Here is a 144,179-nt window from a genome sequence, read left to right on the forward strand (position 1 = left end):
CTGTATTGTTTACCTTTCCTTTTATTTCTGTTTGGCCAACAGACCAGTCAACCCACACTGGACACTTTTCAGGAGTTGCTAAACAAACACCCAAATGTTTTCTATCAGTCACGCACTGCCAAATCCCTTCAAGTTCACTGGCAGCTAATGAAACAGTACTACCTCTTAGAAGATCAAACAGGTAAAAGCATATTGGCGATCTGGTTGTTAAGTGGGAATAGCCATTAATCTGCTGCTTTTTGCATACCCTCAATATTAGATGAACCCATCTGTTGATAAGACAGGTCCTTCGCTGCCCTGGGCTAAAGAAAGTATAGACAGTGCCCCCCTTTCCATCTGCAGCCACGGGGTCATTGGCTGCTTCAACCTTGTGCTCTCGAATGGTTGCATGGACCTTGTTACCTCTCTCCTGCTTAAAACTTCTCTGTGGTCACTCCTTTGGTAGCTCAGCTATTTTGTATAATATCTGGACTTTCCTTTCCGAAGTACTTTTGGATATTACAGTTCATTAAATATAATTATCTGCCGTTACTGGTTATTTTACATTTGGGTGACTGCTACTTTCCTGACTGATTTTATTTTTTAGTCCAACCATTACCCAAAGGAGATCAAGTTCTGAACTTTTCTGATGCTGAAGACATGATAGATGACAGCAAGCTCAAGTAAGGGTTTGAGTTTTTATATAGCACTGAACAATGTATGAATGTGATATTTATTGTCCTTTTATTTAATTCTTTGCTCAATATTCCCCCTTAACGTTTGAAGAAACTAAATATTATTGAGGCAGGATGTAACCTTTGCACTTCTAGTACTTAATTTTGAACCCAGTTGGAAAAAATGGTTTGCATTTGGACACTGGTTTAAATGAGGAATAAGTTCATAAGTGATAGGAGCAGAATGAGGCCATTCGGCCCATCATGTCAAGTCCACTCCGCCATACAATCATGGCTGATCTATCTCTCCCTCTCAACCCCATTCTCCTGCCTTCTCCCCATAACCCCTGATCGCAAACAGTGATGAGACAGAACACAGAAAGGAGAGCTTAGTAACATGGTGTCAAGACAAATGTAAGCAAAATGAAGGAGCTGGACATCGTCTTCAGGAGGCGTGGAGGGATACACACCCAAGTCTGCATCAATCGTACTGAAATGGAAATGGTCGAGTGCTTTAAATTCCTAGGTGTAAATATCACCAACAATTTGTCCTTGTCCAACCACATCGACGCTGCACCTAAGTACGCCAACGCCTCTACTTCCTTAGAAGACCTAGGAAATTCAACACTTCTCCAATGACTCTTACTAATTTGTACAGATGCACAATAGAAAACTGCTCAGCCAAAGACTGCAAAAAATGGCAGTGTGTGTGTGTGAATGCAGCCCAGTCCATCCAGTAAACCAGCCATCCCACCAATCAACTCCATCTATAATTCACATTTCTTTGGGAAAGCAGCCAACATAATCAACCATAATATCTTCTGAATTCCTGATCTTCCAGTCTACCTTGTTGCGGACCTTGAACTTTTTTATCTGCACTTTCTCTGTCGTTGTACTCCATTTATTTTGTCTTTTGCACTACCTGATGTACTCGTGTAGGGTATAATTTGGCTGGATAGCATGTAATATCACTGTATCTTGGTACAAGTGACAATAGTAAACCAAAGCTAATGCCAGAATGTTGGATGATCTTTTCTTTTCCCCCTTTCCTAGGGAAACACGAGATGATGTTCTGGAACATGGTAAGTTGCCTGTCTTCAGTTTGTGGTGACCAAATGTTTGCTGAGGTAAGCCGATTACGGAAAGAGCCATAAGGTGGTCAAGTCTTCCAGGTCGAGAGTCCAAACTGAATACAGATTCAAGACTTTTCTGCTCAACTCATTCAACCTTAAGTTCAATTATTTGAAATATTTTGCAACTAATTTGTATTTTCCTGAGTTTACCTTTGTTGTAGAAGATATTTGAATTGTAGTCTAAATTTGTGATTATGCTGCACTGTGATGTAAGTGGAACCGTGACAGTCTTGCCAACCCCAGCATCTGATTTGCATCTCTAGATATCATGTGCCTAGCTGGAGAGTATAATTGATATCTAGCTGTAGGGTTTGGTATTTATGGGAGCTGTGTGCGGTATAAGTCATTGAAATAGTGTTTTAAAGTGAACACTTTCATATCTTTCAATTGATGATGAATATGCTGAAAAGGCAAATACAGAACTGATTTTGGAATATTCCCAACTCCATCTGTTAAATAAGTATTAAGACTTCTGGACAGGGAAGCAAAAGTCGCGAATGCTAAGGTGGAGACGAGGAGAACGTTTTTAAAATTCAGTCTGGATGAAGGGACTGAATGACTTGCCGCCAATGTTACTTTGGTCAGTTTTGTGCTGTGATCTTGATGCATGTTGTGGGTAGGATTTACTACACGTGAAATGTCAATTGATATTTGTTTTCAATGTAAATCCAGCATCATGACCATGTCCGCCCTTCATTGTGTGGGATACAAATGAGCCAATTTGTGTTCTGCATGAAAATGTGTTGTTATTTGCTTTGACCTTGCTTCCTCTTTGTAATTCTGCTTGTGTTTTGACCACAGAGCTCACTCTAGCAGACCGACGGCAGAAACGAGAGATCCGGCAGCTGGAGCAGGAGCTTCCAAAGTGGCAGGTTCTGGTCGACAGTGTAACAGGTGATGATTAAACTGTGTCCCAAGTTAACATTTCAGGTTGGAGATCCTTTGTCAGACTTCTGACCACATTTTCAGACACAATACATTAACTCTCTCCCCCTCTCTGCAGATATTACTGACCAGTTGAGGGTTTCTGTTTTCAGTTAACATTTTCTTCAAGAATGTCACATTGGCTTCACTGAACTAGATGCTTTTTGAGCATACTGCAGACTGCAATGAAGCCTTACTGAGAACACTAGTGTATGGACTGGAGGCACAACTGATCCACACAAAAAATGACATGAGAACAGAGGACTTAAGTTACATTTGATATAGGAATTTCAATATTTATCGTATTTGCATTCCAATTTCAGAATGTTATGTTCTCTTCAGAAAACTTGCTATTCTGGAGTCCCACTACACTAACCGTTTAGTGCTACATGTTTAAGAATGCCCCAGTAGAATTGTCACAAAGAAGCTCCTTCACATTGATCACCAATTCCTGGCTGCAAAGGCAAGCAGCCGTTGATCTATAACAAAGTCTCAAAAATGAGATTTCTGTATTCTTATTTGTAGTTTGACACCGTCTTATCAAACTCTGATATACCATGTTTTGCCCTGAACAATATTATATAAAAGCTCAAGTTTGCATATATTTCAAGATGGAGAAAAATGTGATATAATATGGAGATAAAAATACTGCATTTAAAACTGCTGAAATTTATAAAATGTTTCAGATGGTTAAACTATAAAGTTCCACTACTCATCACTGATTGGCAAACAATATGTTTTTTTTAATAGTGTTCTCAGTAAGTTGGGAGAAGCTGAAAATGGTAACTCCTGTGCATTTCCAGATGCAGTTTATAGTTGAAATGAATGCCAACTTTTTTTAAAAAGTGCACATCCCAAAGAAATCTTCCTGCTGACTGTATGGAATTCATCTCTTTGATTGTAACTTGTTTGCAGAGCCATCAGATTTCTTAGAAGAATAACTGTTGGGAAGAAATGTTTTCGGTCCACCAATCCAAGAATTGTAAATTGGGAAATAGTTTTTAACATAATTAAAAATGTGGTCATCCTGTTAACTGTGGTTTACAAGGCCATTTTACAATAAAATATCCAAGTCTCCCAAATGATTGTTTACAGTAGGCATTGGTTTGAGGTGGGGAAAAAAATCTTATTTTGTGTGTGCGAATAATGACGTAAATCATGATTTAATTTTTGTTACATTTCTCACAGTAATATTCATACTTTTTAAGATAAGTTTGCTTTTTGTTGGGGATATTAAGAATTGTTCATTGTGTTCATAAAGACTATGATCACTGCTGTGATGACCTAATTGACTAAATTAACTGATTTGATTTCTTAAGGTATCAGCTCTCCCGATTTTGATAACCAGACGCTGGCAGTTTTACGGGGGAGAATGGTCCGATACTTGATGAGGTCTCGAGAGGTATGGCAGTGCTTTGCTTGATATCTAGAAAGTTGCAGGATTTTTATTTTTGGTATTAATATTGCAGTGGCTTTTAAAAATAAATATATTGCAAATGCCCAGTAGGTCAGTTAGCAACCCACAGAGATGGGTTTAAGCCTTTGTCAGAATCCTTCATCAGAACTGCCTGTGTCACATAACCAGAGTATCCACTTATTTCAAGGACTTTGAAATTTATATCAATGGGTAGCAGGTGGAGGAATTGTGAAGTATTTTAAGCAAATTATATGAGGAATGATTTTTATATCCACAAAGCCTTTAATAGATGTAGACTTTATGGTTGCTGTTTGAGCAATGGGATTCAAGTTTGGATATTGCTTTGCTGAAATGTGAGCTAACAACCTGGTTGCTAAGCAGTGGCATAATTGTGCCACTTTCCTGGGCTGTGAGGATGAATGTAAAGAATTCTACAATGGGCAAAATCCCATGCTGAAGTTTATTTTTAGAAGTAACTTCTCTAGCTGCTGGTGGACACAAAGCTGGATTAACTCAGCGGGACAGGCAGCATCTCTGGAGAGAAGGAATGGGCGACGTTTCGAGTTGAGACCCTTCAGACTGATGTTAGGGAGTGGGCAGGACAAAAATAGAACGTGGTTGGAGACAGTAAGACTGGTGGGAGAACTGGGATGGGGAGGGGATGGAGGGGAAAAGCAAGGGCTCTCGCTGCTGGTATTTTAGAAATAGACCTTTTTCAAATGAAGTTTTGTGATATCGTGTCTACTACCCCACACCTTAATAAGTGCATCTCCCTGTCCTTCCTCAAACCAGATCACATTGGGTCGAGCCACAAAAGATAATCAGATTGACGTTGACCTTTCTCTAGAGGGACCAGCATGGAAAATCTCCAGAAGGCAAGGTAACAGTTTTATTTTTGATTTGTTCCTTCATTTAAAATTACGTTTGGACAGGTACATGGATATGAAAGGTTCAGAGGGATGTGGGCCAAACTGAGGCATGTGAGACTAGTGTAGATGGGGCACCTTGGTTAGCATGGGCAAGCTGGGCCGCAGGGCATGTTTCCGTGCTGTATGACTCTGTGACTCCTGACTTTAGGTTACTGTTCCTGTTGTTTGGCAACCATGGGAATTTGGAGGTGGGCCTGTATGTTTAAAAAATATATATAGTTACTAAATGTTGTATGACAAGAGCAGCCAGATTTTGGACATGATTCCTTGTTTACTCCATTCTCCTTAACTCTGGTTATTAACTGGGATTACATTGGGAACGAGGTAGCCAAGACGGGTTGCTCATATCTTAACACTGAATGATTGTTTAATGATTGTCACACAATAGAAGTCCTCCGGCTCTAGTACCTGCGATTGGATGGTGGAGTTAATTCGCTTCTGTAACAGGTATCTAGATTATTTTGGATAAATTGTCCCCAAATAGTGTTTGGAGAAGGAAACTATAAAGCAAACTGCAATAAACAGGAGTCCAGAGACGCTGTAATTAATGCTGGAGTTGTTATCTCTTGTCCAACAGTTCAAAATCAAATAGCTGAGGTATGATATTTGCTTTTCAAAGAAATTACATTTGTCTTAAAGGTATAATAAAGCTGAAGAACGATGGAGACTTCTTCATTGCCAATGAAGGTCGACGTCCCATCTACATCGATGGCAGGCCAGTTCTGAGTGGAAATAAATGGAAATTGAATAACAATTCTGTCGTTGAAGTAAGTGTTATGTCGAAGAGTTGAATCATCTTGCGCTCGTCAAGTAGTCACTGTGATGAAGATGACATTACATAAAGTTTGTACTTTTAAGAGAATACATTCAATTAAATTACCGATCGCATAGAGTGGCACGGTGGTGCAGAGGTCGAGTTGCTGCCTTACAGTGCCAGAGACCTGGGTTTGATCCTGACTATGGGCGCTGTCTGTACGGAGTTTATACGTTCTCCCCGTGACCTGCGTGGGTTTTCTCCGAGATCTTCGGTTTCCTCCCACGCTCCAAAGATGTACAAGCTGTAAAAAATTGTCCCTAGTGTGTGTAGGGTAGTGTTGATGTGTGGGGATCGCTGGTCGGTGTGGACTCTCTAAACTAATCTAAACATTTCAGTCTATATAAAATGACTGAAACATTGAAGATTGGAAGAGGATATGGATATTTCGGAAGATGTAGTTTACTTGGCTTTTTCAAAAGATTTGATGAAGTGAGGAAAGTTAAGCCTAATGGAACAAGTTTGTGAGCTCCTTAATTGAAGTCGAGGTGTTTATAAACAAAGAATCCTCTCTTGGAATGAGTAGAGGTAGCTGGTGTCTGTAGCTATTCATGGCAGAGAATCTAATGCAATAATTTTTAGTCTCCACAAGTCTAGAAGGGCGGCACAGTGGCGCAGCGGTAGAGTTGCTGCCTCATAGCGCCAGAGACCCGAGTTCGATCCTGACTACAGGTGCCAACCTGTACGGAGTTTATACGCTTCCCGTGACCCTGTGGGTTTTCACCGGGAGCTCCGGTTTCCTCCCACACTCCAAAGACGTACAGGTTTGTGCGTTAATTAGCTGGGTATTATTGTAAATTGTCCCTAATTTATGTAGGATAGTGTCAGTGTGCGGGTTTTGCTGGTAGGCATGAACACGGTGGGCTGAAGGGCCTGTTTCCACGCTGTATCTTTTAAACTAAACTAAAACCGGTGAACACAAGCAGGTAATGGCTACAAAGGAGGTTGGTTATTTTGCAAGGTTTTTCAAGCAATTTTGTACATGGTAGGTTGCTAAGAGTTTTTTGCATCAATTTATGACGAAAGATGCATGAAATTAAATATTTTTTTCTGTTTTCTTCCTTTGTAGATTGCCGGACTTCGTTTTGTGTTTTTAATTAACCAGGATCTGATTGCGCTGATCAGGGCTGAAGCTGCCAAGATGAACCAGCAGTGAGTGGAGGTTCCTAGTCTCTGACCAAACATTGGCTGAAATAAAGATGAGTGCACTCTTGTCGCTGTCCTGGATATGAAAGCCTTCTGTTATTTGGACTATTGTATCTAATTTTACCAAGATTAAAACGCGGGACCAGAGCTATCTGCTTTTACTGACGTGCGTTTGTCATAAGACACCAAATGGAAGGTTACCCTGCATGAGGACAACCAAATTAAAAGTGGATCATATAGGCAAGAGAAAAGATGGCATGAGCCATTTTTGCAATTGTAGATGATGCACCTGGAAAATGACTCCAGCTACAGTTCTTTGCTTTCCAGAAATCTCTTCGTCATGATTTTCTGTAAATTTTTCATGACCATAATTTAATAGAATTATACCATGGAATACTGATAGTGTAATCTGAGCAAAATCTCTTGCTTGTGTTGTCAACATGTTACATTTTCACTTTTTGGAAGGTTGTGGAAAACCTTTTTGAATAAACTTAGTGTTTTTATTTAAATTTTTCTGTGTCAGGCACTCCTTTCCATTTCAAAATAAGATGTGGACTAAATATCAATCTGCTAAAAACAGTGACATTAATTCATTGGTTGTGATGTTTTTCCATTACTGCCCATATTGTCCCCAAAAAATGTAAACACTTTGGTCTGAAAGGATCTCGACCCAAAACGTCTCTCCGGAGATGCTGCCTGTCCCGCTGAGTTACTCCCAACATTTTGTGTCTACCTTCGATTTAAACAAGCATCTGCAGTTGTTTCCTAAACACTTCTTGTTCGAGATCTGATAAGTTTGACACATAGCAAAATAGCTTCATAATCTCTTGGGGTCCTGCATTTGGGTTTTGGGGATGCTGAGATGGAGACAATTTAACCAGAGATGAGTTTGTCTTGGCACAGTCAGATGCAGGGCTGCCTACTGATAAAGATGCAGAAGATGTGCAGTTAGGTAAGTTAATTGGCTACTGTAAATGATCCCAAGTAGAGAGGTCCAGGAGAGTTGGGAGGATTGCAGTGCTGGCTCGAAGGGCCGAATGGCTTACTCCTGCACCTATTGTCTATTGATATGATAGGCAGGTGAGAGAGAACAGGTTACTGGCAGATAAGTGGGCAAATGGGATTGATGGGAATATTCTAAGAGCCTGCGTAGGCTCTACCTTTTATATTGTAAGGAAAAACAAACTCTGTTTTTGAAAATATGGCAGAAACCTGGTGCATGTGGAGGTCCACTTGTGACTGAACTGGAATTATTTTGTTAAAATGGTGCCTGATCTGAACAGAGGGGTTAAATGGGGCAAGTGTGTGTACATGTGATAATATGTGAATTATTGATCTATTGATGATGATTGATTAAAATAAAAACTGAGCATGCAAAAACATTGCTGATATTTTGAATGTTCCAGCCACTACAGTAACCTCCAGTTGTCTTTACTTTCCTGAGACATGTTCGGCACTTTGCCTTTTAATTGTAGCCACCGACAAATATATGTTAGAAAAGAAAATGTGCTGTTGATAGTTTCTGATCTCGACAAACTGAAAATGGACCCTTATAAACCAGGGTAGGTTAATTAAGAGAGGCTAATTTCAAAACAGAAATGAATGTGTTTCTATGAAGTACAAAAATAAATTGCATTGTGCGATTTTGCTTCCCAAAACTTGCTTCTGCAGGAAAAGTGATTGGATCAAGCTAAGCAACTGGGTTCTGGAATATTGCAAGGATTAAAAATGTGTAGATATACATGGCTTAATTTTTAGTACAAGAACCTCTCGACAATTTTTTTTTAATTTCTCTGGTTAAATTGACAGAAAGTTTGCTTTAGCGGTCATGTGAAACAAAGTAACTTTCAAGGGAGAAGCCAATAAAAGTATTTAAATTAAAAATATTCACTCTTCCAAAAAAGTACGGGATAGAACAGCTGGTGGCTATCTGTTTTAGAACTGCCACAGTGGCTTCCTGCTATGTCGTACATCTATTTAAATAACCATTTCTTTGTTCTAAATGTTCTGAAGACATTGCTTACAGGGTTTAATATTTTGTCGATGGTCTGTAGCTTGTAGGGATATAGACTTGCCCTAAAGGTATTGATTAATGCAATTCTCCATCAAATTTACTTGGAGGGCAAATCTTTTCCCTGAATAAACTTTAGAAATAATTAATGAATGAATGAATAATCAATCATCAACACTAAAATAAATAAGATACATGTAATGTTGCAGAAATATGAAATGTGTGGAAACATGTTTGTTCTAAGTACAAAAATATATCCCCTTTCTCATGTTTAGTTTAGAGATACAATGTGGAAACATGCACTTCGGCCCACCGGGACCGCAACCCGTACGATCCCTGTACATTAACACGATTTTACACACACTAGGGACATTTTTTACATTTATACCAAGCCAATTAACCTAAAAACCTGTACGTCTTAGGAGTGGGGGAGGAAACCGAAGATCTCGGAGAAAACCTACGCAGGTCACGGGGAGAACGTACAAACAGCCCCCGTACTCAGAATTGAACCCGGGTCTCCGGCACTGTAAGGCAGCAACTCTACTGCTGCGCAACCGTGCTGCCCTGTGCCACCATGTTATCTTAACATTCCCTACCGATATAACCGGCAAGAAGAGTCCTGTAGGTCAGTGACATTTTTGTGCTGCATACTTGCCATTTATTTAGATTTAAGTAAAATTGATAGTGAGGTCGAGAGGGAGTTCCACCCATGTCATCCCGTGCTACCTGCTCAAGATTCAAGATTCAAGATAGATTTAATTGTCACATGTGCCAGATGGCACAGTGAAATGAATTCCCATACAGCCATACAATAAAAATAAACAGGACTCAACACACTATAGAATTTAACACAAAACATCCCCACACAGCAGAATCAAAGTTTCCCACTGTGTGGGAAGGCACCAAAGTCAGTCTCTTCCTCCATTGTTCCCCGTGGTCAGGGCCTCCCCGTGCCCTCCGCAGTTGCAGCTACGGGCGGCCCGATGTTCAGGACCGCTCGCCGGGATGATACAAGTCCGACGTCGGGGCTGCGGGACGTCCTCAGCGGCGTGGACACCAGAGTCGGCCCCCTCCTACCAGAGTCGGCGGCTTCCAATGTCCGCAGGCCGCGCCGGGTGGAGACTGCTGCTGGAGACCCTCTGCAAGGAGCCCCCGGTCTCCACGATGCCATTCAGTGCCGCCGGCGTTGGAAGCTCTCCGCACCAGAGCTCCACGATGTTGGAGCAACGGCCCAAAGCTCCGGAGCTCCAAACAGCGACCCGGGTAGGCATCGCCCGCTCCGCGGTGACTCCAGCGCTGTGCTGCCGCTGTAGCAGCCCTGGTCCGGCTCCCGGTCCCCAGCAGGAAAGGCCGCTCCGATCCAGCTGGTAGGCCGCGAGGTGGGGGGGTGAGGACGCGACTCGGAGAAATATTCGTGTCCCCGCCAGGAAGAGACTGGGAGATGGTTTCCCCCTTACCCTGCCCCCCTCCCCCACATAGAAAAGTTAAAGTTTCCCCCTAAAACAGACATTAGACTAACTGAAAATTTAAAAAAAGATAGAAATGACAGCCTAGGTAGAGGCTGCTGCCAGTGCAGCGCCCCTAGTGGAGTACTCCATGGTCCGATAGTCGGCGACTAAACCCGTCTCCCCCACGAGTTTGCCAGGTGAGGAGGGGGCTGTGGACCCCCAGCAGGACCAAAAACAAGCTCTGTCAAAGCGCGGATGAGCTTCTAGCGAGCCGACGGCCATCCACACTTCAGTAGAAGTTGCGATCACTGTTGTACACGGCAGTGTGAGGAATGATGATAAAGCACACACACCAAAATCCTATACTTCCAGTGGCGGAATTCCACAGGAACTGGAGGACGGAGATGTGTGGTGCGTCTGTCACCGCTCCTGTTGGAAACCAGCACCACTGCGTCACTAATGTTTTCAACAATGATGGATGAATGAATGAAATAGTTATTCCCCTGGAAGAAACAATTAAGTCTAATTTTGTTTTAAATAAGGACTTGTTGGGTGAAAGCTGCTCTTGGCTTGATTCGTTGCTGCATATCTTCACATTTCCCATCTCTGCCCTGATTTAGCATCTTCATTTACCTGCTCTCTCCTCCAATTACTGTCTACTTCAGTTTCTCTGGAGAGACAAATGACGAGGCTTCCCAGCACTTAATGTCAATACCTTAGTGGAATAAATTAGTGAAATGGATTGCTAAATCCTAGTTTTATAGATTTTCTTCAAGTGGGGTATGCATGCTGATGGCAAGATTTTGAGTGAAGACTTGGTCTTGTCAAGGCAAATCTATAATTCGTTGATATGATGTAGAATATTTTGTGTAGGAATGACTGAACTGAAATTGCAGTGTTTCACTGCAGGTCCTCTGAATGTTTTTTTTCTTTCTCTGGATCAATAGCGTTCAGCATTGATTTCTGATGCAACTGAGGCCTGTCCTTGAGCAGTTCCACTGGCAAAAGATACTAGCTGTCAAGTGACTACTGGTTCAGCGATTGAAAGGGCCGATAGTGTATGTGGAAACAAAAGTTGGCCAACACCTTGTTTAAAACACGAAAAGAAACTGAAACTAGAGGAGGGAAAAAGAGAAAAGGAAACCCATTTAAAAAATGAAACTGACTATTGAACTAATGCCAAATCTCCAACACCTCCTTGATTCTCCCTGTGAAAGAACCATGGTCCCACCACTGAACATTAGGCATTTTATAATCATGGACTTCCTTTCCTCTGGGGACCATCATCCCACAATCTCGTACAACTCACTCCTATCTCCTCCACAAGATCCAGAAGCAGTACAGCCCTGGTAAAACCATTATTTCAGCCAGCTGCTGGCCAGAGAGCTAGTTTCTTCTCCCCTTGCCCGGTCTCTTCTCACTTAAATCTGACACCGTTGATGCCCTCCACCACTTGGAGTTTGTTGCTCACAAATTAGCTAATTTTCACCATGAATGCAGTCCATCTACACTTCCTTTCCATACCCACAAAGTCTGAGAGCCCTTCCTTCGCTGCTTCCTTAAATGGACCAACTAGTGCATTTCACTGCCACATATGAGCTTGTTCTTACATTGACTAACTCTTCACTCCACTCACTTCCTCCACTCACTTCCTCCAAGTCAAATGTGTAACTCGAGTTCTCTTTTGCTTTCAAGTCAAGTCAATAGTTTATTGTCATGTGTCCCAGATAGGACAGTGACATTCGTGCTTGCTGCAGCACAAGAGTATTGTAAACAAAAATACAGAACAGTTCAGTTCAATATACACATAAATAAGTGGAGGAAGTTCCAGGATTTCGACCCAGCCACATTTAAGTGATGCTGGTATCTTGAGCAAAACACAAAGTGCTGGTGTAACTTGGCGGGTCAGGCAGCATCTGTGGAGGAAATGGACAGGCAACGCTTTCTTCCGAGGAAGAAGGGTCCTGACCCGAATTTTGTATGGCTTACAGAAGAACCTGCAGGTGGTGCTGTTCCATGTTATAGCCCTCAGGACTTGATGTTGAATTCAACAAATTCAGATCACCAGCTTTCCCAGATCTGATGAAATGTCATCAACCTGAAATGTTAACTGTTCTTCTCTACACTCGTGCTACCTGACCCGAGTAGATTCGCCATTTTCCGTTTTTATTTTGGGCGAAGTCATGCTGTTTCTGTGATTGAATCGGTGATTGGCACTGTTGAGGCTCGGATTAATATGGACGAGTTATCGCTTGACCCAATGCCCATGGGTCCCGATTAGAACAAGCTCAAATTAAGTTCTACAGAGCTGCCATATCTTGTAGTGAATAGTGATAGACAATGAAACAGTTAACAGGACATGGAGTGAGGGTGGGGCCAGCATGTGAACAATTTGTATGTTCAGCCAGAATGACTAAGTAGAAGGTCAGAGTCAGCTATGCAGCATGGAAATGGGCCTTTTGGCCCAATTCATCTTGCTGATCACATTGCCTAAATTAGCTAGACTCACTTGCCTGTGCCTAACCTATATCCCTTCAAACCTATCCATGTACCTGTCTAAATGCCTTGGAAATATTGTTATTGTAGCCAACTCTACCACTGCATCTGGCAGCTTGTTCTATACACACACCATGCGTGTGTGGTGAACAAAAAAAGCCCCTCAGATCTATTTAAAATGTTTTTCATCTCTCGCCTTCAACTTGTGCCTTCCAGATTTAGGCTCCCTTACTGAGTAAAAGACTGTATCCATGCCCCTCATGATTTTATACACCTATGTCAGATCACCCCTTAGCCTTCTACTCTCCAGGGAAAAAAGACCCAGCCTATCCTTGCAGATCAAACCTCCAGATCCAGTAACATCCTCAAATATTTTTAGCATCCTTTCCATTGAAATGACACCCCTCCTGTTGCAGGGCGACCAGAACTGTGTACAGTACTCAGTAATTGGTCATACCTATTTTTTTTTTACACCTGTAACATGACATCCTAACCCTTGTACTCAACACCCTGACTGATGAAGGCAAGCATCCTAAATGCCACCCTTGCCACCTTGTTTACTTGTGTTGTCACTTTCATTGGACTATTTATCAACCCTGAGGTGTCTCTGTTCCACAACAATCCCCAGAGGCTGACCATTTACTGTGCAAGTCCTGCCCTAGTTTGTCTCACCAAAAGGCAAAGCCCTCATTTATCAGAATTAAACTCCATTTGCCATTCCTCGCCCCATTGATCAAAAATCAATTTGATTTGAGGATTGTCCATGTCCGTGTGATGTCCATGTCATATCCTCAGAGATGTGGACTCCCAGGTATTTAAAGCAGCTCACCCCATCCACAGTATCCCCATTTATCCTCAATGGTTCGGCCGAACGCACTATGGGAACTTCACTCGCCCCTCTGCAGGAATTATACATCAGGAGGTGCAACTCCAGAGCCAGTAAAATCATGGGAGACTGCTTCCATCCCTGCAACGGACTGTTCCAGCTGCTACGGTCAGGCAAACGCCTCCGTTGCCATGCTGTGAGAACGGAGAGGTTGAGAAGGAGTTTCTTCCCAGAGGCCATTAGGACTGTAAACTCATATCTCACCAGGGACTAACCTTACTGAACCACTCTACTGCTTTTTTTTTTTTTTAATCGTTTTTTTTTCCCCTTTTCCCTTCCGCCCACAATATTTAATACGAATTGTAGTTTGTTTGGTTGTTTGTTTGTCTTTTTGCACAAAGTCCGCGAGCATTGCCACTTTTCATTTCACTGCACATCTTGTATGTGTTTGTGTTGAATAAACTTGACTTAACTTGAAATCTTGGATACTGTTCTTCAATGTCCACTATACTAACAATATTAGTGTCACCTGCAAACTTACTAACCCTGATTCACATCCAAATTGTTGATATGAATAAAGATTTATTCTCCCAATACCTATGGGTCCTGATTATAATGTGCTGAAATGAAGTTCCACAGTGCTGCCACATTATCCTCCTGAGATCCCTGCCATCACAGAGCCAACTTCGTTCAGTCCGTGTGAGAGCAGGGAATGGATGGCAGTACTGTCCCACCAGAGTTGGCATTTAGGGCACGGTGGCGATAGAGTTGCTGCCTTCCAGTGCCAGAGACCCGGGTTCGATCCTGACAATGGTTGCTCTCTGTACAGAGTTTGTACATTCTCCCTGTGACAGTGTGGGTTTTCTCTGGGTGCTCTGGTTTCCCTCCACATCCCAAAGATGTTTAGGTTTGTAGGTTCATTACCTTGGTATAAATGTGAAATTGTCCCTAGTCTGTGTAGGATAGTGTAAGTGTGTGAGGGTCGGTGGGCCCTGTGCTGTATCTGTAAACTAAACACTGGGCACAGCAAAGGCTGTGGAACCAGTTAGCTGTCGTAGTGAAAATCTGCACTGCAGAGGTAACTGTGCCTCTAGCCAAACTGTGCCAATGGTTTTGCTAGATCTCTGCCTTGGCCCAACAATGGACCAAAGGGCTGAATTGCAGAAGTGAGAGTGACTGACCTTGACAGCAAGGCACTCGGTAAAACTGAAGTCAAAGGGGCTTCAAACATTCACGGTTTGGGGAAAAAAAGATTGTGGATGGGAGAGGGCAATCATTCGCAATCCCTGGGCATCTGAGGCTCCTCGGGGTAGTACCCTCGGCCTAACCATCTTCATCTGCATTTGCTTCATCAAATACCTTCCTTCCACCCAAATAGCAAAAGTGCAGATGTTTCCTGAAAGTTGCACAATGTACAACGCGAGCACAACTCCTCAGCTAATGAAGCATGACTAAACCTGCTCTGTACAAATACACGTAATACTTCCCAGAAACCAGAACATTTTCACACAGGGGGTGGTAGGTGTATGGAACGAGCTGCCGGCGAAGGTAGTTGATGCAGGGTCGATCACAACGTTGAAGAAACATTTAGACAGGTGTAGGGATGGGACAGGTTGAGAGGGATATGGGCCAAACGCAGGCAGATGGGACTAGATGGGGCAACTTGGGCAGTGTGGGCAAGCTACGCTGAAGAGCCTGTTGCCACGATGTATGACTGACCGTTGTTGTTTGCGATTTACACATATATTAATACAGCACGTCCCCAGTTATGCCATTGTGGGCAATTACCTCAAAGTGATAGATAAACGGGTTAATGGCTTATTAACCGGTGGTGGGCGAGGTACAACTTGCAGCCACGTGCCTGCAGTTTGGCAGTCTGGCTGCAAAAGGGTCTCGACTCGAAACGTCACCCATTCCTTCTCTCCAGAGATGCTGCCTGTCCCGTCGAGGTACTCCAGCACTTCGTGTCTATCTGCCGTCTGTAAAGCCAGGGCGAGCTGGTTGTGAGGGCGGCGGCGCCTGGGGATTCTCGCGAGTGGGCGGCGCGCGCGAGCTCCGGGCCGGTGGGCGGGCGGGCGGTTGGAAATGGAACGTTGCCCGGTGGCTCGCACCTGCAGCTGAACTCAGCAGCAAACACTCCCCTGAGACCAGGCCGATGGAAATTAATATTCAACGTATACAGAAGATACAGCTCTCTGCTCCATATGGGAGGGCAACCAGCCTTTGACACATTTATCATGGGCATCCACAACCGCTGCCCAATGAGATTGTTCAACTGATCACCTGCTCCTCGTTTAACTGCTCTGTAATCAGTTTTGCAATGATGTTTATCCTGCATCTTATAGCCCATCGTGGGCTAAAGTTCAAACTGCACATGTGCCCTTTCTGCACTCTAGACTATGCTTCGTCTCCCTGCTGCGTTAACCCATTCAATGTATGTTTACATGAACCAGCATGTCACTTTTTGAAGCTCTTCAAACATTCCACATGGGCGCAGATTGCTTGGGCAACATTGTTTGTTTGTTTCCTCAGCTCTCCTGTTGTCCACTTTATTTTTTGATCATAAAATAAATCTAAAGGTATAAGCTGTTCAGAGTTATCAAGCCCCATTCAAGCCTCCAAAATTGGATTCTAGAATCACAACCCAATTCAAAGCAAAGATCGCTTCATAGTGATGAAGAGATACAGTGTAACGACAGAGAATTGACTAAGCACCATCAATAAATAGTGTACCTTTATCTGATAAATGCTTTGCATGTTCTGCTCAATTACTATGCGAGAAAGATCAGATTCAAACGTTGATGCCTTCAGGGCAGGAGGTCTCAACTAAGCACAGTCTCCACAGTGCTGGAAATGGTAACCATTCTCTTAGGTAAATGGTAAAGCAGGAAAGAGGGAAAAAGAGAGAGGGGAAAAAAAAGAGATAGATTTCATTCATTGTTCTTTATCTCTCCACATCACCATCTATATCTCTCGTTTCCCTTATCCCTAACCAGTCTGAAGAAGGGTCTCGACTCAAAACAGACCGCATTCCTGGAGAGAAGGAACGGGTGATGGCCCGCAATGTTACTTTCAGTGCCTGGATTTCAAATGTACATTATTGTTCAAAAATAAATTTAAGAATAGGTTTGTCAAGCAAACTTTGCCACTCCACTATCAATCTTTCAAAGGTAGATATATCCCAATTTTTCCATTGATTGGCATTGTTCAGTAAGTTCCATCCTTCAGTGGTTCTTGCCCATGTCTGAAGCCCAAAATATGTTTCATAATTCAGTCTTGGTAATGTAGTTCATATTCTGCAATGCCAAGTAACCATATTTTTCGACTCCAGATTCAACATGTGGAAAGTATAGGAATCAAGAAATGAATATTGTCATAACATTCTCTTCTGATAGTCACTTCAAGGTCCTGACATCCTTCCTAAATGATATGCACCAAATTGGTGGGAAGGAACTGCAGGTGCTTGTTTACATCAAAGAGACAAAATGCTGGAGTAACTCAGCAGGACAGGCAGCATCTCGGGATAGAAGGAATGGGTGACTTTTCGGGTCTTGATCCGAAACATCACCTATTCCTTCTATCCAGAGATGCTGCCTGTCCCGCTGAGTTACTCTAACCTTTTGTGTATATGCACCAAATCGAACTCCACACCAGCTGACAGCGACTGAACCAGCGATATTTTTGTCAAAGATCAGCATAACATCCTTGCTTTTGTACTCTATGCTTCCATGTACAAAGTAAAGGATACTTAAAAAAGAAACCCATTATCAACTAAAACTACCTAAAGACTGAACCCCACAAGGTACACATTGTGTCTCTCATAATTGTATCATATAGTTCATAGTGAGGTGAATCAAGGTAGCTTGGCTCAGCCTGTCAAGTACACAAGTCCCAGACCTGCAACAGCCAGATCTGGGAAAGGAGACTCTAACCTTAGATTCGAATGAGAATTCTCAGCAACAAGCAAGGTAATCTCATCATTTATTTATTTATTTAACTCATTGTTTTAATTGATTGATTGTTTTAATGTTCACTTTTAAAAATGAAAGCAATTAGGTTAAATGTCCTCAAATACAAGACATTTGAAGATTCTTATGAAAAGCTGTAACAGGAGGGGAGGTTGTGTCCCAACTGTGGCTCCTGTCAAAGGCCACCAGTGTTCTCAGGATACACTGCCTGAGGCTGATGCTGCCAAGGCCCCTCTTATCTCCCAGCTTAGGGGGGCACCTTGTGGGGTCCTCCACATCTAGCAAGGGGGAAGGCTGCAAGTAAAAATCCAGTTTAATTTGATTTATTGATTCGTCCAAATTTCTCTCCATTAAATTGCATTCAAAACGAGTGAATGACATGACAAGATTAACAATGAAAGTCACCTCAAGTTCCCTGTTCCCAGCTCCGAGACTGGTATTGAATATTGAGGAGGAAAGAACCACAGTTGTACAACGATAGTTTAGAATACAGCTTCTTTATTCATCAACTAAATTTTAAATACATGACATATGTCAAAAAGAGACTGGCACTAAGAGGGAGCAGCAATTCTGCTGCCTGAAATGCAGCCATAATGTACCAGCATGCCATCAATTGGAAGATTCAAATTCAAACATGCAAATTGGAATCAGTTTCATTTTAATTATTCCCACTAAGCACCAACTTATCTTTCAATTATTGGTCAGGTCCTGGGCCAACAACATTACATTGCTGAAATACCAGAAACAAAATGTTCCCATTGAATCTGTGACATGATCCCTTGCCTCAACATCAAATGGAGGGGTTAATCACAATAATCACACTTCAGCGAGCTGATTCACACTTCACAATAGCTTCCACCCAGGGCACTAAAAGTGAACATGGATGAAATCTTCAGCAAAATAAATGATACTTGATTCTTTGGAGAATGAAAGGGATATGGGGTTTGGCACCAAGGCTTAAGGAGTAATCTAAGTGGTTTATCTATGACCCTGAAAGGCTGTCTAGCCTCTCATCATTTTTTTGTAATGATCATAACAACAGAAAAGTATACAAGCAAAGGCTGGGAGCATTTGATACAAACTAAATTTGAAAACATAAAAACTGTCAATATTCAAAAATCAGCATCACTAGTCTGAAGAAACAAAAAAAAGACACCAACTCAATTTGGAAGATACTGCATTTTAACATAGTTCTTGATTTAAAAGGCTCTAGTTGATCTGTGCACTTCATTTTACAACTTCAATTAGAGAATCAGCATTACAGGCATACAATGGGCACAGTCCTAATCGCCATTCATGAATAAAATGAAGCAGATCATAGTGATCAAGCCAGAATTCACCTGTTTGGGAAAATAGGGGGTTTTTTTTAAGTTTTTTTTTTAAGCAGAACAAAAATTCTACAGATGAAATATGATTAGTGTATGCTCCAAGTCCATCCATTCACAAGGTTGCTAACAGATTTTTCCAATTTGTTCTTTTTGGGTAATAGAGTTTGGAATTTAAACTTCTGTAGAGATGATGTCACCTGTGATCAGATTCCCCTCTCACCTGGGACTTAGTGGATCAAGGGCATGTTGAGACCTGCAGCAGATTATTCTCCAAAGGTTGTGTGTTAAACATTGAGCAGCACCACACACTCCTGCTACCTTGACAGTACACTTTAGAAGGAAATTGTGGATCACTTCAGATGCACAGTGGCAAAAGTGAGTTTACTCTATTCAGAGCCAAGTGAATGTCTATTCCTATACAGAAACACCATGCAGCCAATACAAGTTAATTCAACAGCACAGATACAACTAAAACTTTCTATCATTCTTATGTGTTCACACATTTTCAATAGCAGTGGAAAGTATGTTTGGCTTCACATCTACACCACACTAGCAGGATAATAATTTGAAGTCATGGCTGGAACTGCCCCCAAAAGGTGGAAGTTCCCTCATTGTGCCACACTCTGCTTCATGGCTCAGAATTCAGCTTTAGACTACAACGTCACTGTGAATGGAAATGAGTTTACATCTGTCTGCAGTCAAGAGTGAATCCTGATGTGAAGAGGAAGCAATGTTGATCTGGTATCCTGTGGCATGTTGGCCCCAGCACATAAAATACACAGTTGAAAATGTTCACTAAACGGTTCTATCCAAATACACAGCCATTATCAAAAATTCAGATAAAACAATCACGTGCCCTGCTACAATTCATCAACAATCTCTAGTAGACCTAATGGCAGCAAAGTTTGAAGTTCTTTGGTCCCTTGTTTTATTTTCTAAGTGTAGTCTAAAAAAAACTAAGTGGTTGTGACATATTAAAGATCCAAGGCACTTTCATTCTGAACAGAGAGGTGCATAGTGATTTCTGCTAACTGATTTAGCCATGACAGATTAAGCAACAACGTTTAAAGAACGTATCTTGGGTACAGCTAAGTGCTGCTCCCTCTTCCAGAAGAGATTAACAACATAGAGACACTATCAATTAAAAAAAAAAAGAACATTTGGAAAGGTTAATCCAGAAATTAAAAAAAAAAGTCATTAGACAAATCAAAGATGACAAAAACAAAGTGAATGTAAACTCATTTTGGGGCTTAATCACATCTAGCTGGATGGCGTTGTTGTTGCTGGATGTCGGAATTTTTCAGGAGTTGACAGGAGCTTCATTTCCATCTGATCTTGGCCTACGTTGAGGAAGGGCATTGGCAGGAGCAGAAAGTAAAGAGGGCTGCCTGGAGGCAGAAGCTGTAGCTGTGCCATTGGGAGCAGTAGAATGCACTTGGGTCTTCTCGGTGGTGAAGCTCTGAGGTGTGGGATGAGGGTTGCTGGGAGTTTTGGAGTAATTCCTGGGTCCATTGCGGTACCGATTCCTATCATCATTTCTTCCAAAATGGCTTTGGCCACTTATCCCATTCTCTCGAGATCGGTAACCAGATCTCCTGTTACCTTGGGGCACCTATTTAAGGGAAAACATCTCAATTAATAGATACACTTCATATTTTATCCTTTCTAATAGCCTCACTGGAATCTCCTTTTGTTTTTACCGTCACATTCAATTCCGCCCAGATACATACAGCATCGTCACAAACAGAACACGCTTTTTTAAGAGCTTCTTCGCTGCCACAGTGAGACTCTTGGCCAAAACAAAATGAACTGATGTCCTGACCTACCTCATAGCACATCATATTATATTATATATTGTCTCCTGGGCCTGTGCAATTTACAATGCAATCGATACTTTTTATATAGGGTTTGTGTAATTTACAATGCTCTCACTTTTCCCTTTATATAGGGTTTTAGGCATTTTCTTTCTTTTTAGTTCTAGAGAAGTATATGTTTTTATAGATTATGTGTCTTCTGTGTGTCTTTTTAACTTGACTTGACTCTCTGAACAACCGCACAAGAGTTCCAATGTGTGTAAGCACAAATGGCAAATAAAGTTTTTGACCTTTGACATCCTTGTATAGTAATGTCTAGCCAAATGTGAAATGCACTTTCAGCAAGTCTGGACCCCAGATTGCATTGAGATGGGAAGCAGTAATAGACAACAGGGTTTTTGGATTCAGTGCAGTAAAAAGATTATAACCTCGAGATTCCACTTATACCAGGTGAACTCCACATGGTTATTCCTTATCCATGTAAAACTTCAAGATACACTTCCAATCCTGGAATGAAGTCCACTAACCTGCTGCTCTGCAACTAGCTGCCTATGCTGTAAACCCAAAGATAACAATAACATGCATTTATGAAGTCTTCAATGTGTATAAATGCTGAAGTGCTTTAGTGGTCTACCAGAAATTAATGGTTGCATATAATATAATAAAGTGCTTTTAAATTTCAATCCAACAAACTTCTTGGGCCTGTTTTGCTTTTAGTCCAGAGCCTCGATTTTATTAGTGAGGTTGGTCGAATGTATCTGAATATTCTCCCAGCTGATTATTGGTTATCACAAATAATCTACATGTTTGGATCAATTTGTGGTGAACATGAACAATAAATTGATATTTACCCAAGTCTGTGTTTTGTAGGTCTTGGTCCTATTTACATTCCTTGATTTTGTACTTGCAGATAATGCACTCAAAACAATATTGTTCCCAATGGCAGGAATTCACCATCTCCTTTGTTCTAAAGACTTCTTCATTGTCCTAAACCGTACCAAGGCGAAGGCCAATATGTACTTTCCTCACATTCTTTGAATTTACCACTAGACCAATGAAGGTGGTTGAAATCTGCTTTACCTTTTCAGAAAGCAAATCCCTTCAGCTCGATGCTCTCTTCGACACAAATTTGAAATGACTAAATCAAGAGCCGACAACCACACACCAATTTGCCCGTCGACTCGCAAGTGATTTTTATTCACAGCCGTGCACTAATTCAAAACTATAGAAATACGTTAAACTAAATTTTCTTTGATGGTGGAATTAGTTTGGGGGGGGGGGGGTAAAAAACCCTATATACATTGGAAGACGACACTAGCAGCACATACCGATCGGTTTGATTGGAAAGTTCGGTTTCCATAGTTTGTTGTGGCAGTGGAAACATCTCCTGAAGACTGGCTCTTCTTCCCTGGCTTAGTAAAGGAAGGGTCTGTTGCACAGTCAGGAGTAGTTGGTGCTGATGCATCGCTCCGGGTTGTCACCGACATGGATGACACAGAGCCACACCTTGATCTGGCAGAGTAATTGTTCCTGGGATGAGACACTATAAAACACAACATATATTGGAAAATCAGAACAATTAATTTTTAGTAAAAAGTCTTGAGATAACTTATCCACTGGACATCCAAACAAGAAGTCCGTCCACATTTACCAGCTGCCCACAACATGCCAGCCCTTAAATGCCCAACTACTGTTTCCTGCTCAAACACCTCTCTCTTTTCTCTTTGATCCTAAATACCCTAAAGCTCCCCCCCCCCACCCACTCAATCCTAGAAATACTTTGCATACCCTCACAAGTAGCTGTGCTAGAGGGGAGATATGGGGGAAAAATATGTTTTTGCCCAGAACATGGTTGGTTCTGAAGTGGTCTGCACAAAAAAAGTTTCAAGGGATATGGGCCAACCACAGGCAGGTGGGACTAGTGTAGATGGGGCATGTTGGCCGGCACGGGAAAGTTGGACTGAAGGGCCTGTTTCCACGCTGTATAAAGCAGCAGAAACCCTCAATACATTTAAAGAGTCTTTGGATGTGTACTCGAAAACAAATCAGTCACACAATACTAATAACTCCATATCTTCCTTCAGGTAAATGGTGGCAGTGAAACAAATTCCCTCTCCTAAATCAGTTTATTTAAAAAAAAAAAAAAAAGTCTTAAGGAAATGTTACTATCAAAGTTTCCATCTGACTGGCCCCCACCTGACTGGCCCTCTGTGCATAATACCCGACCTGCTGGGGATTCCAGCATTAGTCTGATCCTTACTGTAGATTTTCAGCACCTGCAGTATTTAATTTTATAGACAATTTACTTTTATACGAGTAGGCCATTCGGCCCTTCGAGCCAGCACCGCCATCCACAATCAGTAACCTGTTCCTGCCTTCTCCCCATATCCCCCGACTCCGCTATCTTTCATTTCATTATGCCACTAGCATAATCAAGGACGAGTCTCATCCTGGTCACTTCCTCTCCGTCCCTTCTCCACTCTACCTTGCACTAAATGCCCTTAATCCTGTATCTGTACACTGTGGACGGCTTGATATCATAAATCATGTATAGTCTTTTCACGGAATGGATAGCACACAACAAAAAAGCTTTTCACTGTACCTCAGTCCACATGACAAACTAAACTACTAATTTATGAAAGTACCATTTTTATGCAAAGATGACCCAACCTGACAAAAAACAAAAATGATACTGCTTTTGGATTCAAAAAATGTAATTGGTCTTTTACTAGTCTTTTTTATTTTTTGTACAGCTGTGAAATTATATCCACAGGCAAACAGCCAGCGAGCCTGATACATAAATGTCAACTAGTGGTGATGCTGACAGCAGTGTTATGGGCACTTATTGCTGATTAAATACAACAGTACAGCATTGAGGTGTTTGTCCAGTAGTCCTTGAGGCCATCCAAATATGCTCTGCAAACACACATGCTTATTCGCACTCAGCAGCGTGTCCGGGTTGTCACAGGTTAGTTTGTGATCAGGTGAATAAAAATCAATTTGCATTTTTCTAATCGCACCTTTTCATAGCCTCAAGATATCACAAAATACTGGGCATGAATCGACAGCTGCCTGCATGTTACGCAGGCAGCTATGTCACGCATTGGAGGAGCCCACTAACAGCAGTGAGACCAATGCCTTTGTTGGCCTTTTAGGTGGGAAAACTGGCTTGGACTCTTTGGATAGCACTATTGCATCTTCTCCATTCACACGAGCTGACAATGGAGATGTCTGCACATGTGTTTGCTGCTACCGGCTCCCAACAATGTAACAATCTTCAACAGAAGTGTCAGTGAATATTACAAATCCAGGTCCTTTTGACTTTACTCTGCTCGAGAGCCACTGCTAAATTGAAGGTAATACAAAATTATTTTAATAGCCATCTTAAGTTTATGTCATTCTTTTGAATACTGGAACATCAGTTTCAGATCCTGCCTTATATTTGATTTGGTTCCTCAACCGTCCAATGAAGCAGGACGGTAATGCTGTCATACTTTTTCCTTCTTATACAGCAGCTGTTTTGTGTCGGGTTACATTTGCAGTGTGGGAATCTCACTGTTTGCTTGCTAGTCTCACCCCCAGATCAAATTTTTGAGAGCAGATGTGAGCGAGACTTAGTGAACATATTGATAACAGTACGTGGCAAGTTTAACTGTGAATTTTTCTTTCTACTTTATTTTCGGCAGTCCATAAATAAATAAACTTGGCCGTGGAGAAGTCTTCCTACAACAAAGTAAAATATAATTAAGCGAACCTTGATGTCCAACCAACAGCCTGGCAATTCACAAAGGTAACATTTCTACACACTGAAAATGTCAACATTTGTTCAGCTTGTAAGAAAATCAGCGTAGGCTTGCGTATCCAACATTTCTTATTTACTGCAAAACGTTGCGCAAATCTTTGCGCGCGGAATTTGTGCGCAGCTGTGCGACCGTGGCTTTCTCTGCCGGCTCAAGGTACAATTGCACGTTGCCAAATAATTGCTTCACATCCATAGGGCAGAAATTGTTCATGTAAATCACACAAGTGTGAAACAAACGCCTAAATGCAGAAATAAGGAGGGAGGGTAGAAAGGCCAGACGCCTGGAGAACCATTCTAGGGCCAACCGATTCACTTCGCAACTGAAGCAGCAGAGTCAAGAAAGAATTCTAGCAAGTCTGAAGACAGGGGAGAAATTGCTCTCCTCACTGCTTGCGTTTTAAGATGTGACACGTACACCAGATGCTTTGGTGGCCTGCAGAGTGAGATTTATAGTGCAGTTGCAAACTTACTCACATGAGGAATCTGTGGGAAGTGCTGTGGTTTTACACAAGATTGTGGAATGTACACACTGGAGAGAACTTCTAAGTGTTTCAACCTAGTTTCCCCATGAAGCTGGAGCTATGAAAGTACACAGCCAAATCCTGGACCTTACCCAGCATATTCATATCAAAGCTGAGGAGCCATTCATTGAACTAAACTCTCATCGTCTTGGACATGCGGTTGCCTCAAATTCAAGCCAGTTTTTACGCCTCCACTTAGCATTCTGCCGCTTCCACTGAAATAGCTCGTAGTCACTTGGCATCTTCTGCATCTGTGACACTGGCAATATCACACTTTGCTCTCCTCAACCCATCCACAGCCATGAATAAAGATGACCACAACATCCTCCTCCTCCACCCTTCCCCTGCCATCCAACTAGTTGGCCTACACTTGACTGCTTTCATTCTCATCCATTAACTCACCCACAATAGCTTCTCTTCCGATGCCCTCTGGTGTTACCCCAGACATCCATCCTTGGCCTGCTCCTATTCCTCATCAATATCTTTCACAACTCAGCATCAGAACACAACACACAATTCCATGTCACAACCCAATCGCATAACATCCACTTACTGCTTCCACGAATGTTACATCCTTCATGTCTTTCAATAATGTTATATTCCCAAGCCTGTAGCCCATCAAAGTTCACTGACTACATTACACATCGTGCTATGCTGCACCCATTTCTGATGGCCCGACATGATCAAATAACTAATAATCATGAAATTATTACTACACTTATCTGTAGCTTTTCCAGGAGTGGTTTGTCACTCAAGAAAATAACAAGTATTCACAAAGTAATGTGTGCCATGCTCAAATAATTGTTAGCTTTAACCTCCCACCCAGAGGCAATCAGTCCCTGCCGGGAAGAGCCAAGTGTCTTGCAGCAAATAATATTTCTGATCAATTCAGCTCTTTCCTGCAACAAGATGCATGGATATTGGGTACACACACACACACACACTCTGAGATAGGCTTTATTAAACACCATGCAGGATGGAAAGGTGGAGAAGCCTAGGGACTGAAAATTGGAGTTGAGGGATTCAGAAACTTGAGAACACAGTGTCACATTTGAGGCGGATAAATGGTGGTGACTTGAGACCATGGAGAGATAGGAAGATGTGAGAATTTTAACCTGCTTCTGGTTAAGGAAAGAAGCTCCACTGTGGTTCACTGGGGTGATGGATGAATGGGACTTGACACATTACCATACAGCCAATGGTGTTTTGGATGATCTCAAGCTAAAGGGTAGAATGAAAGCAAGGAATGCATTGGAAAACTGAATCTTATAAGGAAACAAAGGCATGGATGACAATTCCACCAGTAGTTAGGCTGAGACCTAGGCATTATTGATTACACCTCAAAACTGGAGCATAGAGATGGTACCGATATGGAGTCTCAAACTTGTGGGTAAATATGACACAAAGTTTTCAATCAGAATCATTTAACCTCAGACATTTGGCAAAGAGGGGGCTGAAGAGTTTACCAGGGAAGAGTTTGTGGGAGGAAAATAAAGAAAACTACTTAATTATTTCCAATATCAAGTTGGAGGATATTGTTATTCACACAGTACTGAATGCCGGACAAGAAGTCTGATCATTTAGGGAACAGCGAAGGGATATAATTGTTATTATTCAAGAGAAGTCAGGAGAATTCACCAAGCGGCGCAGCGGTAGAGTTACTGCCTTACAGCGCCAGAGATGCGGATTCGATCCCGACTACGGGTGCTGTCTGTATGGAGTTTGTACGTTCTCCCCGTGACCTGCGTGGGTTTTCTCCGAGATTTTTGGTACCTCCCACACTCCAAAGACGTGCAGGTTTGTAGGTTAATTGGCTTGGGTTTGCATACTTGGTATAAGTATAAATTGTCCCCAGTGTGTGTAGGGGATCGCTGGTCGGTGCAGACTCGGGGGGGCCAAAGGCCGTGTTTCCACACTGCATCTCTTAAAAGTAGTGCTGAGTTAAGCAAGGGTTGTCAGCATGTATGTGGAAAGCCATTGTTACCGAGTAGCAGCACGTAGATGAAAAAATGGAAGGAAGTTGGGATCAAACCTTGGGGAATACCAGAGGTAGAAGTCTGGGATTAGTGGCATTCTGGTGATTCTCCAGCTATGACAGATAAGAAAGCAACCAGGTAAGTGTTCCACCCAAAGAAACGGCCGAACAGAAGCTTCAGAAGATAGCGTGCTCAACCACAATGGATGAAGACAGGTCGAGAATCTCAAAGGATATCACAATCGCACAAGACCATCAGAATCTTTGGCAAATCCATAATTAGCAAACTTTTGGCATGTCAAACAGAAGTGGCAGCAATTCATCCTCAGTGAGTACAAACCCGTTCCCACTCTGACACTCGCATCCAATGACTTGTTCCAGTGTCTGCAGCACAAACTATTGAGATTAGAAATGCCCGGTGCCCACTTGTAAGGTAGATGCAAATATCAAACAGGTTTTAATAACAAGATGTTACGTGACCAAGCCTCAGCTTACCTTGTCCAAAGGCTTGGATACTCGCTTTCAGTTCTTCCACATCACAGGTAAACTGTGCGCATCGGCCCAGGTCTTCATCATATTTCCGTTCACTAACAAAGTGCTAGAATAATACATTTTAAAAAACTCTAGCAGGTAAAATCCAAGCATATGGTAGCTTAGCTTTTTAAAAATTATACAATCATGATTCTAACTTGTACAATTGGCAATTTGGATTAATAGAATGGTGTAAATTTCTTGTAAATGATTAAAACTATGGCAATACTATATCATGCATCTACCAATTCCATTTGCGAACATTAAGTAAACAGAAAACATAAATCAAGGAACAATTGACGGTGTATAACTCCCAGTGACTGTTTAATCAAGCGCACACAATTATAACATGCAAAGCACAAACATTCATAACGTTCCTGAAATAATGTCTTGTTATAAAACAACACTAGTTGTTGATGAATCCTACATCGACAATTTTGCACCATTTTAGCAGAAGCATGAATCTCCTTTATGAAAATGGGCCAAAATTTAACAACTCAAAGCGTACAATACAATACAAGTTTATTTGTGTATTGCAGGTAATTAAGTACTTAAATGATACAAATGTGGGATAGGAAATCTCCATAAAACAATGTGTGTTTAATTAAGCAAACTTATTCCAGCAGGTTTGCTCCATAAGTTGCACATTACTTTCTTCCAAAAGTGAAACACCACAATGTCAATGAGCAGAATGTCACCTCTTCTGAATAATTAACACAAAACCTATACACTGTATTAACTATCACCTCGTCAGCCAAACATTGGGAAGAGGAACATCACACAAACACAAAAAAAAAACCCCCCCCCCCCCCAAAAATCAGGTCTGATTTTTCATTTATTAAAAATCCAGTTTGAACAACTTTTGTGCCAGTTCCCAGTGGGCATCTTCTGGCAATGTAAAAACGGTGGCAGGAAATTGTCAGTCTCATTCATGGGCCAGAAATGCCACATCACTGCAGAGGAAGCATTTGGACAGGAGCGAGATAAAATGAGTATGCGAGTCTTCCTTATGGAGCTTTCCACCTGATCCAAGTTGTATTAGACCAGAAATATGCATGCCAGATGTAGAAGTGGAAAAGTAGTAGGAACCAAGAATTCAAAAATAAAACAAAATGGAATGCCTTCAATTACCGACCTTATCAAATTTTCTGAGGTGTGTGGGGGGGGGGGGGGGGGGGGGGACAGGCACCTGGAAGAGACAGGCACTGCAATACATTTTTTTTTAATGCACCTAGATTTCTAATATACCTTTGATAGACACAAGGAACTGGAGATGCTGGTTTACAAAAACCCGCTTAGTTACTCCAGCACTGTGGATATTTGATATAGAGCCTGGCTTCGCAAATAAAGTTTAATGGAACCCAGCTTGGTGTCAGGTTCATGATTATCTAGGAGGCTTGAAGACAAAAACTAAAAAAAACGGTATTCAGCACGGCAGAAAGGGAATTGCATAACAATCAGTTCGAGACTGCTGTTGGTCACTATAAATTTAGACTCTGGAATAATTTCTTTTTTTCATTTGTAGATATCACCAAATTGGGGAGATAGTCTACAATGAAAGAATGACATTAATACCTTTGAAGATTGGGCAAATGTGTTATTCCGCATGGTTGAGTTAGGCATCAGATTTTGACGAGGAAAAAAATTGTTAAATATTACCTGGAAAAGAAGAATCTAAGGATTGTGGATGACAAATAGACAAATCATTAGAAGTAGTAAGTTTGATAATGTAATTCAAAGAGTCAAATCGTGCGCATTGTTTCTAGAAAGAACGGTATGAAATGTAGAGAAGTTATGGTTCACCAGACTGATTCCTGGGATGTCAGGACTTTCATATGAAGAAAGGGTCGCCGTGCGGCAAGCTCCGGAACGCTGTGGCCGCCGACACAAAGACTGGATAGACTCTGCTTGTACTCGCTAGAATTTAGAAGATTGAGGGGGGATCTTATAGAAACTTACAAAATTCTTCAGGGGTTAGACAGGCTAGATGCAGGAAGATGTTCCTGATGACTAAGAATTAAAGGGGAAGTCCAGAACAATGGGGTCACAGTTTAAGGCTATAAGTAGGGGACCGTGGGTCGTTTTGGGTCAAGTTTGGCGCCAAACGCGAGCTTTGGTGTGCAGACGACATCTGGAAAAAATCTTTTCGGACCGAGACACCGGATAAAAAAAAAAATTTTACGCAGAGAGTGGTGAATCTGGGATGAGGACTTTCATATGAAGAAAGACTGGAGTGACTTGGTTTGTACTCGCTAGAATTTAGAAGGTAGTTGAGGCCAGTTAATTGGCTATATTTAAGAGGGAGTTAGAGTGTGGAGAGAAGGCAGGTACAGGATACCGAGTTGGATGATCAGCCATGATCATATTGAATGGCGGTGCAGGCTCGAATTTTCTATGTTTCTATGCTCAAACATTGGCTGAACGACACTTGGTTTACGGTATGAAATTCTGGTCACCAATGGGTGCAATGGATTTTACAAAGATCACATCAGATAGGGGCGATTACACCCATCACATTAGGTTTCTGTTGAAAGAGAATGCTGTGAGGTGATCCCATTAAAGTTTTTTTTATTTTTTAAGAAATTGGTCAATGTTTTGATGCCATCAATAAGAACAAAGCCAGAAACCATTAAAGCAAAACATTCCCCAAGAAATTAAACAGACAATTTATCCAGAGACGAGAGAGAGAATGTGGCACGCTACTACAGGAAGCAGTGGAGGTATTAGCATACATACGTTTCAGACAAGATAAGCCTAGGATGGACAAGGCAAACAGAGGATTCTGCTGTTGACATGGTAATGTTGGGAGGAAGCTCAAGGGGAGCATGTGGCCTGCTTGGGCCAAGTGGCTTGTGGACAACCTGTATCTCAATGAGCACCATTTATCAAAGTGAAAAATCGCACTTTTAGTTTACAGCCTAGTGTCTTGACACAAAATTAATTTCAAGCACTTTTATTTACTTTTATCAAGTCATTCACACCATCCCAAAGCAGTCAACATACAATTTTGATGTGTAGAAGTTTCTGATAAGGCAAATGCAGCAGCCATTTTGCGCATTGAAAAATCACCCCAAACAGCAAAATAACAATGTAAATTGTCCTTGATAGTCGATTCTAGAAGACATTCAGGCCAGAATATTGGCTACTTTTCCAACAAGGTGCTATTTATCATTCACCTAACAGGCAGATGGGCACCATTAGAAGGATACTCAGCCAGCACAGCATATAATCCTTTGTTGAAATGCCCATCTAGAACAGATTAATGTTCAAAATCCTGGAAAGGGGCCAGAACCCACAAACTTCAATTGAATGCAAACTCCAAATACTGAGACAAGGTAGACAATAAATGCTGGGCAAACTCAGTGGATGAGGCAGCATCTATGGAGAGAAGGAATAAACGATGTTTTGGGTCGAGACCCTTCTTCAGACTGCAGTCTGGACCCGAAATGTCGCCTATTCCTTCTCTCCAAAGATGCTGCATCACCCGCTGAGTTTCTCCAGCATTTTTTTGTCTACTTTTGATTTTTTCAGCATCTGCAGTCCCTTCTTCATCTTAAACACTGAGACAAGGTGACAGTTGGAACACAGGGCAGATAATTCAATAGTTCACGTGGGAAGCTACCAGAGATGAGTTGTTATATATAAGAAATAAGTGGTCACATCATAGGGAACTCCTGTACCCACCCTGCCACCCCAGTGGCTAGCAGCAAACAACATTTAGCAATGTGCCCGATCCTTTATATTTAACTAAACAATGTTGTGCGATACGCAAGATTAGACGATGGAAGGACAAGATATTCACAAAAAGGATGAGAGATCCAGTGAATAATTAGAAAATGGAAAAACCCAATAGATCAGGTTTGTCCTCACTAAGGGTGGAATTGGCAAAATAACATTATTTATGTGGAACTGATGAATATTAGTGTCAACAATATTTAAATTGGCCTGCAGCCCTCAACGATAACAATTACTGGAAGGTAGACGTGGTTTGGTGGTCATTGAGAAAGAGTATACGAAGCTTAGAATAGAATGCAAAGGAGTCATGTACATGTGGCTTGTGGATTGTCAGTTTTATTCGGCATAACAGTTTCACATTCTTCAACAGGTTATTTATATACTGCAACTGATCAGAACAAAACCAGAGAAAAACGTTCCTTCCTAGCAGAACCTGCTTGACAGGTTAAATTCAAATGTCGAAAAGCAACAACTTGGCTAGTCCATATTCTGTATCCAAGAGAGGTTGGCCATTTGGATTTCAAAATGGACTGTAAATACTAAAAGGTGGGCTTGGCTCAAGGGCGATAAATCACACAAAGCTTACTTAAAGTGTTCCACCTTTGTGTTTTTTTTTTATAATGATGCTTAAGTAAATACAATAAATGTACCTTAATATCAGCTCGAAGCTCCACTAGTTGTTCCTCCGACATACGGACGGCATTGTCTGTCATTCTCTTCAATGTTTCAGCTTTCTTCTGGCGGCTGTCCAGAATTTCAACTAATGGGAAGCAATAGCACATTTAGTGGAGGCTTCCACTAAAGAAAACTAATCCACATATGGTCAGAACCAAGCTAGAATTACAAAACATCAGATTGCAGCAAAACTTGTTAACAAAACAGGACAGATCTTAATAGAACATAGAAAATAGGTGCAGGAGGCTATTCGGCCCTTCGAGCCAGCACCGCCATTCAATGTGATCATGGCTGATCGTCCCCAATCAATAACCCGTGCCTGCCTTCTCCCTAACTCTCTCTTAAATCCATCCAGTGACTTGGCCTCCACTGCCCTCTGTGGCAGAGAGGTCTACAAATTCACAACTCTGGGTGAAAACGTTTTTTCTCACCACAGTCTTAAATGACCTCCCCTTTATTCCAAGACTGTGGCCCCTGGTTCTGGACTCGCCCAACATTGGGAACATTTTTCCTGCATCTAGCTGGTCCAGTCCTTTTATAATTTTATACGTTTCTATAAGATCACCCCTCATCCTTCTAAACTCCAGTGAATACAAGCCTAGTCTTTTCAATCTTTCCTCATATGACAGTCCCGCCATCCCAGGGATCAATCTCGTGAACTTACACTGCACTGCCTCAATCACAAGGATGTCCTTCCACAAATTAGAGACCAAACTGTAGGCAATATTCCAGATGTTGTCTTACCAGAGCCCTATACAACTGCAGAAGAACCTCTCTACTCCTATACTGAAATCCTCTTGTTATGAAGGCCAACATTCCATTAGCTTTCTTCACTGCCTGCTGTACCTGTAAGCCAACTTTCACCGGTGTACAAGGACGCCCAGGTCTCGGTGCACCTCCCCCTTACCTAACCTAACCCCACTGAGATAATAATCTGCCCCCTTGTTTTGGATAACCTCACATTTATCTCTATTATACTGCACCTGCCACGCATCTGCAAAACTATACACTATCTTTCAACCCACTGTTGAAAAGCTATTCAATCGCGATTGAACTTGTCAAGCAGATTCCCACTTGGCTGGGAAAAAATCTGACTGGGGACCAACGTCTTAGCAAGAGGTGTTACAGCACAGAGATGCCAGAGGAGTGCTCATTCACTTACTTGGCACAAAGGGGAGCAATGACAACTTAAACACATATTTGCATGAGGAGGATATTTCCATCAAGACCAGCATTTATTTCCTCTAATCTACAGGTCTCAATGTGCTGATGGGAAAATAAATCCTTGAATTACTGCAGTCCTTCCAGTTGGGAGTCGCAGAACGATGAACCAGAGATATTTCCATATCGGGATGGTGTGGATTTGGGAAAGGAACCTGGAGGTGGTGGTGCCATTGGCACTAGTTGCCCTTGTTTAGTTTATAGATACAGCGCATAAACAGGCCCTTTGGTCCACCAAGTCTGCACCGACCAGTGATCCCAGCACATTAGCACTATCCTACACACACACACAAACTAGGGACATTATTTACATTTATACCAAGCTAATTAACCTACAAACCTGTACATCTTTGGAATGAGGGATGAACCTGATGATCTGGGAAAAAATCCACGCAAGTCATGGGGAGAACGTATAAACTCCGTACAGACAAGCACCCCCAAACCCAGGTCTCTGGCGCTGTGAGGCAGTAGCTCTACTGGTACGCCACCATGCCACCCTGATGCAGTTGTGACAGGTGCTGCCAGAGTAAGTGGGGCTGGTAACCGCAGTCCAGTCAGTTGACAGTACGCACTGCAGATGAGATTACCAAATATTAAGATGAAAGTGAAAGCAGTTTCTCCAGATATGGGAAGGAAAGTTTTATTCCTGCTGGTCCCCATTTCATCTACTTAAAAGAGAACAATCTCACATCAACAATGTTTTGCCACGTTGAGTTAGTTTAAGATGTTAAAAACCAAACACAGCAAAATTTCCATAGTCCAGCACCCTCAAGACTATATCACTGCTAGGGTGGCAGATTTTCTGGGCTAGTGCATGCTAGACCTATTAATACTCCAACACACTGAAGTTTTTAAAATAAACTTTATGATAAATGTTGCCTGTTGGCGACTGCAATATTGACAAACAGGCTTTTGCATACCTCAATAGTCATTTGCTTTCACACAAATTCCTGATCACCAAACTTGAAATTCATGCCAGACTAATCAAAATAGTGAGTTTATGCAGGGAACAGGCAACAACCACCAAGATCAAGAACAAACAAACTTCAGGAAGGGAGCCAACCTCCGCCCCACGCTCACAAGGTGCTCAGTCTACACGGAACAAATGATGGAAAATATTTAATCACACATTTTTCACAGATGCTTTCAAGAGAGAGTTAGATAGGGCTCTTAAAATAGCGGAGTCAGGGGATATGGGGAGAAGGCAGGAACGGGGTACTGATTGGGGATGATCAGCCATGATCACATTGAATGGCGGTGCTGGCTCGAAGGGCCGGATGGCCTACTCCTGCGCCTATTGTCTATTTTTCTATGAAATACACTTAGTTTATAATCGCAGAAGATCTGCTTTTCTCCCATCAGTGGGTTTCACGCTACCGTTTGAAATTCGCGCAGCAGTAAAATGCTACTAACAATCCCAGCTACTAATTTAAAACAATTAGAAGTCTTTATCTCGAAGCCAATTTAGTTTTCTCAAGATGCCCAATGCTTTCCCTTGACCAAATTGCACCATCTGAAGAGTGTTAATGAATGATTTGGGAGAGGCTTTGGTATAGAGTTTATCCATCCTAGTTGGGTAACAAATGTGGATCTACTTTCTCAGCTCTAAATTAGTTAAGATCTGCAATTTATTGAAGATAATGTTCAATTATTGATAGGTTGCTTAAACTAAAAGCAAAGACTTGTGCTCCAAGATAGACACAAAGGATAGAGTAACTCCGTGGGACAGGCAGCATCTCTGGACAGAAGGAATGGGTGACATTTCAGGTCGAGACCCTCCTTCAGAAGGAGGGTCTCAATCCAAAACGTCACCTATTCCTTCTCTCCAGAGATGCTGCCTGTCCCACTGAGTTACTCCAGCATAGTGTCTATCTTCGGTTTAAACCAGCATCTGCAGTTCCTTCCTACACATTTCGTCTTGCACTTCAATGGCACATTTTACATACCTTTCTAGATGTCGATATCAGTTTTTCCTTGTCTTTCCCAAGCTAGAAATAACGTCTTTAAATACATACACACTGAAGGATTGAAACTTAGAATATAGTAAACTTTAGCATGCCTTGGGAAACATCTCTGCATCCATTTGAAAGGGACCACTTCATACACCTTTAACCAGATTGTGAGTTTAACAGCCCAGAAGCTTCCCGAGCAATGCACAAATTACCAAAGCAACGACTCTCCTGAAATGGGATAGTATAGACTGCAAAATAGTCACTTACATGCTGCTGCTTTGACTTTGTCCATTTCTCCCAAAAGCGCCACCTCCCTGTCCATAAAACTACAAGGAAAGGAAAGAAGATTTACCAACTTCTGTAATTATAAAAGTGAGACGTCACTGGGATGCAGCTCAGTTCAGTTTAGTTTATTGTCACGTGTACCGAGGTACAGCAAAAAGCTTTTTTTTGCGGGCTAACCAGTCGGCAGAAAGACAATACATGATTCCGTATTCAATATTTTCTGGTGCCGATAGTCCTCTCAAGGAGCTATCAAAGGTGGGCTATCACAAGCATCTTCAACGCCACCTGTGAAAACTTGATAGTACAATGGTGTGAAAGTTCAAAATCTGGGCGCGATGATGAAACAACCACCAACAATTTCAGTCGCAAATGTAATCACAGTATTTTGATATACTACAAAACACTTATCAAGGAGATTTCAAGGCTTAAAATGAAATTCTGTATTCAGACATTAACCGAATACAATTCCAGTAATCACAATCTTGTTGATAAGTGTATACTAATTGCCTAGGACTCCTCTTAACATGAAAAAGCTATTTGCTTTGATCACAGCAGATCAACCATGATAACAATAAGCAGAAAACACCACTGATATATTACAGCATCTCGGATTTACAATTTTCATGAATCAACACCCATAAATCTACACAAGAGGGTTTGAAAGAAATATTTGCATAATTCCTTTGAACACAGATAAAAATAGTTTTGGAGCCATGAGATATGAACCAGAACATCATAAATACACCTGCAGAAGTCACTTTGTTTCTTTTGTGTGCATCAAGATGAGGTCTTTTATTGTAGGGAAATACAACATTGCTCCCCATTTTAAGCACCCAGTATCAGCGTCAAGTATTTCCAGGTTAGACATATCACGGTGGGACGAAGAGCAAAGACCCCTCATCTCTGCACCAACAATCTGGAGAAATCATCCCACTGCAGAAAAACATTGTTCCACCTCCCATACCAATCTGCCTTATCCGAATGAGAATGTTGCCCGTGTCAAATTAAAGACATGCCTACAGGGAACAGAGTCAGATGAATTACGAGTTAGGAAGATTTTCATGCCCTTCAAACGCAACACCTGTGGCAGTTCCTAATGGGGAGGTATGACAACATAAGCCCTGGGGTCAGTCAACACAGCTTTGTAATTTGCGGTGCTGCTATTTGCTTTTTCTTTCTTTGAAGGGTGGGGGTTGGTGGCGTTTGATGGTGCCAAGCAGGAACTGGAAACAAACTGTGACGCACCAATTTTAGATTTTATCTCGGGGCATGGTCATCACCGACTTGCAGCTTCATCTGCAAAAGTGGCCCATGCACACGTGGGCTAGGGTTGAATCGGTGTGTGACTGGTTCATTTTCTGGAAGCAGCACAGCTTTTAACAAGTTCAATTTCACTCCACGTTGCTAGCCCAGTAACCTAAACTCTGAGCTACAATCCCATCAATCATGCACACAAATGATGCTCGCCCACTTACTATAGCAAGAGGGGTGGACATTTCAGATCAGACTCACCATGATTCTTGCAGAGGGTAGGGTCCCTATAGAATACATAAAGGGCTTGTATTTGTAGCTCATTTCATGGATAGAAAGTGCAATATAATTGTTCCTGAAGACCGGCCACCTTTTCTCTCTGGAACAAGCCTTCACTTGACCAGTCAGCATTTGACAGATTTTTCTTAATCTGCTTCATGTCAGTGACAATATCTGCCAAAAGGTGGTGAGCAACGCATTGCTGGTAACAAATGTAAAACCAACAAATGTGATAAATGTTAAGGAAGGGACAGAAGTTGTTTTTTTGTTTGAGTAGAACAGACACTTGCACAATGCTCCATTCACCCTTTGTTACTTGCAAGATAAATAGTTGTAATCTCATCCACTTGGGAAACTAAATCCTGGCAAAATGCAAATACCACCACAGAAATCTGGGATTCTCAAATGAGATGATAAAATCAGTTTAGATGCTGCGACTGGGCAAAAATGGCACACGGGCTAGAATTTTAAAATGGCACAGCTCAGGTACAGCAACGTATGCAGTTTGTGCTTTTGTGAGATTCTTATATTTTCTGAATTTACAAAGGATTAAAAAAAAATATTCCTGGCATGTGAAAAAACACTTTCAACATGAAGGCAAGTAGCAGGAAACAAAAAGAGGCTACAGAAAGAGAATGATGCTTGGTTAATAGGAGTCTTTTGATCTTATTGGTCCTCATCCCCAGTGGGATTGATGAAACGTAGACTCAAACAGATGAGCAAGAGTTAAAAATGACAGCGACCCGCAACGACAGGCTGACGAGCACTTTATGTAACACTTTCACTGCAAGATCTGGCACTGCTAGTTTGATTGAGAGGAAATTGTTGGTTAGGATACCAATGAGGACTCCCTTGTGCTTCTTTGTATATTAAAGGACTTTAATCCATCCAGCATAATAATACCGTGCCTAAAAGATACCACCTGACAGAACAGCACCCTGTTATTGTGCAATGGTGCCAAGCTAGATTTGTGGTGCAAAACACATAATCTAACAGTCCAGATATACAAAACCTTGAATACACACCACTGACAACATTAATTCATGTTCCTGTATTTGGTTTGAACATTATCCACTCCATCTGATTTTCCCCACATACCCCACTTTTATTCACCCCTCTCATCTCCACCCTACGATATTGCCCTACATTTAACTGGTGATTCTGTGCTGAAAGTAGCATCAGGATGTGCCAGAGGATGGGCATTTTAAATGCCGTGCAGTCGACCCGGTAGTCTTATAATTGTTTCCTGTGCTCCTGTGATGATTGATCAGATTGGCTCATTAATGGAACCCAAAGGACCAGACACTGCTAGCGGCATCTTATTCAACTCCGAAAATGCCCCAAATGATTAGATGGCCTGGCTGGACGATTAGCAGACAGTTTCTCTCCACACAGTCCTTGAGACTTCTTAAAAATCAGCCATTTCAACAAATTCCCGTGTTCTTGCCCGAGTTTCTTTTGAAACACCAGCAATCAATTTATTTTAACCAACAAATATTGTAGTTCTTCTGTTAGATTGATAAAATGGCTTTTAACAGTCCACTCAATGTTGGTGTTGTAGATTTTGATATACGATTTCATTTATATTTCCTTCAATTGATAGCTAAAGATACTGCCGTAAAGTGAATCAGAGGGGAATTTAAAGCTTGTAATCTAATCTCAGAAGGCAATCGAGCATTGTGATGTTATTGATTGAGGCTGACAGATAATATGGAGTTAGTTACAGGAAAATTGCATATTCATCCTGGATGAATGTTTGGTTCATGGAGTTTAAACATTATATTCTTTTTCAAGGAATTAGCAACCGGGGAATAACACCCCAAATTTACATTGTAAATGGGAAATTGAAACCAACAAACTGAACTGTCAAACTGGTTGAATTTGCACTAAGTTGAGCAGACAACAGATTGTTTCGGTAACATGTCAGAGTAAAAAAAGTTTAAAAAAAACAAACAAAAAAAAACCAAATAAAAACACACATCTAATTAAATATAGCAATATGCTGGAGCAACTCAGCGGGTCAGGCAGCATCTCCAGAGAAAATGGATAGGTGACGTTTCGGGTCGGGACCCTTTTTAAGTCTGACTCGACCCAAAATGTCACCTATCCAAGTTCTCCAGAGAAATGCCTAATCCGTTGAGTTACTCCAGTATTGTGCGTCTACCTGTGGTAAAAATCAGCATTGTTATTACCCAATACCATCTCAAGTTTGGTTTTCATAATCGTATACTGTGTCACTATTAAGACTAATATATAACTCCAACTGCTCTTATTGAAGTGTAAAATAGTGTATGCTTTAGTCATTCGCTGATTAGATAAACAGCTTATCCAACAGTTCCAATGGCATTTTCCCTAGACGTCAGCAAACAGTCTTGGTTTCTATTCACGTCATTTTTCTGCTCAGGGCTCTTCCACTTCCCACAAAGAACAAAGATCTGTTCTGAGGGATCGTATTAAAGGAAAGCATTACGTGCAGCAGAAACAAAAACAACCTTCTATACTAAGAGGACATTTTTGTAGGATACACCTTTTATTCTTATTGTTGCCCCTTCTGATTTCCTCAGATTTGGCACCTCTTGAATTAGGCAGCTGATTAGCTTCCAGACATCTGTTAACATCGTTTCTTCAGACTCTGCCGAATGGGACTGCAGCAATTAGGTTATAAAATGATTCTCCCTTCCCCGAGGAAACTAAATCAGAATGCTCAAGCTCTGGAAAACTGCATGAAGCTGAAGTGTTAAAGTTCACAAAAGCATTTTAGTTTTCAAATGGTCACTCCCTTCCAATTAATTTTGAGTTTTGTTTTGAAGTAAATCACATGACATTTGTTTGAACCAAGTTGTTACTTGGCAGGTTTGCTCAAATTACAGGTATCTAGAAGACTTATACAACAAAGCATATAACCCCAAATGGAAGGAGGAGCTAGAGTCACCATTAAGTTTGGAAAATGCTCCAAACCTGACATGCAATCCGTCTCAGCCACTTTTATATGCAATTAAAACAAAACAATCGCTTCAATCTGTGCGAGAGATCTAATGGCTGAAGGTTAGCTCTTGATTTTACTCATTACAACATTGTGGATTATTACCACTTTTGTGCTGGCAATACAAGACATTACAGAATCGGTAGATTATAACTTCACAGTTCTCATATTTTTTCCCACATGACATAGGAGACGGCCATTTGCCCCATCAAATCTCTGCTGGCTCTCAAGAGTAATCCCATCGTTCTCATTTTCCCATTTATTCCCTGTAACCTAACCTATCACGCAGTCTACTCCCCGCCTAATTATGCTTTGGGGGTAGTTTACAATCAACCCAGCAGCCAGCTGTCTTTGGGGTGTGGCACAAATGCCGTTGCAGGAAGAATGTGCAAACTTCATGCATGCAGCACCCAAGGTCAGGTTTGGAGCCAAGTGACTGGAGCAGTGAGGCGGCAACTACTTGTTGCACCACTGCGCCCCCAAATATTGAATATTGAAGGGTGTCTTACGACCTGACACAACAAAACAAAGGAAAGGGGTAAGGGGCTGTCCCATTGTACGAACTAATTCAAGAGTTCTCCTGAGTTTGCCCTGATTCGAACTCCGGAGAATTACGGTAATAGCCGCTTGTCGGTACTTGGGGCTCTCGTGGACATTTTTCAACATGTTACAAAATACTCCATGTATATAGGCTATGGAACTATATTTTCACACATGGCACTTGTCATATTTTATGCTTTGTTGTCCAGGCAGTTTCCATTATTTCTGCAAGGCTTTAAAACCCACACTCTCACAGGGCTCTCAAAAGAAGTGGAAGCTCCAAGACATACAAGGCAAAACCTCATGCAAGATCTGGCAGGCGGGTGGCGCAGCGGTAGAGTTGCTGCCTCACAGCGCCAGAGACCCGGGTTCGATCCCGTCTACGGATGTTGTCTGGACAGAGTTTGTACATTCTCCCAGTGACCTGCATGGGTTTCCCCCAAGATCTTCAGTTTCCTCCCACACTCCAAAGGCGTACAGGTTTTTAGGTTAATTGACTTGGTATAAATATAAATTGTCCCTGGTATGTGTAGGATAGTGTTGATGTGCAGGGATCGCTGGTCGATGAGCCAAAGAACGCATTTCCATGCTGCATCGCAAAACTAAACTGGTCCAAGACTGCCGTTAGATTCAGCGACTCCTCCGTTTAAACATTCACTTAAAAAGAATGAGGCAGCGTTATTCAACCTAATTGAAGACTTCATGTGGGGGTTGAGAGCATGCCTCTAAAGTATCCGTGTACTCAGCATTTGATGATATGTCTGGCAAATTCACCGGGGGATCCACTGATCTCGCATCATGATTTTGAATAATGGGCTGGTCAGTGTCATACAGCAAGTACACATCACGTGTAGTCTTATGATCTTGAATGTCTCAAGTGATATCGATTGGAAAACACAAGAGGCATGGTTTGTATAAATATTTGAACGGCTCCTCTTGATATTCGTCTATCATTCCTAAACTGAAGATTAAATTAGCATTGGCAGGGCAAAACATCGATGCAATTCCACAGAAAATTTGAATGCAGGCAAATCTCCATTTGATATTCCAAATTGCAGCAGATGCCGAGATCAAGGGAAACCCAATTTGAAGCTAATTCACAAACTGGACAGGTGGATACAAGCTAGACAAGAAATGCTGGAGAAACGTCGCCAATTCCTTCTCTCCATAGATGCTGCCTCACTCGCTGAGTTTCACCAGCATTTCTCCTCTCCCTTCGATTTTTCTAGCGTCTGCAGTTGTTTCTTAAACAGGTAGATACAAGCAACAGGTCACGTCCTTTAGATATGGTATGTGTAAATATAGCATAAAGTGGCTCGAAGGGCCAAATGGCCTACTCCTGCACCCATTGTCTATAAAGCATTTAAAAAACATTTACTCAACATTTACTCAACTATGCATACAAAACACCAGCTTGAAAACAGACCAAGCAGAGGACAAATCATTTGGTACTCTCTCAGCATTGAAAAAAGTATCAAGGCAAGCACTTGAATCACCAATTCATTGTAGGCCAAGGGCCATGTGGTCACAAATAGGGATGAGCGTGAATGGCACTTGACACTGTGGGCTGAAAGGCCTACTTCCAACTCCAAAACTGGAATCGATGTTTATTTTCCTTTCAGAAATTTTTTCTGCCGACTCTTAGTGGAAACTGTACATGCAGGAAAGTCAAAGATTTGGTATTTGTTGCAATGCCCCAAATAGTTGAAAACCTGTCCGCACTAAATGCCAAAGGCCACATGAAGGGCACTTGGCTGTCGTCTCGCTGGAATTCAGGGCAGGGTTGAGAGGAAGAGGGTGGTGCTGACAAATTACAATTAAAACTATGCAGGATCATAGGCTTTCATAATTTAGGAAAGGTAGATTCCTGAAATACTCAAGTGTAAATTTGCTTACATTTATTGTACTTAAAGGTGTGGTCTGACAACAGGATATAATTAAATATCAGATTCAAACATCCGCACACCTTTGTCTTCACTTATCACCTCCAGCCTTGGTGACCGTTTCCACGCTTCTCCCCCCCCCCCCCCTCCTGAATCATCACCTAATCAACCCCTCCTTACCTGGATCCACCGATCACTCGCTAGCTCTTGCCTCACTCCTTCCAGTCGCATCTCTCTACTATCCATCTCCCCCTCTACTCCATCAGCCTGAAGGGTCTTGGCCCGAAATATTGTCTGTCCATTTCCCTTCCACAGATTCTGCCTGACTCACTGTGTTCTTCCAATGGCAAAGGTCATTTATTTTCATTGATTCACCTACCAGTTCTGTATTTCAGCAAATGCCACCTTCATCTTCTTTATAGAAACGTCCATTTCCTCCTTAATAAGTGGCCGATATCTGGCTAGAGACACAGTACATCGCTGCAAGTCTTTTGCCGACTTTTCTATGTTAGTACCTGGAGAAAACAAAAATGAAAAGTGAATTCTAACAACTTGCATTTGCAAACTGCTCCAAATTCTGAGAAAACAAAATGCTGGAACAACTCAATCCTAAGGTTTTTTCTGCTTCTATTGATGTTTCATTAAAAACAAGGGTGGGTGGGGGTGGAAAGAGAAGAAATGTTTTTGTGTCTATCTTCAGTTTAAACCAGCATCTGCAGCTCCTTCCCACACAAGAGAAATGTGGATATGGGTAGTTACAAAACACTACTAATGCAGCAGAAGTGCTATGGATGCTTATATTAAAGCTCCTCACGCAAGCTTCCAGTTATGATTATGATGCAGAGAGAACAATTATTAAAACATCACATAGCTGATCCCATAATAGAACTCCATTCCTCACCATCAGGAGCAGAGGTGGAGGCAGAGTTGTTGCCAATCTTTTCCAATATACTACACTATAACTATTACATTAACAAAATCATCCATTTCAACTTTAATGCATCAACCGTAAAAGATAACTTCAAGAACAAACTTGCATCCTTTTTACAACCTCGGGGCATCCCAAAGTCTTCTGCAACAAGCGAGCTACATGAAGTCATTGTGTGCATTGTTAGTTCTGGCAAATAATTCACCCACTGCAAACTCCCATAAACAGTCACGCAGCAATGACCAGATCATTTGTTTTGGAGATGTTGGTCGAGGGATTTTGGGCAGGACATGGAGAATTCCCGCTTCTTGATGTCTAAATTGTACCATGCATCTTTTACACCCACTGGGTTACTCCAGCTTTTTGTGTCCATCTTTGGTTTAAACCAGCATCTGCAGTTCCTTCCTGCACATTTTACACTTTTAGAGAGTCATGATTTAACCATTCATTCAAAAGGGAGCATCACTGACAGTGCACCACTTCTTCAGTTCTGTACTACGGAGAAGAATTGTGTTAGCTCAATGCATTACTGGATTTTTTTTTTGATTTTTTTAAAATAAATAAAAACAGGACTTCCCACAAATCAGTGTTTTCGTTTTCATTCTGAGTTTGAGCAAGGAATAACAGACAAAGACAAAACATAAATCAAATCCCCAAAGAGAACTATGCAGAAGCAGTTGTCCTGATACCATAATATCTAGCAGGCAGCATGGACTAGTTCCACAAGATAAATAGATGACATGACTCTCTGGAGGCCAGTGGCCATATACAATACTGGCCATTAGATAAATGCCATTGTTTGAGCGCTAGCACAACAGATTGTAAGTGGAAATAATAAAAAAGATGTCTAAAGTTTGAGTCTAATAATTAGAGAGAAAAGCCTTTGGGAAAGAGGGCCAAAGAGAATCCCTGGAGGCAGATGGTGACGATGCGAGACAGAGGAACAACTGGTCATGACCATGAAAAGTTGACAAAAGCAAATAAAAGTTACAATGACCTGGGTTTAGAGGTCATGATTGATTTTGTAGACAGACATTCGTAAATAAGGGATGTCCACGAGATAATACTATCTGGATCCGCTTCTAAAGGGAGCTGGGACTAAGTTTCAGTTTAGACATTCGTTAAGGATTGCCTGGTTTGCCCCACAATATATTGAGATGCATTTGCAATATGTTCCTGTGGAGCTCGGAACATATCAGTTGTAGTCATGCACAGGACTGACTACCTGAGCAGATTTCTTCAATGTTGTAAAGGGTAGATTCTGGCATGGAATAGGCAAACTCATGTTAAATGCACTGGTCTACATGACACAGCATTGTACTGAATCCTACTGAATCCAACAGCAAGAGCTGTAGCTTTCCACTAACTGACTAGTAAGGGTGTCAAGAGTTATGGGGAGAAGGCAGGAGAATGGGGTTGAGGGGAAAACATGGAACAGCCACGATTGAATGGCGCAGTAGACTTGATGGGCAGAATGGAATAATTCTGCTCCTAGAACTTGTGAACCAACAGGCAAATACGGTATTCATAGAAGTTTAAAGGTGTGTAAATCCTTTGTGTTTAAATATTAGAGCCAAATATTGAATGTTATCTGCTAAAGAATTAAATAGAACATGGATTAAAAATGCAGATTTGGATCTTAACTTGAATATAAACCGGTTAATCCTCCTTAGCTCTGGCAATAACCTATCAGTGTACATCTGATTGCACGGGAACCTGGATCTGAACACATAGTAAACTTCACAAGATTTTCCCATTCAGCATTTGCAAATCTTGGGTCACAGCTGGTCCACAGCTTGTGACTCAGCCGTGAGCACAAAGGGAAAAAAAAAGTCAGTATTTGAAAAGTGGGTTTCAATAAATCCACTCATTAAACATTCAGTGAAATCACTGGCCTAAGATCTACATATCATAGAAACATAGAAAATAGGGGCAGGATGCCATTCAGCCCTTCAAGCCAGCACCGCCATTCATTGTGATCATGGCTGATCGTCCCCAATCAATAATCCGTGCCTGCCTTCTCCCCATATCCCTTGACTCCACTAGCCCCTAGAGCTCTATCTAACTCTCGCTTAAATCCACCCAGTGATTTGGCCTCCACTGCCCTCTGTGGCAGGGATTTCCACAAATTCACAACTCTCTGGGTGAAAAGGTTTTTTCTCACCTCAGTCTTAAATGGCCCCTGGTTCTGGACTCGCCCAACATTGGGAACATTTATCCTGCATCTAGCATGTCCAGTCCTTTTAGAATTGTATATGTTTCTATAAGACCCCCTTTTATAATTTTACATGCTTCTATAAGATCAAAGCCAATTGGACTACATGGAAGAATGCCGTTAGTCTTGTTCCGGAATGAATAGTTTTAAAAAAGCTATCGGCCAGAAGCATTTTGTTCAATTCTTTGCTGCTGCAGCGACACAGCTGGAAGGCAGGATGAATCACACTCGGTCTGGCTGCTGTTAATCCAGTCTGTCCCTAGCCTCTCAAAAAACCAGAATTATCTGATAAACCATTTTAATGCCACTGGTGCTTTTTCAATTAGAACAAAGACGAGTAGACTGTACCAGTCTGCAAGCATCAGGCAAAGCAAGACTAGTCCGAGTTGCATCGTGTCTTGTGGGGCAGGACGGGGAGAACACAACTGTGGCTTTGCTTATGGTGATGGACTTTCATGTATTCCTTTCTCAATGCTCAACTCAGAAGATTTTCCCTTATCCCTATCAATTTCTTTTAACAATTAAGATGGAGATTTCAACCCACTACATGATTTTATGAATTAGATCTTAACATCGAGGTACAAAATAACCCAAAGTTGGTGCTACATCTCAAATCAATCCAACATAGTTACTTCAAAAGTAGAGGGGTACTCGTACTTTAGTTTTGTAAAACAACCCATCACAGCAGTTAGTTCTGATGACAATTTTGTCAGAGGGTGGTGAATCTGTGGCATTCTTTGCCACAGAAGGTTGTGGAGGCCAAGTCAATGGATATTTTTAAAGCAGAGACAGGTAGATTCTTGGGTGTCAGGGGTTATGGGGAGAAGGCAGGAGAATGGGGTTAGGAGGGAGAGATAGATCAGCCATGATTGAATGGCGGAGTAGACTTGATGGGCCGAATGGCCTAATTCTGCTCCTATTACTTATGACATGACGATAGTCAATCCAACATAAAAATACTCTGATATATTGTGTCATGAATGTGGACCCACACAGGATTTGCCCCAACCCTCCAAACTTTAAAATTATAGCCTTGTGCAATATAAATACAATAACCTTAGTTGCATGACTTTGCCTAGCAGCTTAATGGTTCAGTAATTTCAAATAACCAACTTGGCAATTTCACATCTTACACCTGCACACTTGAATGGCTTGAAGAACATTACCCGTTGTCAAGCAAATGGCAGTTTCAGATGCGACTGTTTGGCAGCGTTTAAAAGCTGGATAATGATCTTGACGGATAGGAAGATCACTCGACGCCGATACTTGGAGCAACGTTGAAATCTTTAGAATTGACCAGGTGAAACTAAAATTTCTGGCAACACTCAATTATTCAAAATGACTGCATAATATTTTTATGTCGTTTCAGGATCAACCTTCCAAAGAATGGTTTATTTGTAAATTGGGACGTCATACATGCTAATATATGAAGAGAAGCTTGGTTACTAATCCCACTTGTTGCTAAACATTGGAACGATTCCGAAATGGGAAGGCAGTTTGTTCTACGATTAATTATAGTGATCAATGTACAAGCACAACTACAATTGGTTATATGCATGTTACCTTGACATATGATCTTTGCACAGACCTTTAATCCCTGGTTTAACCCATTTGATGCAAACTGGGACAGGCTTTCATAAGTTAATATCACAGAAACATAGAAAATAGGTGCAGGAGTAGGCCATTCCGCCCTTCAATATGATCATGGCTGATCATCCAACTCAGTATCCTGTACCTGCCTTCTCTCCATACCCCCTGATCCCTTTAGCCACAAGGGCCACATCTAACTCCCTCTTAAATATAGCCAATGAACTGTGGCCTCAACTACCTTCTGTGGCAGAGAATTCCAGAGATTCACCACTCTCTGTGTGAAAAATGTTTTCCTCATCTCGGTCCTAAAAGATTTCTCCCTTATCCTTAAACTGTGACCCCTTATCCTGGACTTCCCCAACATCGGGAACAATCTTCCTGCATCTAGCGTGTCCAATCCCTTAAGAATTTTGTAAGTTTCTATAAGATCCCCCCTCAATCTTCTAAATTCTAGCGAGTACAAACCAAGTCTATCCAGTCTTTCTTCATATGAAAGTCCTGACATCCCAGGAATCAGTCTGGTGAACCTTCTCTGTACTCCCTCTACGGCAAGAATGTCTTTCCTCAGATTAGGAGACCAAAACTGTACGCAATACTCCAGGTGTGGTCTCACCAAGACCCTGTACAACTGCAGTGGAACCTCCCTGCTCCTATACTCAAACTCAGAAGACTAAAAGATATGAAACTTTATCCATTTTGCCAAGGTTGTTGGACATTTAACCAAGATTGGAAAAAGTTAATCAGAGACGATGTCTAATTGGGGAGGTCACATTAACTTGATGTAAATTTATGCTCCCATTTGTAGATTTCCAAACACCAACCTATTTGTGCTTTGATATTAAAATAATCTATTGCTTAAATACAAACTTGAAAACATCTAATCAATATCAATCCATGTGCAGAAGCCTGCAAACATATCTGAAATTCAATTGACGAACAAATTGACCAATTTGCTGTGATTCACCGCACGTTTAAGTAATGCAGAGTCTGGGTAGTCATGTTACACGACATAGCAAAAGAGCCCAAATAAAGCTTGGAATGATCGCAAGTAATTCATTAGGAGACCACACACAGGGATAATACTCACCTTTGGAATTCTAAAAGAAATGGGCATGGATAGTCTCAAACTAGTTTACAGTGGACCTGGGTTCAAAACAATATTCCGCAAACAAAATCCTCATGTCACGAGGACAGCTGGCAAAGTTGGGTAAAATGTAGGGTCTTGAGGCCAGAGTTAATATCTTCTTGTATTAGAAAATAAGTGAGCTTTAAGTTACAGCGGAAATCAAACTAATCCAGCATGAAAGTGGTCAACGCTGACAAGAGTGGCAAAAACTGGGATGTTCTTGAGCTCCACACAAGCGAAAGTCCAAGTGCAATTATGCAGTAATATAGAAATGGAACACAAAGCTGCAATACATTCTCATAAAATAATGATTCTGCCTATAATTGTACATGGAATCCAGTTTTCAGTTTATGGCACTGAAGCAGGATATGCAAGCAAACATACTAAGCAAAAGCCTCAGATTCACTTATATAAAGGTTAGGTTATATTAAAAATAAATAATCAGAGGATGTGTCAGCTCGGAGTTCTGTTGCATATCTCACGGTTCAAAGACACTGGCAGAGCGCACATAGCACAAACAAAGTGTTGCTGCAATTTCACCGTCAGATCTTTCATGAATCCAACACTGAACATAATCTGAGGCGTTACATAATACTCAAGTTATTTGTTGAATTCCACCCCAAAAAAGGCTGCTCTCAGAATGCTGTCATTTGTACACAGCTGGCCATTATTTGAGTAACACGTCCAGCTTGTTGGCACAAGTCTAGCTTTATTAGTTCTCTCCAAGCTCTTGACAAAACTAGATTGCTTTAGGGGGGTGGAGCCAAGAGTGAAACAAAGTGTAGAAAAGTTTTGCATCAGAACAGAGGGTAAACCCACCCAGGAAGAATAAAAAGACCAAGTCTCCCCCTCTCTGCTCCTTAAACATGAGGTCATCCAAATGCATCATTTGACTTGATTCCCTCCACCACTGGCAGCCATGCTATCAGGTTCCACATTGCTGAGCTCTCCAATTCCCAAAACCTCTTCATTTCTCAAGACAAGTACTGGTCAGACTGAATTCACCATTTCTCTGACATACAGCCCCTGTTATTTTATACAAGCAAACTCCCTACCCAGTTGCACAATATTTGGCATATGTGGAATCACCACACCCAGCAGTGAACCACACACATATGACCAACATACTTTCCCCTCTTCCCCCCCCCCCCCCCCCCACATACATTGATGCAAATTGAAGCACAACTAGTTCACCAGCACATTCAGTATTTTATATCATGCAAAATGCTTTGGAAATAACCCTTACCTATTTTTTTATTTTTAGATGAAACAAATGCACCATCATCTGGCATGACTAAGGAAAGAGAGGCAGAGGACTGTGAACCCGAAGAAGCTCGTGATCTGGGCTTGGCTGCATGTCTTTGTTGCTGTATTCTTGAAGAATGGGCACTATGGTGGAATTGTTGACTAGGCTGGTGCTTGGATTCAGATTTACACTTTTCATTTTCTACTGCAGGTTCTGAAAAATAGTAGTTAAGGGAATTGTCAGGATGAAGGCTGCAATCAAAAACAAACATTTTTAATTATGGGGGAAAAAAACCCCAAAACACCGTTTTGACACATTCTCCATATTATGTTAAGATACAAGAGTTAGAAAATTCAAAAGTTGTGTCGTTTCAATACAGTTTACAGTAAACAGGCCGACTTTAGGCAAGGAAACAACCTCATTCGATGATTTGCCAGATAAAGAGAAGGTTTTGTATTAGACCAAGATCCAGCTTAGTTACAAAGTGATCTGATCAAAAGGAAGTCAGCATCTGCAGGAGTAATGCACAAACAAGCAAGCTAGTTTTTTTTCCCTCCCAATTGAAAGGGGGAAATTTATGAGGGTACCAAAACTAAATTTTAAGCAGACAACAATTAAGACTACTTAATTCAAGCATTCCTCGAATTGTAGCAAAAAAAGAAGAAATTAGCATAGAAATTAGCATATAGACGTAAATAAGTTGGTAGTGAATTGCTGGTGCCAAATCAGCAAAGTTCATAAATAATTTGCAAAATCTGTTTCAATGCTTTAAATCACAGTCAGCACAAGTTTTTTTAATGTACTGCATGTGTACAAAGACATTTTAATATGGATCATTTTTTACTTTTGGATCATTCTGTGCGAAAAGTATTCAAGGATTAAATAGCATTGATGTTCACATCATAACACAAGGACCAAGGAAATCAAAAACACCACAAAACCGATATTAAGTTTTGTTTTGGCAGTGGCTGGATTACTGAAGTCAGAGCACATCATCATTAACAAGTTTCAGTGTTCTATTTAGTTCAGTTTGTATAACGTGAAACACTTTCAGATTAGAGTCAACCCACCACCAAAAACAAACCTAGATGCTTGCAATTATTTGGGAGAGATGAAGAGTATAATAAAAACAAAAAAGATAATTAAAACATTGATTCCTGGGATGTACCAGACCGATTCCTGGGATGTCAGGACTGTCTTATGAAGAAAGGCTGGATAGACTTGGTTTATACTCTCTAGAATTTAGGAGATTGAGAGGGGATCTTATAGAAACTTACAAAATTCTTAAGGGGTTGGACAGGCTAGATGCAGGAAGATTGTTCCCGATGTTAGAGAAGTCCAGGACAAGGGGTCACAGCTTAAGGATAAGGGGGAAATCCTTTAAAACTGAGATGAGAAGAACTTTTTTCACACAGAGAGTGGTGAATCTCTGGAACTCTCTGCCACAGAGGGTAGTTGAGGCCACAGTTCATTGGCTATATTTAAGAGGGAGTTAGATGTGGCCCTTGTGGCTAAGGGGATCAGGGGGTATGGAGAGAAGGCAGGTACGGGATACTGAGTTGGATGATCAGCCATGATCATATTGAATGGCGGCAGGCTCGAAGGGCCGAATGGCCTACTCCTGCACCTAATTTCTATGTTTCTAAAACATTGTGGGGAAAACAGTATTTTCAAAACATAAAGACAAATGTATTAATTAGAACAAAATTTACATGCATCATACCATCTATTTCAGGAGTCAATGATTCGGAATCTTCCAGCTCTTGGGCATCCACGGAAAGGGTCTCCAGGTGTTCAGTGAGAGAATCCACCGACTCATCGTCGTTTACAGACCCATTGAGGTGATAACCGTTTATTTCCTCCTTCTCAGAAGAAGCTGCGGACAGTTCACCGCCATTAGCTGTACTTTTTTCTGACAGCAATTGCTCTGGTTCTGCTTCAACTTTTGGCTTTGGTTTAATCTTCTTCTTCTTGGGCTAGGTAATGTTAAAAAGGAAGATGCTTAAAGCATTGTTTAAAGACAGTCAAATCTTGAAGGTATTATTTTTATTTGCAAGTCAATTAGCTGTGGCAAGTTTGCATAGCTTTCCCAAGATTGTTTTGTTTACTCTGCATCCAGTGCCAATATAAAGGATTTCTTCTCGGTATAGGGATCAGGTGACAGACAGGATATCCTTGCCCGTTCCTTACAGACCCACATATATAAATTTATGAGTCAATTAATTTTATACATGTAAATATACGCACATATATACACACACACACACCCGATTTAATTTAAATTTAATTATAAATCACATACGCACGCACACGCATTTACTCATCAAAACAGCACCCCAACAACATTTCTGCCATTCAAATAGCCATCAACTGACTACCCTGTTTGGAGCTGGGTTGTATTGTAGAAGTCACTGTATTAGCACTACTGCCAGATTTAAACACAGACAGATCATTAACACACTCAAATAGATTTAATTTGATTATAAATTGAAAAGATCAAATCTGCTAGATACACAAATGCTGGAGAAACTCAGCAGATTGTATCTGCTAGATACAAATCCAGACTGCAGAGCCAAAAAGGTCCCTAATAACTCTAAGGGTTCAAACCATGCTGCAATTTAATATCAAAGCAGTAACGCATGGCAGTTTGCTCAGCAGTCAACATGGACATTAGATTGCTGGTAGCTACAAGGGCAGATTCAGCTTTATAAAACACAAGTTATTTGTAACTGGTGTACTGTGTCCAATTCCAGGCAACTCGTTTTAAGAAAACTGCAAAAGTCTTGAGAGGGTGCAGAAGCGCATTACTTACAAACATAATTCTAGGAATGAGGGATTTCAGTTAATTGGAAAGACTTGGAAAAAACTGGGATTGTTCTCCTTGGAGCAGAGGTGGTTATGAGGGAATCCAATTGAGGTATTTGAAATCATTTAGGGCATAGACAGGGGGTTGAAACTATCCCCACTGGTGAAAGGATCAAGAACTGGGAGAAATAGAGTAAATAGATATAGATAGATACATAGATAGATAGATATGCCATTTATTGTCACTATACATGTACAATGAAATTAAAAGTCTCTAGACTAAAACAGTGCTTCATAAACTATTTCAGTGTCAATTCACCCGTTAGTCACAACATTTCATTCACCCTCGACTAAATTTTCTTATGTTTTTTGGTAATTTACGTCTTATTCTCCCTTGTGTATAATTTATATAATTTATTTTGTCACACGAGCAAAAAACATAAATTAACTCGTTTCTTAAGTGTTTATTTTCTTCAACTTTTTGAACATCCTAAAAATGGAAAGAAAACTAAGAGTGAAATAAAAGTTTAATTACGGCTGGATTTGGAAAATCATTCTATTAGAATGATAAAAAAACATTCCAATGTCTATAAACACTGGGCTTCAGCCCCATCCTACCCTTTCGGGCTTTGATTACTGCAGTGTTTTTTTTTCTTGAAAAACTAGCTCAAAAAACCATGGGCCATCATTCACCCCAAGATACCTTCATTCGCCCTTGGGTGAACCATTCACCAGTTTAAGAAGCACTGGACTAGAACTAAAGGAGAGATTAGACAACAGTTTTACATTGCTCATGGTTAGAGTCTGAAGAGTACCAAGGACGTACCAGACATACTAGTGGAAGCAGTCAACTGTGGCTTTCATAAGGAGATATCTGGAAGTACTGTGCAGAAAGGAACTGCAGATGCTGGTTTAAACCAAAGATGAAAACAAAATGCTGGAGTAACTCAGCTTGACAGGCAGCATGTCTGGAGAGAGGAGAGAAGGATGGGTGACGTTTCGGGTCGAGAAGGATCTTGACCTGAAACGTCACCCATTTCTTCTCTCTAGAGATGCTGCCCGTCAAGCTGAGTTACTCCAGGATTTCGTTTCTATTTGGAAGCACTTGCAGGGATAATAGGAAGAGGGCAGGTGGCTAGAACGCTCATCCGTGGAAGCTGGCATAGACTCCCAAGGGATGAATTAACTCCTATGTTGTAACCATTGTATGATTTCATTCTCTTGCAACAGTTGGCTGCTTTAACCACTGCTTACCGCTTTTCAATTAGGAAGTCTAATAAGATTGAAAATTGGTTGGGAGGGAGGAAATTTTAATCGGGATTTAATTGGTGGGATTTAACAAGGGTTTGAAGTGCAGATTAACTATGATCCATTTGAACAGCAGAGCAGCCTCAAGGGGATGGGTGGTTTCCTCCTGTTCATACATCACGTTCCATACCTTCTTTTTTCCTGTTACGCTCCATTCTTTTAGTATCTCTGTGGCAGAACCTTGATTAAATTAAAAAATCATTAAATCATACAGTAATTCTTCAACAAGCACATCAAATCATTAAATTACAGTAATTCTTCAAAAAGCACATCAAATATCATGATGCAATTTTCAAAACATCACAAACAGATTTTAGAAACCTTCTCATTGTTTCGGTTGTTATCTTATTGACACGACCAAAATATATGAAATATTAGCATTTTGCACTGGTGATGATTATTTGGCGTTTCGGCATTTTGTAAATATGCTACCATATTTTGATAAAACTCCAAAAAGGAATATTAAAAAGGTCAATAATTTTTTCATATTGTAGATGTTAGCAAGAAGTCTGCTCTAAAAATATGTACATTGGATGACCCAGAAGTTCTAGTCGTCTGTCCATGTAATTCTCTGTCACTCAGAGTTGTTTTTGACAACCTAACCTGTTGCAATGATGCCCGACCCAAGCCCTTCACACCCTCCTTGGCCTCACTGATTTCAACAATTTCAGGCAACTAGCACTTTTCTTCCTCTACGTATATTGCTGTACAATTTCAATTTGTTCCTTTGATGCTTTTCTCTTGGGTTTTTAAAAACTGTTGAACATTCATAGTAATGTTTGGGTTGACAACCATGGTCCGCACCATTACACAGAAATTGTTGCGGCCTTCCCCTTTTACATCTTAAATCGCATTCATTTTCTCACTTTTCCAATTATGCGGAAGAGTCATTGACCTGAAACACCGACCGCCCCTCTGCTTATCTGTGGAATTCTCTGCCACAGAAGGCAGTAGAGGCCAATTTGCTGGATGTTTTCAAGAGAGTTAGATCTAGCTCTTCGGGCGAATGGACTCAAGGGATTTGGGGAAAAAGTAGGAATGGGGTACTGATTTTAGATGATCAGCCATGATCATATTGACTGGCGGCGCTGGCTCGAAGAGCTGAATGGCCTACTCCTGCACCTATTGTCTATGTTTCTATGCTACCTGACCTTTCTGCTTTCATTCTGGATTTCAAATTTCAGCTGTTTTTTTACTGCTATGTCAGCATGATTTGGTGATGATACTCAGATAGGCTTAGAGACAGCTGGTGTAGGAAATGGAAATACCTCAGCGGTTTCTAATAGTTAAAAACTACAAAAATAAGGAAAAGCAGTGAATAGATCTTAATATTATACGACATTACAATCTGGATATCTGGGGGCCCAGTTAGTATCAATCTCCAGTACCAGTCTTAGTCTGAACTAGATTATCATCAAAGGATAATGTGTGGATTTTAGTTTGAAAATGCTATGATCCATGTTCAACATTTTGATTTGTCTTAAAACTTATTTGAAGCCCCAGCAAAGGAGCCCTAAACCCTTTGGGGGAAATTCGATAGTGAGAAGGGAAAAGAAAAGCAAAGCATACAGATTTTTTTTCTTCATAAATCTGTCTGGAAGTCCATCAGGAAACATTGATAGGAGGAATTCTACAAAAGGTTTAAGTCTATTATTATCACGTACCGAGGTACAGCAAAAAGATTTGTTTTGCATGCCATCTAAACAGATCACCTAATGCTCTCTCAGTGACACGTCGGGGGATCAATTCTGTCAACAGGTTGGATGACGATGAAAGTCAACAGCGAGCCATGTGTCGTCTGACACATGAGCGAACTAACCTAATGCTCTACTTAAATATAATACAATCAGCCATGATCATATTGAATGGCGGTGCTGGCTCGAAGGGCCGAATGGCCTACTCCTGCACCTATTGTCTATGTAAGCTCGAGTACAATAGAGCAAAAGGGAAGATACAGAATATATTTTGGCATTGTGGCACATCAATTGTGATTTGGGAAATACTTCTGAGGGGTAGTTGGCAGAACTCCCGATGACTAATTCTGCTTTGATACACAGAATACAACACATAGTGAGAAAACAAAATGGAAAAAACCTGTTTTAAGACAACTGGAACACAAATTCTAAAATTTTAATGCCAGATGAAAAAGTTAAGAATGCAGCAAGTCACTCTGTGCAGGTGCCAGGGACTGACTGCCAACGTGGAATAAAGCTTCAGGTTCCAGGCTGCCATATCAGAGTTTGAGCAGCTGTGGGGCAGACACCATTTTAGGCCTACATTTACATTACGTCATTAGAAATAGCTAAAGGATGACTACTATTCAAAATGCAACAGATTTATTGTGTCTGTTGGTTTAACCATAAATTGTTGTTTGCTCCAACATTCAAATTTAATAAACCATGGCAGCAATTGAAGTTTGAATGCAGTTCACGGAATCACTAATAGTTTACTTTGTATTTATTGCACACATTTCAAAGCTATACAAAAAGGTTCAACAATGAAAAGATTTCCATTGTTTGTCCAGATTCAAAGTATCACCAAAAACATAGATGAATATAATGGATCACTGAAGAAGTGAGCTAACCATATGACTTCTGATTTGAATTTATACTGATGCTTCACACATCTTAGTGCTATACTCCTGATCTTTACGCTTCATTTGAATAGCTATTGGCACTGCATTTGGTTGGAAACAAATTGAAATTAGTTGCATAGAATATTCAGTGAGAAAAAGGACAAAGTCTTACCTTCCATAAAAGCTTGTACGGCCTTGTCTACACAATTGTCATAATGTTGCAACACTAGGATGATCTCATTGTTACTCCTGTTAGGAACTATTGCACGAACGGCAGTAATCTGAATAGAAACACATCACAGATCATATCAAAAGATGACCTGAAATACAACTCTGGATCACATGGTTTAAAATGGAAGGCCTTACAAATGAAATAAAGGTTGCAAGCTCTGCTTCTGTATACAATGACGAAAGTATTTACTTAATTTTATAAATGGCAATATACACACAAATGCATTGGCCTCTTATGCCGATGTGGACGCTGGATTGAAGGCTTTGCAAAGGATAGATTAAATTAACCTCTGATACATAGTGCAAAGAGAGCATCAGCAGCATGCTCTTCACTCCATTCAAATGTTCTTTTTCCATCCAGCTCTGTGCTGCTGCCTAAAGTGAATTTCATCTCCAGTAATGAAGTTCCCAATTAAAAGCATTGATTTGTTTAAACATTACCACTAGTTCTTGCTGAATTATGCAAACGCCATGGTCATTAGTTCTCAGAAAGCAAAAACTAAAATTGTAAGAATAAAAGCCCTCCCTTAATCACACTTACAAGTTAGGATAAAACCCACTCCAGAATGGAAGAGTTGAGTTGAATGCTTCACACAGAAGTCAGTGGACATATGGAACAAGCTGTCAGAGGAGGTAGTCGAGGCAGGTACAACATTTAAAAGACATTTGAACAGGTAAATGGAGAGGAAAGTTTTAGAGCGATATGGGCCAAATGTGGGCAGGTGGGACTTGTGTTGATGGGCCGTCTTGGTCAGCATGGGCAAGTTGGGCCGAAGGGCCTGTTTCTGTGCTGTTTAACTCTGACTAATACCTGTTGGTGGTCTAGAAGTCTGAATGAAAGTAGTTTTTTGGGAGGGTAGGAAAAGGAAATAATGTGATCATAAATGTAGCATTAAATAAACAGTCGAATAGAAGACAGCAATTTATATCCATAATTCCCAAAGAGTATTTATTTGATGGTCAAAAATACATGAAGAATGCAAACATGTTTTGTTCAGGTTCAAGTGAGTTTATTGTCATCAAAACCAAATTTGAGATCAAAATATAATTTCGTTTTTTAAATGCTTTGCATGTGAAAAGGGAGTATGTCTCAGAGAAATAAAGACCTTTTTTGAAAATGTTATATGACGACATCTGAAAGAACATATGAAATTGTTCATATGTTATTACTAGTTATTGAGTCAACAGACTGATTTAGTCAGTTTGAAGGGTCCTGATCCAAACCTTCACTTATCCATGTTATCCAGAGATACTGCCTGACCCACTGAGTTACTCCAGCACTTTGTATGCTTTATTTGTGATTATTTTAATCAACTTGTTGGCACCTTCAAATGTTTATGCATGTGAACCCTCATCTCAGTGTTCGTACACTCCCTTTATAATTGTGCCATTAGTTTATGGTGTCACTCTTCCCCCCCCCCCCAAAATACACAAGGCAATTTTCATTGTCATTTAGAATCAGCAATGGATTTGCAGCAAAATTACTTTGCTATTTTCAGCAGCTAGGTCTCATTAAAGCTGGCAGCAAGTCAAATTTACTTCCATTCAAAAGGCTACAAACTTTGGAAGGAGACGAAGCTTTGAAACCAACAACGTTTCATCAACAGTATTTAAAATGTAAAACAAAGGGCCACAGTCGTGGAAATACCCACATCAGGCCAATTAGTTGAACGCAATAAGCTTTCACTCCGAAAGGCACTGCAGACAATGGTATTTCCCCAATAATAATGTTGAATTAATTTATAACAAAAAACAGCTATAATGACAGGACTGGTGATTTTCAATTTAAAAAAAAGTTCAGAGAAGCTGTTACCTACCATGGGCTGTTTTACCCATCATAGCCTAATGAACCCGATTAAATTATAGCACAACTAGTAATGCAACATTTAAAATACTTCAGGACAAGAGAGTATTTTCTTCCTACTAACTACTTGTTTGCTAAACATAGGTTATAAAGTGACGGGACATTTACTTAAACATGTATTGGATTTAGTGCTCATGAGGAGATCTCTTCAACAGTGAGAAAACCAAACGCAGATTGTTTGAAAAAAAATGGAGCCTTTAATATTCATTCTCTAGCTCACAATGAATCGCTCTCAATCTCTGGCTTCTACATTGTTTTAATGCCCAATGCAAGCTTAAGGAATGGCATCTTGCCTTCCATCAGGGTACACGGACTTCTGGACTCAATATACAGTTGAACAATTTCATGTAACCACTTGGTTTTACCCCTCTCTCCCCCCTAAAGATGCGGCCATTTCAATTTGTTTGACTTTTGACTCCATCTGCAAGTTTTTTGTTTTTTTAAAGCAAATCGTAATCTTAACAACTTCAGTCTTACCTACACATTCCTTCTATTCTTCCCTTCCTTCTCTCTGCACCTTAACACACTTGGAAACGCACTTTCAGTTCCTATGCTATTCACTTGGGTTTCTCTTCATGACCCATCAGGTGTTTCTAGCATTTGTGTTTTTTTCCCCTCCAATAAATCCAAGTTATTTGAAGCCAAGTACACAAAATATCACTACCTTTTCTTTTATATTGTCATTGGATCCTCCCTGGGCCATCACAGCTTTGGATCGCGTGTCAAACACAACTCCAGTGGGATCTGTTCAGGAAAGATTAACAGAATTATAATTTTCCACTATTACACATTTACATTTCGCACTGCTACACCAACATTACACAGATAGGTACTTGGTATCAATATTGAAGGAATAACACAAGAAATTGCCACAACCAGAAAATTACATTCAAATTAGCTGAAGGGTCTCGACCCAAAACGTCACCTATTCCTTCGCTCCATAGATGCTGCCTCACCCACCGAGTTTCTCCAGCATTTTTATCTACCTTCAAATTAGCCGTTCAGAATCAATCAAATTTAAAGATTGGATCAGTGAAAATGATTTCATATGAAAATGCACATATAGAAACATTGTTTTGTCAGTCAATTATATTTGTATAGCACATTTTAAAAAACTCATGGTGACCAAAGTGCTGTACATCAGTGCAGCTACTAATGTGCTACATACAATGGTCTAGGTGCTGCAGCTGCAAAAGCGTGATCACCCCCGAGCTTAAACCTAGACTGCGGGATAGTCAGTAGCCCCAAGTCGGCCGACCTGAGGGACCTGGAGGTAGATAGTGGGTTAGAAGATTTTGATATAGGGGGGGGGGGGGGGGGGGGGGGGGGGACCACAGATGTTGCTCTTTAAAACCTTGATAGAATGCTTCAAACCAACCAAAAACTATTCTGAACTATGGAAAGGTTTGAAATACAAGGAACCTTTTAAAGTACATTTGTACCTTGTTAAATGGCACTGACTCAATGCAGACGCCCTTATCTGAAGCAAGTTTGCCAAATATTGGGAGATCAATCAAATCAACGTCAGGAAAGGGGGAGACACAATGTACTGGAGTAACTTAGCGGGTCAGATAACCACCCTGGAGAACGTGGATCGGTGACGTCCTGGGTTGGGACGTTTCTTCAGACGGACTAGGTCCCAACCTGAAACATTATCTACCCGTGCTCTCCAGTGATGCTGCCTGATCTGCTGAGTTACTCCAACATTTTGTACCTTTTCTTCGGAAAGCCAGCATCTGCAGTTTCTTGTTACCACGTCAGGAAGAAGGGATTGATTTTTAGTTTATATTGTGCTCTAATTTGAACTTGAAGTCTATTATGAAGTTCAGGAGCTAATTTGAGATACTGTTAGCACTTCTGAAAAACTTTGGCTTTTTCCTCAATGTTTTGTAAATACAACGTTCCCAATAAAGGGCCTGTCCCACTTTCACGACCTAATTCACAACCTTTTTTTACTCGTGGACATTTTTCATCAGGCTAGAAAAACGCCCCGACCTACGACTAGCATCACGACCTACCTATGACCTCCTACGACCTCACTGTGAGTACGAGTCAAGGGCAAACCCGGCAGAGGTCGTGAAAGTGGGACAGACAGGCCCTTAAGGCAGTAACTCTATGGCTGCGACGCTGTTACATAGAAATTATGGGGGATTTTCCGCACAGCACTATGTTGGCACTTTTATTTGCATTGCTTTCCTACCCGGCCAATAACATTCCTTCAGCCGTTCTGAATTGCCAACACATCTCTTAAAGAATGATTACCAAGCACATGTTTAAATCAATGCAAAATCTAAATGTACAGCTTTAATTGTGAAAGGAACACATTGTAGAGCGGGCCTTAGTATAATGAGGGAACACATTGGCCCCGATGACCAAGGTTGTGATCCTTGGATGCAAGAATTCTGTAGTCTGTACCAGAGAAGTTGTAGCAGACATTGGACAAATACACAGAAAAGCTACTTTGCAGTAATGCAGAGTACAGAACATGCTTGTTAATGTGAACATTCTGCTAAAGAAAAAAATTTCTAAGATTAACTAATTATTACCTCGGACCACGAGCGTCACGTTTAGAGCAGTTTAGTCTGGCATTGCCAAACATTTTTTCTCTATTAAAGATAACTTTTTTTGGGCAAGGCGGCAATTATCTACGACAGTGGGATTCCATGATGAGAAATGAACTGGACATGTGTGCAGTTCTGGCCTCCCCATTACAGGAAGGACGCAGAGGTGGTTTACCAGAATGCTGCTTGGATCAAAGGGTTTCAATAACATGCAGAGGTTTAATAAACTTGGATTGTTTTCTCTGGAACATTGGAGGTTGAGGGGAGACTTGATAGAAGTATATAAAATTATGAGAGGCATATAGGGTAGACAGTCAGAACTTCTCAGGGTGAAAATGTCCAACACTAAACATCATAGCTGTCCATCAGGCTGTCCATCATCAACCAGCCTTCTCCTATTCAGTATCATTATCAATGATCCGAAAGATTTAAGTACCAGGCGCTAGTTTTTAAATGACTGGCTTTTTAAAAGTTTAGTTTAGTTTACAGCGCGAAAACAGGCCCTTCGGCCCACTGGGTCCGCGCCAACCAGCGATCTCCACACATTAACACCATCCTACACCCACTAGGGACAATTTTTACATTTACCAAGCCAATTAACCTACAAACCTGTACGTCTTTGGAGTGTGGGAGGAAACCGAATATCTCGGAGAAAACCCACGCAGGTCACAGTGAGAACGTATAAACTCTGTACAGACAGCACACGTAGTCAGGAATGGAACTCGGGCCTCCAGCGCTGCAAGCACCGTAAGGCAGCAACTCTACCGCTGCGCCACCGTGAACGCCCAATTCTCATGACATTTTGCAGTTTTTAATTTTAGGAATGTAGTAACATTTAAGTCAATTTATTTAAAGTGTAAACAGAAAAAAAAATGTATGAGCAATTAACCATGTTTTAAGAGCAAAAAATAAAATCCCAAAATGATATGCACCCCAATCTTAAGTTACTGAAACGTGCATACTAAATAATGCATTTCATCTGTAAATAAATTGCAATGTCATCGCTGCATTGTAACAAATGGATTGAGAAGTTTAATGAAAGTGTTAACAGCACAGAAAACAATGGACACTTCAATGAAAAATTATAAAAGCAAATAAACCAAGCAAAAACCTATATAACAACACTCATAGATAAGAGAACAAAGCACAAAATTGTGATTCGGAGACATTAACCAAATGTTTTAAGAAAATAACTTTGTTAGCAATTCGAGTCCCAGAGTAAAGTTCTACAAGATCACTTTAGTTAAGGGGAAGGCTGTTGGAACAGGAACATTGCATAAGATACAGGGAGAGAATTTAGTTTTTTTTTTAAATTAAAGTCTTTAACAGGAATAGGCAAAACCAAGCACAGAACATACTAAGCTTGTTGAATGTAGTATTAACAAAAGCACCAGTGGATATTTTATTTCTGATCCACGTTCATCTATCCTGATTTGCCTTTGACTTCCCTGAATAATGGATTTGTTCACAATAATAAAGATTTAAAAGTTTAAAACTTAAATTACAGAATAGATACAAATTTGAAACAGCAGCTACAAGGTACAGCACAAGGGCCACAAGAGATGCCTTACTCAAGAATACGCGAGGAAGTTGGTAAGGACACACTTTATGTGCTTAAGTAGCTCCATAAATATACAGCATGTACAAGTCGGTGGTCCGTGTAATCCAGATATTCAGAACCAAGAAAGAGACAAATCAAAGAGTCACAGACCAGTAATGCAGAAAAGACTCAAAGTTTTACAAGATGCTATTAATTTTCATCTGTAGCCCAAAATAGTCCAACTTGATTTCAAAACAATAAGCTGGATTTCAGAGTTAAAAAAAAACAAATTAGGAAATATGGGCAGTTCGATTTTCAGAAAAAAAGAAAAAGAAAAAAATCACAAATTTCTGCATTGGTTTGAAAAAGGAATTTCTATTAAATGATCAACAACTTGGCTAGATTGAACACCATTTTTCCCAGTTTTGATGAAAAAGTCACCAACATGCACTCTCTGGATGCTCTCTGCCATAAATGTTTAGCATATTTTTAATTCAGGCAGTGTAGATAAAGAGTAAAGCTGAGAGGTGAAAGCAAAACTCACCTGTGGAAACAGCAATAGAATATGTGAGCATATGGAACAAAGCTCTGAATTAATACTTCACATTTGTCTGTATAATTATAGCAATTAGAACTGGGGAAAATGAAATATCTATTTAATTGCTAAAACAGACTAACGTGAAAACGGCAAGTCTGCAATAGAGTTGGAAATGTTCATCATTTTCAATACTTTAACTACAAGCAAACTCCAGATTTTAACCTGCAAGCAATTCACAAGCTTGAATGGATTTTAAATAGTAGCTAAGGGATACCACAAATTCCATCTCATCTAATACCCTATACTATCTTTTTTCGAAGCACAAAGTTATAATACAAGAATGGGAGCATATTGAATAAGGAGGAGAATTTAAACCGTGGCAAGATTAAGGTGAATCCCAGGACATTCTATGAGTACTTGGGAGCAAGAGCATAGCCATGGAATGAGTTGGTACCGTGGTAATCCATGTGAGGAACCAGGCAATGTCCTAAATGAATACTCATCTGCTCTTGAAGATAGACATAAAAAGCTGGAGTAACTCAGTGGGACAGACAGAATCTCTGGAGAAGGAATGGGTGACATTTTGGATCGAGACCAGAGTCTGAAGAAGGGTCTTGAACCAAAACATCACCCATTCCTTCTCCCCAGAGATGCTGCCTGTCCCACTGAGTTACTCCAGCTTTGTGTCTATCTTTGGTTTAAATCGCCAACTGCAGTTCCTTCCTACACTTATCTGTCCTTATTTGAGAATACGTGGAAGACAATGAGTTCACAGGGAGATAGATCCGGGGCAAGGCAGGATTAAGGAGGAGGTGCTAAATGTTATGCAACAAGGGGTGATAAATCCCCAGGGCCAAGAGAAATCTATGCCAGGTTGCTATGGGAAAGAAGAGAGGAGGTAGTAAGGGTTAGATGAATATTCTTGCATCTCAAGAGTAGAGGGCAGCATTGGCAAGATGCCTTTCGGATTGGTAGTCTGTGACCAGTGGGGTACCACAAAGATCAATGCTGGGACCATGTTAGTGCTGTATATTATCGACGTGAATGTGAAAGGAGAAGATATAGTTGCCAAGCTTGCAGATGGGTGTTGTGGGCATTGAAAGTTGTCCAAGGCTACAGCAGGATACAAATCAGATGGAAAGTTGGATTGAGTATCAATGGAATTTGTCAGTGCAGAAATCATGAGGTATACATAGGGCAGGTAGTCAGAATCGTTTTTCCCCAGGGGTGGCAAAAACAAGAGGTTTAAAGAATGAGGTTAAAAGCAAGAGGAAGCAGTTCTAAAGTTGATGAGGGGAAAGCCTGCGATTGAGATCTCAAACAGCCTACCAGAGAAGGTAGAGTCAGATACAATCACTATGTTTAAGAAACGTTTAAGCAGGTATTATCACAGCATAGATAAACCTAATGCGGGCATAAGGGATGAGGAAAGATGGGCTAATAAATTAATTGGATGTGGTGGGCTAAGGAGCTCGTTTCTGCGCTGTACAACTCTCAAGATTCTAGCTCTGGGTTTAAGCACCAGCACGAGAGACCAAAAGAATTGTTAAAGTCAGTACCAAAGAAATAAAATGACCACTCCTGATTTATACCGAGTATTGTCGTGGACACCAACCAGCATATTTTTCTACACAGCTCGGAATGACTCAAAAGTTAGATTGAACAGAATAGACAAAGTAACAATACACACCATTTACAAAGTTAACCAATCAATAATGCAATAACGACAACAAATGATGGAATACACAGGCTTCCTACAAGTTTTGAGCCACAGGACTTCTGCCAGGAGAAACACGACAGGCATGGTGAAACGACTTGAAATATAAAAATACTATATCTTTTTTATTGTGACAATTCACACAATTAAAGCCAAAAGGCTCCTTTATTGAAAAACAAAAATCATGCATCCTAATTTAATTTTTCTATGTTAAGAAACATACCTACTTTCTTGGTAGCTCTAGAACAATCCACTCTGCACAGCTCTATGGAAGTTTTGAACTGGAACTCTTGCATTTTTATAAGGATTTCAGAATAAACTTTGGATGTATTCCAAATTTCACATTATAGCTGTGCACTTCAGTTCCTGTTTGGCCTGCCTCTAATACTTCTACTTAAAACTGTTGGCATGTTGCCAACAAGGATATTGCATCCCCTTCCATTGAAGGAAAGCATTGTATGGGCTCATCATTTTGGCCACAAATGTCTGGGTTATTCACGACCGTGCGCTTTAGAATCTGGATTTTACTTTTGAACCATGAACGCCAAACAAGCCTAACAATAGAACGGCAAACTAAAACACATTCTTCGTGGATCTGAAAGCAATACTTGTGCAAAGACAAACCCCAATCAGAACCAAAGCTAAAAACAGAAACAAGATTCCCATCATTATTGCACAAGAATAAAAAGACAGCATCATTAAAAAGTGACATTAATTTTCCAACATGTACGATATATCTTCCTGAAAGGCGCAATTGCTGTGGTTGACCAGGATTACAGGTTAGTTCTGTCATATGCTTATTTAACCCTCCTTTCATTCAACTGGTCTTTGCCACAAACACCCTGCCAAAGTCAAGAATGAACTGCCCAATTAATAAAAGCATTTTTTGCTGCCTTATGTGGCTGGAACACACTGCCGAAATCCACTTCAAAAGAAAAACTCCAGCTGCCAATTATTCTTGAGAAAAATGTTGTCCTAGTTTTAAATTCCAAAACCTAGCACAGTCGGTTCAGAATTGGGGAGAAACAAAAACTGGCACGGGGAAGGGAACAACCGGTATAACATTTCAAAGCAGAAAAAGACTGCAGAATGGAAAATTAAATGATTTTTTTTGAATGATTTTATGAATTAAAAGAATCTTAGATGCATATCAAATATTGTAATATATTGAAATGCCAGCCTCCATCAAATTGCTGTAACACCTAGAAAGAAATGTTCTGAGACATACTGTCAAAAGTCACTGCAAATCCATATAAATGATTCATGAACACAATCTTATGTAATATCACTAAATGCTCTGTGACGTACAGAACTGCTCTGATGCATACCATCAGTAGTCACCACCTTTCTCAAACATGGCAAACATAGTGACCCTTTGGCAAGAACCTTGATCCTGTTTCCAAAATGTTATCAGCTGTTGGGAGACAAAGTTAAAATTAACGTAACCATACGTCAACAACAAGCATCCACCCAGCAACCAGGACAACAATTGCTCTACCTGTTCTGAAAAGTTGCACAAACACCAGAACCGGAATTAGCCATTTAGCTTTACACAATGGTTTACCATTCAATTAGATCCTGGTTGACCTTTCCTTCACTTTAAAAAAAAAAAACGTCGATCTAAAGCTTGCAAATTTCAATCGACTAATCGTCCAGTTTTGAGAGTGCAGGTTCCAGATTTCCACTGCACTTATGAAAATGTGTTTCTTGCATTAACTCCTAAATCGGAGGGGGTCGAATTTTTAAGTTTGTTCTGCATTCTATCAGAGGACATTGTTTCTCTATATTTAACATCACCTTTCATGTATTAGAAGTCAAACATGTGTAGCACATTATAATGCAAACCTCAAAGCCACGTCATTTATGATGCAACTGCAACGCACCAATATACTCCCCCTGAAATGAAGTGTCCAAAACTGAAGTGTTTCAGATGGAATCAGACCAATGCCCAGTCAACTAAAGCACACGATGCCAGTGCCCTCAAAATAAAAATCTAACACTTGATTAGTTTGACTTTAGACTCATGCACCAGCTTAGAATGATGTGTGGCGTTTCATAAATTCAGGAAGACTTTTTGGCTAAAAAGCTTTAAGAAAGTGATCAACTATGCTACCCACTTTTATCATTCCAACAACAAAGCTCAAATGCCATTCCGTCGGATAAATAAAATGCAGAAGTTGGCACTAACGAATAGTTCCTTAAATAACCATTTGGCCAATCAGACAAGTATCACGAAGTTTCATTCTTCAGTACCTTTCCAAATCTATTAAATTCTGCACAATGCAAACAATTTCAAATAGATTGGGTGAATGCACAGATACTTTTACCCAGAGTATGGGGATTGAGAACAGAGGTTTAAGGTGAGGGGAAAGATTTAATAGGAATCGGAGGGGCAACTTTTCCACGCAGAAGGTAGTGGGCATATGAAACGAGCTGCCAGAGGAAGCAGTTGAGGCAAGTACGATAACATTTAAAAGACAATTGGACATGTACATGGATAGGAAAGGTTTAGAGGCATATGGGCCAAACGCAGGTAAGTGGGACGACTGTAGATGGTGCATCTTGGCAAGCTGGGCTGAAGGGCCTGTTTCCATGCTGTATGACTAACAACCGAATTAATCAAGATCCAACACACCTCTGTTCACCATCAACATCAATAATAGTTTCAAAATTGAAAAGATGGGATGCCTTCCCCAGGTAGGTCTTATTTGTGTGCTAAATATAATATAAAAATTAGCTATGACACCCATCAACTCCCCACTGAATATTTGAGCTCAGGAAATAAAATGTAGCAACATATTATTTTAATGTTCATTTATTTCACATAATTATTAAAGGAATGGTCTTGGAAGTAAAATGTAAACACTTGGACTAACGCACAATTTACAGTGTGAACTTACTAACATCTTTAAAATATTAATCATTAAAAATAAATGGATTACATTTGCAGGATATTTGAAGGAGGCAATAACCGGATATGATTAAGCAATAGTACTTGACTGACATCAAAATTAATATTTGGAATTAATTAGTATCAAAGTTAGTTTCTGAGATGGAGGCAGAATGATATTTCCACTGGATAATTTATATGTTATTATTAAATACAATTTCTATTTGCAGTCAAAGCAAATAAATTCTTTGAATTGTCATCTTCATAGATGATTCCACACAAGTTAGAGCAGTATTGAGCAGCTTGTGGTTTGCTTAACCTCTGACTTTTCATTTTCTTGGAGGAAATGCATGCCAACGTTTAATTGTTTTTGAAAACTACGCCACGTCCACATTTCCCTCTCAGACAAAGCAATTAATACTTTGGTTGATACAAACAAAATTTGATTTTTTTAATTCCCTGCTTACTAATGTCAGTGGATCTGCCAAATCTTGTCTGAAATTTTAAAGATCAAATATTGTTTCATTCAGAGGATTTCTCTTCCATAATTGCAGATTAAAATAAAAATCAACATTTATACTTTGCCAATGTTTATCGGTTGTCAAATGCTAATACATTTTAAATGCTCATCAAGTGTTAATAAACAATCAGGCAAACTGGGTGGCCAACTACACATGAAAATACACAAAAATGCTGGAGAAACTCAGCGGGTGCAGCAGCATCTATGGAGCGAAGGAGATAGACAACCCTTGGTTTCGGCCCGAAACGTTGCCCATCTCCTTCGCTCCATAGATGCTGCTGCACCCGCTGAGTTTCTCCAGCATTTTTGAGTACCTTCGATTTTCCAGCATCTGCAGTTCCTTCTTAAATACACACGGAAATCACTAGTTTCAAGATAAATCGTCATTGCTGGCCAGTTATCTCACAACTAAAAATGGATTCTCAATAATTCATTAATTTCATTAAGCGGTGAGTTTACGCAAAATAAGAGTTCAACATATGCATTTCATTATTCAACTAACTAAGCAATTTTGCAAATGTGTGTGCAATTACTTGAAATGATTTTTGATCAAGCAGTTCAAGTCACGCTACCAAATTAGTCTCTGTGCAGGTGTTCATTTTAATACTTGCACAAAAGGTGCCCGGAACCAGATGAAAATAAGTTGTAACCACACAAAGCTAAGACAGAATTTATTTTGACCAAATATGAATCATTTGCTTTACAACGATCCATTTTTTAAAACAGTCATTCCGTGCCTCCATCTTCTGCGACAAGTGACCCTCCTAGTTTCATATATTTCTGACTGGAGTCAAATGACAGGAGACACTGTATAATAATCTCTACACAAAGCAACTCCGACAAAGGAAAGTAATTGGAACATAGTTGAGGTTGGGCAAGAAAACCAATTATCTGTAACTAAATGTCTGGAATCAGAATAGCAACACTTTCAATGGCAATCACGTGGTGTTGTCCTTTCGGGAGGACACCATGATGTCTGTATCCAGGCAAGTTTCCTTCACCTTTTAATTACTATACACAAAAACTATCTTTATATTTCCCCTAATCCAGAATTAATTGGCATTATATTTTAGATAGAGATTAGATATTAGGTTGACAGTAATTAAGAGATCATCATCTGAGCAGACATTGCAGAGGAAACAAATATAAACGGGAGAGTCTTTAAAATTCAAATGCTATCAATGCGCGAGCAGAGTATCAAAAAACACCTGGCTGAGGCACTCCGTTCATAAAGTAAATCCAAAAATCTGCCCGAGTTGCCCATTAAGTCCTACTCACTCACCCACCCTCTCCAACATGGTCCAATACAGATTATTTTCCACATAGCCTTAAATTTGTTGGAGTACAATCCATTCTTTCTCTAATCTCATTTTTTAAGTGGTATGCTAATGTTACACATTGTAAAAACCTCACAATTTACATGCTACCGAGCCACAGATTTCAATGGTTCATGCACGTCGTGTTAGTAAATCTTTAACCACAAATTTAAACATTTGTCTAAATTTTTAAGGATTACGACCAAAAGTATTTTGGGTAAAACGCACGTTAGTCCAGTTGTTCCCAACTTTTTTTAACATTAACGTGACCGTTTGCAAATACATCGGATAAAAGATACCAGAAAAAGTCCAACGATTCACACAACCCTGTCAGTTTTGACATTCAAGCAACATTGATTTTTACCACCTTACAACAAGCCATTCTAAGATGTGAAGTTTTAAATTAAAATAAATGCTTCAGATGTCTGGGCCAAGAGCAGACCTTTTAAAAATAACTGCAACCCTTTTCTCTTGGAACAAGCCAGTCTTTGTTCAAATGTAGACTTTATGGCAATAAAATAAAAACACTCAGAAGCTTAACTGCTAATAGATTTTGCTGCAGTTCTTTGGAAAACAAACTGTTCAGGGTTTTAGAGATTTAACACACGTGGTACCAAAGCAATTTACCAGCATTACAAAAGGGCTCCTTGGCTACAGGAGTTGTGCCAGGGGATTGAAGGACCGCTAACATACTTTTGTTTATAAAGGGAACAAATTAAGTAATTACAAACCAGTTAGTTCAACATCAGTGGGATAAGTGTTGCAATGATTTTAAGGGGGAGAAAATGCTCCAATTAGAACAGCCCAAATTAAATCAGGGACAGCCCCACAGAATTGTGAAAGGAAGGGCCTGTCTGATGACACTGATTAAATTTGTTGCGGTGGTCAAATGAACTTTGTTTGATCTAGTCTACATGGACTTCAGCAAGGCTCTTGACAATGTTCCATAAGGCAGGATGATTAGGAAGGTAAAACCCTATGGGGAAACGAAGGGTTGCAAACGGGATCCAAAACAAACAGTGACCGACGGGAAGCGCTCCGATGAGAGTTCTGCAACATCATCGTCTACATGATGCGTTTCCCTTTTCCGTAACTAGTCTGAAGTCTCGATCCGAAACATCACCCAATCCTCCTCAGAGATGCTGCCTGTCCCTCTGAGTTACTCCAGATTTGTATGTCTATCTTTCATGACAGGAAGCAATGGTCGACATTTGTTTTGCAACAAAGGCCACAGGATTCAGTACTTGTCCCTTTTGTTTTCTAATATATCCATATCTTAGATGTGTATGTTGGGAATAGGAGATAGAAATTTCCAGTTGATGAAAAAAAATGCCGTATGGTTGACAGTTAAGAGGACAGCTTTAGATTACAGGAAAATATAGATGCAGGAAGAGGAGTGTTAAGTGGAATTTAATCCATAAAAGTGAGGTGATCATTTGCTTGGGTAATAAGATAAGGAAAGGCAATATATTGAGTGCTGTGGAGGAAAAAGGAACAGAGTGCACACCCTCAGATCCTTTAAGGCAAGAAAATGGGTCAATAAGGTGGGATTCGGCATATGGGATGCTTTATCGGATGAGGCACAGAATAGAACAGCAGGAAGGTTAAGCTGGAACTACATGCATTACATGTTAGACCAATGAGTATTGCACAGCCCATATTACAGAATGCTGAGCTTACACCAAAAACACAGAGGTGATTTACAAAGATGTTGTGAAGACTAAAATTGTAGCCAAGAAGAAAGATTGGATCAGCTAGGATTTTTACCTTCGGGAAAAAAAGCAGGTTGAAGGGAGATTTAAAGGAGCCGTGTAAAATGACGAGGGGCCTCAGAGAAAATAGCATGGGCTTAGTTCTCTTTGCAGAGAAGATTCAAATCTGGAGGCTCAGGGTTAAAGAGAACAAGGAAAAATATTTTCATCCAGAGAGGTTGGGATCTGGAACTCTCTCCCTCACAGGACAGGTGAGACAGAAACTTTCACCACCTGTACAAATGACCTGGGGTGTGTGCTTGAAGAGCTGTGTGCTGCACACTACAAACCTAGTGCTCAATGCAAGATTAGGCTCTTCTATGACCTGCATGAACAATGGAAGAACAGACATCCATATCATAGATTTTGATACAATAATACCTGCACTGACCTTGCTCAAACAGTTTGTTGTAAAATCTCTCGATAGCTATATAATTTTCTACCCATGTCTGAAGTGAATGGATCCAGTTTCCATTCAGCACTTTTATCCCCCATTCCAGATCAAAACTGAGGTAAGGTATTAGCCACTATTTTGACCACAAATTTATGAAATAAATTGTCTACTCTCCAAATTCTTATTTTGTGTTTTTTCTGCACACACATTTTGGTTTGAAATCATTTATTTCCCAACACATCATCAGGCTTCTCTCCAAGGCAAGGCATTGTATATCACTGCCCAACCCCCAATTAATTATAATGAAAATTTGCAAATTTTATGTGTTCATTACTAAATTGTGTTTATTGCCAGAGGTTTGGGTTTATAATTGTCATGTACATTGAAGTACAATGAAACACTTTGTTTTGCACCAATCAGATAATACTATACATAAATACAATTCAAATCAAACTCAAGTACAATAGGTAGAGCATAGGGGAAAATACAGAGAGCAGAATATAGTTCTCAGCATTGTAGCACACCAGTTGCATAGGAAAAGAAATTCCAATATCCGCAATGGGGTAGAGGTAAATCAAGGACAGTTCCAAAGGCTGATAATGGAGGAGAAGAAGCTGTTCCAGAGTCTGGTGGTGCGCGCTTTCAAGCTTCTGCCTAACAGGCGTAGGAGCAAGAGGAATGACCCGGGTGGGACAAGTCTTTGAATGAAGGAAGTGAAAGTTGAGTTTGTATAGCCGCAGCTACTTATTGGCAAAATCCTGAAGATCAAGACACCTCCAGCAGATGAAAGGAACATTTAAGACCTTGTTTGAGGTAACTGGATCTTGCTGAGTGAGCTAAGGAGCACATTACGTCACCAATTGTGAAATAGCTCAGGATTCTTATTTTATGAAATGTAGGGTAATTCACACATTATATTTCAAAAAGAATGAAAAAAAAAACCCATTGACATTATCAATGCCGAGTTCGCCACCATCTTGTCCGAAACTACACCATTCCAAATATAGTTAGGTTTCAGAAAAAGATGAAAATGTTATCTGTAGATGCCACGGAGCTATTCAAGGCCTTGCGACACAAAATTAACATTTCCGTTTAAATGCATGCAACAAGAAAATACAATTCTCACCTCATCAGCTGATACAGAAGCACAATCAGTTTTTGAAAAAACTATGGCCTAAAAATTGGATCCCACCACACTGCTTTACTCAGCACAATGGGATCCAATATGGATTGTTCCGTGGCTAAAAGAGAGCACTCTTCAGTAAAGCTGTTCAGCCATTGTTTTTCTCAGTAATCTCAAAATTAAGTCTTAAATTAAACACTTCCCAGAAGCTCTGGAGACCCTTTTGCATCCATGATTCTTCTTCTTGCGTATGGCATGGACAGCCTAAAAGTTGTAGGACAATTTGTTCTATTTGATTGTGTACACCAGGTTGATTGCATTCATCGAAACAGGGCGGACCACGTGAAGGTTGCAATTTCCATGATTAATTATGCAGCAAATAAATTTTACAAGTCAAACTGTTAAAATCCGTCAAGCAGTTTTAACTTGGAGACATAAGCAGAGTCTTGACATTATAAACATTATTCAGACATACGGTCTTGCTAAAAAATAAATTCTACCAAATTCCAGCTGAACTTTTAATCTTTTTAGAGCAGCATCACAGCTGCTATATCGAAGCATCCTGTTTCAGCCATAAAAATCTTCAAATCTCTCAGCAACTAGACTTATACTGTGCTTATAACACCTGCACAGCAAGCCCCACTGCTACCATAACCATTAAAATGTACTGTGGCTATAAATAATTCAAGTTCTTCACTGTGCTTATTTAGTTTGCGATTTAGAGATCGTAAGTGCTATTAACAATCACCTTTTATTGAGATGTCAGAGGTCAGTATTTTTTTTGAACAATGGTAATGGCATTAAGCTTTAGGGTAGACACAATCAGCTCTGTCAGACTGGCAAAAATTACTTAACACAATTACGGAAGGAATGCAAGAGCTGGCACGATTGATGATGGAAAATGGAAAAACAAGTCCATATAGGTAGGAAGGAACTGCAGATGCTGGTTTAAACAGATGACACAAAATGCTGAACTCAGCAGGACAGGCAGCATCTTTGGAGAGAAGGAATGGGTGACATTTCAGGTTGAGACCCTTCAGACTATGTTATCTACCTTAAGTACATATAGGTAGTTCTGCTATAATGTTTAAGAAGGAATTGCAGATGCTGGAAAATCGAAGTAGACAAAAATGCTGGAGAAACTCAGCAGGCGAGGCAGCATCTATGGAGCGAAGGAGAGCTATAATGCGATTGTTACAATCGTATGAAAATGTGTATTAAAGAAAATGGTATTATAAAAACAATTATGTCACTGGGTACAAGGATTAGTGTTTCAGATTCACTATGACCAATTTGACCTGGTCCAAACAGATTGATACTATGGCTAAAGAAGCACACCAACACCTCTACCTCCTCAGAGGAAATCTGGTATGTGTCAAATGTTTCTGACCAATTTTCATAGAAAGCATCATACCACAACGCATCAGTTTGGTACGGCAACTGCTCTGCCAAAGACAACAAAATAAATTGCAGACAGCCGTGGACACAGCCCAGTCCATCACACACTACAAGTCATCCTACAATTAACGGTGCCTCAGGAAAGCAGCCAACATAATCAAGGGCGGTGTAGGAAGGAACTGCAGATGCTGATTTACATCGAAGATAAGGCACAAAATGCTGGAGAAACTCAGCAGGACAGGCAGCATCTCTGGAGAGAGGGAATGGGTCGAGATGCTGCTTCTCGACCCGAAACGTCACCCATTCCCTCTCTCCAGAGATATCGCCTGGCTTACTGAGTTTCTCCAGAATTGTGTGTCCATAATCAAGGACTATTCACACCCTGGTAATTCTCTCTTCTCCCTTCAGGTAGAAGACACAAAAGCTTAACAAAACATACAATCAGATTCAAGGACAGCTTCTCCCAATCATCAGAATCTTCAACGGACCTCAACGGCCAAGGGATGCATGAGCAACCCTCCAATCTACCTCACTGCGGAGCATACTTTTAAAATCTGCACCCTCTTTGTAACCAACACTTTATCCTGCGAGGGTTCCTTTCACTTTGCACTACACGTGGTACTTGCATATACTGATTGTAATCAAAGAATGCTTTTCACCTGGATAGCATGCGTGTGATAATAATTCCAATGCCAATTTCAATGGACTCTCATGGCGACACTAGCAGTTGTGTTCTTTAGAGGCATTTGTGACTGATTACTGCAGGGAGGTTACTTGTAAAGAGGTTTTTCTTCCAACACCGGTTTTTTCCCCACCCTGCCACGACAACTTACTTTTTGTTTGTTGACTTCCAAAATAACTTTCAGTGGTTCTTTAGCTCAGGATCGAAATTATGTTATGATCCATTCACCCTGCATAATGCAAATAGTGTTCCCCAATTCATCAGCTGCATTATAACCAATTAATGTTATGGAAACACATGCAGCCGCAGAAACAGCTGCTCGAGTTCTGCCAGTGTGCTGAAAAGGCAATTTTGTTGATCCCTGGGTGCATTTTTTTTTTAAAGCCCCTTACAGTTCAAAGTTTATTAAAGGCAAATATTTGCACAAATACATTTCCTAGAAGCAATCATGCATACAGCACGACAAGAGTGATCTTCCACTGTTCACAGAACTGTGCCAAGACTGCAACCCCCCCCCTCCAAACCAACCAAAAACTCTATTTACAAAGACACAGGTGCAAAGACAGAGCGAAAGCCGCTTCTAGTTAAAACCTAGAGGAAGGTCAACATGTCCCTGCTCTGCTCTTTGACTGAGACCTTAAAAGAGATCGAGCGGGCTGCTGCTAAACCCTCCACACCCATGCCCACACCAAGGAATTGCTCACTCGTAGCTGCTTTCAGGTTTGCACTTCTCCGCTGCTGCAAAATATCAGTTTGTCCAACAACAGATGCACCTCTCAAGTGTATCTATCCACTGAACAATGGCTGCTTGCAGAAGAGAATCCACGTGGCAGTGGCAAAGGCAGGGAAACAGACAGCACAAAGGAGTCCTTCTGCCCACCTCATCCATACCAATCACCTTGCATATCTACGGTAATCACATTTGCCCACATTGGACCTGTACCCCACTTACACCTTTCTTGTCCAGGTACTCGTCCAACTGCTGTTTCCCCATTGCATAATCTGCCCCCAATACCTCCTCTGGCAGCTTGTTCTGAATAACCACCAGCCTCGATGGAAAAACTCGGAATCTCCTTTAATTTTCTTTCACCCAAAACCTGTGCCGTCTAGTTCTAGGTGTTCCTGCCCTGGGGGGGGATTCTGAATATAGATCCTATGCCCCTCAATTTCATAAACCTCTACGAGGTCACGCCTCAGCCTCTTGTGACCCAGTGCCAATAAACCTAATTTATGCAATCTCCCCATATAACTACAGCCCTCCATTCCCAGGAACATCCTGATGAATCTCTTGGCACTCTCTTGATTACTACCACATCCTGAAGTGTGGCAATCAGAACTGTACTCCAAATGCAGCACAACTGGCTACACCACGTCCCAATTCTTGTACTCAATGCCTTGTCCTGGGACTGTAAGCATGCCAAATGCCGTCTTTAGTAAGCTGTCCACGTGTTGTCACTTTCAGCAAGTTGTGGACTTGCACCTCAAGGACTCTGTACACTAATGTCCCTGCCATTTACTCCATGCCCTACTAGCATTTGATTTCACAAATACATTAATCCACACTTAGAACATAGAAAATAGGTGCAGGAGTGGGCCATTCGGCCCTTCAAGCCTGCAATATGATCATGGCTGATCATCCAACTCAGAATCCTGTACCTGCCTTCTCTCCATACCCCCTGATCCCTTTAGCCACAAGGGTCACATATAACTCCCTCTTAATTATAGCCAATGAACTGGCCTCAACTACCTTCTGTGGCAGAGAGTTCCAGAGATTCACCACTCTGTGAAAATATTTTTCTCATCTTGGTCCTAAAGTATTTCCCCTTTATCCTTAAACTGTGACCCCTTGTCCTGGACTTCCCCAACACCGGGAACAATCTTCCTGCATCTAGCCTGTCCAACCCCTTAAGAATTTTGTACATTTCTATAAGAGGAAAGCCAATCTCATTACACAGGATCCCACCCACCCCCTGCACAAGTCTTTCCAACTTCTGCCATCAGGCCGCCGATATAAAGTCCCCCCTATCCAAGAAAAACATCCACAAAAACTCATTCATACCCATTGCCATAAACAGCTTAAATAAAAAATGAACAATGGACAAATTAACCCCGACGGATTGTCACTTTACACGTATCCACAACTTTTATCTTGTCTATTTTTACAGTTTTTAATCTTTATATTTGCTTTTAATATCGATACACACTGTGTGTGCTCGCAGAAATCTGTGTCGTATGACTGCTTATCAGTACATTGTCCTGTCTGTATGTTGAGCCACGTCAAAGAAGATTTTCTGTTACGACAGACAATAAAGTTTTCTGAATCTGAATCTGAAGATCCCCCCTCAATCTTCTAAATCGTAGCAAGTACAAGCCGAGTCTATACAGTCTTTCTTCATATGAAAGTTCTGACATCCCAGGAATCAGTCTGGTGAACTTTCTCTGCACTCCCTCTATGGCAAGAATGTCTTTCCTCAGATTTGGAGACCAAAACTGTACACAATACTCCAGGTGTGGTCTCACCAAGACCCTGTACAACTGCAGTAGAACCTCCCTGCTCCTATACTCAAATCCTTTTGCTATGAATGCTAACATACCATTCGATTTCGTCACTGTCTGCTGCACCTGCATTCCTACTTTCAATGACTGGTGTACCATGACACCCAGGTCTCGTTGCATCTCCCCTTTTCCTAATTGGCCACCATTTAGATAATAGTCTACTTTCCTGTTTTTGCCACCAAAGTGGATAACCTCACATTTATCCACATTATACTGCATCTGCCATGCATTTGCCCACTCACCCAGCCTATCCAAGTCACCTTGCAGCCTCCTAGCATCCTCCTCACAGCTAACACTGCCCCCCAGCTTCGTGTCATCCGCAAACCTGGAGAAGTTGCATTCAATTCCCTCGTCCAAATCATTAATGTATATTGTAAATAGCTGGGGTCCCAGCACTGAGCCTTGTGGTACCCCACGAGTCAATGCCTGCCATTGTGAAAAGGACCAGTTTACTCCTACTCTTTGCTTCCTGTTTGCCAGCCAGTTCTCTATCCACATCAATACTGAACCCCCAATACCGTGTGCTTTAAGTTTGCATACTAATCTCTTATGTGGGACCTTGTCAAAAGCCTTCTGAAAGTCCGGATATAACACATCCACTGGTTCTCCCTTATCCACTCTACTAGTTAGATCCTCGAAAAATTCTATAAGATTCGGCAGACATGATTTACCTTTCGTCTGGTTCTGGGTTAAATTCCACCTGCTACCACTGCACCCAAGTTTCAGGCTGATCTATGCCCCACTGCATCCTTAGACAATCTTCTGATCCATGTCCTAATGTATCTTTCGACAGCCTTCACTATCTGGAGGGCAGCATCTCCGGCTTGGATCGATCGCCTCAGCGCAGAGGGAGAACAAGGAGGGAAGAGACGGAGACTAAGACTTTGCCTCTATCACAGTGAGGATGTGCTTGGTGAACTCACTGTGGTGGATGTTTAATTTGTGTTTATTGTATGTTTTGTTTTTATTGGTTCTGTGTATGACTGCAGGCAACATAATTTCGTTCAGACCAAAAGGTCTGAATGACAATAAAGGAATCTAATTCTAATTCTATCTACGCTTCCACCAATGTTAGTGGCATCGGTCTGGTATGTTTTGTACAAGCAATTAAATGTGTACCCTTCAGGCTCCTCGTGACAAGATGTTACGAGAGAGGATTCCTATGTGGTTCCCACATCACGCCCATGGTATTTTGTTACGCAATGTCTCAAACTCTCTCCAAGGCTTCCTTTTCATGAGTTGATCTGCATCCTCTTGGCTTTTTAGTTGTCAGGGGGAAATACTTAAGATTGAAATTTACTTCCTAAAATCTTTACAAATTTCCGCTTACCCTTTAAAAAAAAAAAAAAATTCACTCTTTTCATTTTCTGGTGCAGCTGATTAATTGATCGGAGACAATCTGATATATTGACCAATTGCCATTCACCTGAGATATTCCACATTCTTGTTCCAGCACAATGACGACAGATTTGAGATGAAAAGGAAAAACACAACACACAAGATTAGAATCTCTGGTCAACACACAAAAAGATCCCGCAGCCATTGGTGAATGACAGCTTAATTTGCAACAACAGGCGTCAGAATTCATTTCAGGGAACCACAGAAACAGCATGCGGATGCAATCACCATTGGAAACAGCCGCATCAATTTCCCACAGAGTTTGAAATGGCCAGTTGGAGGGGGGAGAAAAGCAAGGTTGTGGAATTGACATTCGACCACAATACAAGAGCACACTAAAATGGAAGCCCACCACTCAGCCAAGTAAAAGGAAAAAAATATATATACACACACACACACCTCATTAAACTTGCCTTGTGTGACAATGTTAATCTAATCTTATTGGGCACACTAATTTAATATACTACAGGAGAGATTACTATCCATTTTGGACCAGATGAGCTACCGCCACACAAGATTCCCATTTCAGTCTCCTTCCCGTTTCATCATCACAATCCTGTCATGCAAACATCAGAGAAAGATTATTCAATTATTCCCAATCAATTTAAAATGTTCCCATTTGGTTCATTCAACTCAAACCTACCATGCACTTTGATAAGTACCCACAACCCGAATAAGTACAAGTACACGTATCCTTTATTGTCATTCAGACCTGAACAAAATTTCGTGCCTTGCATTCATACATAGAGAAAAAAAAACAAGAAAAAACCCCACAATAAATACTAATTTAACATCCACCACAGTGAGTCCACCAGGCACCTCCTCACTGTGATGGATGGCAAAAGTCTTAAAAGTCCCAATTTGAACCCAAGAAATCAGCTATTATTTAGCCAAGTCGGAGAAATCTCCTTAACATTTTTTGTTGGTTTTGTTGATAAAGGAGTATTAACATAGAAACATAGACAATAGGTGCAGGAGTAGGCCATTCGGCCCTTCGAGCCTGCACTGCCATTCAATATGATCATGGCTGATCATCCAACTCAGTATCCCATCCATGCTTTCTCTCTATACCCTCTGATCCCCTTAGCCACATGGGCCACATCTAACTCCCTCTTAAATATAGCCAATGAACTGGCCTCAACTACCCTATGTGGCAGAGAGTTCCAGAGATTCACCACTCTCTGTGTGAAAAATGTTTTTCTCATCTCGGTCCTAAAGGATTTCCCCCTTATCCTTAAACTGTGACCCCTTGTCCTGGATTTCCCCAACATCGGGAACAATCTTCCTGCATCTAGCCTGTCCAACCCCTTAAGAGTTTTGTAAGTTTCTATAAACCCCACCGATACACATCAAATCCGCTGATGTCATTGTGTTTTGTTGTAGTGCTCATAATAGTTTGTACAATGTCTGGCTCATTTGTACATTTTTAATGGAAAGAATATTAGACTGAAATAAGGAAGCAATTTCCCACATCTGGCACAATTCAACCACGACTGCTGAACCAGAAAATTACTTTTTTTTAAAAAAAATACTTAAAAATAGTTTCCAAGTTACAAAACGCATTCAATAGCTGGAGTCTGATAAAAGATTGTTGCTAATGTATTCCACGTGATAGATATTTAAACCCTAATCATTATCTACTCTACATAAAATACTTTAATTTATAGTTTTGTATCAATGCACCAGCAAGTCTAATTATTGCTGTGATATAGAAAATGACGCAGCCAAATTAACCACAGGCCCCCAAAACAACTGAAAAATGGACCAATTTTAATTATGTCAAGAGATAAATATTGTCTTGGTGAACAGATGCAGCATTTCTTTGCTGTTCTTCAAAATACTGGCAAGGAGCCTTAAGTTCATGAGCGTCATCCTTCCACATCTCAGGCAGCCGCTTGGAATAGACGATGACTTGTTTCTACCTCAGTTCAGAAGAGCAGAGATGCCCATGTGCATTTTTTTTCCCTTTTTCTTTAAGCATAGGGTGGTCCTTGCACACCAGCCATCACGTTGTCTTTGCTGAACCCTGGTTCAATGGCAAGGACGTCCAAGATGATTGAGATCAGGCTCTGCCCCAAACAAATAAAAATCTGATCACACCCTTTTTTCTGCCTCCCTTGATTGAACTGCACCATCTTGATAATCTTCCCCCCTTCAGTCCCCCCACAACCTACCCTGCTCTCCTTCCCCAAATGGCCTATCATTTTCATTAGCTCTCAATTCCACCACCCTCCCACTCCATACCTTTGGGTTATCACCTTATCTGAAAGACCATAACTCTAACAATATAACACTCCCTTAATATTACACTGGAGTATCTCTTATGTTCAAGTCCACTTAGTGGAACTTGAACTCACACCCTAGAGTCACAGCTGACATACATTGGCATCACCTGATAGAGTCAGAATTATACAGCAGAGACAGCTCTTTGGCCCAATTAGTCCTTGCCAACTAAGATGTCTATCTGGGCTAATCCCATTTGCCAACTTTTGGCCCATATCTATCCAAACCTTTTGTATAAATATACCCGCCTAAAAGTATTTTAATTGTTAGAATTGTACCCACTACTGTTTCCTCTGGCAGCTCGTTCCATCTACCCACCACCCTGAATGAACAAGTTACACCTCAGTTCCTTTTTTAAATCTTTCCCGTCACCTTAACTCTGGTTTGACTCCCCTACTCTGGGATAAAGACTGACCATTCACTTTAACCATGCCTTATGACTTTATGTATATCTCTATAAACGGTCATTGTTCATTATCCTACGCTCCAGGAAAAAGAGTCCAAACCTATCCTTATAACTCCAAGTTCACCAGTCCCAGTAACACCCTTGTAAATCTTTCTCTGCATCCTTTCCAGCTTAATGACATTTTTCCTATTGCACAGCGACCAAAACTGCACAACACTCCAAGTGTGAAGTCACCAGCCACTTGTACACTCGTAAGATGATGTCCCAGCACCTGGAATCAATGCCCTGAAAGATGAAGGCAAGTTTGCCAAATGCCATCTTGGCCACCCTTTCTACCCATTGTGCCACTTTCAGGGATCTGTGTACCTGTAGCCCCTGGTCTCTCCATTGTACAATATTCTCCAGTCCCCTACCATTTACTGTCCAAGTTCTGCACTGATTTAACTTACCAAAACGCAACACCTTGCACTTGCCAGAGTTAAATTCCACCTGCTATTCCTTGGCCTACCTCCCCAGACATCCAGACCTTGCCATTATCTTTGATAATCTTTTTCATTATCCACTACCCCCCCCCCCCACCCCAGAGATTCGAAGGGCCAGGTAGCATACTCCTGCAACTTTGTTGTGCTTTAACTCACGTTTCAAACATCTTGAAATCAATAGTGTTGGTCGCCTTTAAGTTGAGCTTTTTGAGCAAGCTTTGTGCAACGCTTGCATATTTACAGCTTATCCTCACATTATCCTTTCCAGTTTCAGCCCAAATTTTACAACAGAACCAGCCTTTTTTTGTTTGATTAAATCAAACTAAATTCAATATTTATGTCCATTTGGATATGCCCCATATTTGATTAATTACCAGCATGCTAATTGATGCAAAACACTTGGACAAGGACAAGTAGCTTACATCGTGCCCGGAATGGTGTTTTGGCCCTCGGAGTCCATGGCAACTGGACAGCAATCAAATCTCCAAAGAAATTCAAGCTGCTCCTGTTTATATTGTTTTTGCTTTGAACTGGTCCCTGCAGCAAGCACAACACTGGATTCATGATTTTCTGTATCAGACAAGACGCAACATGATATTTGGAGAACAGCACTCCCTTCATTTCAAAGTATCTTTTTGGACCTGGATACTTTGTTTTGGCATAGATGCCACCTGATCTGCCGAGTGCTTCCACCATGATTTCATTTCAGTACTCCCTCAATATTATTAGCCTTGATTATTTGCTAATACTTGGAGGAATTTAACCAAGAACCTTTTGGTTTAGAGTACAGGTGCACAACCTTTTATCCGAAAGCCTTGGGACCAGACACTTGTCGGATTTTGGACATTTTCGGATTTCCGAACGGAAGATTTTTAGCGTAGATTAGGTAGGTAGCACGGGCGGCTTGAAAAATCTGGAGCGGCTGGCTGCCTCCTCCCCGGAGACCGGGGAATCATTGTAAATCATTGCATAAATGTTAGTCAGTTAGTTAGGAGGGATTTTATGTGGTGGTGGGTGGGAGTGGGGGTGAAAGGGAAAATTTAATTCTTAGTCCCCTACCTGGTCGGCGACTCCCAACATCGCGGAGCTGGGGGCTCAGTCTGGCCGCGGGCAGCGCCGGTTGGAGCTCCGACCCCGGCAACTCTACCCCTGGCTGCGAGGCTCCAAATCCAGCGCCGTCCGCAGCCCCCAGCTCCGCGAATGTTGGGAGTCAGCGGCCACAGCGCCCTGGAGCTTACCGCACGGTGACCCGGTAAGGCATTGCCCGCTTCCTGCTGGTATCCCAGCGCTGCGACGCCACCGACTCCCAACATTCGCGGAGCTGGGGCTGCGGGCGTCCGGCGCTGGATTTGGAGCGCTGTGCAGCCAGGGGTAGAGTTGCCGGGGTCGGAGCTACAACCAGTGCCGCCCGCAGCCCCAGCTGGGAGTTGGCGGCCACAGAGCTGCGGAGCTTACCGCACGGCGACCCGGTAAGGCATTGACCGCTCCCCGCCTCTCCGACCAGGTAGGGGACTAAGAATTAAAGTTTACCCCTTCAACACCCCCCCCCTCCCCACCCTCTCTCCCTTCCTTCACATAAAAGCCCTCAAAACTAACTGACTAACATTTAAGCAATGATTTACAGATGTTTAAGTGTCTCCCCGGTCTCCGGGGAGGAGGCAGCCGCTACAGTAGTACAGACCTGGGTTGACCGTGGGTCGTTTCGGGTCAAGTTTGGCGCCAAACGCAAGCTTTGGTGTGCAGACGACATCCTGGAAAAAATGGCCGGTTTTCGGAGTTTTTCGGTTTCCGGAACTCCGGATAAAAGGTTGTGCACCTGTACTACCATTGCAGCAAAGTTGATACCCTTTTATTCAACTCTTATGCTTGCTCTTTTATTCTTTTTTAACTTTTATTCTTGCTCTCTTCGGAATTACATTGGGACTCGTGCATCTTATATAGTAGTTCACCCTCTCTCCACCCCTACCCCTTCCTTCTCAGGGAAGGAATTAAAGAGGCACTCAGGGAAAAAAAGAAATACATTCAGAGAGAATGCAATGCTTATCTCAGCTAGAGGGCGGGTGTTCACTAACAAATACATTGTATCAAACACAAAGTGCTGGAGTAACTCGGGTCAGGCAGCATCTCCCACTTCAGATCAAATGTTAGCTGTACATTTCCTCCAGAGATGCTGCCTGACCCACTAAGTTTACTGAGTTTTAGCACTGAGTTTTGCTTGATATACTAGCATCTGCAAATCATTGTGTCTACATTGTATCAAAGTTTGAATTATCAAGCAACTATGTCTGGTGTCATAGATATTGCTGCATCTCTTTCGTATTAGACAAATTCAAAATTATGATGGCCCAAAGATGGAATGCATAATTCCAATAAAGATGGGAAAGGAAATCACCTTGTTTAACTTATTGTTCAGAAACTTTTGACAACCATAAACACTTTACATCTGAAGTACAGAAAATTGGGTTCACCATGTCTAATTAGCAGGCAATTATAGACAGAAAGTGTCTACAGATGATTAAAAAAAGTATCTCCTACTTTTCATGGGACTGTACATGTGTAAACTTTGCAAATCGTTACTTAAGTTGATAATGGGGTGGAAGATTGCAACCTTCACGTGGTCCGCCCTGTTTCGACTAATGCAATCAACTAGACGTGCACAAACAGAAGATCAAATAGAACAAGTTGTCCTACAACTTTAAGCCACACGAAAGAAGAAGTTGAAAATTCAACTCAATTGAACAACGCAACTGAATTAGATCTCCCCTCAGCTTTCAATGCTCCTGAGAAAACAATCCAAGCTTGTCCAACCTCTTGTTACAGCTAGTGTGCTTCCACAACTTTTCAGATTACATTCCAGATCATAAGTCTGCATAAAAATCACAAATTTCTTGCAGTTCAAGCTGTGGTTCAACATCACCTTCTGAAGGATAATTAGGGATACAAAATAACATGTTCACAGCATTAAAGTGAATTTAACCAAAAATCCCAAATATTTGACCAGGTCTTGGGCAATTTTCATTTTTTAGTAAGCTCCTGTTATTTTTATGCAAAGTTCTAATGGATGTCAAATTCAGCAGCTTAAAATAGTTGATTAATGATTTACCAATTGCAAGCAAGTATTCTATTGACTGCCTTCTGACATCAACCAGTATACTGATAAGCTGATTTTGAAGATAGTGTTGGCAAGATTTCTAAATTCCAAAGCTTTAGGATCCATTTTCCAGGCATGACCAACAGAACACAAATGCGACCCTCAAATTCATTCGAAAGCTACCAAGCTGCAGGACTTTACAAAGGGAATGAATGGATTAATATATGTGTGTGCCTATTCATGGGACAGCTTATTATACATTTGCTCTGATATTTAATTGCCGAACTCTTGGCATGCACATATAACGTTAATAAAATTAGGGATACACAAACATTGCTAAGGTTACTTCAACAAGAACCATTCTTAAACACAATTGAATAACCAGTTCAATATTAAGCAATGGTGCAACAGATCAGATTGTTCTAATTAGTCTAACAACAATTAAAAACAATTGTGGAGTATCTGTTACATTTAAAAAAAATCAAATCTATGTGTGTTTGAAACTTTACTTTCAACCAAAGTAAATCACAAATTCAGAAGATAACTGGCAGGAAATGCAAAATAAAAAGATTTACACAAGTAACTGCTTGTTACATCCACAGTTGGACGTACTGGAACGGTGTTGCATGAGGGGAGCAAATACATTTATCCTCAGTGAATAAATAAAATTTTCAGTACATTCATTGCATTTGTGAACAGTCCGCTTGAAATTATATGCTTGAGTTTAGAGCACGGCAAAGCACTGAGGGGGGTGGGGGGAAATCACGGACTAAACAAATAGTTCTTTGTATTTGAAACATCTAACAAAACGTTGTTGGTAGTCTTTTTTCTGCTCCAAGATTGAATGAGGCTGCAGCTCAGGTCTATGAGCTTCACTTAACGATCAGTGGAATATAGTAGTTCAATCAGGCAGCAAACTGGACTGCGCCAATTGATGCAACAAACCTGTGGATTGCAATTCTCAGAATGCAGCTTAAACCAGAGTTTAGTTGGGGGAGGAGAGAGGACAAAAAAAAAATCACAATATGAAGCTGAAGGCACGTTGGGTACTTAAAGGATCACCAAGGGGACTGGCCAGAGAGCACACCATGACATGTAATATTCTGGGTACGGAAGAAAGGTCACTGGCCTGAAACAGTGACTGTTTCTTATTGCACATATGCTGTCTATGCATATTTCCAGTATTTTTAGTTAAAAAAAAAAAAAAATACCAGGACTTGCTGTGATCTATCACATCCTTTTAACAATGTGCACTCACTAATGGGTGAGAATTTCAAACTAGCAAAACAGAGTTAAGAAAAAGAAGCAATTCAATGAGAATTAATTAAGTATAGCAAACACATGAACAGTGCTAACTTTGACAGAAAAACTGGATATAATTACATTTGAAAGACAGTTCTGCAATTACAGCATGTTACTTGATTTATTTGCGCCATGTGTGAGGCTTTGCACTGAAATTCTCCCTGGGTTGAACATCATTGACTCTTAAGGTGAATACAAAGTCTTTTTCCCGGGATATGCGATTCAAGAACAAGAGAGCATTGGCGCAGGGCTGTCAAACTACCGGCCCGCGCGCGGGATGATTTGGGGTGGGGGAACAAAAAAAGCTGTTTAGTTTCTCCCGTGCAGATGGTGTGATAGGGGAGACACAGCAGTGGTCCCAGCACCCACCCCCAAGGCACCGCTCACACCTCGCACCCTCACCTCCGGCAGCTCTGTGTCCGTCAGCCGCTCTGTCCACACCCTATGGAGTTCCAACCCCGGCCCAGAGCCAGGAGCGGACCGGGTGAGTGAACCTCACCTCCCCCGGACCCCAGCTGGACACGGAGCATCTGGGCCGGCCCTCATTCCCGGGGGGGAGGGGGAAGAGGGAAACACTCCCCGGGCATCGCCAAGTCTCCGCTCACTCCGGATGTTGTTGCCACTTCACTGATACACACTCTCACACACGCACTGGCACACACAAGGCTTAAAGGGATATGGGCCAAATGCAGATAAATGGGACTAGTTTAGATAGGGCATCGTGATCTGCATGAACAAGTTGGGATGAAGAAAGATTTGATAACTAGGATTATATTCTCTGCAGCAACAGAGGTGAAGAAAAATCTTAGTTGAGGTGAATAATATTATGAGAATAGGACCCGTTTCGCTTAGCAAAGAGTGTAGGAGGGAACTGCAGATGCTGGTGTAAACTGAAGATAGACACTAAAAACTAGAAAACTCAGCAGGACAGGCAGCATCTCTGGAGAGAAAGAATGGGTGATGTTTCAGGTCGAGACCTTCAGACGGAAGAAGTTGAAAACCAGCCATAAAACACAATGACTGGAGATGTGTGTTATCCAACTAAGGGCAGAAATCAGATTCATGTGTTCATCTTTATTGACATGACACCATAATAAATATATTACAGAAAAAATAATTTAATGGGGTGGCATGATGGTGCAGCGGTAGAGTTGCTGCCTTACTACCACATGGGCTTTCTCTGGATATTCTGGTTTCTCCCACATCCGAAAGAAGTGCAGGTTTGTAGGTTAATTGGCTTCTGTAAATTGTCCCTGGCTTGTAGGATGGAACTGGTGTATGCTAGATTGCTGACCGGTGTGGACTTGGTGGGCTGAAGGGCCTGTTTCCATATATGTTTTACATACATACATATATATATATATCTTAATTTCATTGAACCATATACAATTGAATACGTGTCATTATTTTTGTCTTGTTTCTACAGTCAAAGGGCAAGGTTGTTTGATTTATTTGTGCAGAACAGTGATATAGATATATAGATATATGCATAACCGCATGAATTATAATCTGATTTCCATACATGAATATATTTATTTATGTGCTGCACCTGTTGATCAGAGCCTGGTTCTACTGTGGAATGTTATTAGGAATGTAATTTAGCCTAATCCAAATTAAAGCATAAATGTTGCATTCAAGTGTAAGTTAAAAGACTCGCTACAGTATGCACTAGATTGCAAAATTTCAAGCTGAAAAATGCGAAGCTCCCTACCGTGGGAGGGGGATGCCCACCCTCCCCCCCTTCAGTCGCTACGTTCCCTCGCAATTTCTCACTCTCAACTCTCACCCAATGTTAGCAGCCCTGCAATACTTCACTCATTTTCCAGATCTTTTGTAGCTCTTTCCTTGTCCTATCTGGCACATATGGCAAAAACTCTTGACTCTTGTCTTGACTTTGTTGTAACAGTACAACCTTTGATTCCACTATGCATAATAAATATGCTCTTTTTTAAATTAATTTTATTACTTGCCTAGATGATAAATAGATAGTGGAAAAAGACAAAGTGACAGGGCAGGGCAATCATCCCTCCAAAAAATTGAACGGTGAAACAAAAACAGGTGTACACAAGAGTATCAAACATAATATGCAGTTTCCTCATGTATGTATTCGGGAGAGTATCAACGTGTTGCCAATGAAATTCAAAAGCCATTAAAGTCCATCTAATCTCCCTATACAATTGGTTAGCATTGCACACAAGTACTTCCCTCCCCCCCCCTTCTGAAATATGCTCAATCCCCTGCCTAAAAGACTGCTACGTGGTTATTTACTTCCTTCGTAAATTCTGACCGCAAGAGAACCAGACGGGAACGTTCATTAATCGTGTCATATCTGTGTATCTATTTACCATTTTCTACCAGGTCTCTTTCTTGAATGTTATAATTTTACACAATGCAGTCACAAACTTTGTTAACAGTTTCTATTATTAATTTTTACATGGAACAATGTCATTAGCATGGGAACTAGTACTTCCTCATTTAATAAACCAATATATTGACAAAGAACAATCTTGAACATACAACAGAACACCCCTCCCCAACATATTATTACACTAATCAGACTATACTAACCATAATAGGTAATACATACATGTCTAACTGGTCTACAAATTGCACCCTCAATTTATTTTCTATACTGTAATATATGCCCACTAAACTCTTTCCCAAGCTTGAGAAACTACACTAATTGTCAAAATTCACCAACACCACACTGAATCACCAACTAGGGATCGAAGTTGTACTTCTGAAGTAATCCGAATTCAATTATTTGGGTTCAGGGAAAAATAACTATTCTCGTAATATAGGACGAATGTGAAATTAAACGGATTGCGTTTTTAGAAAGTGGGTATAACACAAAATGAATAGACAAACTTCTCAAGATGATTGTAGCTTAGAAAGCCAAAAACAAATTAGTATTGGAGAAACGCATCGTATTATTCTTTTTTACTCACCTTTTTGATTTTGCTTTTTAGCCATCTCCGTTTGTTGTTTCTTTAAAGTAGGTAGGTAGTCAACGAATTTGACTAATTAAAGCGAGAGCTCAGCAAGCACCCTTGCCAAGTCTTCCAAGCAGAAGATACAGCTTCCGTCAAAATATCTCTTCACTCTCCGCGGCGTTTCTGGGACGTCTTGGAAACGCTACAAATCGACAATGATCAATAATAATCATTTGTGTCCCATCTATTACAGGCTGGCCAACAAATTTTACACCATTAATGAACACTCCCGTCTTTGGTTCTCTCTTGCGATCAGACCGCACACCATAAAAAATGATAAAGGAACCAAATAGCCACGCAACCAAGTATTTTACACAAGAGAGGGGGATAGACAGAGAAATAACGTGTGGGATAACCGAATCTAATTTACCAGTGGGGTGCGTGTGTCACAAACACAGCCTTTCTTCTTTAGGGGGCGATTCTGTAGAGGGCCCAGTGGTCAGTCAGCACCAAAGATCCTAGAGGAGCTCCACTAGGATCTTTGGTCAGCACTTTCTTGTCTCTTTTTGTCTTACAACCCCCCCTCCCGCCTCCCAACATATCAAGCTTCCAGCCAGTCGCCAGCTTCCTTTCTTCGTCTTCGGTTGCTTCCTTTCTTTCTTCCCCTCTTTCTTCCCCTCCCTCCTTCCAGATCGACTAGTTTGGAAGAAAACCTTTTGTCCTCCCTTTTTCTGCCAGCTCCCCTCTCTCTGCCTAATTAAAACAACCAGGTGGTCTCAGCGGGACTGGTCTTGCAGACTGAGGGAACCCGAGAGGAATTTTCTTGTGAGAAAGAGAAAGAGAGAAAACTCACCCACCCAACTGGTGATTTTTTTTTCCTTCTTCTCTCTCTCAATTGTTGAGGCTAAAGAAGATTTGTATTAAGTGATTTCTTTAATTCTGGAGTCCAAAAGGCGTGAACCTCCTCCCTCAGGACAACCGGTACCACCAGAGCCACTTCTCAGAATGGGACTCGCAACCAAAGAGCTCGCAACAAGGAGGGAGGAAAAACTCTCAGCAACTCGGCTGCGCCGCTCACTCCCAGTGCGTCACTTCCGGTTGACGAGGTTTCCCGAGTGATCCCGAAGTCCGGGGGCGGGGAGGAGGAGAGAGACCGACCGGACTTCATGAACATGTTGTTCAAGAAGGAACTGCAGATGCTGGAAAATCGAAGGTAGACAAAAAAGTGCTGGAGAAACTCAGCGGGTGCAGCAGCATCTATGGAGCGAAGGAAATAGGCAACGTTTCAGGTCGAAACCTCCCCCCCCCAATTATTTATTTATTTATTTATTATATTAATTTTTTTTAGCCATGGGAGTCAGTGGGTTTATAGTGGAAGGTAGACAAAAATGCTGGAGAAACTCAGCGGGTGCAGAAGCATCTATGGAGCGAAGGAAATAGGCAACGTTTCGGGCCAAAACCCTTCTTTATAGGGGATGTCGGTCAGAAGTCTATCACCTGCGATGGAGATAGTGAGGTCAAGGAATGGTAGGGAAGTGTCGGAAATGGTCCAGGTGTATTTGAGTGCCGGATGGAAGTTGGTGGTGAAGTGGATGAAGTCAGTCAGTCAGTTGTGTGTGGGTGCAGGAGGTGGCACCAAAGCAGTCGTCGATGTAGCGTCTGAAGAAGGGTTTCGGCCCGAAACGTTGCATGTTTCCTTCGCTCCACATAGATGCTGTTGCACCCGCTGAGTCGACTTCATTAACATCACCAAGGGAGACACAGCAGTGTCAAAAAAAAGCACCAAAAGGAATTTAAATTAGTCCAATGTAGTCTCATCTTGACCCCTTATTGACATTTTTTTTTAAATTGTAAATCGGCTTTGCTTCTGTGAAATGCAAGTAAGTGGATAGATAGAGTTTAAAACAATTAAAAAGGCTCAAGCAGCTTTGTGTATAAGATGGACACAAGAAACAGGAGTAACTCAGCGGGACAGGCAGCATCTCTGGAGAAAAGGAATGGGTGACGTTTCAGATCAAGACCCTTCTTCAGTCTGGGAAGAAGTCTGAAGAGGGGTCTCGACCCGAAATGTCACACATTCCTTCTCTCCAGAGATGCTGCCTGGCCCTGCTGAGTTACTCCAGCGTCTTGTGTCTGTTTAGCAGCTTCACAAGTTGCGCCGAGGATATGGAAAATTCGAGAAAGGGTTAATTGTTCCACAATATTTCCGTGGCTGGACACCAAGGCATGGAAGGATCCGCTTGACATTTGAACATGAGGTTTTTTTTTTAAAGCCACTTTTGAGATACACAGAAAATAAAACATTTAATAAATACAGAGCCGTTGGAGATGACATGTTGCTCTCTCTCTCAGCCATTGTGAGGCCGGTTCTGAGGGGCAGCAGCACCACCTGCTGGGGCCAAGCATGGTGAGATTCTCTGGGAAGTGGGAACAAATAAACTGTATTCAACTTTTATTTAATCAACGTCTGCTTTGATTTGTCGTTTTCACACTTTACCGCTCCATATCTCTAGTTTCCCTCTCCCCTGACTCCAAGTCTGAAGAAGGGTCTCGACCCGAAACGTCACCCATTCGGTAGGCGGCGCGACTCTCGTCAGCAGCGGCCTCTGCAGCCCGTCTGCGTTTTTATTATTTTTTGTCTATGTTTTTATGTAGTTTTGTTATTTTTTGTTGGGGTGTGTGTGTGGGGGGGTGGGGGTGGGGTGGGAGGGGGTAACTTTTAATCTCTCCCTGCATGGGAGACCCGACCTTTTCTTTGTCGGGTCTCCGTTGTCGTTGAGGCTGCAACGGGGAGCGGCCTCCAACAGGAAGACCAGGGGCTCTGGTGCCGACTACTCACCTCACCGTCGCGGAGCTGGCCGAGTCCAGAGCGGATGGAGCGGTGGTGGAGCGCTGCTGCGGCCCGACCTCCGGAGATTCGGAGGCTGCAACTGCGGGTCTGGCGGACGGCGGCACCGGGAGCCCGCGGGTCCCTGGAGGGAGACCGCTTTTCAGGGCTCTCGCAACGGCGACTTCTCCCGCCCGAGTTGCGGGGTTGAAGAGTTCCTGGAGCGGGGCCTTACAGCACCACCCCGCGCGGCTTGCAATGGCCGCGGGACTGTGCGAGCGCACGCCGGGGGCTCTAACATCAAGACCCGGTGTGCGTCCTTGCATCACCTGGCGTGGCTTTAATGGACGCGGGACAATCGCCATTGCCAGCCAGGGGGCTTTGACTTTGACTCTGACATCGGGGGGGGGGGGGGGGGGGGGGAGTGCAGTGGAGAGATAAGTTTTAAAGTTTTTTTGGCCTTACATCACAGCGATGTGATGGATGTTTATGTAAATTATGTTGTGTCTTGGGTCTATTTGTTTGTAATGTATGGCTGCAGAAACGTCATTTCGTTTGGACCTCAAGGAGTCCAAATGACAAATAAATTGAATCTTGAATCTTGAATCTTGAATTCCTTCCCTCCAGAGATGCTGCCTGTCCCGCTGAGTTACTCCGGCATTTTGTGTCTATATTATGAACTCTGTATCTTTCCATTCACATTACCTATTGTACTTGACTTTGGCTTGATTGTATTTATGTAGAGTATCTGAATGTATAATTTTACTGTAGAAGCAAGGAACTGCAGATACTAGTTTACACAAAAGGACACAAAGCTAGAGAAGCTCAGTGCATCAGTTTGCACTTGTCAGAATTAAATGCTGTCTGTCATCACTCCACCCAACTTTGCAGATGAAATATGTCCCATTCTATCCTTAAACAACCTTATATGCTATCTCTACTCTACTAATGTTCATCTCATCTACAAATGTACTCATCACATCATCCATATTCTCATTCCAGTCGTATATATTACACACAACAAAGGTCTCGGTATTGATCTCTGGAGTGCACCACTTGTTACACATTTCCAGTCAGGTAAAACACCCATCCACCATGACCCTCTTCCAATCACCAAGCCAATTTTGGATCTAGTTTTCCAACATACTACAGATCCCCTTCGAGACCAGCCTACTCTGTGAGACCTCGTCAAAAGCATCGCAAACGTCCACGTAAACGACATCTATCACTCTGCCTTCATCAATTTATCTTAGCTATTAAAATCCTTTTTGTTACTTGATACTGTTCATTTATTACAACCTTTGGTATATCCCCTTCATTTCTAGTCGGAATGTTTTTTACCTCGTATCTCATGCATGACGTATTTAAATAGCTAATATCTTTAGGGCAGCTCATTTTAGTGTTGCTGTTACTCAATTCCCCATTTAACTTCAATTTGTTTACTTGTCTGCTTTGCTTCCCAGAACCATGATCATGCTTGGTTGGAAGTAGAACATGCTAATAAAGCAAAAAATAACAAATGCTAGGTTCTCTCCTTTTTATTTCATGCTGTATTTAGATATTTCAAAGTTAGAAAGATCCTATCATTGCAACTCTGTTTTTACTGTGCATATCTCAAAGTTAGCTTGATTTCTCTCCTACTCTCAATATATATAATCTCAATATTGTAATTAAATTCCCTTTTTATTCCTTCGCTGAAGGTGGTCTTCTCATCACAATACTTATTCTAATTGAAAGACCATTATGTGAATTTAGTTTTTTTTTCTTAACGTCTCCCCATGTGCTGTCAGAAACATTTCTCCCTTGAGCTTAATACTTTAAACTTACACCCACGCCTATATCTATTTTGGGTTCCAGTGCTACTTTTTTGAACTCATTTATGCCGGCTGCTTCAATTGTATTCCTTGCTAACTTAATTCAAGATGGTATTATACTCTGCCAAGTCCCAACCTTTAAATAATACAGCATTGTAATGAAAGTACACAAGTAAATGTAACCACACCTAAAATATCATAAACATTGATTTTTCTTCACAAATGTGGACTGACCTGTTATGTTTCTGGCACTTTCTCTTTATAGCTTTGTAGACCTGCACCTCAACAAAATGACAAATTTCATGACAGCAAAGGGGAAATACAGTGAAGGACAAAAACACTGTAGTGTAACTTCCTTACTAGATGTGCTCCTTGCAACTTGCACACTGAGCAGAATCCATAGAATGAGTAATCTGTGTGTATAGCACAGAGACATTTTATTCTGACTGCCATGTTGACAACATGATTCATTTGTTATTTACATTTCTATTGGTTGTTATTTTTAATACATTTTATTTTATCTATTCATACTATTGTATTGTAATCTTTGTTAATATTCGGACAAAGCAATACAAGTCACTTAAACTAAATACAAAATGTAATGTTGGCCTATGTGTCAATATGTGGACTCTATGGATCGCCTGGCAGCCATGATTCACTCATGATGAACGGAATTAATATTTGGCATGATGGATACAGTTCCAGTGAAGCAGGTTAGGGAGGTCATGGGATAAGTTACCTGCTGTAGGATGCCCAGCCTCCTCTTCAGTATTTCTGAGGCTGGTCTAGGCTGGTCAATGTTGATCCCTTGGATGTTGATGGTGAGATTTGATCCCAACTACAGGTGCTGTCTCTATGGAGTTTGCACATTCTCCCCATGACTGCATGGGCTTTCTCCCACACTCCAAAGACCTACAGGTTTATAAATAAAAATGTAAATTGTCCCTAGTGTGTGTAGGATAGTGTTAATATGCGGGGATTGCTGGTTGGCGCGGACTCGGTGGGCCGAGGGCCTGTTTCCCCACTGTATCTTTAAACTAAACTAAACCACTGTGCATATGTATGGAGCTCCATGGTACAACCTACCATTGTGCACCAGTGGAAGTACTGATTTATTTTAACAATAATTTAAGCATAAACATAATAACATAGAAATGTTTTACTGTGTGAATTTGGAAACTATTTTGTTTAAGCACGGACTAAACGTGGGAGGGCGTGAATCATTGTTCAGCAGACCACGTTATGAAGCAAGGCTCAAGCAATTAAACTCTTTTTCTCTGAGATAAGGAAACTGAGAAACTACTAATATCGTAAATGCTTTAGGTTTTGGATGGCGAGCTATAGTAAGAGAATTAAGGGTGTGAGCTGCCTGAAAATATAATTGAAGCAACCACTTTTGAAAAGACTGACGGTGAGGAGAGAAGCAATAAAATCCCCCTCGAGTTCCATCTAAACCCACCCTTTTCTTAACTTTAAATCTTTAGGTTTAGGTATATTAATGTCTTGTTTACTGAGGTACAGTGAAAAGCTTTGTTCTGCATGCTATCCAAACAGATCAGATAATACTACACATAAATACAATCAAGTCAAAATCAAGTACAATGGGTAGAGCAAAGGGGAAGATACAGAGTGCAGAATACAGTTCTCAGCATTGTAGCGCATCAGTTCCAGAGACAAAGTCCAATGTCCGCAATGGGGTAGAGGTGAATCAGATAGTACCCTAGCTGATGAAAGGAGCATTCAGAAGCCTGATAACAGAGGGGAAGAAGCTGTTCCTGAGTGTTGCTGCACGCTTTCAAGCTCGTGTACCTTTTGCCGTGCGGTGGAGAGGTAACATGGTGGATGCAGAGTGCAGAGACTGACTCCACCTGGGGCAAGCAGAGAGCGTTCCCTCATACACCAGAGGGTCTTGTGGAGTGAGTTCCAAAGAGCATGCCCAAGATAGTTGAAGGAAAACAAAATAAAACTGCTGATGGTGGAAATCTGTAATAAAAAGAGAAAATGCAGTATGGTTCTGACAAAGGGTCCACAAACTGAAATGTGAACAGTCTCTCTTTCTACAGATGCTACTTAATCTGCCAAGTGTTTCCAGCTTTTTCACTCAAGAAAGAACAAGGTTGTGGAGGTTTTTTGGGCAAAACATTTTTATACAGATTTTATGATAATAGGTTCAATGCATTGACAGAAGGGGAGACACTAGCAATTGTTAAGGGGAGCGGTGCAGTAAGTGGAATTTTGGATAAATTGAAAGGTGCTCATTTTAAAAGTGGGCTCATTTTAAAATTTCACATTTTCTTTGTTTGAACCAGACTTTAAAATAGTACGCTGCTGAATAAATAGTTGCTAAGATAATAAAAAGCACAGTTGTAATGAGACGTTAAAGCTAGTGATACTATCTGCCTGACATTGAGAATGTAAAATATCTAGTGCTGTGTACTGGAAGAGTATGGAGTCTTGTCAATGTTCTAGCCTTTATTTTCTCGACCCCCAAAAGCATATTAACTGATCATTTAGCTCATTTACTGTTTGTAGAATCTTTCTGTGCATCAATTAGCAACTATATTTGCTTTCATAGTAAATCTACTTAACAAGTACTTATTTGGGGATGAAGCACTTTAAGAAACGTTTAGAGTATGGCAAGAGTGTAAATGCAAATGTTTATTTTTCCATACAATTTAGATGCTATCTGTAATAAAACAATAAGCACAGGAAATACTCAGCACCATTCACACTGATGAAAGGTCATTGATCTAAAATGTTAATTGTATTTTCTCTCCACAAATATTGCACGACCTGCTGAGTAGTTCTAACTTTATTTCATATTACCATTATATTATCGGGGGTGACTGTCTGACTTGGCAGTGGAATAGATACCAGTCAACTTGCCTTGTTACAAAATGCTTCTATCTGTGTAGTGAAGTAACATGTTAATGAGGGACCAAGGGTTGATTCTGTAATGCACAAGCTTCTTTAAAATGAGGTTCTGCATTATACGGTTACTTTTGGAATAGCAGTTAAAGATTCTATCAACAGCGTGATCTTGTACTATCAAACCTAGCTGTGAACATATTGTTTAAGAAGGAACTGCAGATGCTGGAAAATCGAAGGTAGACAAAAATGCTGCAGAAACTCAGCGGGTGAGGCAGCATCTATGGAGCAAAGGAAATAGGCAACGTTTCGGGTCTGAAGAAGGGTTTCGACCCGAAACGTTGCATATTTCCTTTGCTCCATAGATGCTGCCTCACCCGCTGAGTTTCTCCAGCATTTTTGTGTACCTGTGAACATATTGTATCTGGTGTGTTCGCTCAAATTGAACAATGCAGCTATAGTACAAATTCCAACAGTAGGATAAATATCCTGCTGATTATTTTTTTGGTGCGTAACCCAAACATCCTGATTCAAGCGGATTGTAATCTTGTGTAAATGTTGTGCGGGATCAGCTTTAACTACTTACATCAACCACTGATGGACTATAATCACATTAAAATGTGGAAAGAAGTTGTTCCCAGACTCCTTATGAGTACATCTCAATAGCTGACTTAAGATTGGCATTGATGAAAAGAGAAGAGTTTGATGCCAGTTACTACCCATTCACTTACAATGGGAAGCACTGAAATACCAAATTAATTCCAGAAATGAGGTTGTCATGCTCCACAATGCTAGATCAGACGCTCACCTGTGCTTCACCTACTATTACTTACAGCTGCCAGGTGCTGAATAGCCACCTGTTGATTTGGCAAAGACAAGATCGTGTGGAAAATGGAGAATTCTAGTGCCTGCTAAATGTACATAATTTGCGCTTGTTTCACACAAAGTGGCATAAAATGGTAAAAACATTCAATGCGAGGTCAATTTTCTTTTTAAGTAAGTGTTTTTGTATACGTTCCAATGTCAATTTTATTCCATTTCCTTCTGTCTGATCTGGCATTGTGGACCTTGTGCTGGAGAACAAATTGGATCATTCTCTAATGTAATAAAAAGGATGATAAAATAACAATGTAATAAAAAATAAGCCTGAAGAAGGGTCCCGACTCGAAACGTCACTCATCTATTTTCTCCAGAGATGCTGCCTGACCCGCTGAGTTACTCCAGCACTCTGTGAAACGTCACCTATCCATGTTCTCCACAGATGCTGCCTGACCCGCTGAGTTACTCCAGCACTCTGTGAAACGTCACCTATCCATGTTCTCCACAGATGCTGCCTGACCCGCTGAGTTACTCCAGCACTCTATGAAACCTCATCTTTGGATCAGATTCTCGAATCAAATCTGAGTTACTCCAGCACTTTGTGAAACGTCACCTATCCATGTTCTCCACAGATGCTGCCTGATCCGCTGAGTTACTCCAGCACTTTATGCCTATCTTTGGATCATTCTCGAATCAAATCTGCCTTGGCTCATCTACCCACTGGATGAACCTATCCAGCCATTGAAGAGGTGGAGATGAGGCAGGGACTGCAGAGGTAACTCAGCGGGTCAGGCAGCATCTGTGGAGAACATGGATAGGTGACGTTTCACAAAGTGCTGGAGTAACTCAGCGGGTCAGGCAGCATCTCTGGAGAACATGGATAGGTGACGTTTCACAGAGTGCTGGAGTAACTCAGCGGGTCAGGCAGCATCTCTGGAGAACATGGATAGGTGACGTTTTTGGTCAGGACCCTTCTTCAGAAGAGAGGTAAAAAAAATGTTTGCTATTTACATATAGAGCCAATACATATGTTCTGCATCATTGAAGAAGTTTTGCTTGCCAGTAGATGGCACTCATGCTTTGCAAATGATCCATAGTAAACATTATCGAAAGTGCAGATAAAACATAGAACGGCACAGGACAAACACTGTTCCTTCAGCAGATGGCATCATTCAGTTACAAACCAAGAAAGTAATTTTACATAGAAGCATATTTAGAATCTAGAAAACAATCAATACAGTGATACATGCGCAGTTTGTTTAATGACTAACAAAAGGCGTTAATGCCTTACAAATTCGGTTTCTTCATGTACTATTGATAGAGCAATTTGTTCTGAGGTTACAAACAAAAAATATTTTTGAGTTGAATCATTGTAACTCAAAAGTATGCGTGACATTGAGCAGACACTGTTGTGATGTAATTGATGTAAATGAAAAGAGGAAGTGTGGTCATTTGGATTTGTATAATAATTACCTGTATACAGTGGCTTGCAAGAGTATTCGTACCCCTTGAACTTTTCCACATTTTGTCACGTTACAACCACAAACGTAAATGTATTTTATTGGGATGTTATGTGATAGACCAACACAAAGTGGTGCATAATTGTGAAGAGGAAGGAAAATGATACATGGTTTTCAAATTTATTTACAAATAAAAAACTGAAAAGTGTGGCGTGCAAAAGTATTCAGCCCCCTTTACTATGATACCCCTAAATAAAATCCAGTGCAACCAATTGCCTTCAGAAGTCACCTAATTAGTAAATAGAGTCCACTTGTGTGTAATCTAATCTCAGTATAAATACAGCTGTTCTGTGAAGGCCTCAGAGGTTTGTTAGAGAACATTAGTGAACAAACAGCATCATGAAGCCCAAGGAACGCACCAGACAGGTCAGGGATAAAGTTGTGGAGAAGTTTAAAGTAGGGTTAGGGTATAAAAAAAATCCCAAGCTTTGAACATCTCACGGAACACTGTTCAATCCATCATCCGAAAATGGAAACAGTATGGCACAACTGCAAACCTACCAAGACATGGCTGTCCACCTAAACTGACAGGACGGGCTAACTCTAGAGGAGCTGCAGAGATCCACAGCTCAGGTGGGAGAATCTGTCCACAGGACAACTATTAGTCGTGCACTCCACAAATCGTGCCTTTATGGAAGAGTGGCAAGAAGAAAGCCATTGTTGGAAAAAAAGCCATAAGAAGTCCCATTTGCAGTCTGCCACAAGCCATGTGGGGGACACAGCAAACATGTGGAGGAAGGTGCTCTGGTCAGATGAGACCAAAATTGAAGTTTTTGGCCTAAATGCAAAACGCCATGTGTGGCGGAAAACTAACATTGCACATCACCCTGAACACACCATCCCCACTGTGAAACATGGTGGTGGCAGCATCATGCTGTGGGGATGCTTTTCTTCAGCAGGGACAGGGAAGCTGGTCAGAGTTGATGGGAAGATGGATGGAGCCAAATACAGGGCAATCTTGGATGAAAACCTGTTAGAGTCTACAAAAGACTTGAGACTGGGGCGGAGGTTCACCTTCCAGCAGGACAATGACCCTAAACATACAGCCAGAGCTACAATGGAATGGTTTAGATCAAAGCATATTCATGTGTTAGAATGGCCCAGTCAAAGTCCAGAGTCCTAAATCCAATTGAGAATCTCTGGCAAGACTTGAAAATTGCTGTTCACAGATGCTCTCCATTCAATCTGACTGAGCTTGAGCTATTTTGCAAAGAAGAATGGTCAAAAATTTCAGTCTCTAGATGTGCGAAGCTGGTAGAGACATACCCCAAAAGATTTGCAGCTGTAATTGCAGCGAAAGGTGGTTCTACAAAGTATTGACTCAGGGGGGCTGAATACTTTTGCACGCCACACTTTTCAGTTTTTTATTTGTAAAAAAATTTGAAAACCATGTATCATTTTCCTTCCACTTCACAATTATGCACCACTTTGTGTTGGTCTATCACATAAAATCCCAATCAAATACATTTACGTTTGTGGTTGTAACGTGACAAAATGTGGAAAAGTTCAAGGGGTATGAAAACTTTTGCAAGCCACTGTATATCGTATCTTTCAAGGTTAATTTGGCATAGCAAGCAAACATCGGTGGGGGCGCTGTCCTGAACGGCGCCTATCCTGCAGCTGTCCGTTTTCTTTCACTTCTTTTTATTATTTTTAGTACGTTAAAGTGTTTAGTTGGGTGTCTAATCTTTTATGTGTGGGGGGTGGGTGGGGGGGGGTGGTGGGGGGGGGGGGAGGGGGGAAACTGCTTTTCAAGTCCCTACCTGGTCGGAGAGGCTGCCTTCCTCGTAGCAGCACCTTCGACCTGTCCTCGCGGCCTACCAGCATGTCCTGGAGCGACGTTTCCTGAGGGGACCTGGCCAGAACCTCGGCTTTGGCGGCAGCGCGGCGCTGGAGCGCTATCGCGGAGCGGGCGATGCCTTGTCTGGGTCGCCGCGCTGGAACTCCAGTATGCTGGGATCGCCGATAATAACATCGTGGAGCCGCGGTTCTGTGGAGCGGCACTGAACTTTACATCCCGGAGCCTGGGATCTCTCACCGAGATCGCCAGTGTGTGAAGCTTCGTCCAGCGCGGTCTGTTGGCTTGTGAAGCCGCGGTCTCCGGTAAGAAGGCGGCCGTTCCTGGCCCCCCAAGCCGCTGAGGGTTCTCCCGATGCCGGAGTACCATCACCCAGCAAGAACGGCCGGGAACATCGGGCCCCGTAACGGCGACTGTGGAGGCCTCAATAGGCCCGACTCTGGGTGGACAAGAGGATGGGGACTGGACTTTGTGCCTTCCCCCACAGTGGGAATCATTGTGGGGGGATGTTTTTATGTTTTAATGTTAAACTTCTTGAATGCTACGTTGTATTTTTATTAGTGTGCTGCAGGAACATCTGACTTGCCCCTCGGGGACAAATAAAGTGCTTTGTATTGTATTGTATTGTATTGTAAACAGACTAAGCAAAATTAATTTATGAAACAATACAGTCAACACCAGACCGAGATAATGGATGAGAACTATTGGAAGAATATGATGTAATGAACTGTACCATAGATTGCAGACAGATCAAGAAAGATGAAACCTGGTTACCACCCTAATTTTAAGAGACACAGATACAGTGCGGAAACGGGCCCTTCAGCCGACCAGCGATCCCCACATATTAACACTATCCTACACACACTAGGGACAATTTTTTCATTTACCAAACCAATTAACCTACAAACCTGCACGTCTCTGGAGTGTGGAAGAAAACTGAAGATCTCAGAGAAAACCCAGGTCACGGGGAGAATGCACAAACTCCGTACAGACAGCACCTGTAGTCCGGATCGCACCCGGGTCTCCAACGCTGCAAGCACTGTAAGGCAGCAACTCTACCGCTGCGCCACCGTGCTGCCCTAATGAACATGTAGAGTTTAATTAGGGTTAGGGTCTAAAAGATTTGGTAGGAGCAGATACCTGATTGGAAAGTTCAAATTTAGGATTGTAGGCAAGGATTGAGAGTTGACATTTTTCAGGCTATTGATAAGAAAGTAGATAACGGGAAGACAGTGATAAAAATCAAGGTGTGTCATTTGCTAATCATTTGAGAAAATATCAACTTAAAACGCTTTGAATTGTCAGGAGGGAAATGTTCCTAAAGGCTCTGTCCCACTTTCCCGAGTTACTCACGAATACTCCCGAGTTTTTCCCTTGATTCAAACTCGGAGAATGTCCGTAGCGAGTCCGTAGATATTTCGTAGCTGCTCGTAATGCCAGCCGTTAGTACTCGGGGCATCAGGTAAGTCGGGACCTTTTTTCAGCATGTTGATAAATGTCCACGAGAAAAAAATATAGCCCCGAGTACCTATGGCTGGCATCTCCGAATTTGAATCAAGGGGAAAACTCGAGAGAATTCGTGAGTAACTTGGGAAAGTGGGACAGGGCCTTAAAGGGCATTAACTCCTCAAACTGAAGGCCTGCATCTTCTGTAAAGATTATTGCTCAAGTTAAGAGCGCTCAGGATTAGAGTTAGATGACAAAAAATGTTAACCCAAAGAGTGTTGAGCCTGTGGAATTCTCAACTCCAGAAAAAGTTGAAGTCAAATCATTAAATATATGCAGGAAGGAGTGAGATGCGTGTATCTTGGTTAAAGAGATGAATGGATACAGGAAGAGTGCTACAGGAACAGACTATTGAATTTGGATGATCAGCCATAATTGTATTGAATGGTGGAGTCGGCTCAAAGGGCCAAATGGCCGACTGCTCTAATTTTCTATGTTTCTGATTTCAAAGCTGGCTGAGGCTCCAAAATGGAAGTCCATTTAAACTGATATTATTTGGACAGGTAAACCTGTTTGGGAAAGGAAGCATCTTGAGTTGGCTGATGAATTAAGTAAATCTAGGCAGATATAAATAATATACCTCGACAATGATATTCCTATCTGTCTTTTTAATTTGTACAATGTAATCTTTGGAGTGAGAGTTGGGGGAGGATTCATTAGTTGCAATGCAGATGTGGCATGGATACTCTGGCTAATCAGGAGAATAAGGACAAATAATTGAACATTTAACCCCAGTTCAGCTTTATTCAATGCCTCAATTTTAACAAATTTGTACCATAAATTGCAACCAGCTATAAAACCAGTTTATCTTAATATTTTTTAAGTGGTGTCACAGCTCTAGCGTGTCACTCGTAGCTTGTTTTTTTAACAAGTAATTCATACGCTGCCTGGATCTCAAGGAATTGTTGCTCCGCTTCATTTAAATTATGTTGGTTGTGGTCAGGGTGCCAGCGTTTCACCAGCTCTCTGTAACTTTTATTAATTTCTTCCAAAGTTGCTTCCCGGTGTAATCCTAGCACCTGAAGGAAATACAAGTCTTAATTTAGAAAGAATAACTCGGCAAGACCTGTATGCTGTTTTATCAATTTCACTGCATTTTTTACTATCACCTTGTATCGCCAAAACCAGAAAGAACCAGCTCTATCCGGGATTAAGAATTTATGTCACAATGAATTACATTCTTTGTCACTTTCTTCAAACAGTTTTCATCTGGGAAAACATCTGGATATCAGGCAGTTGATCTTACATCTTTTTCAGAAGACTAACTGGGAGAATAGCTGTTTCTGTAATGAACATCCATCTTTTTTGCAGGGCCATTGCAGAGAAACACAAATGCTTCAGTTATACAGTAAACGATTAATGATCTGGATGAGGGAATTGAATGCAACATCTCCAATTTTGCAGATGACACGAAGCGGGGGGGGGGGGGGGGGGGGGGGGGGGGGGGGGGGGGGGCAGTGGCAGTGTTAGCTGTGAGGAGGATGCTAGGAGGTAGCAAGGTGTCTTGGATAGGTTGGGTGAGTGGGCAAATGCATGACAGATGCAGTATAATGTGGATAAATGTGAGGTTATCCACTTTGGTGGCAAAAACAGGAAAGTAGACTATTATCTGAATGGTGGCTGATTAGGAAAGGGGAGATGCAACGAGACCTGGGTGTCATGGTACACCAGTCATTGAAAGTAGGAATGCAGGTGCAGCAGGCAGTGAAGAAAGCAAATGGTATGTTAGCCTTCACAGCAAAAGGATTTGAGTATAGGAGCAGGGAGGTTCTACTGCAGTTGTACAGGGTCTTGGTGAGACCACACCTGGAGTATTGCGTACAATTTTGGTCTCCTAATCTGAGGAAAGGCATTCTTGCCATAGAGGGAGTACAGAGAAGGTTCACCAGACTGGTTCTTGGGATGCCAGGACTTTCATATGAAGAAATACTGGATAGACTCGGCTTGTACACGCTAGAATTTAGAAGATTATGGAAACTTACAAAATTCTTAAGGGGTTGGACAGGCTAGATGCAGGAAGATTATTCCCGATGTTGGGGAAGTCCAGAACTAGGGGTCACAGTTTAAGGATATCTTTTAGGACCGAGATGAGAAAATCATTTTTTACACAGAGAGTGGTGAATCTGTGGAATTCTCTGCCACAGAAGGTAGTTGAGGCCAGTTCATTTGCTATATTTAAGAGGGAGTTAGATGTGGCCCTTGTGGCTAGAGGGATCAGGGGGTATGGAGCGAAGGCAGGTACAGGATACTGAGTTGGATGATCAGCCATGATCATATTGAATGGCGGTGCAGGCCCGAAGGGCCGAATGGCCTACTCCTGCACCTATTTTCTATGTTTCTATGTTTCTAAGAGAACATTTAAAAAAAATGTTAAAAAAACTACACCCCATTTTTAAAAAAAAATGAAACAAAAGGTTTGAATTGAAACATCATAAAATATGCCACAGGCTGTCAGACTCCCTACGTTACCTGGGGAAACGAGGAACAACAATTCCTTCAATGATGCCCTCTCCACCATCACCACTCCCACCTCCTGTGATTCTTCTGTTTATCATCCACACTTCCCATTTACCACTCCCCACCTGCCCTGAAGTCAACCACATTTTCCCAATCCTTTTTGAGTGCCTACTTGAAGATATCTTACAACATCTACCTAATATTGCCATGGCCATCTATAATGGAGATAACTATTTGCTTTCCTCAGGTAACCAGCACCATAATAATGGGGCATAAGGTCCAATATACCTTAGTGAGCTTTAAACCCATCTCTTGTTCTAGATTGTTTTAGGTTTTTTTTTTGAAGGCATTGGGAATGCTTGGGTAAAATAAAGAGCTGATAGAGAGGTGGAGGAGGACACGGCAATCTACATCAATCAACATTATTGGTTTGTTTATAATTACCCGATATGCTAATTTTTCTCGGTCAGTCTGTATGGCAGAGATGGATGCAAATATCTTTTCCCATTCCTGAGTGTTTCCATGGGCCAATCCAGTTCCACCAGTAGACAGTTTCCATGTATGATATGGAAGAAGTAATATAGACTCAAGGAGACCACCAACCCATGGGAATATTCGGACTGAGTCCAGGATAAAGCTGATGGTGTCCGTGATATATGTAATTGTAACTGTGGTATTGTGGAATATACAATAGGAGATCGGCATTGAGAAAGCCAGCCAAGCTAAACCCAATCTGTAGAGTCGCACACTTAAATTGTCTGCTGTGTCGTTTGGAGTCTTGTAGTGACGGTGTTGCGTGGAGACAATGCTAGCAACAATACTGATGGGTACTGTCGCAATGGGTCTTCCAAAGAATATGATAGATGTAACAAAGGAGCCCGACATTGTTGCCTTTATATTGGAGGTTTCCTCACCAACATTAGCTACAAGATGAACACCCAGTGTGATTGCAAGTGGCAGAACTATGATGTAGAAACCACTCAATGGTGATAGACTTAAGAGAGCAATGATACCAAAATAAACCCCAACTACAAATTTGCCAAGAGGACGGATAATTTTCATTGATGGTTGTGGGTCTCTTTTCCTTTGAATCTTTTGGTAGCGAATGTTTGCATTTTGCACGTATTTTGGCAATTGCCAAAATTCCCGAATCCATCCAATCCCAAATCCACCAAATGTCACCATCCACAGTAAGGCATGGCTATCTCTCCCAAGGTAGATGTGATGGAGACCTAAAGGTCCACCCAGTGCCCAAAGAACGTATGTGATCAGCAAACGTTTGACCATTTCCACAGTCTAAACCTGCAAATATTGAAACTTGCTGGTTAGCCAGGATTAGGAAGACTCTGCTTAATACGTTAAGAGGTCAGTGCAAGATTTGACAGATCATTCCATATCATTAATTGGATTCTTGATTGAAACATGTCCTTCGTCTAGATTTTCATTTTATGCGTTCTGCAGGAAGACAAAATGAATAACATTAAGAACTTGCCGATAAAGTTATGGTGAAGTCTCTATGTCTGCACTCTGGATAGAAGCAATGTTCATTTTGTATTTGGTTACAGGTTCATGTGTACCTGAATGGAGAGATGAAGAAGGGTCTCGACCCGAAACATCACCCATTCTTTCTGTCCAGAGATGCTGCCTGTCCCGCTGAGTTACTCCAGCATTTTGTGTCTATCTTCAGAGAGATCCTAGTCTGTGTGGATGGAAAAATCTCTCCAAGTTCCATCGATTTAGGGTGTTCTGCAGACTACCTTGGTTAGGCGTTAGATTATTCGATTGGTTCTGAACTTCAATGGCCAAATTTTGAAGTCTTGAATTTGGAAAATGTTTTGAGTGTCAGCATATTTCTGAATTATTATATCTTGATAAAGTTAACAAACAATATTAATCTTGATAAAGTTAACAGACAATATTTCAGAAGAGATGACAAAGGCACCCAGTTAATTAATATATTTTTGGAGAATAAACCTGCTGTCTTTACTTAGCCTTGTGATTCCAAACCCACACCAATGTGATTGACTTAAGTGCTCACCGAAATGGTCTCGCATTCATTTCAATGGCAATTCGGGATAGATGTTAACATAGAACCATAGAAAATAGGTGCAGGAGTAGGCCATTCGGCCCTTCGAGCCTGCACCGCCATTCAACATGATCATGGCTGATCATCCAACTCAGTATCCCATCCCTGCCTTCTCTCCATACCCCCTGATCCCTTTAGCCACAAGGGCCACATCTAACTCCCTCTTAAATATAGCCAATGAACTGGCCTCAACTACCTTCTGTGGCAGAGAATTCCACAGAATTCCTCAAGCACAATGACCACACAGTATTCACAAAGTGTGCAAGTACATTGCCATATTCCACCACAAATCAGTGTGGACATGGATACCACTAGTTGGAGACATGATGCAAGAGTTTTCTCAGTAAAATCTAAAGATAAGCATATATTTGCCACAATGTATTACACAGTATAAAATTCCACTGCTTTGCTGAAGCATGCAGATTTATATGGTTTTCAATACATATTAGTAATGCTAAATTATTAAAAATGGAACTAGTCATAATATTAATACTTTGTGCCAACTTATTGCAAACTATATATTCCTACTTACAAGCACACAGGTTTTAAACATTACATTCCCAATCACGTTTGATTTGGGTAGGCCCTTGAAAATGGGTGGATCCCAATTTAAGAGGAATCAATTTTGCCTCTTCAATTAAAACTTAGTCTATCATTTATATAAAAATGTCACCTTAAGTATTTAACAGTTTTTTGTCTTAAGAGTCCAATGTTGTTAAAAGGGGAATCAGGCAACTTTGAAATAAGAGATATTTTGGAACAAGCTTACCAGACAATGTTGTGTAGTGTCTGATTAAACCAAGGGGACTTTTGCCCTCTGAGGCCTAACCCTATGTTGACTCAGAGCACTTCACTATTGCGTAAAATTAGAATAAACTAATGTAGCAACTTACTTCAGTAATAGGGTAGAATATTAACTCACCAGGTGCTAACACGAAAGGCACTATACAGGTGAATGAATAAAGTCAATCTTAATGATAACTCTAATCAGTGTGAACCTTGACTCAAGTTAGAATGTAGATCAATCCCGGGTTAACCATTGAAGAGATTTCAGTTTACAATGAAGTATGCTTTAAGTATAAATTGTTTTAGCATTAGGTCAAACTTTGGCATAAACATTTAATGCTAGGAGATGAGTCGTAGATCATGTCGTCCTTAATAACCCGACCTAATCACTTAACCAACTGCAAGGAACTGTTCTGTTGTGTCTAATTCCCATTCTTATCCTCCGGCCAGCTACCAACTCTTCTAGTTTGAATAGAAGACTGAAGTGCGCCATTTAAATGTGTTCCAGCAGTTAAAACTTCCCTCCATCCAATGTTTGCCATGTTGTATTGTTTGCCATATGCTTCACCTGTTCAAAATCAAGGGCTAGAGTGCTACCTCTTCCCCAATTCTGGGGCTTTGATTATATTGAAACAATAGCTACATTTAGTAACATTCCATTATTATTTTTCTTTGTAATTGTAACCTTGATATATAGAAAGTGATAAATTATCAATGGTGATTGGAAGATCATTTTCGCATTTTCCCAATTTTCGTTTCAGAATAAATAAACTGGAAGAGAGCAAGGGCTCCAGGGACACTGTGAACGCTGTGCAGCATGATCTGAAAGAGGTGGGAGCGAGATCAGTATAAATAAATGAGTAACACAGTCAGAAATCAATTAATGTTTTTGAGGTGTGGGTGCCAAACGTTCCATTTTTGATGTTGAATCCCATGCAAGAAGACTGGGGTGGATTGGGAGCTAAAATGCTACAGACCACTTCTGTGACCGACGTTCCCCCAAGCTTGCAGTGAAGTCCTGTAACATAACCTCTAGTATATTTGAAGAGTTTGGGTGATAAATGCTTCCTGATGCTTTTCTCCTGCTATTGACGCCATTCATGATCTCCTACCACTGGCATTTCATCACGGACTTGAATAGCTTCCTGAGCCCTGTGGTGGAGAGAAACATACGCTGGCATAACTTCCATTAAGCCTCCCAAAGCTTTGGAATGGCTTCCCGTTGTGGTTGGATGCAGTGGTCACCTTCCCTTGAAGAGATTCACACATGGGTTTATCAGTGCAAGTTATGAAATTACGCATTGAAAATCAGCATTAATACTGTTATTAGCATGGTTGCTACTGGTTTAATCAATGATGAGGAGGCCGGGAGAGCATGGGTTTTAAATGAGATCTCTACCAGATGAAACTAGTGCAGGTTAATTTCTATTGTGGTTCCAGCACAATTTAATTTCCCAAATTCTTCTGGGGAGAAATGCTCCAATTGTGAGACCTGGCTGTGTACAAGGTAATTGTTGTTTCCGATATTACAACATTACTTCATTGGATTTAAAGTACTTTGTGATATCTTAAGGTCATGAAAGGTCCATTTTAAATAGAATGATTTCATTATACTCAAAAAAATATCTTGTAATCTGTTCTCTATTGAAAATAGACATGATTGGTGCACAGACGATCAGGGAAGCTTGGTAGAAACTTCCCATGTCTCATTAAAACGGAAAGAAATTTGATTGAATTCCAAACAGTCAATGTTTAAATTGTGACAGTAACCAATGTTTTGAAATCAAGCTATTGATTTTTGTTTTGATCATACTTGAAGTTATAATAGTCCAGTTTAAATGCTCTTGAAATTAATCTTGACGGCTTGAGAAGGAGCAAGTGCCTGATTCAAATCAGTACAGCCGCATACAGGCAATTGGGTTTTAAATGCAATTAGCTTACATTATATCAATTAACTGAATGCAAACAACATTCCACAATTAATTAACACTAATTTATTAGAATGACAATTTTCAATTGAGATTGACAGATACTGCAACCTATCTGTGCTTGCATAAAGTCTGTTATCCAGTTGTCAAGATGGAAGCATTGCAAGTGTGTGCACCAATCAGCACATAAATTTAATTCTTTCAAGATGCCTGTACTTATATTTTTTCAATAAATGTTCAATATCTGATTTCAAGGAACTTCTAATGGTCTTTTGGATCTGAACAATTAATTCCTTAGGGGGCGTGGATCAAGAATTATTAGAGTCATAGAGTGATACCGTGTGGAAACAGGCCCTTCGGCCCAACTTGCACACACTGGCTCTCATGTCCCACAGACTGTGTGCATCTACCTGATCTATTCCTCTCATGATTTTATCTGTACACAGACAACACCCGTAATCGGGATCGAACCCGGGTCTCGCTGTAAGGCAGCAACTCTACCGCTGCGCTACCGCGACTGCCCGTCACGATTATATAGACTACAATCAGGTAACATGGCAATGTTTCTTGGAAGGATTTCCCAGACTCCAATCTCCATCAAGTAGAATGATAAGGACAGCAAATCCATCTTGTCCTATTCTCTCACTGTCACTTCTCCTGCCTGCCTCAGCCTTTCCCTTCATTGTCAAAGCCCTGAAACTATCTACCTCGTCGTTGTGTGAGGTCTTTCACCACACTTGTGGTGTTTGAGAACACGAGAGTACAGGAGCAAGAGTAGACCATCAGGCTCTTCTAGTCTGCTCCACCATTTAATATGATCGTGGCTGATCTATGGTGGCCTCAGCTCCTCTTCTGTGCCAATTTGCCCTACCCTCCTTGATTTATCAAATATTTATCCACCTCCACTTTAAATGCTTTTAACGATCCAGCTCCCATCACCCGCCTGGGAAGGCCAACCATCACCTTGCCGGGGAAACTGAACACACAGTACAAACTGACCTTTACAGCAATGGCCACATCGCAAACATATATTCTGAAAATCTTAACAAAGCTTTAGAAGAATTTTAACCTTCCTCATTTGTTAAAATACAGTAATACTACTGATTGTCTTGCGCCAAGGGGAATGAATGAAGCCAATTCAGTTCGATTTGAATCGCCCAAACACTAATGTCATGCTCTTTCTGCAGCTCTCAAACCTTGACAACTCTTATAAAATGTAGATTGAATGCTGCTGCTGTCTCCGTATAAAAAATTAATAGCACCGAAAATGCCAGCAATTGGAATATTTCAAAATTATACAGTCATGAAGATATGTTAGTTTGCTGTGTTTACACAAGCTTCACTGTGTTATTTCAATAATTTACATAGATTACTGAAGGTCAGACAGCGAAATACAATCCAATTTGTACTAATTCATTATTAAACAAAGCAATCTACCGACACTGAGAGGGATTGGCAAAGATTTATCCTTCCGATTGCTTATTATAAAGTGGAAATATATTCCAGTATTTTGGGCACATAGCATGTGATTTTAATGAAGTGATGTTGGGCTTCGTTACAATATTAGAAAGTGATAGATTTTAGAAAATATTTTAGAAATGATGTGAAAAACTTTAGCAGGGAAACAGCAATGAATAAAAACACTTTGCATCCCTTCCCTTCGGTGTGGATATGAGGCGTGAGGTCTTTCGCTTATGTTGAAGAGGATCAATTGTTGTTATCTTTTAATAATAATGCAGCTTTGTAATATGCTTTCAATGGTAGTTTTAAATAATTGTTGGACTTATCTAGTGCAAGTGCTGTCAACACTAGGGAGGAATTACGAATGACATTTAAGATCTGCGGAGCTTGAAAATCCTTTAAAAAAGATGAGGGCTAGAAATGCCTGTGAGCAACGTAAGCTTATGAATTGCTAAGTTGCTTGTGTCAAATTCCTCTAACTGCTCTTCCAACTGATTTGTATAAAATATATACAATTTGGAAAAACAAGGCGTTGGATTATATTTTCTGGCATGAAAGAATGGAAAGGTGTAGGGTAGGAATCAGGAAATTAAACTTTTTTTAAAAACTGCTACTAATTCTTTTATTTAACAGGCAAGAAAGCCTGGGGGCAAAATTTGATAGTGTGTGAAAATGAGCGTGGCAATTTCAACAACTGATTCTGAGTGATGGGTTCTGATGAACGGTTATGGAACTGAAACAGTGCCCTGGTTTCTCTTTCCACAGATGCTGTGGCATTTAAGGTAACAGGTAGAAGGATTATAGAGGAGCTGGGGAAATGTTTCTCAGCCTATGTGGGGAGAGGTGGCATGTGGCAAGGGGTAGGGGCATCTGGTACTCACTACCTGAAGTGGTGATGAAGGCAGATACTCTGTATTTGATGCAGAGTGGATCAAGCAGAACCTGTACATCAAGTTCAAGTTCAGGTTTAGTTTTTAGTTTACTTTGAAGATTCAGCGTGGAAATAGGCCCTTCGGTCCACCGAGTCCACGCCGACCAGCGATCCCCGCACATTAACACACACCAGGGACAATTTACATTTATGCCAAGCCAATTAATCTACAAACCTGTACGTCTTTGGAGAGTAGGAGGAAGCCAATGTTCTCAGAGAAAACCCACGCGGTCACGGGGAGAACATGCAAACTCCGTACAGACGGTTTATCTTGTCATATGCTCGAGTATGATGAGGTATAGGTACAACAAAAAATCTTGTTTGCAGCAGCATCACAGACACTTGGAGCCCAAACATATAGGTCACTAAAATTGGCAACACAGGTAGATAGGGTGGTAAAGAAGGCAAATGGTATGCTTGCCTTCATTGCTAGGGGCATTGAATATAATAGTCAGGAAGCCAAGCCAATTAACCTACAAACCTGTGCGTCTTTGGAGTGTGGGAGGAATCCAGAGATCGCGGAGAAAACCCACGTGGTCATGAGGAGAACGTACAAACTCAGCACCCGTAGCCGGGATCAAACCTGGGAATCCAGCGCTGCAAGAGCTGTAAAGCAGCAACTCTACCGCTGTACCACCATGCTGCCCTTTTGCTTCACGTTACCACCAGCTAAATGAAAGGAATAAGAAAGTCTGGCATGTTTATGCATTCTATAAAAATTGCTGTCTACTTCAAAATAAATGGCAAACCTTTTTCAGACAATGACTTGCAGATTTACATTTTGACCTGGAATTAACTTGATAATCTTATGGAGTGGAAGCAAAAGAAATCAAGTCTACTTAAGTAAGAAGGACGATATATTCTTTGAGTATTGAGTATAGGAGCAGGGAGGTTCTACTGCAGTTGTACAGGGTCTTGATGAGACCACACCTGGAGTATTGCGTACAGTTTTGGTCTCCTAATCTGAGGAAAGACATTCTTGCCATAGAGGGAGTACAGAGAAGGTTCACCAGACTGATTCCTGGGATGGCAGGACTTTCATATGAAGAAAGACTGGATAGACTCGGTTTGTACTCGCTAGAATTTAGAAGATTGAAGGGGGATCTTATAGAAACGTACAAAATTCTTAAGGGGTTGGACAGGTTAGATGCAGGCAGATTGTTCCCGATGTTGGGGAAGTCCAGAACAAGGGGTCACAGTTTAAGGATAAAGGGGAAATCTTTTAGGACTAAGACGAGAAAAAAAATTATTACACAGAGAATGGTGAATCTCTGGAACTCGCTGCCACAGAAGGTAGTTGAGGCCAGTTCATTGGATATATTTAAGAGGGAGTTGGATGTGGCCCTTGTGGCTAAGGGGATCAGGGGGTATGGAGAGAAGGCAGGTACGGGATACTGAGTTGGATGATCAGCCATGAGCATATTGAATGGCGGTGCAGGCTCGAAGGGCCGAATGGCCTACTCCTGCCCCTATTTTCTATGTTTCTTTTGCATTTTAATCTGGAAGCTTCAGATTTGGACTGATAAGCCAAATAGCACATCGCACTGACAGCAGTGAGCTTCTATTTGGCTTATTTTTGGCAAGTTCATGACATGGTGCTATTGACATGAAGACAAAGTTATCACATCCAGTTGTCACATGAATGAATTCTGCAACAAAGACATTACAACCTGTCATTAACTCTTCCATCCTAGATGGTATTCTTACATGCTGATTATCAGATTTAATATAAGAGAAGTTGGAATCAAATGCTTGAATAAATGCTGCCTTAAAATTGTTATATTTGTTTTATTTGTTGTGGATTGTTATTTTTTGTAACCGTCGATTGTACATTTGGCTCGAAGAATTAGTCTCTCCTTGATGAGGGCTAAAGCTTCATTATGTTACAAATGCTACTACATTATAATAAAAACAGAATATTCTGGGAGAAACTGGAAATGTGTTGTTGATTAGAAGGACCTGAATGTCCATGTCACTAAACTATTCTGATTGAAGGTCTCAGACCTAAAATGTTAACTCTTGTTACTTTTCAGTTGGTGTCTTATCTGATGAGTTTTTGCAGCATTCCCTGTCCTTATTTCAGATTTCCATTGTCAATAGCTTTTTGATTTTCACTTCAGTGAACATTTTTTGTTTAAAAATATTGCATTGAATTTCCTTTTATGTTCTTACAACCCAGTTTTCTGCACGATACATCGGCCACAAACATTAGAAAATGTTTTTGCCTCTGATCACCAATCTTCGTTTCTGAGATGAGACCCATGTTCAGAAAACAAATTATTTCCGTAGCCTGTACCTGACCCATGAGTCCTTTAAGCAAAGATCCCCACAGGGAGTGTTGGATTGGTAAATATTCTACCAACTTCAATGTTAGGGCAGCACAGTGGTGTAGCAGTAGAGCTACTGCCTCACAGCGCCAGAGTCCCGGGTTCGATCCTGACTACGGGCGCTGTTTGTACGGAGTTTGTACGTTCTCCCCATGACCTGCATGGGTTTTCTCCAGGTGCACTGGTTTCCTCCCACACTCCAAAGACGTACAGGTTTGCAGGTTAATTGGCTTCTGTAAAAATTATTAATTGTCCCTACTGTGTCGGATAGTGTTAGTGCTAGCGGGGGTCGCTGGTCGGCACAGACCTGGTGGGCCAAAGGGCCTGTTTCCACACTGTATCTCTAAGCTAAGCTAAGTTATTCAATAGACAATAGACAAAAGGTGCAGGAGTAGGCCATTTTGCCCTTCGAGCCAGCACCACCATTCAATGTGATCATGGCTGATCATCCACAATCAGTACCCATTCCTGCCTTCTCCCCATATCCCCTGACTCCGCTATATTTAAGAGCGCCAATCAAGCTCTCTCTTTAAAGTATCCAGAGAACCGGCCTCCACCGCCCTCTGAGGCAGAGAATTCCACAGACTCACAACCCTCTGTGTGAAAAAGATGTATCCAAAGACTAGCATTAGTTTCCAATTTCTGTTTAGACAAAATAAATTAATAAATCTAACCGGTTTTAGACCAAATGCCAATTACCATGTTCCTCTTCCTTGCGTTGTTAGTTTTGATCATGCTTTGTGCAATGTCCACACAACTCTCTCCATCTTCAGTCCAGTTTCTGTGCGAATGGAACTAGCCATTTGCTTGATTAAATAAATCAAAATAATTCTATTTAAATGTCAGCTTGAATTTGTGTCTCGGTGTGGTAGATTTGACTAATTATGGGCACGGCATTTGATGTGAAAAGAGTCTTAAACATGGCTGAGTAGAATTCATTCATAGGTACACAAAAATGCTGGAGAAACTCAGCGGGTGCAGCAGCATCTATGGAGCGAAGGGAATAGGCAACGTTTCGGGCCGAAACGTTGCCTATTTCTTTCGCTCCATAGATGCTGCTGCACCCGCTGAGTTTCTCCAGCATTATTGTGTGCCTTCGATTTTCCAGCATCTGCAGTTCCTTCTTAAACAGAATTCATTCATAGCTTGCATAGTGTCCTAAATAGTGCTTTGTCTTTCAAGTCCATGCAATAAGATAGCAGTGATCTCCAAAGAATTCAAGTGTGCTGCTGATTTGTACTTATCTTGTTGTTTTGTTTACTGGGCTCTGTGTATCAGGTCCATCAGGAAACTAGCCCAAACCTGCACAACTGTTTTTTTTCTGCTCTTGAACACCGTATCAGAACGTTAACAGGCTGATGTACTGAACCAAGCCAGTAAATAATTACTAGGTGAGTAAAGGAACTCTTTGCTCTGACAGCACATCTGACCCACGGACAGGTGGGTTTCCACAGCCATCAACTGCGTGACAATCAATCTTGTGAGTTAATGGTCGTGAGGACCACAGGTTGGATGTGACCAGAGTATTAAAGGTAGCTGTGGTTCTAACCTTGGATTTTAAATCTTTGAACAAGTCCATGGCAAATCTGAAAAAGGAATAAAAAAACACTTTTTGGAATTTGTCAAAATCTCTAACACTGTCAGACTGTGTATTCGAAATGTACAGAAAGTAGTTTATCCAGACATTAAATGCTAGAGAAGCAAATTGCATAAAACTTGCTCAATGCCAAGACCCCATGATTACTCTTCACTGAATATCTTGAAGCAAAAATGGTGGGACCTGCCAGTCATGCAGGAAGGGTTGGGAGTCAATCAAATGTGACATCACATGAAATTGACATTCCCAGATGACACTTAAACCAAATGAATCACTTCACCCTCAGCCAGTTTGTCACAATTATTCAGCCGTCACGGCAGTCAATTGTTTTCTGAAAATATTCTTTAACAAACTCGGGGGCTGGAAGGGCTTTTAGTCTTTGACCTTGGGTGGTCCATTCAAGGATGAAGTTACAGAACATAGAGGACTTGGGAGGGTAGGAAATGAGTGTTATGTGTTTCTGATATTGCTGGTAGGACGCAGTGACTTGGGTTCCTAGAAACCTCTTTACCGTGAAAATATAGTGAGGACCAAAAAGAAATGACAGTATAATATCTCAAGGATAGTTTATTCACAACCTCAGAACATCCCATAGCATTTCATAAGTTTATACGTTCACACGTGATAGGAGCAGAATTAGGCCATTTGGCTCATTGCCTACTCCACTATTCAATCATGGCTGATCTATCTCTCCCTCCTAACCCCATTCTCCTGCCTTCTCCCCATAACCCCTGACACCTGCACTAACAAATTCATGAAGAAGTACTTCAGAAGTCCATTCGTTCTTACACTTCGGAATTTATCCAGAATAAGACTCCATAAACATGGAGTTTATGGAAATAAAGGGCGGTCACGGTGGCGCAGCGGTAGCGTTGCTGCCGTACACCGCTTGCAGCATCAGAGACCTGGGTAGATCCCGACTACTGGTGCTGTCTGTACGGAGTTTGTACGTTCTCCCCGTGACCTGCGTGGGTTTTCTCCGAGATCTTCGGTTTCAAGTTCAAGTTCAAGTGAGTTTATTGTCATGTGTCCCTGTATAGGACAATGAAATTCCTGCTTTGCGTCAGCACACAGAACATAGTAGGCATTTACTACAAAACAGATAAATGTGTCCATATACCATGATATAAATATATACACACATGAATAAATAAACTGGTAAAGTGCAAATAACAGAAAGTGGTTATTAATAATCAGAGTTTTGTCCGAGCCAGGTTTAATAGCCTGATGGCTGTGGGGAAGTAGCTATTCCTGAACCTGGTTGTTGCAGTCTTCAGGCTCCTGTACCTTCTACCTGAAGGTAGCAGGGAGATGAGTGTGTGGCCAGGATGGTGTGGGTCTTTGATAAACCTGCCAGCCTTTTTGAGGCAGCGACTGCGATAAATCCCCTCGATGGAAGGAAGGTCAGAGCCGATGATGGACTGGGCAATGTTTACTACTTTTTGTAGTCTTTTCCTCTCCAGGGCGTTCAAGTTGCCGAACCAAGCCACGATGCAACCGGTCAGCATGCTCTCTACTGTGCACCTGTAGAAGTTAGAGAGAGTCCTCCTTGACAAACCGACTCTCCGTAATCTTCTCAGGAAATAGAGGCGCTGATGAGCTTTCTTGATAATTGCATTAGTGTTCTCCGACTAGGAAAGATCTTCAGAGATGTGCACGCCCAGGAATTTGAAGCTCTTGACCCTTTAAAAAATAACACTCACATTCAACTGAATGGTTCTTACTCACAAGCACCTTAAAACATCCTGAATGTACTTAACCATTTGCACTACTATATAACTGTATATAACTACAACACCGAATACCTCAGCTGCTATTGTTATCTATCTGTAATTTTTTTTTATATGTATATATTTTTACCTTTTCTTATATATCTAAAATTGTTCTTGTGAATCGCACCGTTGGATTGACTTTTAAATTTCATTGTACCATGTGCAATGACAATAAAGAGATTCATTCATTCATTCATTTCAACCATCGACCTGTTGATATAAACGGGACTGTGGGTCCCCATCCTACTCCATCCAAAGTCCACAATCAGTTCCTTGGTTTTGCTGGTGTTGAGGGCCAGGTTATTGTGCTGGCACCATATGGACAGTTGCTCGATCTCCCTTCTATATTCTGACATCCCCATCAGTGATACGCCCCACAACAGTGGTTCGTCAGCGAACTTGATGATGGAGTTCGCACTGATGTTCGCTACGCAGTCATGGGTATAGAGTGAGTACAGCAGGGGGCTGAGCACGCAGCCTTGAGGTGCTCCCATGCTGATTGTTATCGAGGATGGCACATTTCCACCAATACGAACAGACTGTGGTCTGTGAATGAGGAAGTCGAGGATCCAATTGCAGAGGGATGCGCAGAGACCCAGTTCTGCGAGTTTGGTAACCAGCTTGGAGGGGATGATTGTGTTAAATGCCGAGCTGTAATCGATGAATAACAGCCTGACATATGAGTTTTTGTTGTCCAAGTGGTCCAGAGCGGAGTGGAGGGCCATGCGAGATCGCATCTGTTGTGGCGGTAAGCGAACTGCAGTGGGTCCAGGTTTTTGTCGAGGTATGAGTTGATTTGCTCCATGATCAACCTCTCAAAGCACTTCATCACCACTGGCGTTAGTGCAACTGGTCGATAGTCATTGAGGCACGTCACCTTACTCTTCTTGGGCACCGGTATAATTGATGCCCTTTTAAAGCAGGTGGGGACCTCAGACCTCAGAAGTGAGAGGTTGAAAATGTCCGTAAAAACTCCCGCCAGTTGGTCCGCACAGGTTTTTAGAACAAGACCGGGTATACCATCAGGACCGGGTGCTTTTCGGGGGTTCACCCCTCTGAAGGATTTCCTGACATCGGCCTCTGTGACTGAGACTGAAATGCCATCACAGCGAATGGGGAATCGGGAAGGCACATCAGTGTTCTCCCTGTCAAAGCGTGCGTAAAACGCATTGAGCTCATCAGGGAGTGATGTTTCGCGGACATTCCAGCTGCCTCTTGGTTTCGCCTTGTAGGAGGTGATTACATTCAGGCCCCGCCACAGCTGCCGAACATCTGTCTCGTCCTCCAGTTTGGAGCAGAAGTCCCTTTTGGCCTTTTTGATGGCCTTACCAAGGTCGTATCTGGACTTCATGTAGGCCACTGTATCATTGGAAGTGAATGCCCTGTGTCTGGACTTCAGGAGAGTGCGGATCTCAAAGTTCATCCAAGGTTTCTGATTGGGAAACACTCGGAAGGTTTTTGTAGGGATGCAGTCCTCCACATATTTCTTTATGAAGTCTGTAACGACTGTGGCGTATTCGTTCAAGTCCGTTGCCGAGTCCTTGATCATTGCCCAGTCTACAGACTCCAAACATTCCTGGAGTTGTTCTTCTTTCCCCCCCTGCCGAACAGCTCTGTGCTGTCCTCACTTCTGGGGGTGCGCTCTTCAATTGCTGCCTGTAGGCAGGAAGAAGCAGCACCGCGGTATGGTCGGATTTACCGAAGTGAGGGCGAGGGATAGAACGATAGGCATTCTTGATGGTGGTGTAGCAGTGGTCGAGGGTGTTTGGTCCTCTGGTGCAGCAGGAGACATGTTGGTGGAAGTTAGGGAGTGATTTCTTTAGGTTTGCCTTATTGAAGTCCCCGGCAATGGTGGTAAATGCCTCGGGGTAAGACGTCCTCCCACACTCCAAGGACATACATGTATGTAGGTGAATTGGCTGGCGTATATGTAAACATTGCCCCTAGTGTGTGTATGTTAATGTGCGGGGAACGTTGGTCGGTGCGGACTCAGTGAGCCATAGAGCCTGTTTCCGTGCTATATCTATAAATATAGGTAAAAAAGCATAGAGGATCACGGGGTTTATAAATAGAGGCATGAAATGTGATTGCATAGAAGTCATACTGAACCTTTATAAAACATTGCTTCAGCTACGTTGAGTATTTTGTCCACACCACTCTTTAGGAAAGATACAAAAGCTTTAGAGAAGGTGCAGAAGATATATCAAAATAACTACAGAGATGAAGGATTTTAGTTCTGTGGATAGTCTGGAGCTGCTGAAGTTGTCCACTTTGGTCAGAGTAATTTATGAGGTAACACAAGTAGAGTTAGGTAAAAATCACAAAGAACATGAACAGAATATATCGACAGAAACTGTTCCCCTTGTCAGAGGGGCAAGATTAGAGGTCATGGAATGAAGCCAATTGGCTAAAACACTAAAAGTGTCAGAGGAAAAAACTTTTTACACCGTGAGAGAAGAGGATCTGCAATGCACTGTCAGTAGTAATAGTGAAGGCAGGTAGTTTAGTCTAGAGTTACAGCACGGAAACAGGCCCTTCGGCTCACCGTGCCTGCACCGACCAATGATCCCCACACATTAACACTACTCCAGACACACTAGGGATAATTTTACATTTACACCAAGCCAACTGACGTACAAACCAGTACGTCTTTGGAGCGTGGATGGAAACCAAAGATCTCGGAGAAAACCAACGCAGGTCATGTGGAGAAAGTACAAACTCCGTACAAAACAGTACCCATAGTCAGCATCAAACCCGGGTCTCTGGCGCTGTAAGGCTGTAGCCCTACCGCTATGCCACTGTGCCAGGGTATAATTGCAGGATTTAGGGGAGAGCTGAATAGATATCTAATAGGAAGAACCTGTTGGGCTGTGGGGAGAGGATGAGTAAATGGGACTTGCTGATGTTCACTTCAATGAAGCTAGTACTATTTGGGTGGGCCATATGGCCTTTCTCTCTGTTGGAACTATTCTATCAATATTGCTAAAAGTCTGATCTTGACCGCTTTTGGCTCCCTGTGCTGCGATTTCCGAGAGAACGCCGCCACCTATGGCCGTCATTTTTGGCCACCTCGCTCAGAGCCCCCCCTCCGCCTTCCGGGACCAGAGGATTTTTCCCATCAATAGAAAATCAGAGAGATATTAATGTTTTTTTTTAAATTAGCCATTCTCTCTGCTGCCCCTGCTGGAGGGAGGGGGAGGGACTATAAAACCAGGAAGTGGTGTGCCTCACTCAATCTCTGCAAGATGGAGGAAGCCAGAGGGTCACATCTCTCTGAGCTCTGAATAACACTAAACACATGTCTACTCAACTGTGAGTGCCCTTAATGTGGTTTGAAAATGAAAATATGGTTGGTTTGAAGTAAAAATGCACTGCAAATGGTTGTTTGGGTTGAAGAAAAAAGCACTGCAAATGGTTGTTTGGGTTGAAGTAATTGGTGGAGAGGTGGAATTGGTGGAGAGGTGGAATATTGCGTCGGGGGACCAGCCCTCCCGTGTGAACATGGGACCCAATGGGTCCCACTTAATCTAGTGATTATCTAACACTTACATCTCTCACTTTGATGACTGTCTATTACTCAATTTTATAAACAAGATTGGCACATTAATTTAAAACCTGAGTTTGAATCTAAGAGCTGAGTTAAGATCTAATCTGACATTTAAAATATTCTCATCGACATTAATTTTGACTGTCAAATGACGTATCACGTAAAATTCAAAATTCATTGAAGACCACAATAGCCCAAAGATGTCTTTGAACTGATGAAATTGAAGCACTTCACTTGTGAAAGAAGTTCTACTCATCACCAGCATTGGCAACTTTTGCTGTTTATATGTTGGAAATAAGCAACACTTGCAAAGCTAGCATTCATTGCCTATCCCCAGATTCATAGTCATACAGTATTGAAACAGGCCATTCAGCCCAACTTACCCATGCCGACCAAAGTCTACACTAGTCCTACCTGCCCATATCCTTCAAAACCTTTCCTGTGCACGTACTTGTCCAAATGTCTTTTAAATGTTGTTATAGTACCTGATGTAACTACCTCCTCTGGCAGCTTGTTCCATATACCCACCACCCTCTATGACAAGGGTTCCCTACCTGGGATAAATTTCGCCCACCCAGGAGGTAAATTTGTTGATTCTGGATTTGTACATATTTATTCTCATTGACTGACTGTGTTTGGTTCTGTTATACCTGGTATATTCTGGTATATCTGGATAATGGTTCTGTTCATCGTTAGTTGTTCATAAATAAGTGAAATAACATTGTTATTTGCTATTAAAGTTGCCTGGGGTAGACAGGATGAAATAGGTAGGCAACCCCTGCTCTATGTGAAAAAGTTGCCCCCCCAGATTCCGATAAAAATCTTCCCCTCTCACCTTCAACCAATGTCCCCTAATTGCCCTTTAGGTGGTAATTGTGAGCTGCTACCCTTGAACTGCTGTGGCCTGTGTTGTGAATGTGGTCCCACGGTGCTGTTGGGCAGATAGTTCCAGGATTTATTCCCAATGACACAGAAGGAATTGCAATATATTTATAAGCATGTGTGTTTTGGAATGGAACTTGCACTTGGCAGCATTCCTACACTCCTGCTTTTGGCCCGGCTCTTCTTGATAGTTGGTCATTGGTTTGGGAGGTGTTGAGCAAGCTTTGGTGAGTTTTCAGAATGTATTTTTAGATGATAAACACAGTAGTGAGCTTGTGGTAGAGGGGATAAATGTCCATGGTGGGCCTATTGTGGATGTCATTCGAGGGGGGCGGCACGGTGGCGCAGCGGTAGAGTTGCTGCCCTGCAGCGCCAGAGACCCGGGTTCGATCCTGACCACGGGTGCTGTCTGTATGGAGTTTGCACGTTCTCCCCGTGACCGCGTGGGCTCCGGTTTCCTCCCACATTCCAAAGACGTGCAGGTTTATAGGTTAATTGGCTTTGGTAGGGATTGTAAATTGTACCTAGTGCGTAGGATAGTATTAGTGTACGGGGATCACTGGTTGGTGCGGACTTGGTGGTCAAGGCTGTAAGACTTCTGGTGACATTCAGAGCTATTGGAAAATTCATGGCCTCCTTGAACTGCAGGCAGCAGTTCCTTTTGTAGCTGGGTGCATTAGTCCACAAACTGGTCTGCAGAAGACCTGCTGGAGAAGGATCCAAAAGATCTTGGTCAGCACTGTATAATAAGCTTCCTTTCCGCAGACTCTTCTGGCCTGGTGCTTTCTACTAATGTCTTCTAAAACCAGTTGTTGAAAATGCTGCTGTCCTTTTACTGCAACCCAATAATTCATCTCGATCTCGGCCACAATGGCACCCAAGTTAAGTGAATCAAGCCTTCTAAAACAGGATCGTAGAAAGGAGCAGGTTGGAAGCTCTCTTCCCCAGCTAACACAGATCCTGTGATCCCTTTGCCTGCACATGAGTGCTTCTTTATATGTAGTCTTGAGTGGATCTCAAAGACCAATCCTGCTGATAGATAGCTTTACTGATAGATTAAGCACAAAGAAGGATTTCTGTGATTTAGGTGTAAGGGCAGGCACAGTTAAATGCCCCTTGTGCAAGACTGTTTGAGAAGACTGCAGTACCACTTAAAGTACGATCCTTAATGTTATTAATTTGCACATGTTTTTAAATATGAATTTGTATTCTGCACAGTTGCACAGGACAGAGCTTTAGTTATGCATGCCAGAATCAGGTAGACTGGGAAGCAGTCAATTAATTCTGAGCTTGTTTTCACTGGCTAACCCTTTCATTAGGGCTAAACGTCTGACGAGGCAGAGTGATTGCTCTGTGCTCACTTCTTGCACGCTTGGCTGCTGCCGGGCTTTAGGATTTGCCCACAAGAGAGTAACAAGCACCCCCCATGATTGATCACTAAAGATGCTGGCAGACAGCGAAAGGGACCCGCTCAGGCTTTTAAAAATGACAGACTGACCCCAGGGGGTCGCAGGTCAAATGATTATGTAAAGAGATGACACAGAATATGAGTCTTCAGGGTTGATTCTCAGTCTTTAAATCAGGATTGGATTAAATAAATTACCCAAAGGAAGTTGCCAGCAAAAATTAAACATTTTAGTACCATCAGAAAATTTCAATTTCAAAAAAAGAGAGTTTTAATATTAAATAGGTATTTACAATTCCCTTCAACACTTCAATAAATAATTTATAAACCTGGTGATTGAAGCTGCACAACTTTAAGACAAAAATCATTGTGCAGGCAGCAATGCCGGGCAGGTTTTATTTACACACATAAGCAAACACAATTTTTTATTAAATCCCATTCTTCCCCCCCAGCCCCTTCTGAACATTCATCCTTCTTGCAAGGGGGAGGGGACCAGTGAAGTGCAGGGGTCTGATGAATAGCTCACAAGCACTTTAGTTTCAACTGAACTCCATGTTTTCCTGTGGTTCCTGAGATAATAGGAATGGATACAGGCATGGAAATTGATATCGGCTTAAAGCTGCACACCCACGGTAGTCAAGTCTCAGGAGTGTGGTATAGGGCATGCAGACCACATGCTTCCAGATCTGACCTCATTCCTGATGGGTAAAAAGGAAAAGGTCAAATTATGTGGCCCAAAATTGAGATTCTAATATTTGAAAGGGACTTGCCTGATGATGCTGGGAAAAAAATGCATTGTCATCTCTGATGGATAGAGAAGGATGAGACAGCAGAGAGGACGTTGGAAGCTTCACTTCAAGGTAAGTAATTTTCTTGGTATTTGACCTCCATGAAACTTTTCCTCCATGCATTGGCTGGATTTTGCAAAGGAGGACAGAGTAACAGATTACCTGTAATGTGAAAGGGCAATTACAGCAGACCACTAACTTGCTCCGTGACAGTGGAGGCTTGGAATACAGAAATTGATAAAGTAGGAGCACCTCCTTCATGAAAAGTTGCAAAGTGTGATGCAACTGGCAGTGGCTATCAGTTTTTGTGTATCAGGTTCCTGACATACCAGCTCTGGTGCCATTTACAGCATTACCCAGTTCACCGTCCATGGGGAGACCAAGGCTGTAGCTTCTCCATTCAGTGGGGCCAACAACTTCATCTATTTTATTGTCAGTCAGTGACAAAGTAGGTTAATAGTGTAGGAAGGAACTGGAGATGCTGGTTTACACCAAAGATAGACACAACATGCTGGAGTAACTCAGCGGGACAGGCAACATCTCTGGATAGGAATGGGTGATGTTTCTGGTCGAGACCTTTCAGAAGAAGAAGGGTCTCGACCTGAAGCGTCATCCATTCTTTCTCTCCAGAGATGCTGCCTGTCCCGCTGAGTTACTCCAGCATTTTGTGTTCATCTGCAAGGGTAATGCATGTTTTCCAAAGTCCAAAAGGTCAGATTGAAATTGCCATGTCAGCATTCAACATAATCATGCTGTGCTCTGTATGGTTTGAATGAAGAGGTGGAATTTCAATGTGCACACTTCACAAACACCAACAAAGAAAAATGCAGCTCCTTATTTAATTGATATGACTTTCTCTTATTTGCTAAATAGGTTACTTTTCCATTAAACAATGGACAGAGGAAACCATATGAATGTGCTAAACCTTCCTACTCATTCCAGAAAAAATAATGACTGGACTCTGACTTATTTATTTTCATCAGGAGTGGAAAACTGTTAAATTACTTGAAAAAAGTTAAGAACATCAAATAATTACGTTAACTGGATAAAAGAAGATCAATATTAAATTAGTTGAGCACCCAAGAGAAGAAAATTAATTATGTACCATTTTTATTATAAATTCAATTGACTAACAGCAGAAATCTTTCAAAATAAGAGTCAAATTCTTGTGGCTGGTACAAAATCTTTTCAGGTCGAGACCCTACTATCACTCTGAGCACCGGCACATCACAGGCCTGTGTACTAAGCCCCATGCTCTACTCCCTCTTCACACACGACTGTGTTCCTGCATTCGACACCAACACCATCGTGAAGTTTGCAGACGACACAACAGTGATTGGGCTGATCACCAACGGTGATGAAACAAAATACAGAGCGGAGGTGCTGAACCTGGCGGACTGGTGCGCATGTAACAACTTGTCACTAAACACCTCCAAGACCAAGGAGCTGATTATTGACTTCAGGAGGTCACACAATGGAGAATACGCCCCAATCTCCATCTACGGGGACAGTGTGGAGAGAGTGTCCAGCTTTAAGTTTCTGGGCACTCACATTTCAGAGGACCTCACATGGTCCACCAACACCGCTGCGCTGGTCAAGAAGGCACAGCAACGACTGTTCTTCCTGAGGACATTAAAAAAGACTGGTCTGCCCCAACAGCTGCTGACAACCTTCTACCGCTGCACCACAGAGAGCATATTAACGTATGGCATCTCTGTGTGGTATCTCAGCTGCACGGGGGCGGAGAGGAGAGCTCTTCAGCGCGTCGTCCACAGAGCGCAGAGGATTATTGGGAGACCGCTACCAGCCTTGGAGGGCATCTACCACACACGGTGTCTCAGGAAGGCCGTCTGCATCCATAAAGACTCCTCACACCCTTGTAATGGACTGTTCGAACTACTTCCCTCCGGCAGACGTTACAAGGCCTTCTATGCCCGAACCTCCAGACTCAGGAACAGCTTCATTCCCAGAGCTATAGCGGCTCTGAACTGGCCCTGCTGAGTGCCCCCCATCCCCCCATGGACTGTCTCCCTCGGATGGTCACGACACACAGCTTATTTATTTATTTTACTTTTCTTTTACATCGGATGGAAGCTGCATACTAAATCTCGTTGCACTGACGTGCAATGACAATAAAAGATATTATTATTATTATTATTAGTATTATTAAATTGGATTATGATGTGAATTTGCCTATATTTCTGGATATCCAAGTAAACCAGTTACTTGCCTGGCATTAGCCTTCCACCCTGGTAAAACTTTCTACCACAGAGTAATGTAATGCCCCTGTCCCACTTAGGAAACCTGAACGGAAACCACTGGAGACTTTGCGCCCCACCCAAGGTTACCGTACGGTTCCCGGAGGTTACAGGTGGTTGCCGGAGGTTGCAGGTAGTGGAAGCAGGTAGGGAGACTGACAAAAACCTCCGAGAACCGCACGGAAACCAAAGTCTCCAGAGGTTTCCGTTCAGGTTTCCTAAGTGGGACAGGGGCATAATAAGAAACAGTTCTGGCAGGTGTTCAGCCCCAAAGAAGCTGCCAGGAGGCCTTTAGTGGCAGACATCCATTATGATAGAGAGATGAGAATCTATTTAATAAAGTCCCTTAAATTTTAAAGTCTTGAATTTGGAAAATGTTTTGAATGTCAGCATATTTCTGAATTATTATATCTTGATAAAGTTAACAAACAATATTAATCTTGATAAAGTTAACGGACAATATTTCAGAAGAGATGACAAAGGTACCCAGCTAATTAATATATTTTAGGAGAGTAAACCTGCTGTCTTTACTTAGCCTTGTGATTCCAAACCCACACCAATGTGATTGACTTAAGTGCTCACCAAAATGGTCTCGCATTCATTTCAATGGCAATTCGGGATAGATGTTAACATAGAACCATAGAAAATAGGTGCAGGAGTAGGCCATTTGGCCCTTCGAGCCTGCACCGCCATTCAATATGATCATGGCTGATCATCCAACACAGTATCCCGTACCTGCCTTCTCTCCATACCCCCTGATCCCTTTAGCCACAAGGGCCACATCTAACTCCTTCTTAAATATAGCCAATGAACTGGCCTCAACTACCTTCTGTGGCAGAGAATTCCAGAGATTCACCACTCTCTGTGTGGAAAATGTTTTTCTCATCTCGGTCCTAAAAGATTTCCCCCTTATCCTTAAACTGTGACCCCTTGTTCTGGACTTCCCCAACATCGGGAACAATCTTCCTGCATCTAACCTGTCCAACCCCTTAAGAATTTTGTACGTTTCTATAAGAACCCCCCTCAATCTTCTAAATTCTAGCGAGTACAAGCTGAGTCTATCCAGTCTTTCTTCATATGAAAGGCCTGACATCCCAGGAATCAGTCTGGTGAACCTTCTCTGTACTCCCTCTATGGCAAGAATGTCTTTCCTCAGATTAGGAGACCAAATGTTGGTCTTGCTTATAACGTTCACATCCTGACAATAGAAACAAGAGAGGACATCTTTCAGCTCAAAACTGATCGTCCTCTTGTCTAATCATTTTGAGCAGCAGCAGAATTACATTCAAAATCTGTAAACATGTGGCCTGGCATTTCTATCATTAAGCCAAAGGACTAATCCAGTTCCAATAAGGAGTATATTAAAGACATAGCTGAAGTCGCACTTGGGTTTATCTAGGTGCCAATCCAACTAAGTTTCCGCAGATGCATGCTGAACAGCATGCAATAGACCGAGTAAACAGTTCCATGACCAACAATCTAAGTTCCTCAGGGCTGCAACATCTGGTTGTGAATGGTGGTAGATGATAAAAGAGTTATTGGGAAGAGATAGCTCCAAGAGTATTCTCATTAGTGCTGGAGTTCAACGTATGAGTGTGAAAGCAAAGCTTGGTGCGGTTGCAACAGCCATCAGTCTGAAATAGCGATTGAATGAGGACAAAAATGCTGGAGAAACTCAGCGGGTGTGGCAGCATCTATAGAGCGAAGGAAATGGGCAACGTTTCGAGCTGAAACCCTTCTTCAGACTGATGCAGGTTGCGGGGGGGGGGGGGGGGGGGGGGGGGGGGGGGAGGGGGATCGGGAAGAAGAAAGAAAGAGGAGGAGTCAGAGGGCTGAGGGAGAGCTGAGAAAGGGAGGAGACAGCAAGGGCTACCGGAGATTGGAGAAGTCAATATTCAGGCCACCGGGATGCAGACTGCCCAAGTGATTGAATGATCTTTCTCCACATCCTCCTGAGGTCAATGCCATTGCAGAAGTCCTTCGTCGATCTGAACAATTTAAAGGAAATCTCTGTTTATGCTCCAAAGATTTCTCCCATGTTTGGCGATCTAATTTTTGCATTGAACAGGCGTGTGTATTGAAGCATATAAATGCGAGACATTCCCATTTTAGAAATCCATTGTTACCAAGGACACAGTACCCTACTGTCATCAGAGGGAGAGGAATTTCCTTCCAGATGTCTGAACTAGCAAGAGCCTGGTTTTGAAAGGTGGAAGTACACATATTTAATTTGCAGAAAAGGTTTGTTTCTAAAGTTTGTGATAATGATTGTGGCACTTTCACAATCTGCTGTTCACATGGGGGCTTTGTTATACTTGTTAACAATCAGAAACCTCTTCTTTGCATTGACACGTGACGAGAATGCACCATTAAACATGCGTATTAAATACATTTAACTTCTATAAATCACCAATCTTTATTATTAATGAGGATTTTTTTTGCTGCGGTATGTCTAAATTGCTAATATATTAATTAATGAAAAATACCAAGTCTGATGAGCAGTGAATACTCCAAAAACTTAAAAATGGAAGAGATGGAATCAATATTTTGAATATATTCAGTTTTATTGTTGCATTTGTGCTACTATCCCAGTGATTAATTGACTCATCTACCAGTGATATCATGGTGGTACCTTCATTTTATTGTATCACCATGATATTGTGATATAATTTCACTGGCTGACCAGGGAGGAAATAGGGTGCTAGTAGCATCCTAAAAATTGTAAGGGAAACTTAGCTCCTGTTGACAGCACTCAAAAGAGGTCTTAAGACCGAGAGGCTAGGGCACCACTTATTTTCAGCAGCGGATTGCTTCCAATACACAAATCGAGGTACTAAAATGAACAAAACAGCCTGGGTGTCACTTTAGATTGAACTGAATGGAGCACGCACTTTAGATACCCTGTCCAATGTAGAAACAAGGGCTGCAGTAAATCAGCGGGTCAGGCAGCATATCCGGAAGAAAGGATGGGTGACGTTTTGGGTCGGGACCCGACTTCAGACTGAAAGAGGGGGTGAAGAGCTGAAGGCGAGAAAAGACCAAGACCAATCAGGACCACAAATGACCTTGGGTAGGGAGGTGCCTGGTAGGCCCATTGTTGGCTGGGGAAGGTTTGCTCTCAAGAGGAAAACAATGTGGAGAACTGTGGAACTGCTTAAACGACTAGGGTGGAGGAAGGGGGCAAGGAGAGAGGAGAAGGGAGTAAGTAGAACTCAAAGATCCTATAGTGGAGCAAGATAGATCACTCCTGCTAAATGCTTTGGGCTGACGTGTAGTACGCAACAGAACGGAACGTGGCCTTTTTTTCATCCATTTTCGTAACCCGACCGACCCAACCCGCAGTGTAATCAACGTTGCGGGGGAACAGTTTGTGTTAATAAATTAAAATTCTGAAAATGAGGGGAAGATTTTTACCAAATTACTTTTATTTTTACGAGGATGTTTCCGTAACCGGCTTCCGTCTCCGCACTAGTATCTTTGCTCCGCAACGGGATCTTTGGTGCGGAAACGGAAGCCGGTTACGGAAATGGGTCCTAAAATTACCCATGAATCTGCCCATGACCGTACTACGTCTGTTTCGTCGAGTGATCTACCTTGCTCGCTATAGGATCTTTGGTAGAAGTTACTTCAAATTAGAGAATCCAATCTTTTTTTTAATCTTGCAAATCCCCACCCTTTAAAACTAAATCTTATCTAATCAGATTTCAGATTCAGATTCAATTTTAATTGTCATTGTCAGTGTACAGTACAGAGACAACAAAATGCATTTAGCATCTCCCTTGAAGAGCGACATAGCAAACGATTTGAATAAAAAATAAATAATAAAAAATAAATAATAATCTCTTTAGATCTGGAAATTTTAATTGTATTTTCACACAGTCACACTCTGAGGTGGTAGCTTTGTCTTTTTCATTTCAGGTTAGATAATTATCTAACTGCATGACCCAGCTTACCTGGTATGTTACCATTCTCCTCGCTCCTGTCTTAAGTGCTCCTTTTTCCCCCACAATAGTCCATTTTGCTGAATGAACAAAAAATAATTGACCAGCAAATAACATAAATAAATGTTAAAATAATTAAAACAGAATTAAAATTAAATTAATATAAATGAAATAGTGATGGTTACTGTCTTTTCCTTCCAAAAAAAAATCACAAAATATCCCCGGTAATAAATTTTAATTTATCAATTAATTTATAATTTTCTTTAGAAGTCAAATGTATTCATATTTGAGCCTGTGTGTCTTATACAGTTCAGCTTAAATGAGTCAGACGAAGTGCTCAAAGCTTCTTGTGAAGGATTACTGCTCCTTTTAAATGGCCAATTTAATCAAAATCTCTGCAAAATCGCAGTAACCGTCACAGCACAAAAGTGAATTAATCATTTTTTAATCATTTTACTGCGGCATGGTGACTTTTGAATATCTCCCTGAGGAAAACGCCATGGCTGCAATGTGAGAATGACGGCCATATTGAAGTCCTTTCATTATCACTCCCCACAAGTTGTCATTTTTCTGACAAAAAAAATAATTATTGGAGCACCAGAATTACATTGCAATTCTGAGGAACATTTGCAGTTTCAAAACATCAAAAATAGTACGTAACATCTAAATTCAATTGAGTCACGATTGGTACGAACAACCTGTCCACTCATTTTATGCTTGGCTCTGGTTGATGGCACGATTAGGGATTTCTGAAGCCTGCATTTAAAATCAGCCAACTCGCAATATTTTTACACCAGTACCTAGATGTATTTAATCAGTAATTTTATAATTTACATTTAAATCAGAAAGCGGGAGCTATTTCAATATTGTATGGAGTTTGCATTACAGGATCACAAGCTCAATACAAAATGGTCTTTTGACACTCAATCTTATCCAAGAACATGATTTCCCAGCATAACATCCAGTGGGAATCCGGGGTGTTTCCCAGGGGATTCCAGCAATTCTACGACATTCCCTTCGTTACTCTCCCATAATGTCTGGGATGTCCCAGGGATGGACCTCCCTGGGATGTCAGGCCTTTCATATGAAGAAAGACTGGATAGACTCGGCTTGTACTCGATAGAATTTAGAAGATTGAAGGGGGTTCTTATAGAAACTTACAAAATTCTTAAGGGGTTGGACAGGCTAGATGCAGGAAGATTGTTCCCAATGTTGGGGAAGTCCAGACAAGGGGCCACACAGTTTAAAGATAAGGGGGAAATCTTTTAGGACTGAGATGAGAAAAACATTTTTTACACAGAGAGTGGTGAATCTCTGGAATTCTCTGCCACAGAATGTAGTTGAGGCCACAGTTCATTGTCTATATTTAAGAGGGAGTTAGATGTGGCCCTTGTGGCTAAAGGGATCAGGGGGTATGGAGAGAAAGCCGGTACAGGATACTGAGTTGGATGATCAGCCATGATCATATTGAATGGCGGTGCAGGCTCGAAGGGCCGAATGGCCTACTCCTGCACCTATTTTCCATGTTTCTATGTTTCTAATGTCAAGCAGTGCAGCAGGTAGTGCTGCTGCTCACTGGCTCAGCATCCCAGATGAAGACACCCTTTTAACAAGATGCAGATGCAAGGGGTGGAAGGGCTACACACAGCTCATGTCCACTGCACCACTTGCAATACAGGTATTGTAAGCACTGGCTTGACCTGATATATTCCTTCTAGAAAGGCCTGAAACTTGACTTAAAGACAACAGAGATCTGATCCGAAGGCTTTCCATCCCTTTGCCCTTGACAAGTTCACAAGTTATAGGAGTAGAGTTAAGCCATTCAGCCCATCGGGTCTACTCCACCATTCAATCATGGCTGATCGCTGCCTCCTAATCCCATTTTCCTGCCTTCTCCCCATAATCCTTGCCACCCGTCCTAATCAAGAAATTGTCCACCTCTGCCTTAAAAATATCCACAGACTTGGCTTCCACAGCTCTCTGTGGCAATGTGTTCCACAGATTAACTACCCTCTGACTAAAGAAGTTCCACCTCACCTCCTTTCTAAAAGAGCGCCCTTTAATTCTGAGGCTGTGACCTCTGGTCCTGGACTCTCCCACCAGTGGGAACATCCTCTCCACATCTACTCTATCTATGCCTTTGACCGGTGCACTGGGGTATAATGCTGACCTCCTGCATACTTGGTCCTTCCAATCTCAAAACGGAACTATATTGTGTAAAATGTTATTCCTACCAAGATTGTAAGTCTGATTATTAAAGAGTATGAGGTTAATGTGCATTCGATTTTATTGCGTCTTTCTCTCTTGGCTAGCCCAAGAATGCTAAACAATGAAATATGAATAATAGAGAAGCAATTTCAATTGGAATTTTGCATTTAATTATCGTAGCAGGATTTTGTGATTCTATATAATGGAAATTAATAGGGAGTTGATTTAATCCTGTGCAACAATATATATAGAGAACTGCAGAAAATGATTAGGTTGGTTGGATCTGTATGCATTGGCATGAAGCAAATGATTTGATTGATTAGAGCTGTAATAACAGAAGTGATAAATAGGCAATCTCTTAATTCAAGAGATAGTTAGATCGAGCTCTTAGGGCTAACAGAATCAAGGGATATGGGGAGAAAGCAGAAACGGGGTACTGATTTTGGATGATCAGCTATGATCATATTGACTGGGGGTGCTGGCTCGTGGGGCCGAATGGCCTACTCCTGCATCTATTTTCTATGTTTCTATGGAAGGCATATATGGGGCAAATACCTTGCATATCATGGGACTGGTTAGGAAGTGACTTGATCCATACCATTGAACATGTACAGGTCATCTCAGTACAGAATCTGTTTGTTTTTTTTGTTTTACCCCGTTTGTAAATTTGCATTTCTCAACTTGATATGTCTGGCCCATGTTGTATTGCTCAACTTCCAGTCTTAAGTAGGTTAGGATTTGAACTGTGGGGCATAGGTCCTTAAAGATAATTAGTTGTCTGATTGTCATAATATTTTGTTAGGTCAGGAGTCGTCTCTAATTAGTTCAACAGTTCAAGTAGTAATTTAGTTATTAAAGGCATGAAAGTTGTACATAGGATTTTAAAAAAAACAACATTCTATTATTTTTACACAAGGTAGCCAGAACACAGTCAGTTGTAACTCAGTTGACAATACAGGCTTTGTTTCCTGAACTGCAATATTACTCCAGTGGTTACATGGGATGTCCTAAATTTGTGAAAGGTGTTGCATAAGTTTGTATGTATTTAACTTTTTACCTGTCTGGAAGAACAAAGTTAAATATATGCCTGTGTTTTTTCCACCTGCAGCGATGTTCTATTGCATATGAAGCTCGAGGCATTGCGAACAATTAAATTAATCTTGCACATCAAAACATGTACAAAGGCCATTTCTCCATTATGGACCATGTGGTGGAAACTGGATAGGTTGAGGTCATGAAACGTCGAGAAGCTGAGTAGATATTGAGAGAGAGTGGGGCCGGAAAAGTCAATCTTTTAGTTTAGATCAAGGACTTGGACATATGCTGGGCAGGAGATCAGGACCTTTGGAACCAGTTCAGGGATGTGACCAAACCAGGATTTGTTGATCAAGAAGGAACTGCAGATGCTGGAAGATCGAAGGTACAAAAATTGCTGGAGAAACTCAGCGGGTGCAGCAGCATCTATGGAGCGAAGGAAATAGGCGACGTTTCGGGCCGAAACCCTTCTTCAGACTGATGGGGGGTGGGGGGGGAGAAGGAAGGAAAAGGGGAGGAGGAGGAGCCCGAGGGCGGGCGGATGGGAGGGTGGGAGGAGACAGCTAGAGGGTTAAGGAAGGGGAGGAGACAGCAAGGGCTAGCAAAATTGGGAGAATTCAATGTTAATGCCATCCGGACGCAAGGTCCCCAGGCGGAATATGAGGTGCTGTTCCTCCAATTTCCGCTGTTGCTCACTCTGGCAATGGAGGAGACCCAGGACAGAGAGGTTGGATTGGGAATGGGAGGGGAAGTTGAAGTGCTGAGCCACCGGGAGGTCAGGTTGGTTATTGCAGACCGAGCGGAGGTGTTCGGCGAAACGATCGCCCAACCTACGCTTAGTCTCCCCAACGCTTTTGGTGATGGTGCTCCTAATGTCATCTGCAATGAGAGAATAATGGTGGTGGGTGTGGGGCTGGAGCCTAGAGTAAGAGCCTAGATTCACAATGCTGGCCTCCAGGTCCATGAGTCAGATCAAGTTGTTTCTCTTTAATTAGCACAGAAGCAGGCCCCACTACTTGTGTGAAGACCTGTTTCAGTATGGATGACCTGGGCCATTAGTGGGCCACACATGTGCAAATAGTTTTTATACAAATGATGTCCAAACATGTCGCCGTTTGCAAATGCCCAGGCAGCTCTGTGCACAGGCACATCATATGCACAAAGACAGAATACATTTGGTATTCTATGGGATTCTCACTGCAAGTACCCAGTCAGTTTGATTGAAATCTTTCACATTGATAAACTAGTGATGGACACAGAGCAACATTTCAAGCCCCTTGATTACATAGAACTGTGTACCGTAGGAACAGGCCCTTCAACTCACACTGTCTGTATTGAATAGGATTAAGCTAATCTTTTCTACCTGTGCATGATCCATGTCCCACCAGCCCCCCGCATATTCACGTACCTATCTAAAAGCCTCTTAAGTGTCACTTTTATACCTGCTTCCACCACTGCCCTTGGCAACATATTCCAGGCACCTATCACTCTCCCTGTGTAATAAGAAAAGCCCCACACATCTCCTTTAAACTTTTCCCCTCTGTCCTTAAACCTATGCTCCATTGACATTTTTCACCTTGGGGGGGGGGAAAGGACTGATTGTTGACCCTATCTATGCCTCTCATAATCTTTTTATACTTCTATCGGGTCTCCCTTCAACCTCCAATGTTCCAGAGAAAATAATTCCACATTTCTCTAATCTCTCTTCATAACTAGTTGAATGAAGTTGTGAGAATAACAACAAGTAGTTTAACTTCATATTAAATTCTTTATTAACCACGAGACAGTTAGACTGTGACAAAGCCTCCACATTCCAAATAAGTCTTATCATGTTAGAGCTACTCCTGGATAGCACGCACGCGCTAGATAACATTCCACATAAGCAGTCTATACAAGCACCCGACATAGATCAGGAATATAGAGAGTGATCTACACCCTCCTTCTGCATCATCTCAAAACCCTCAATGTCCTTCAAATAATGGGGCGTTCGGAACTACAGGGTCTTGGTGAGATCACACCTGGAGTATTGCGTGCAGTTTTGGTCTCCAAATCTGAGGAAGGACATTATTGCCATAGAGGGAGTGCGGAGACGGTTCACCAGACTGATTCCTGGGATGTCAGGACCGTCTTATGAAGAAAGACTGGATAGACTTGGTTTATAATCTCTAGAATTTAGGAGATTGAGAGGGGATCTTATAGAAACTTACAAAATTCTTAAGGGGTTGGACAGGCTAGATGCAGGAAGATTGTTCCCGATGTTGGGGAAGTCCAGGACAAGGGGGTCACAGCTTAAGGATAAGGGGGAAATCCTTTAAAACCGAGATGAGGAGAACTTTTTTCACACAGAGAGTGGTGAATCTCTGGAACTCTCTGCCACAGAGGGTAGTTGAGGCCAGTTCATTGGCTATATTTAAGAGGGAGTTAGATGTGGCCCTTGTGGCCAAGGGGATCAGAGGGTATGGAGAGAAGGCAGGTACGGGATACTGAGTTGGATGATCAGCCATGATCATATTGAATGGCGGTGCAGGCTCGAAGGGCCGAATGGCCTACTCCTGCACCTAATTTCTATGTTTCTATGTTTCTATGTTACACATTATACTCCAAATGTGGCCTAACCAACGCTTTCGAAAGCTGCAACGTGACTTTGTGAATCTTATATCCAATGCCCTGATCGATGAAGGTATGAAGGCTGATCTCAGGATGATATGGGTGTCGTCATTGGTCAGGACCCAGAATTGTATCTGGCTGTTCCAGATGCCGGTGGGGAAAATAATGAATGAGTTTGTTCTCGCAAATAAGACATCCGTCAGCTGCTTAATGAAAGTATACCATACCGCTTTTTTACCATTTTACCTTCCAGTTACCAAGCTCCCCAAAAACCCTTGTGATTCCTATCTTTCAGTGAACAATGTTTAATGGGTGGAAATTGTTGGAAGAATGGCTATTACTGCGAATGGCCTTCTAGCACCTGGTAAATAAGCCTAGATTTATTTATGCTGTTTTTTTGCCAATTATAATTCATTGATTATGAACCAGCGTTGTGCCTCTTCTCCATGGGCTCTGTGATTTTCACCACCTATTTAACATTGGGAACCACGTTGAATGTGACTTGATGCAGGAAATCATGATTTATTTAAAGTTCTCTTCAGTGAGCAACTGCAAAAAAGCGTTGTCCATTTAAGCCTACATTTTTGCCACTTACTGCGCCATTATGCTGAAAGTTTTCTTCCAAAGATAACTCCATATTTTGTTCTCTATTACACAACAAAAAGTAATGCATCCTATAACAAACTACAGTCACGAAGAACTAGTTTTTAACGACTTACCGATTGTAGGGCTGAGACACGTAATGGGAGAGGAGAGGATAGGTGCCAATAACATGGTGGAATACAAATAGCTGCTGTCAGGAAAGTGGACACAAACCTCCATGATCCCTGGGTGATCATTACTTACCAATTGAGCTTTAAACGAAGCCCTGTAATTAATGAAAGCAGTCGTATTATATGAAGGAATCCTCAGGGTGATATGGGTGGAGTCATTGACCTGGACTCAGAATGCTATCTGGCTGCTTCCAGGTGCCGGTGGGAAAAGTAATGAATGAGTTTGTTCTCGCAAATAAGGCATCAGTCACCTGCTTCATGCAAGCACGAACTCCAGGCCGACTGATGTTACTGAAGCCCTGAGCTCTACTGACACGAGAAATTCTCATGAATATTAATTTCGGTAACTTTTTTTGTCTTACTAAATTATTAAATGCAAGAGGGAAAATTGTCATGCCATTCTGATTGAACTGTTTAGGATTTATCAATTATTGATAAGATAATGTTTCATTTCATTAGCAAAATTACTTGACATGTATCTTGGCTCCCAAAGTGCCAACTTTGTGTGTTTTATATTAATTAATCAATTTTTTTAATTCAAAACGTCTCTCTGCAAGACAGGTCAGCAACAGCATTTGATTAACAGAGCTATCTCATTTTGTGATAGATAGATACAAAAAGCTGGAGTAACTCAGCGGGACAGGCAGCATCTCTGGAGAGAAGGAATGGGTGATTTTTCGGGTCGAGACCCTTCTTCAGACCTGTCATCCATTCACTCTCTCCGGAGATGCTGCTTGTCCCGCTGAGTTACTCCAGCATTTTGTGTCTATTTTTGGTGTAAACCAGCATCTGCAGTTCCTTCCTACATATCTCATGTTGTGATGCTGCCAGCCTGTGAAATGGACAGTGAGTTTATTCCACAGGTTACTGAACGTGAGAAAAATAATCCACTAAATTCTTCTAGTGTTTGAATAACTCCAAAGTTAGCAAATAGAATACTTTGTATTTTACTGTTCATGCCCATTTTGCTTCTTCCCTCATGTGAAACTGAGGTACAGTTCCACGAGTATTTGGTGCTTTTTCTTGACATAACTAAGTGGCTATTCCAGTGGGCAAGATGGCGGGTGGAGAATGTTCACTGTCCTGCCCAGTCGTTTTGGGCAGTTAATTTTAACTAACTGCTTCTTTTGGCCCTTTTCAGTTGTGGAGCTGGCTGGTGGTATAGAAATGAGTCCCTGGAGTTAATGTCCATGTGCCTCACTAATCTGCAATCTATAATCAAACGGACCATTAGGAAAATAGCGTGACACATTTACAGCTGTACGTTTGATGGTGTAATGTGCATTTTCAAAACCCATGTTTAACACCATGCCTAATTTACTCACAACGTTATTTGCATAAATTAGATGTAAAGCAATATCTAATTACAGGAATAAAATTGGTCTGACAGTGTTTATTTCTGTTTGTACATCTAGATGAATTGTTTTTTGATGGGTTAGCGTGCTCATTTTCATCCAGGGCAACTATTATTGTTGAAAACGAGTCGAGAATAAATTCCCCTGTTCATTTTACGTTAGTTTGTTCACGTACTAAATGGAAAAATGACCTGGAAACTTCGCTGCTGTTTGCTGCCCTTTAGAATCAACCTCACAAAGCAATTCCTCGTATCTCTCGTTCATTTGTTGGACTGAACTAATTCAAAGCAAAATTTCCTTTCATGGTAATCCATTTTCACAGTGTTTTTAATTAGTTAAAGTTGTTGCAAACATATAGATAGGTTCACATCTATTATTTTACACATAGGTGGAGATATATTGATACAGCTGCAATTTGACTGCCTCTGTTCATCGGTTAAAGTGCTCACACCAACTCATTATTGACTAGAAATTCCTCTGTGGCAAAATGGAACCCAGAAGGAAATTAAGGTGGCAGAAACTCTGCTGTGAATATTAATGCACTAGTTGCTTGCATTTTCATATTCCTTACATTTTCTCCCCATTGCTGGAGTATTAATAGAGAATCTGTGAGGGGTTGCAATTAAAGTTGTGTGATAGCTATAAAATATCAAGTCAATTCAAGCAATATTTCTGTGCTTTCAAGTTAGTGTATTTTATGTGTTTCAGTCGATATTTGAGTTTACTGTTTCTTGTTCCTGAAGCATGCAGAATACTAGAATTTCAACCTGGTCAATTAAAATGACCAGACATTGAAGTGGGATTGGATGGGATTGTACTTTCATCTCGCAGTAGTACGGGGGCCGCGTACAATACCACAAGTTTGAATCATATGGAGGATTAGAAAAGGGTCACGTTGAATAAAGGACAAAGGAGACAAGTTGCAACTGCAAACAACACCTGCATCTCAACAAGGAGCTGTGCATTCTTAAAGAGATGGTCACTGATTGATATCGTCTCAATATATTCAACAATTGACCTACAGCACTACCTGTGGTGGCTCATGTGACCATAGCCCTCAGCCCTAATGTGATAGAGTCGTTTTAGACAACCCGACATCCCCCAATTTACCGTATGCCACAATATAAAGGAGAACACCAATGTTAAAGCCACAACAATACCTGTAGAGTCTTTGGCACTGAGTAGGCCCAGAAGGAATGAATCAATGTATTTTCTCTGTGTTTCCTATTAGATTTGCACTGGACGACCTTTGAAGCATGCATGCGACAATAAGGAGGTATTGCGATGTTCAAAGATCTGATTGAGGACATTTTGAAATCCACTGATCAGGTACTATCTTTATTTTTCAACTCCCAGTGGCAGAATTTATGCGGTTTTAAACACTTAACCATAACCTGATTGCAACGTATACTTCCCAGAGAATAATGTATTTGGTTGAAAAGAAATAGAGTCTTCTGCTTTACTTTTTTACTTTGTCTAATTGAATAGTTGTGGGTTTGAGTATTTACATATATTGTACCAGCTATCATTTTAAAGTAGATGATATGTTGCAATGAACTGTGGATTGATTTTTTGAAGTAATATTTCAGGAATAATGATGAATACTGTACATAAACCAACACACCACCAAAAATAAACTTGCACCGTGTTCACCAGACTGATTCCTGGGATGTCAGGACTTTCATATGAAGAAAGACTGGATAGACTCAGTTTGTACACGCTAGAATTTAGAAGATTGAGGGGGGATCTTATAGAAACTTACAAAATTCTTAAGGGGCTGGACAGGCTAGATGCAGGAAGATTGTTCCCGATGTTGGGGAAGTCCAGAACTAGGCGTCACAGTTTAAGGATAAGAGTCTTTTAGGACCGAGATGAGAAAATCATTTTTTACACAGAGAGTGGTGAATCTGTGGAATTCTCTGCCACAGAAGGTAGTTGAGGCCAGTTCATTGGCTATATTTAAGAGGGAGTTAGATGTGGCCCTTGTGGCTAAAGGGATCAGGGGGTATGGAGAGAAGGCAGGTACGGGATACTGAGTTGGGTGATCAGCCATGATCATATTGAATGGCGGTGCAGGCTCGAAGGGCCGAATGGCCTAGCCCTGCACCTATTTTCTATGTTTCTATGTTTAACATGTACAACAATAGGCCAAACAAAGGCAGATGGGAATAGGTCAGAAAGACATCTTGGTCAACATTGAGGAGTTGGACCGTAGGGCCTCTTTCTGCACAGTGTAACTCTGTGATTCAACTTTCACCAATGCTTTTTTAAAAATCAACAGTGATGTGGTTTAGTGGAGAGTGCCCTTTAAAGACTAGGGCTCTGACATCGATTAGCATAGGAATGGGTTGGCAGGTGGATAGCATTGAACCATTAATCATTGTGACCCTTGCATTAACAGCGTTGCGTACTAAAGGCAGAATTAGACATTTTCACAAGGATTGCAATCAAATACCACCTTGGTTAATTGGAAAACACAGATTTAGCACTCTAATTTAGGAGCGATAGCAACTCTAGGCAATTTGATATTAACTATATTAAATTATATTTAATAAATGTAATTAATTGTTATGATTGTATTTAATTCTTTCATTGTGCAAAAAAGAAAGCATTAGTTCAACTGAAGTGATAATGTGCTCTGCATTGCTTATCGAAATACTCCTTGGGGGCTATCAGTTACTCATGGGGTTCTGAACCTTTTTAGCTTTTTACATGATCAGTGTTTAGCACGCATCGTTACATGAATCAACGGCATTTATGATACTGGCAGACAGACCGTTTATTGTTTGCTTGACTCAGTAATCCTACAAATTAATAACCCCATAATTTAGAGCACCAAACTTGTTATCAGTTTTGACCTCTGGACAGCTGACTAGTGGAGGATGATGGCCAGCCACTCATCCCATCATCTTGCAAATCTTTATGAGCATATTACGGGGTGGCACGGTGGCACAGCGGTAGTGTTGCTGCCTTACAGCGCTTGCAGCACGAGAGACCCGGGTTCGATCCCGACTACGAGTGCTGTCTGTACGGAGTTTGCACGTTCGCTGAGATCTTCGGTTTCCTCCCACACTCCAAAGACGTACAGGTTTGTAGGTTCATTGGCTTGGTCTAAATGTAAATTGTTCCTAGTGTGTGACTAGGATAGTGTTAATGTGCGGGGATCACTGGTCGGTGTGGACTCGGTGGTCCTGTTTCTGTGCTGTATCTCTAAACTAAAAGAACATTCGATTTTAGCCAGATGGTGACTTGTATCTTTCCAAATGAAATACAAGGGGTATAATTCTGTGGGGCTCACATTGAACTAGTTGTCGTGATTTCTCCATTCCAAATAACCTGGACATGCCCAATGGGAATGGTGTTTCAGGCTGTGACATAAAACAAACGCAGGAAATAACTCCAAACTTGTACACCTTTGGAGTGTGGGGAGAAACCGAAGATCTAGGAGAAAACACACGCATGTCACGGAAAGAACGTACAGACAAGTGCCCATAGTCAGGATGGAACCCGTGTCCCTGGCACTGTAAGGCAGCAACTCTACTATTGTGCCACTGTGCCACACACTTAATGGAACACTTTTATTTCAAGAGTCGGAAATAGTGGACAGCTGACTTTTTTCAATATAAACAACATTCAGGTTGAACTTTTGGTAGTCTTGTTAAGCCAAGAAATTAAAAATGAGCCAATACTCTACTCTACCTTTGTGACAAGCATATGTATCCTCATGGGGCCAAAACACATGGATGTTTGAAATCCTACTTCTCAAGTTTGTTTTGATGCTAATACTATCGTATTTTTCTGAGGGCCAGGACTCTGTGTAAAGTAAAGGAGTCTCTACCAAGATTCCATTATTAGTTCACTGGATAAATCGAAAAGTGATCCAAACTCCATTTTGAGTGTTTTTCTGTTTTGTTTGTGGACTATTCAAATAAATTTACACCAGGTGATCAGGAGAAGATGTAGAGATTTGCCTTTTGAGAATTGGATACTAAAATGGTACACAAAATATCCTGTGGCTTTGAAAACAGAAAGGATAACCCATCGTGGATACCGTTTTACTTCCTTTAGCACAGGCGGAGACGACTTGATCATCTGCTTCCGCCAGGGAGTAGATGCCGGAGTTAAAGATGATAAAGTAACTTTACAGAAAAATAAAAGAATAATGCATTTATAAAAACAAAATGAAAATTATAATGAAATCATCTTATTACTTGAATCAAACACAAAAGTGAAAGAAGAGGCACAGGTTACTGCAGATGTTGTAATCTATAGTAAAAAGCAAATTGCTGGAGGAACTCAGTGGTTCAGGCAGCATCTGTGGAGGCAAAGGATAGTAGATGTTTCAGTCGGATCGGGACTTAAGACAGGGTTTTGACCTGAAACATCGATTCCAGAACAAGGGGTCACAGTTTAAGGATAAGAGGGAAGTCTTTTAGGACCGAGATGAGAAAAACATTTTTTACACAGAGAGTGGTGAATCTGTGGAATTTTCTGCCACAGAAGGTAGTTGAGGCCACAGTTCATCGGCTATATTTAAGAGGGAGTTAGATGTGGCCCTTGTGGCTAAAGGGATCAGGGGGTATGGAGAGAAGGCAGGGATGGGATACTGAGTTGGATGATCAGCCATGATTATATTGAATGGCGGTGCAGGCTCGAAGGGCCGAATGGCCTAGCCCTGCACCTATTTTCTATGTTTCTATATTATCTATTCCCTCCACAGATGCTACCAGTCCCACTGAGTTTTTTTCCAGCAGTTTGTTTTCTGCTCAAGTGAAGGTAGAATGGAATTCATACATTGAAGAATAACATTGCTCTGTTTTCCTTGTTGCATTTAAACTTGGGGAATACTACAAGGTACATTTGTTCAGCAGAGGCCATAGGAGCTGACCTAAGGTTGCTGAATACAACGTATGCTCATTTCAGCTAAATGCTAAGAGTCAGGCTTATTTTGGTCTTTTAAAACAAATGGAAGAACAATTATGTGAACAATTTTAAGTCCATACATATTTTGCTACATATTTTGAAACGGGATGCTAAACAATTGTGCAATTTGTCATTTCTCACAATTCAGTTGCGGGCAGCCAATTAACAATTCTGACAAATGATGTTTGTCAGTTTCACCACACTTTGTATATTTATTTCCTTTGTCCTTTTTATTTGTATTTTTACAGCTTTGCGGTTTATTTCTCCAGGTTGTCAGCTGGATGACTTTGATTTTTCTCAGCCTTCAAATGTATTCATGTGTGCCATGCAAACACTGCTCTGAGCCACTGGGACAGAAACATCAGTTTCTTAAACGCTTCAGTGAAACCTGAGTAATTTTACTTGGCAGAAGAGTTTAGCTGTAGGATGGGTGGGTGGAAGGAAAGATAGTTGTCTATTTTTTTTTAATTCTTTGTGTTTATTCTTTCTCTCCTCAATATACACTTTTGCCCCACATTATAAATCTTACTCTCTTAAGATTTGTGCAGAGAAATAAATTCTGGTAAGAATCTATCTGAATTTTCCAAATGGTATCGTTCATATGTGTCAGCAGCTACAGTTATAATGGAGGGGGAGATACAGTAAATCTGG

The 144,179-nt window shown here is 41.4% G+C and overlaps 3 protein-coding genes across 6 annotated transcripts in view; 1 reads left to right on the forward strand and 2 right to left on the reverse strand.

The window, feature by feature from the left end:
• Positions 1-7,525, forward strand: part of mcrs1 (microspherule protein 1) — a 23,940-nt gene extending 16,415 nt beyond the window's left edge. For all 3 annotated transcript variants that reach the window (XM_055664450.1, XM_055664451.1, XM_055664452.1), the window contains 8 exons: positions 43-181; positions 587-662; positions 1,707-1,735; positions 2,588-2,680; positions 4,030-4,112; positions 4,920-5,007; positions 5,696-5,823; positions 6,940-7,525. In XM_055664450.1, coding sequence (XP_055520425.1) covers positions 43-181; positions 587-662; positions 1,707-1,735; positions 2,588-2,680; positions 4,030-4,112; positions 4,920-5,007; positions 5,696-5,823; positions 6,940-7,026 — 723 coding nt within the window. In that variant the 3' untranslated portion in view covers positions 7,027-7,525. The remainder of the gene's footprint in view (positions 1-42; positions 182-586; positions 663-1,706; positions 1,736-2,587; positions 2,681-4,029; positions 4,113-4,919; positions 5,008-5,695; positions 5,824-6,939) is intronic.
• Positions 7,526-18,246: 10,721 nt separating this feature from the next.
• On the reverse strand, positions 18,247-90,348 carry LOC129714688 (spermatogenesis-associated serine-rich protein 2-like). 2 transcript variants are annotated; one of them, XM_055664447.1, is made up of 13 exons: positions 90,167-90,348; positions 89,325-89,511; positions 59,093-59,172; positions 56,506-56,614; positions 53,889-53,938; positions 51,369-51,621; positions 49,646-49,858; positions 42,920-43,055; positions 35,587-35,645; positions 32,122-32,231; positions 27,701-27,803; positions 22,236-22,450; positions 18,247-20,705 (listed from the first exon to the last, which is right to left on the reverse strand). In XM_055664447.1, exons 2-13 carry the CDS (start codon positions 89,347-89,349, stop codon positions 20,394-20,396), a joined length of 1,665 nt encoding a protein of 554 aa, XP_055520422.1. In that variant the 5' UTR covers positions 89,350-89,511; positions 90,167-90,348; the 3' UTR covers positions 18,247-20,393. The 2 variants fall into 2 exon arrangements, with proteins under 2 accessions (XP_055520422.1, XP_055520421.1); XM_055664446.1 differs by having other exon boundaries at positions 90,163-90,348.
• Positions 90,349-103,178: 12,830 nt separating this feature from the next.
• On the reverse strand, positions 103,179-107,815 carry dnajc22 (DnaJ (Hsp40) homolog, subfamily C, member 22). The gene is made up of 3 exons (XM_055664455.1): positions 107,774-107,815; positions 105,363-106,373; positions 103,179-103,480 (listed from the first exon to the last, which is right to left on the reverse strand). Exons 2-3 carry the CDS (start codon positions 106,203-106,205, stop codon positions 103,307-103,309), a joined length of 1,017 nt encoding a protein of 338 aa, XP_055520430.1. The 5' UTR covers positions 106,206-106,373; positions 107,774-107,815; the 3' UTR covers positions 103,179-103,306.
• Positions 107,816-144,179: the final 36,364 nt, after the last annotated feature.

This window comes from Leucoraja erinacea, chromosome 40, assembly GCF_028641065.1.
Source record: "Leucoraja erinacea ecotype New England chromosome 40, Leri_hhj_1, whole genome shotgun sequence".
Classification (NCBI taxonomy): Eukaryota; Metazoa; Chordata; class Chondrichthyes; order Rajiformes; family Rajidae; genus Leucoraja; species Leucoraja erinaceus.

What these genes read in the sequence shown, in the direction of transcription:
- LOC129714688 (XM_055664447.1), bottom strand. Translation starts at nt 89,349, where the DNA reads ATGGCTAAAAAGCAAAATCAAAAAG. An exon ending in ATTGACTCCTGAAATAGATG is followed by an intron (nt 49,859 to 51,368) that starts GTATGATGCATG and finishes ACTATTTTTCAG; the next exon opens with AACCTGCAGTAGAAAATGAA. An exon ending in TTTGCTGAAATACAGAACTG is followed by an intron (nt 35,646 to 42,919) that starts GTAGGTGAATCA and finishes CTTTCCTTGTAG; the next exon opens with TTTTATGGACAGGGAGGTGG.
- dnajc22 (XM_055664455.1), bottom strand. Translation starts at nt 106,205, where the DNA reads ATGGTCAAACGTTTGCTGATCACATACGTTCTTTGGGCACTGGGTGGA. An exon ending in GAGAAAAATTAGCATATCGG is followed by an intron (nt 103,481 to 105,362) that starts GTAATTATAAAC and finishes TATTTCCTTCAG; the next exon opens with GTGCTAGGATTACACCGGGA.